General features: G+C 41.1%; 4 protein-coding genes across 6 annotated transcripts in view; 2 read left to right on the top strand and 2 right to left on the bottom strand.

Moving 5' to 3' along the window:
* The window catches only part of CNTN4 (contactin 4), a 428,771-nt gene extending 421,384 nt beyond the window's left edge, over positions 1-7,387 (top strand). Inside the window, exons 20-23 of the mRNA XM_044451804.1 lie at positions 1,900-2,086; positions 2,496-2,608; positions 4,077-4,245; positions 5,018-7,387. Coding sequence (XP_044307739.1) covers positions 1,900-2,086; positions 2,496-2,608; positions 4,077-4,245; positions 5,018-5,118 — 570 coding nt within the window. The 3' untranslated portion in view covers positions 5,119-7,387. The remainder of the gene's footprint in view (positions 1-1,899; positions 2,087-2,495; positions 2,609-4,076; positions 4,246-5,017) is intronic.
* Positions 7,388-17,156: 9,769 nt separating this feature from the next.
* TRNT1 (tRNA nucleotidyl transferase 1) lies at positions 17,157-27,902 on the top strand. Of its 2 annotated transcripts, none has more exons than XM_044451806.1 (8): positions 17,157-17,262; positions 18,741-18,900; positions 20,525-20,718; positions 22,018-22,156; positions 23,685-23,811; positions 24,592-24,785; positions 25,540-25,805; positions 26,146-27,902. In XM_044451806.1, exons 2-8 carry the CDS (start codon positions 18,741-18,743, stop codon positions 26,392-26,394), a joined length of 1,329 nt encoding a protein of 442 aa, XP_044307741.1. In that variant the 5' UTR covers positions 17,157-17,262; the 3' UTR covers positions 26,395-27,902. The 2 variants fall into 2 exon arrangements, with proteins under 2 accessions (XP_044307741.1, XP_044307740.1); XM_044451805.1 differs by lacking the exon at positions 17,157-17,262 and adding an exon at positions 17,420-17,573.
* A 17,307-nt stretch (positions 27,903-45,209) lies between these two features.
* CRBN (cereblon) lies at positions 45,210-77,622 on the bottom strand. 2 transcript variants are annotated; one of them, XM_044451858.1, is made up of 11 exons: positions 77,515-77,622; positions 66,891-67,003; positions 62,690-62,892; positions 61,907-62,056; positions 56,267-56,429; positions 54,837-54,899; positions 51,527-51,611; positions 50,258-50,373; positions 49,331-49,395; positions 48,610-48,741; positions 45,210-48,068 (listed from the first exon to the last, which is right to left on the bottom strand). In XM_044451858.1, the coding sequence occupies exons 1-11, from the start codon at positions 77,579-77,581 to the stop codon at positions 47,888-47,890; spliced, it is 1,338 nt and encodes a 445-aa protein (XP_044307793.1). In that variant the 5' UTR covers positions 77,582-77,622; the 3' UTR covers positions 45,210-47,887. The 2 variants fall into 2 exon arrangements, with proteins under 2 accessions (XP_044307793.1, XP_044307794.1); XM_044451859.1 differs by having other exon boundaries at positions 66,891-67,000.
* Positions 77,623-98,129: 20,507 nt separating this feature from the next.
* LOC123034369 (von Willebrand factor A domain-containing protein 7-like) lies at positions 98,130-134,304 on the bottom strand. The gene is made up of 18 exons (XM_044451698.1): positions 134,061-134,304; positions 133,702-133,824; positions 130,634-130,807; positions 128,991-129,066; positions 125,232-125,323; positions 118,836-119,000; positions 117,249-117,458; positions 116,311-116,449; positions 115,523-115,666; positions 112,201-112,207; positions 109,211-109,469; positions 108,895-109,113; positions 108,533-108,705; positions 106,980-107,094; positions 105,059-105,263; positions 104,024-104,105; positions 101,947-102,173; positions 98,130-98,181 (listed from the first exon to the last, which is right to left on the bottom strand). The coding sequence occupies exons 1-18, from the start codon at positions 134,302-134,304 to the stop codon at positions 98,130-98,132; spliced, it is 2,706 nt and encodes a 901-aa protein (XP_044307633.1).
* Positions 134,305-144,179: the final 9,875 nt, after the last annotated feature.

The following is a 144,179-nucleotide window of genomic DNA, read 5'->3' as shown; positions in this document are numbered from 1 at the left end:
TCAGGAGAGATGGAGGTGGTGAAGATCTCCCAGTAGAGCCCAGCTGAAAACAGTGTATCAGCTCTGGCTGGAGTCCAGCTCTGGCCATGAAGTATGGAGGCTGAAACAACAAATCATATTTGTTGGTGGTTTAAGGGATGTACACAGCCCCAACTTCACAAAATGGAGTATCTACTGGCATTTAAATCAAAAAGGACCAGATGGATTCCTTGACGGAAGTATTTTGAATGTAAACTTGCCCTTACACAGCTAAGTTCAGACAACACAAGTGGGGTGATTGTGACTGTGAAAGTTTCACCATAGTCTCTAGCTCATCATGAGTAATTTGCTTCCTCCCCACCCACTTCCTCCTGGTGGCATCCCAAGAAACCCAAGGGGGAACCATCTCCTTCCTCCGTCTGATTGTCAGAGGATTTCAGCTCCCCACACCTGTCAGAGAGGTGGGACACTTAATTGAATTAACACAGTCAATTAGCTATATTGGCTCTCAGAACAGTTTACAAAACAAGCAATCTGAAAACATAAACATGCACTATTTTACCAAACATCACAATCTATCACAGGGTGGTTAAAAGGCTACCCACAATAACAATAAATAGTAATAAAATATATAATAAAACCAAATCATGCCATACCAATGACTAGTAAGATAAAAACCAATATAAAATCCATAAATTAACAGTTAACTTAATACTTACATTAACAATTAAAATGCTGGGAAGATAAAAAGATGCCAAAATAAGTAGAGTTGGTACCAGGCACATCTCCCTACAAAACTTGATTCCCTTTTTCTCATTTGACATAAAACAGGAATCTGGCAAACCCGTTCCATTAAAAGAAACTGCCCTTAACTCCTCATTTTACCATAGTTTTTAACTAATGCAGCTTTGAGCCACCACAGTCCACAGGTGTTCTGTAACTGAGACCTGGCCCCAGTTACCATGTTAAAGCATTTTGCTGTGCAGCTGGCACACCCTAAGAAGTGGCTTGTTCACTATTGCTATGGCAAGTTAACAGCTGTTGGAGACTCAATTTCACGATTCAACTTGGATTTGACTTGGCAGCAACGCGCAAGTGACTTGATTTGACTCAGGATTTCTACATTCTTTTTAACTGAGTTGCGGTCTGCATTTCTTACAACCAAGGACTTACCGTGTGGCAGATAACCTGGGAGGCAGGCATGAAAACAGCAGAGACGGTGGTAGGGAGGGATTTTCAAGGGGAAGGATAAGGAGGAGAGGTTGCAATGGGGAAAGGCAAGCTTAAGGTCTTCTTTCTGGCATGAGGAGGCAGTGGGAGGGAAGGAATTTTGCTTAAGTAAATCGTGGTTGAAGGACTTCAGTGCATCACTGAGAATATGGGAACATTGGGGGAGGGGGTGACAGCCTTCCCACCTTCCACCACACACACACACACACACACACCACCTCCCTTTCTTCTGTTAAAGTTGGCTCTTGAGACTCGACTCAGAAATTTCTTGCAATGATTTGAGACATGGACTTGAAAGTAAAGACTTGAAACTTGACTTGGAGTAAAGGACTTGAACACATCACTAGTTAATAGCAACCATATACTTAGTAACAACAGTGGCAATATAGTAGCACCAGTGAATGGAATGGCAGGGATTTGGAGCAACTGGTTTAGGAATACACTTGCAGTTTTATCAGATGTAGCTTTGATAGTGCAAATCAAACCCAACCTGGTGGGCATGTCAGAAGGATCCTCCAAAGGTTGTTTTTATCTACTTGGAATTATACTTGCTATGTTAGTATAGTATAATAATACCATGATAATAATTACAGTATGTGCAAGTATAATTCCTACTTGGAATTATGATTTATGTAGCAATCCTTTCAGTTGTGGATTCCAAATAAGGAAGCATGTTTTTTATTGGTGCAGGTTAGATATTGGAAACACGGGGATAAGGAGGAGCAGGCTGGAAGAATGAGAACCTCGACCAATCAGACCTTTGCAAAACTCACCCATTTGAAGGGCCATTCTTTGTACCACTTGGCCGTCAAAGCTTACAACACAGCAGGGATGGGACCTTCTAGTGCTGTCGTCAATGTGACAACCAAAAAGCCACGTGAGTGTGGGAGAAGCACTTCTTTTATGCTACTGTTATTATATTCCACTTCTGCAAGCAGCCTTATTCAAATGTTCGCTACATCCCTGGCCGTATTAATCAAGGCACAGAAAATGGAAATCTTAACGGGCCAGGAAAGATAAATATTTGTCTTTCTGTTCGTAGCAGAGACTCCTGCTACTAGTCACCAGCATACTGATTTGGCATCCAGTTCCCTTTTTTGTGTATAGCACTTTGTCATGTCTTATCTGCTGCTGACTTTGAATATACATGTTTGTCCCACAGCTCATTAACTTGCCAAATATAAGCATTCACAGCTCCTCAGACACTGTATAGAGGCTATATCCGCATTCGCACAAGGAAAACCTTGCCACTTAATAACATTCAGCTCCTTATGTTTTGAATTCAGCACCAAGTCAACCTCCTGGAAACATTATATGGAATTCATCGGACTCTAAGATTATACTGAACTGGGATCAAGTGAAAGCACAGAATAATGAATCTGAGGTGAAAGGATACAAAGTAGGTATCAGGCAACAAAGCATCCAGTTATTTGTCTTTGCTGTAAGAGAATGAGTAGAGCTGCTCTACTGCATGAATCACCAAATTAACTAAATGTGAAAGTGTAAATTGTATGATGGGATCAGAAAGTGAGTTAAACAGTTCATTTGAGCTATGTTCCTAAGCACCCTTCCTCATCTTCCATTAAAATCAATACATAAGTAAAAGGGTGGGAAATTTAGCCATATTCTACCTGGGCCTCCAACAAGTGTGATCGGCCAATGGCCATTCCAGGTAGAAGGACAAAGCGCAGCACCCTGATCCCAAGCCAAACTAAAGCACCATCACTTGTACCCGTGCAAGCTGCCTGACATCTTCCTACTTGTCAGCGCTCTACATATGATAGGAGTGTCCTCTTGACACTTTGCCACTTTTGTCCATGTAGTAGAACTATTTTGCAGTTTTGCCTCAGTAGGAAAGCAGCTGATCATCCTGTAGACTTTGAGGGAATTGTGCTTAATATAACCATTCACTTCCTTGTCCAGCTGCCTCTGTACTGACTTTCCACCTGTTGTGCCCACCTGAATTGCTGCAACAGTCACTAAAATGGTATCGTATTACAGCTGTTAGCAGTGCACTGATGTACGGATGTATAAACATGTTTCCTTGGGCCAGGACTTGACTGTTAGTTCAGCTAAAAAAACTCAAAGCAGAATAGAAATGGAAAGAATAGGAAAGGGCCTCCCCAGTGTGAGGGGCATCTTATATTTAAGGGATAGCAGAAGGGAAGAGCTCCAGATGTGTTTAACTCCCAGAAGCCCCTATTAGGTCAAGAATCCTGGATGAAGTCCAAAACATCTGGAGATCCTTTATGTATGGTGATATGCCAGTCAGAGATTTTTTTACACATTTCTTGTGCTCTCGTGATTCCATACTTAAGGTGATTTATGGGCTCTATAGATGATGGCTTGATCCTCCAGTATTGTTTCTGTTTTTTAAGCACTTTCCATTTGTTTGCTTTTTAGCATGGGGAAAATGAGCATTATTTCAGAATGGGGGAAATGGTGCTGTTTCTCCTTGAGCTATTCTGATTTAGCACAGTTCTGCCAAGAGGTTATTGTAATAAAAAAGCAGGAAACAAAAAGTGCCTTGTGATTAAATTGAAAGTAGCTACAGTGATTAAACATCTTCATGTAGAAAAGCTTTCAATGATTACACAGGAGGATTGTAAAGCTGCATGAACAGGTCTGATTTTGCAAAAACAATGAACATAAAGCATTAGAAAATGTAAGTAAGTATGGGCAGTACCTATTAATCCATGCATTATTTAGGTACAGTAAGTCAAGAAGCTTTATGACTCCTAGAAATCAAAACACCGGTTTTAAAAATGGGAGGGCTAATTACAGCCCAAGAAAAATAAGCTATTTCTAAGTCTCTTCCTCCCTTTTCTTATTTCACCATGTTTCCCTTGGCCCAATATATTTTCTAGGTTTTATACAGATGGAATAGACAAAGCAGCACTTCTGTTATAGAAACTAACAAAACATCTGTGGAGCTTTCACTGCCTTTTGATGAAGATTACATCATAGAAATAAAACCATTTAGCGATGGAGGAGATGGCAACAGCAGTGAGCAGATCCGAATTCCAAAGATATCAAGTACGTGTCCTTTTGTCTAGATGTACCATGAAAAGCATAGTTTGGGCAGTCTCCTGTTTTCTTCCTTTTTTGCACCTCCAGGCTGCATTCTCAAACTGAATTTTGAATGAAATTTTAAATGAAAAACATTCTCCAGCCTCCTCCATCCTACCAAAATCTCTCCCTTTCCTTCTTCTTGTATTATTCCTGACCTCCGAGAGGCAGCCCGTGTGGTTCTGACCATGCTAGCTGCCAAAGGAATGGGGGCTGGAGCATGTGCTTCCCCCTCCAAGGTTGGAGCATATCTTCAGCCTTGGGTCTGGGAATGCAAAGAACCCTGTGGTACTTACTTCAAGTGCTGGTCTAGGGGCCATAGGTTTGCTCTCTTAGTCTTTCTTTGAAGTGCTACCAGATCTTTCACTGTAAAGGATAAACAAAGCTCTCTCTCTCTGGAAGTTGTTGTTCATTTCCAGGTAGATAGAACCCTATGTACCATAAAACATCTTTTAAAAGCACATAACTTCTGCTGATGGAAAACCTCCAGGTAACAACACCCAAACATGTGAAACTGCCACACAATTACAGTGAATAGGGATGATGTTCCATGCAGAACTCTGCATGGGCATGAAGAATCCTCTGGCCTCCTCTTCTTTCTTACCTTGTATTGAACTTCTTTGCCTTAATTTAATTAAACGACTCTGGAGGAGCATTTTAATTTAACGCAAGTATATGGATGGCTCATCTAAGTAAAGCTGCACTGTATTAAGCCTTGATTTATTTCTTCTTCTCCTAGATGCATATGCAAGAGGATCAGGAGCTTCTACTTCAAATGCTTGTACATTGTCAGCCATCAGCACAATAATGATTTCCCTCACAGCTAGATCAAGTTTATGACAAAAAATATCTAAAGGACTTCCTGTTTATAATATAACTAAGCAACATTTAGCTAGTTGTTTTGAAGACACCCAGTACTAAGTAATATTGTTGTTCGAGTACATCTTACTACTGGAAAAAAATGTTTTATGCTTCTCTAGGAATGGCATTATACAGTACTTCCTCAAAGCAAATATAGCTTTGTCTGAAGTTTCCTTGGAAACTCTGCAATGCACTGAAAACATCTGTAATATGATGTTACCAAAGCAGTTTACATATGTCCTTATATGCATATTTTTTATTATATATTTAGTGTTTTATAGACTTTTTTAAAGTTAACATATGATGTAGATATTAATTTCTTTTCCCCTCTGCTATAAAATGCTACTGATGACATATCATTGCAAATATATATTGTTTTGGAATGTTTTATGGCCGGAAGGTCAGCGATCTCGGTAAATTGGTTTCCAGTTGATTGTACAGTTTTACAAGAATGCACATTGGTAGAGCTCTTTTGGCCTTGATCCATCCTTCAGGGCATTTGGGCATCTTTGCGCATGGAAAGGATCCACACAGGCATTCTAGGGACCCTTCCCACCACTTGGCCTCAGGTTCTGCTGCTGCTGCTGCGTTCAAAGCACTGCAGTGCTTCTGGACACTGCTGACAAGGCGGGGTCCTCACTGTGCCCCTAAGTAATGGCCCTATAGTCCCCTGCAGGACTTGCCCCTAACAGACAGAGGAGTGGGCACATGGCATACCAGCATCACAGCTGAAGAAGGTTCACTGGAATACCTGTGTGGAACATGCCGCTGTTTAAAAGCTGTTAGGATGGTCTTGCTTCCAGTACTTTTGACCTACTAGATTTCATTTTTGACCAAAATGAATCCAAAACAACTTTCAATGCATTTGCTTTCAGATTTGTGTAAGTCAACTGCATAATATCATCTAGGTAATATGTCAATATGATGCATAGCAAGATTTTTTCTGAATGTACTAATTTATATTTCTCTAAAAATTTAACAAACGTTAATATAAATTCCATTTAGTTGTCATTGCTGTTATAGTAATGTAGATCAGACGCTGCTATAGCAAAGGACCACATTCTGAAAGTAGCGACAATCTGAAATTCTAACAACAATTGAACTATTTCTTTGATTCTAGATGTGCACCATTTTAATCAGGAAGACTGTGAGTCTGGGCGGTTTTAAATGAAAGTTAATTATGCTGATTTCTTGTCTGAATATATCTTTCTTTTGACAGGTACATGTTAATTGTAATTCTCTAATGATTTGTTTCATAAACTGAATTACAAAATTAGCTATGTTTATATGATCTTGATTGACTATAGGTCATGGACTAAACCTAATAAATAACATTCTAGTGAATACTTCTCTAAAAAGGCTTTTTCCATTAAAATGTATATGTCTGGGTGTCTCTATGCACTTCCAAATAGCTCCTTTATTTTAAGTATTCAAATCTTCCTGTCTTTCTGCTTAGTAGAGGTGATCAGGACTGCAATCTTGAGAGTGTTCTGAAGATCCAGGTTTAATTTGCTTGGCCAGCTCTCTTCATACACATCAATAAAATTCCATTGAAATGTGACAGTGCTTACCGTCTACCATGTTGAGTCTCATACAGCCATTCTTCATTCCAGCAGAGCTTGTGCTGGAGCCAAGTTTGGAGACTGCCCCATTCCAGTGAGTTGGGTGTGCATGCAGAGGCTTCAATGCTTATGTGAAGTTTTACACAAGCTTGCTTGTGCAGAGCGCCATGCTTACACCAGAGTCTGGCACAGTACTGGATCACGGCCAAAATGTACAAGAAAAATATATTAATACAAAAAGGGTTCTTTCTTACTATGAAAATTTTGTAATATGCTCAGATGGAACAATGATAGTTAACTAGCAATGAAATTTTCTATTTTTCCCAAGTTTAAACATGCACTGCAGAGGCTTTTAATTTGTTCTTCCTGATAGCTTATATTTGCTTGTAACTTGTCTCTTTTGCTTCCAGAACAATACAAGCTAACTTTTAAACCTTTCAAAATATATTTATTAAGTAACTCATAATCAGGATTCCACTTGTGTAAGTTGGGGGTGTTAACCAGAGAAATATTGTCAGTATTTCAAGCTGTGTTCCTTTCTTAGTTTGATATTATTACTTCTATGTAAAAACAAAAACAAAGAAAAAAACCAACAAAAGAAAGAAAACAGAAAAAAAGCTTATGTAGTTTTTCTCCCCAGTGTAAATGATATTTATCAGTGATCTAGCAGATGTAATCTTTTTTAAAGTTATTGGTAATAAATATTATGTTATTTGTAAAGATTCTTGTCTTTAGGGGTATTTTTCCTGTATTCTTTGTGGTTTGTGTTAAATAGTTCCATGACAGCCTGCTTCCAAACATCTATGGCATAGCATCCATTTTAATGCAAAATGGATTATAAAAATGCACTGGCCCTGAGTTTCAGGATCAGTGATGAGCAACTTTCCCCAGATCCAATTTGGAATGGGCTCCGTTAAAATTTTTGACTTAGAACTGAACTGTTTTAATTGCAGGTCCCATTTCTTACTGGGAACCCATGTCAGTGCTGCCTCTGGGAGGGTGGAAAGGACTAAATATCCGCCCAAAGGAATCCCTGCTATGAGCAAGGCCACTACAAGACCACCGGCACCACGCCTTCCCTCCACAAAGGCTTTCCGTGGTGGCTATGGCATCTATGGCTATAAAAACCACTGGAAATGCAGTTTTTTGTCTTGACTCTTCTAAGGTTCCTGGCTCCCCTAGCTGTTGCTGTAGCATGGTTCTGTGTGCCTTTTCTAGCTATCAGGAACCATGGAAACTGTTTTTCCAATGGTTTCTGATATCCGTGTGTGTTTCTGTGCATATCTGTAGCAATGATGAGCCTCCTTATTGCTACCACTAAATAAATTTTGGAATAAGAAAGAGAAATAAGCAGTTTCAAAAGTGCATAATGGCCCAAAACCTCCAGAATGTCCCGCACGAACTCAACATTGTCTTCGGGAGCCTGAAAAAATGCACATTTGAAATCCTTTCTATTTCAAACCATCTAAAAAGTGAGAGATGACTGGAGAAGGGCTACCATTTTCCCTATCTTCAAAAAGAGGAAAAAAGATGAACCTGGGAACTACAGACCAGTTAGCCTGACATCAATCCCTGGAAAAATTCTGGAGCAAATTATTAAAAAAATGTCTGCAAGCATCTTGAAGACAATGCAGTGATTAATAGATGGCAACATGGATTTATCAAAAATAAAATCTGTCATACTAATTTAATATCATATTTTTGGGTAACCTTCCAAATGGACAGAGGAAACACTGTGGACATAATCTACCTAGACTTTAGCAAAGCTTTTGACATAGTTCCACATGACATTCTGATAAGCAAATTAGCTTGATAGAAAAACAATTAGGTGGCTGCTGAATCAGACACAAAGAGTGCTCATCAATGGCCTCAAATTGGATAGAGGTAACTAGTGGGGTGCCACAGGGTTCAGTCTTGGGCCCAGTGCTCTTCAACATTTTTATTAATGATTTAGATGAGGAAGTACAAGGAAAGATCATGAAATATGCAGAAAATACAAAACCGGGTGGAATAGCAAACACTCTAGAAGATGAAATAAAGATCCAGACCGATCCTGATAAACTCGAACACTGGCCTGAAAGTAACAGAATGAGATTCAGTAAGGACAAGTACCAAATCTTCCACCTAGGAAAAAGAAACCAAACGTATCCATGCAAGATGAGGAATATGTGGCTCAACAAAACTGAACAAGAAAAAGAGTAATTGTGGACAATAGGCTAATTATGTGTCAACAATGCAATGCAGCCGCCAAAAGAGCAGGTGCTATTTTGAGATGCACTGATGGAAGTATTACTTCCAAATCACGAGAAGTAGTTTCCCTATACTCCTCACTAGTCAGATATCATTTGGAATACATTGTCCAGTTCTGGGTACCAAGATTTAAAGAAGATGCAGAAAAATTAGAAAAGGTGCAGAGGACGACAACAAAAAAGCTCCAGGGTTTGGAAACACTGCCCTGTGAGGAGAGACTGGAAAAACTGGGCATGTTCAGCCTTGAGAAGATGGATGGGGGTGTGGGGGATGACACATGGTCTCACTCTATAAGTACCTCAAAGGTACCTAAAAATACCTTTCCTGTCACAAAGAGGAAGGTCAAGATCTCTTCTTGCTGATACCAGAGTGCAGGACATGGAATAATCAATTCAAGCTGCGACAACCCAGATTCAAGCTGAACATAAGGAAAAGCTTCCTCACTGTCACAGCAATAGGACAGTGGATCCAGCTGCCTAGAGAGGTGGTGGGCTCTCCCACACTAGAGGCCTTCATAAAGAAACTGGACAGCCACCTGAGTGGGATGGTATAACTTGGTGTCCTGCAACAGCAGGGGGTTGGAGCCAATGGCCTTCATGGCCCCTTCCAACTCTACTATTCTATGATTCTATGATAATCAGCCTCATTATACTCCTTACAAACTGATTTAGTTTCCAGCCAACTTATTTGATGACTCATTGTGCTCCAACTGGACATTTACAGGTTTGTCTTTTTCTCCACACTATCTACATGGTAGAAAATGAAAGGAATCTGGAAAGAGACTGAGGAGACTTGAAACCCAATAGAAGACAATGGTATCATCTACCTATAATGATTTTCCATTCATTTCAACATAGAGAACTGTGCCCTCTATGCCAACATAAGACTTTAGCTCTGTGCTACAGTGCTGAGGTACAGAGACAAATTGGTTTACTATGTGACAGAAGATTTCCTAAGCAACAGATCTTCAGAACATGGACACTCAAGTAAACTGACTGCAGCATAAAAACAGGGAGGGGTGGACAAGTGCAGCTATCAGAAGAGAGTACCTAGAGAAGTAAGAAACACTGACAATCACAAACTATGGAAACAATTTCTCCCTTCAATATGGTTGCCCAGGATAGCCAAAATGCCTTGAAAATGGCATTCTCTCAAGGCAATCTAGACTCTTGTTGGCTGCCTTATGCTGTCAGATTAGCCAGCCAGCTAGCTTGGCATCCTGAGTGGCATCAGCTTTCCTGATTTTCAAACAGAAATCTTTCCCAGCCTTACCTGGAGATATCAGAGACTCAATGCTGGACCGTTTGTCTGCAAAGCATATGTTCTATCACTGAGCTATAGCCCTTCACTTATGGCCTTCTGCAGTTCTGCCCCTGTGACCCAACCATGGGTCCCCATCCACACATAAGTCAGCAACAGCTTTGGGTAATGTCACACTACATCAGCTGTTCAAGCTGCTATTGCTACACACATCATGCTAATGCACTGGTGCATCGTATCAGGAAGTCTCTTTGAAACATGATGCTATGAACTCATTACTCCCTGTCGTAAGCACGTGTCTGCCAATGGGTAGCCCCAAGGACAGATTTTTAAGTACTTTTAAAACTTTAAGTACCTTTCCTATCCTTACAAGAAAAGTCATCTACATTACTTTGATTCGTCAGAGAATTTCCCCACCCCAAAAGATGCAGCAACTGTTTACAGTATTTGCTGCTGAGACAATGCCCATCTGGCTTTTGTCAGTAACACTAAAACTCCAGGAGGTGGGTTTCATTTTTATTTATGAAACATTAATCAGAAGCACAAACATTTGTCCAATTGTGCTAAGCTAATATACATATCTTTCATGTTTAATCATATCCTGTGGTTATACAGCCAGCTTGGTAGCTAAATACTGAACATTACAGACAGTTTCTAATCACTGAGCTTGACATACATATACATTTATACTCTCTCTCCTGCTGCTGCTATCTATTAAGTGTATTCTGCAGTTCAAGCATGGATTAGCATTCTTTTCCAACAAGTTATCTTCTTGTGAAAGGTATTTGTTATAACAATTGGAAATGCCTCCGTATCATTTGCTTGCTGTCCTGTTCTATTATTTTGGACACAAAACATTTTACCTATACCTTGCTGACAAATCACTAGATTAATTGCTATATAATCACTACAACCACTGCATTGACAAGTGTTTCCATACCTGGCCCACCTAATAATGTTTAAGACCAGATGAGCAGCTTGCATACCTCACAGCACTGCCCCCAAAATGCATCATAAACCTGAATCATAGCTCATATTTTATCTAAAAGCCTGAGGAAACAGCGCCAGAAGCTCCTCCCTTGACCATGCAGCCTCCAGTATGAAGCAGGTCCTTTATGTGAATGTCTTTCTGTGCAGAAACCCCAATTACATGATTCATTCAGCAACAACAACAGAGGGCCAGATTCACGCTGTTAGTTGTGTGCAGCAGCAGTGGCCACCCTGTGGTCCTCCAGCTCTTGTGGCCTACACCCCTTGCCAGCCCAGCCCAGAACACTCCAAGATGAGGGATCATACGAGTGCTGCAGGCCACAACACCTGGACAGCCTCAAAACCACACAGTATTATACAGCCACCTCTCACCATCTTCTGTGTCAGAGCCATCCTGGCTGAATGTGTGAGCCATGGCTCTGGAATCTATTTGCACACAAACAACTTGCAGTTATTGAACTACTACACCAAGGGTAAGGGGACATTTTTAGCAAGTCACTATCCCTCACAGAAAGATGGTTATGGGCAACATGCCAGCTGTGAGTGGAACCAAAGCATACAACCCCTATTTACACATCCACATTCACACACTGCCCTGCTTGCAGATATCATTAGACCTCTCCACTGACACCCACTGAATCATCCACACAACCACTGAACCACGCACATGGGTTCTGGGTGGCTTTTTAACTACCACAAGCCATCCACACAGGGTTCACATGACATGGCGAACAATGCTGGCAAGGGTAAGTATGCAAATTCCCCCAGCATGTGACCAGCACGTACAGCATGCAAGATAAGCCGCCATGGCTTATCTCCCCGCCATCATCTGTGGATACAACAAGTATAAGGCAGCCTCCTACACCACTGCACAAAACTTGGAGTCAGTACAGCCAATTCCTAGCTAGAGTGACTAGCACTCTGACCTGGCATGAATCAGATGCTTATGGACCTAGTTCTGCTTCACTGTCTAACAACCAAACACTGCTTGATACAGGTTTTTTTTTCCACATTACACAGTGACAAAAAAACAAACATGCAAACAGTGTAACAAAACTGAAAAACAACCATACTGGAAAGCTGGAGCCAGATGTGTCTTATCTGGCTCCGGATCTTACGTAAAATGTTCTAAACATTCATTACCTCTCTTTTACAGCATTACCGCAGGCAAAACATAGTATAATTACTATTCATGGCCACAGCAGCCATGTGACTTAGGTCATTATCAACCTTCATTTCATAGCTGGGTAACTAGGACTGTAAGCATAGCTTAAAATGCAACTCTGCAGCCTGAAGCACTGTGTTGGGATCTGGTCAAGCAGGGAAGAAGATAAACAACATTAGCATGTTTCTTTACACAACCTTTCCATCTTTTTATAAATGCACAGATATTGGTTCAATAGATCCGGTCTGGAAAGCCAGAGTGGACAAGAGGATTATATGATACGCGTAGGAATAGGAACATCGAAAACTAAATTCAAATTCCAGTTGTAGTCTGAGATGGCTTCAGCCTACAAAATCTCTCTGTATTGCTGTCTGAACGTATTTTCACATTTTGTAAATTCAGGAATCAATCTTCAACACACTGTTTCATCCAGATTGTTGCCGGCTATCCTTGGCTTGTATACCTATACTTTCTCTTCCTTTTGGTTTCCTTATCTCATGGTCAACATCCACTCCACATAGCTTAAATATTATAACTGAAAACCTAAGAGAGAGGAAGAAATTATGCCTATGTACCAACAAATTAAGTAAGCACTTGTTAGAGAACTACTTGTGCCAAGAACCACACTTTTTCATGATATATACACAATCTGCATCTCCAAAAACAGTGTAAAACTTTGGGAAGCAGACCAAAAGCACTGGATTGCTAAAACTGCTGGAAAACTGAACAGTAAACAGCAGTTGCTGAGAGGAAAAACCAATTATGAACAGTTGGTAAGCGACACAAAGAATTAACAAGGAGGAAGGAAATGAACTAGAGAGCAGTATTTAATGGCATCTCAAACTAGCCATCCAAAACATTTACTGGTAGCAATGGATTTGTAAAGAATTTTTTCAGCCATGGCTATTATTACTGTAAAAAGAAACTAGACATAAAATAATGATTGCAAAACAAAAAAACCTGTTAACTATAACAATACAATCCCCAAGAACATGCTGGGGAGTGAAAGCTGCTGTATAAATTTAAAGTTAAGAGCTACGCAATTTTCAAAAGTCTGTTTTGTCAGAAGTAGCAAGGTTAAACCTCATGCCATAACCACCATATGATCAGCCTGACACACCTGAAGAATGTATCAAAGCTAATGAGGCTGAGAGAAAATGGTACAACATATAGGGTGTTTTTCCCTTTCGACTTCTACAAGTGATGGCCACTGACAGTCCTTCAAAGTACCCAAGTAGCTCACTAGAGTGACCATCAGTGGTTCCCCACCTATTCAAAACTTATTTTTAGGTACTAGAAGTGTGCACAAATGTTTTCATAGCTCTTTGTCATTCACAGACATGCCAGTGCACACTTGCGAGTGACTGAAATGAAGAATTGCTTGCGCACTGTCATGACAAGTGTCTGCTGTCAAAGTGCAATTGGCATCAGCCACGGGCATTGACCAAGCAAGGCTGCAAATAGGTTATTTTGTCACTTTGCTTCTCACTTGATGGCTGTCAAGCAGCAACCCATCAGGTGAATAGCAAAGCCACAAAAAGACTGTGGCTTGTAAGAGCAGGCTCCAAATATGCCCAGTCCCCCACTTAGAAACATCCATGTAAAGAACACCCCTACTCATGAACAAGCACACCCAGAAGTCCTGCCTTATCCTCAAGCAGCAAACAGGCACCCATGGGTGCCAGGGGGTGAGCGCCAGGCTGCTAAGAAGAGAGAGGAGGGGGAAGGAAAGAACAGGACCCAGTATGTTTGGATTCCATGAACTTAGTAACAACTCCGGCAATTCTACAGGATAAAGGAGTCCGATCTCCATCATCATCAAGTTGGTATGAGGCTTAATGTTAGCTCAAAAAGTGCTAACCTTTAGTAATCTTTTTATTATTTTTCTATCTGTTTTACGAACTGTACTATACATTACACACATATATACAGATCTCCCTCTCCCCCTCTTCAGCAACTGTTACTTTATTATTACTGTATTATTATCATTATTAAAATGCTCTATTGCTTTTGCTGTATATGGGAGTGTTTCTTGAGAGTTTTATATGCTTTTTATATAAGTGATCTGACTTGCATACAAATTCAACTTAAAGATGATATCAGGAACGTAACTCATTATTACGCTGGGACCGGGTATATATTACCACAATCACAGCAAAATCCCCCAGTTTTCAAGCGTGGACCTGCCCGTCCTGTACCTTTTCCATCGTAGATACTCAGGAAATGGGAAAAGCGCATCTCACCTCACATACTGGAGTACAGAGTTCTGACACCTAAAAGAAAGGGTTTCTTTTAAAATAGGATTTTCTCACAGGAGCATACAAGGTTCTCTGACAGGAAAGTTTACAGCTTTCACTGACAGTGACCTGAGCAAGCTTGGCAAGAGCAACCCAATAATCCCTTGTGAGTTCAACAACCCCTTCAATGAGTCATGTGCTGGCAGGGTGACTTGTTGCCCAAGAGCCCACTGCCCTGAAGGTCCAAGTGGTCCAAGTTCACATGGCATTACAACCCATCATGACCAGTTACCCACAATGCATTTCCAGTCAATGTAGCATTGATTCGAAAATACATGGCAAAGAACAAAGTTATTCAGCAAACAAGAGAAAAACAGAAAACCATCTCTAAAAAGTGAAAAGGAACAATAAATATACTGCAAAAATACAAAAAAATGCAAACTAGTGTGCAAATTATTGACATTTTATCTTAGGATAAATATTAATTGAATAAAAAGTGTGGAAGCAAAAATCTTTGTCCATTTAGATAGCTGGTGAAATGAGCAATACCTTAAAAGATTTGTAGAAATAGTGGCTATATTTAGGAGTCCTTAGAAAAAGAAAGTTAACTGCATTCCACTGCTCCCACTTTTTCTTTCTTCTTATAAAGCTAAAATCTGATGAGGGCTTCATAGCGGTATACTTCCCTTCTGATTTCAGTTCTATATTAATTTCCAATTCAGAAAACTCCAGTAGGCAAATCTAAGAGAATTGTTGCCCTTGCCTGGTAAGACTTTTGTCATTTTCTCTGCGAAGTGCAGCATGTTGCATCGCGAAGTGCTCTTGTTCTCCTAAATTAGAAAAATAATGGCCCGGCAGCTTGCCAGGAGTGTGGAACAAATTGTGAGGCTTTCCTAATGCATCTGGTTAAAGTACTCCAAAAGATCTTGGGAGTTTTTCATGTAATACATTATTTGAGGGTTGTTTCACCTTAAACAAACCAAGCTGCCTGAGTTCAAATTACTCAACAAGCCACGCAGGTGAGAAACTAGGAAAATGAGGTGCAGCATGCACTGAGAGTCAAAGCAAGTAATGGTGGCTTGATTTCATTCTGGATGTGCTGGCCAGTTTGAATGATCGCTGCAGCCCACCATGGCTTATTTAAGACATGGTGGGTTGCAGTATGCACCAGCAGCCATTTTAAATACTCATGCCACTGTGAGCAACTTATCATGTAGTACAAACGCAGCAGGGGTAATCCTAAAACTGGCATACAAAAGAGTTGTAGAATCCTTGCATAAACCAGCCTTGCCACATTTCCATAACAGGCTAAGCCATGACATCCACCCGCTTGACTATTCAAAGGTGGTATGTGCTGCAAAATAAACTATGCTGGGCTACAATGATCTTGCTAATCCAGTCAGTGGCTGGGTTTGCAGGACACAGCAACCCACATGGGGTAGCTTAACATGTTTAGAAAGCATTACAAAATAGAACAGGCTACCCACACTAACAAGAGGTCCTGCCCAGTTTAGAATTCAAACATTTCTGCCTAGTTCATTTTGCAGTACACTCCTCCAACACACCCAATTGATAAATGTACAATACTGCAACCTTTGATACACACATGTACTTCCACACTCAGTTTTCTCATTATGGATTTTAATTTCCGTATCTCAAAAAGAGTAGCTGGGGCTACCTTTAGGCACACGGAAGCAGTTTCCCCAAGCAAGTGATGCTGGGGGCAACAGACAGGGATTGAAGAAAAACCTGTATGCTAAGACGTCTGCAGTGTGCTTCCTAAATTAGCCTGCTGCCTTCAGGCACCATGGAGGCTACATGTCCAATATGGAAACAAGACAGAACGGCTGAGAGGGGATGCCATCTTCTGCTGAGGCCTTCCCTGAGCTCGACAAGGGCTTTCCCCACGTGATCCAAATTTATTCGGAAAGATGCCCTGGCATTCCTAGGACAACTCTCCTTCGCTAAGTGATATACCAGCAAGCCCTTTGCAGGGCAGAACGGAAGGCACGCCTGGGGAAGTTGCTGCGCTGGGCAAGGGAGTTGCGCGAGTCGGCGAACACCGCTCACCGCTAGACCACCAAACCTTCCGAAGGGGCGGGAGAATGGCCAGAAGCGGCGCCGGGGCGCGGGGCTCCACTAGGGCCCTGCGTCTTTCATTTGGAGTCCCGGATCTCTGGCACACCATCAATCCACCCCGTTGGTGTCCATGGGCACTTGCGTTTCATCCCTCGCTTAACCAAGCTTTACCTCCTGCTGCCCGCCTCCTTGAATCTCTCTGCCTGAGGGTTTCCAAAATTAAATGCGCGCGTGCGCACACGGTTTGCAGAATATTAAAAATAGCATGCACAAATCCGTGCTTTGCTTTTGTCCTGCAGAACCGAGGGCAGGTGCCTAACGCCGCCCCGGGAGGAGCTACCTCGACTTAACCTTGCCCAGGCAGCGGAGAAACCCTCGAGCAGCGGCCGAGCGGCAACTACGAGCACACGCGGAGATCGCCGCTCCGCCCTCTTGCGCCCTCCCTCGCGGCCGCCTCCAGGGCGGAGCGGGATTTCCGGCCCTGCTCCGCCGTCGTCCCGCCTCTCCTCGGCCGTCGCGGGTGCTGGGCTCGCGGCCGCGCGGTGTCGGCTGGCTGGAAGAGCAGCGAGCAGGCGCCTGGGTGAGCGAGCCTAGGAGCGCGCAGGCGGTGGCTCCTGTGCAGGGTCGCGCCTCGCCTCGCCTCGCCGGCGTGAGCCCCGCGCCTGAGCTAGGCCGGCGCTGCGTGCCGGTGCCGACCCTCCTTTCCGGCGGCGCGCACCAGGCTCCCTTATGGACCACGCCTGAGTCAGACCAGGCTTAGAGCAGCGATAAGCAAGCTGTGCTCTCGGGGGCGCTGGGCCTTGGACCTGCTGAGGGGTCACGGGAGGCGTGGTCCAGAAATGAGGCGGGCGCCGGCGTGAGTGCTGCGGCACGACCCGCATCCCTGCTCGGGTTAGATAAAAGAGACCGTGGTCGGGGCATGCTGGGAGTTGTAGGACCTTCCCCCCCCCCCCCCCCCAATATCTAAGTAGCATGGCGCCCTTAACTAGGGATTAGGGAGAGCCTGTGTGGTATAATGTTTCGCGTGTTGGATTTGGGAGATCGAGGATTTGGTTCCCTCTTTCTGTAAAGCGCAGTGGAGCCACTTTGAGCCTCTCCTAACCTGACCTACCTTACGGGTTTGTTGTGTGGCTAAAATGGAGCGTAAGGTGGCCTGTAGGGCCTGGGTTTCTTTCAAGAGGAAAGTGGCAGGGTATAAACATCATAAAATGGGGGAAAAAAAACCCCGAGATCGTCTGCATGTAAATTATGTGCATCAACACTCCCCATTGCTTGCTGGTTGAATGCTGTAATTTTTCAGAACAGTAGTAGGACTGTACTTTAGAAGGTTGTCTAGACTCATTCATAGAATGCTTGGTTATAATAATAATACTGGGTTATAGTTGTAAATTACCAAAAGCTTCACATGCCCTATCCAGTTACAAAAATTTGTTTTTCAGCGCCAGGCCAAGACCTTTTTATTTAAACGTCATTTTAATTGTTAACATTATTGATTGCTTTTATATCTTTGGCCAGGACGTCTCCAATTATATTGTTATTATATTGTTTTTATATGGATGATATGTATTTATTGTTGTGAGCCGCCCCGAGGCTTCAGCGAATGGGGCGGCATAGAAGCTCGCTAAATAAATAAATAAAGCAGGTCAGTGGTATGATCCCTCATAGGGGGATCATAATGGGGCAGGAGTGAAGCAGTGGCATATCCAGTGCTACTGTGGAAGAGGCGAGATTTGAAGTAGGGCTCCTGATTCTTATCCTCTGTGTGTTCTTCGGGTTGTCTAGTATCTTCGTGTAAATTTCCAGAGTTGAATAATAGCATTTTCTAAATTCAGTTTCTCATCAGTGATCACCTTGTTAACTTGATGTACCAGTTTGCATGTATATTTCCTACTTACTACATATTTCCCAGGCAGGCTGGGGGTGATGAGAGCTGTAATCCAACACATGTAGAGTGTGCTGGGTTAGGGAAGCGTAGCAGTTTGGGTGTCAATCATTTGTCTCATTCAGTTCTGGATAAATCATTTGCTACTTTTTTTTACCTTTTTTTTTTTTTTTTAGATGTGGAGCCAACTGTTCTTTGTGAGCTGTAAGGCAGGCCTTCCCCTCTTCCCCCGTACCATTCCCCAGTTTAAAATCCTGTGGCGTCGCTTAGCTACAATGAAGCTAGAGTCTTCCGAATTCCAGTCTCTCTTCACACCAGGACTGAAATGTATTGCAGGTGTGAGTGCTTTGTTTTCTGAGCTGGTTTAGGGCTGGGCTGTCAACAGAATGTAGGAAAACATCCAATAAGAGTGACAGTGAGCCTTGTTATTATTAATTTATTTAATTTTTATCCTGACTTGTATCTGAATCATCTGTGAAAGTGACAAGATTTTGATTATTTTCTGTGTTTCAATTATTGTTGTGATACCCTAGGTTTACAGACTTTCATTGAATTAACCCAATACAATTTCATTTGTAAAAGTAAATTTTATTATGCTTGTCTCACCTGATAATTGTTTTATATTTTTAGGATATTTTTTCAGTTTGGAAGAGATACACATGTATGTTTCTAAAACAAATTTCAATGTGCAAAAGCCTGAAAGGTTATATCTGTGATCCTATAAAATGCCAAATTAAGTGCATGTCATGAAGTCAGGGTTTATTCAACCTTAATGAAACTCAAGCTGCCATCCTCTTTGGTCAGGTAGATAAACAGGACAGATGCTTAGAGTCTGAGATTTTGTCAATACAGAAATGCAATTGCATGAATTTTTTTTGTAAAATGCATTTGGGGTTTTTAACAAGCCAAAGTTACCAAGTAATAAACTTCCTTTAGATTGGAGGACATTTATTTATTTATTTATTTATTAAAACATTTTTATGCCGCCCCATTCGCCGAAGCCTCGGGGCGGCTTACAACAAAAAATTAAAATAACATTTTAAAATATATACAATAAAATACAAATATATAATATAAAACATACACTATAAAACAAGCCGCCCTGGCCAAATAAAATTCAATAATATTAACATTTAAAATACTGCTTAAATAAAAATTTAATTTTAAACTCTCTTCTTATGTTGTCCTAAAGTTGAAGAACACACATCATCACAAGAACAGGACATTTACATCTGTCTGTCTATCTAAATTATTTCTAGGCCACCTCTCAAGGTGGCATGTAAGATAACAATTGGTTACCATTAAAAAACATAAAAGGCAAGACTTCCAGTTCAGATAAATAAAAATAAACTTGCAGTGAAAAACCAGCAGTGTAGAATTGTGATCAGTGAAAAAAGATGAAACTTCAGATATTTCCTGAAGAGCTGCAAAAGAGGGGCTGAGAGACCCCTGACAAAAGTCAATTCGAAAGGCGCAGAGGCAGCACAGAGGTCATCTTCCTTGTACTCATAAGGAGGCAGACAGGTGAGGAAAGGTCTCTGTGATTGACCTCACAGTAGAGGCAAGCTGGAATGGCTGTATGGTATTGCTATGTTGTAATCTGCCTAGAGAGTCTTATGGGATTGCTAGTGTAGAATGCGAGTTTAACAATAATAAAACATAAATAAATGTGGGAGATGGCAATTCCATCTACTGTAGCAGAACATGCTTAGGTTTAACAAATGAGCTAGATTGGGCAAATGTGGTCTGCTGAATCCATAGTTAATCATGAAGAGCAAATCATGCAATAATTGTGTTTTAACTGGCTGCATAATTATTTTTCCAGCCTGGGTTCCTTCTGTTACCATTTCTACAATTCAGATCAACTTCAGTGGGACTTCAAATGCCTATGCTATGGCAATTACTACACAAGGATTTAATTTTGTTCCTATTATTATTTATTCTCATATCCCCTCCCCAGAATTGTTTGACAACGCCCAGTATGAATTAAGGATAGCAGGAGGTGCTGTAAGGGACCTACTCAGTGGAGTGAAGCCTCAAGATGTTGACTTTGCCACTACTGCGACTCCTATTCAGATGAAGGAAATGTTCCAGGAGGCGGGCATCCGTATGATCAACAACAGAGGAGAAAAACATGGAACCATCACTGCCAGGGTACAAGGATTTCTCTTGAAGTATCTGGGGAACAAATCTGATAGGGAAGGATCCCTTCCTCTGTATGCATTGTCTCCCCCCACCAAACCTCCACGTACAGAGACATATTTTTAATTTTCTGCATAGATGTAAGCACCTGAACATTACATCTTGTCTGGGAGCCTGCTTCCCTTTTTTCTCCTCTTCCCGCTCTCCAGCAACTGCTTCATGCTTTGTAATGTTAGAGAATTGTTGTGATTCTTCAAAAACTGAGTATCAACATACAGAATGTTAATAAATAGTACATATCTGTGAAGGTGCTAACTTACCTTCATACATTAGTCTTCATTTATACCATGCCCTATCACTGCAAGCGCTCAGGACGGCTTACAAGATATAAAAATACAATAAATATAAAACTACTATGTAAAACATTAATTATTAAAACAATATAAAACCTAAAGCTATAGGGGAAGTCACCTGGAGACATGCATATTTTGGACTACAAGCCCCATGAGCCCCAGACATGTCAATAATCAGGGATTCTGGGAGTTACAGCCCACAACTCTTGAAAGGCGCCAAAGCACTAGCCTTGACTAACAGCGCAGTGGTCAGCTGTAATGCAAGTACTGTGGATATTGCACAGCGACAATTTGGGCCAGTCCAGACAGGAATCCAGACACTAGACCTGTGGTCCTGGCTACATACTAGAGCCAACCATATATTCCTGCTTGCTTCTCCAGTGCTTTGCTTCCTGCCACCTACCATGAAAGACTACAGGCGAATCCAGTGCAAAGCACAGGGTAGATTCATTTATACATTGCAATGAATAGTTTTGACAGGACTGGTGCATCTATCAATAAGGCTGGCCACATGTTTAGAGACAGGATGCCATGTCAGTGGAAAATAATATAGGTATTAGGAAGTCAGGGAAGCTAAAGGGTGGAGGAGGAGGAGGCAGAGAAGCCTGGGGAATGGGTTGCAGAATGGGAACCTGCAAATGAATGGATGGAGGATGCAAAGATTTAATGGGAAATGATTATTGAGAAAACAAAGAGTTTAATAGAACTGGTTTAAATAGAAACCAGGAAGGCTATCCATATGGAAACCTTCACATGGGCTGTGTTTACATGTGGATTGTCCCTTTTAAAGAAAGAAACAAGTTAGGGAGTGTTTCTCTGATGAAAATGACTTTCATGTATGTGGTATTCTTCTATTTTTACACCCCTCTCCCTATGCAGTGTGGCATGCAAATAATTTAGTTTCTAAGTTATGCTATTATTCACAAGGTAAATTAAGACTTTAAAATATTTATTATAGCTCCATGAGGAGAACTTTGAAATTACCACACTTAGAATTGACCTGCTTACTGATGGGAGACATGCAGAAGTGGAATTCACAACTGACTGGGAAAAGGATGCTGAGAGGAGGGATCTCACAATCAATTCCATGTTCTTAGGTAATGTTCCAGCACCCCAATCACCCCCAAAATAGCATCCCATTCTGGTTCACACGCTGACTGTCCCTATTTCTCCGTGCCTACCTTCAAGGCACCCTATTCCTGCAAATGATGCCCAAGGCTTACCCTGAAGGCGTGTGATGCAAGATGCATCAGCCTTGTTGAAACGAAGCATGTTGGAGTCTGCTTAGTGCCTGTTTTGGCAACTTCCTGAGAACTCATCTTCGTGTTCCTTGGTGGAAAGGTGGGATATTAATGTAATAAATATTCCCATATATTGTTTTAAAACACCCAGAGAGCTTCAGCTATGGGCAGTATAGAGGAGATGATGATGATGATGATGATGATGGCGACAACGGCAGCAATATACTGTTTGAGGGTGCAGGTGGGAATTTTTTAAGAAAGCCTTGTTGCAAATCTTAGAATTCTTCAATATCCTGCTGATATTTCCTCTTGTTACGGGCTGGTGCCATTTAGTCTGCACAAGGGTCAGCACTCAGAGAGTGAGTTGGTTATTAGTGAACGGACTTATTTTTATGTTTCAGTAGGTTCTTTGACTTTTATATAGCCACGATAGATCATTCTGGTATCAACATATTTAAGAAAACCAAAACAATAGCCTGTGGGTATTTTGGGAAGCTGCTGGCAGATGTTAGCATTGCATTTACACTCTAGTCCACTAAGTAAGTTAGAGAGAGTAAGAAGGAGAAAGAGAGAAGTCCCTGGTGGAGTGGCGTGGTGTGGACAAGAGAGGCAGGAGTGGGAGATCTCCTGAGAAATCCTGCTGTTTTCCTGAACACCCAGCAAAGCTTCCTTACTCTTCCTTACTAGGCCACTGTTGCCATTCTTCCTGGTCTCAGAACAGGACCACAATTTTAGCACCCAGTGTTACGCACACAGGCACACAGAGAGAAGGGGTGGGGGTGTGTTGTAAAGTTGTCTCTGACTTATGGTGACCCTTTGAATGAACCCCTATGAAACATCCTGTGTATGACAGCTCTCTTGGTGCCCGTAAATTCAAGGCTGTGGTTTCCTTTATGGAAACAAGCCACCTCATACTTTGTCTTTTCTGCCTTCAGCTTTCCTTAGCATGAGTGTTTTCTCTAGTGACTCTTTTTCATGTTGTCTCCAAAGTATACCAGGGAAAATATGTGGCGCATAAAAACTTGTTATGTAACTGGTCTAAAAAATCTAGAATATAATGGAAGAAATAACAGGAACATGGGTTAGCGTGAGCTTCATGTAACATTCCAGTGAGTCAGGCCTTACAATGTCATAAAAATGCCTAGAGTGGATTGTCACGTTGTTGTAACTTAAAAAGTGCATGCTACAAGATGAGCAATTAGAGGAATGGATATTGAACCTAAACATGCCTTGCTGAACAGCTAAAAGTTGTGAACTGCCCAAAAGGTTTTGGGTATTGGGGTGGGTGCTATAAAAATTAAACAAATCTAAATGTGGCATCAGAAAGGACTCTTAAGTGAAGTTCTAGGTGATTTTTGTTGAAATGCCTTTATTTGTTTTATAGGCTTGGATGGCACCCTTTACGATTACTTCAATGGCTATGAGGATTTGAAAAACCACAACATTAGATTTGTAGGACATGCAGAGCAGAGAATACAAGAGGATTACTTAAGAATTCTACGATACTTCAGGTAGTAGTGAGATATTTATGATGGCATAATCCTGTGTGGTCCACATTTGACACATGTGAGCCTCTGAACATCGAAGGCTTGTGTGCATGCACTGCAGGGCAGGGCAGCAGTTGCCACTGTCCTGCACCTCATGCCCTGAATTTCATCTAGCTGGCTATTTGTGGGTAAGGAAGGAGGCTGGGGAGCCATTTGGATACAGTATAAGGCCTTGCTCCAGGCTCCTCCCCTCGCTGGCCCCAGAACAACCTTTCAGCCTTCTCTGAGGTGGATTTCCAGTGTATGAGATTTGTTGGGCACAGTTCTTTCTGTGCTGACAGAGCAGCGGCTCTGCATTCAAAGTCCCAGCACTGAGTTTGGAGTACCTTGGAGTTCAAACTCTAAATACTGCTGCAGCCACTCCCATTAACAATTTCAGGAGGCCATAGAATTATGCCCAAAATCATGGAATAGTTTCTAAATGATAGGGCATGATCTAACATCACATGGGCAGATTACCAGATGGATTGATTATAAATGCTATTATAGAGCATTCAATTATCCAGAGGCTAATATAGCTCTTTCTTCACTCACCTCCACCATCAGTGGTATGCAGAGATGGATGTTGTGTGCCAGGCCATAGAGATCTCTTCCACTGTTGTTCTGACTACTCAGTATCCATTTATGGCACTTACATATCAAATATTTGCACTTGGAAAATGATTCCAATCAGTACCACAAACTTGACATTTGCAGAAAAAGCCGATTTGCTGTGGGGACTAATAGAGATGTTTTCCCCCTTAGATTTTATGGGAAGATAGCAGAAAAACCTGGTGACCATGAATCCAAAACTCTGGAAGCCATCAGAGAAAATGCCAAAGGTTTGGCTGGAATATCAGGCGAGAGGATTTGGGTGGAATTGAAGAAAATTCTCATGGGGCAGCATGTTAATCATCTTATTCACCTTATGTATGAACTTGGTGTGGCTGGTTATATAGGTAAGGCGCAATGAGTTTCTCTGGCCAGAACTTTAGTAATAAGGAGCAGTGTCATTCAAGCTTCAAATTCTTTAAGGAATATCTGCCTCCTTTGGAAAATAGCTGAATACTGTTAACTATTTCATTCTACCTATGCAGCATATCTCAAGCTACAGAGAGCCCTTAAGATCACATTAGAATCATAGATTTGGAAAGAGCCTTCAGGATCAGCAAGCCCCCCCTCTCCTTGTTAAACGCAGACTCTGTGATGCATTGAGCGCCTCCTAGGTGGCCCTTCAGCCTTGGCTTAAATGTTTCCAGCCAAGCCGATCCCATCCCCTCTTGAGGCAGTCTGTCCCATTGATGAATAGCCAACACAGCAGCATCTTACGTTGCACTGAAATCTGCTTCCTGGCTATTTTCAGCCACTGGTTTTAGCCTTGCTCACTAGCATAAGGCTGAGCTTCCCACCTGAACAAAGCCAGTGCCCTTGCATGGATAGCCCTGATCCATATTTGATGCCCCAGTGGGGTGGTACCAGTCGTAGTTCTGGTTCCAAACTGGTGCAAGATGAATGGTTGTGGTATTCTAGATATTTTGAACTACAACTCCCAAAATGCCTGACCATTGACCATTCTAGCTGGGACTCATGGGAGAAATAGTAAGGCATTTGGCTGAGGAAGGATGAATTGCTCAGTAGAGTTTTGTATTCTGAAAGCTTTTTGTTTTCTTGGTTACGCTGTTCTCATGGTCCTTTTTTGTGTGTGTCCCTCAGGATTGCCTATTAATGCGAACTTTCAGGAATTTGACACAGTCTGTAAAAATGTTCAGAATCTCTTTCCAAAACCAATGACAGTTCTAACGTCACTGTTAAAGGTTCCAGATGACATAATGAAAATGGATTTAAGGCTGAAAATCTCAAAAGATGAGAAAAACCTTGGGCTATTTCTACTGAAGCATAGGAGAGACTTGGTCAAAGCTACTGACGGTGCAGAACCACTTAAACCATTTCAAGACTTCATTATAGACTTAAATAATAAGGTAACATACTGAGGAATAGGCTGCTAGTATCCACAAGTAACAGTTGTTTACTCACTGCTTAAACTGTGTGCTTATGGTTTTATTGCAGATTGTTGGAACTAAGAATACCGTTTCAAAATACACTTTTTATTGACTACAGACATACTGTTGTCTTTTCCCTTTTCAGCCCATGCTTAAACATTGGCTTCTTTACTGTATTATGGATATGGAGCCAATCACTTTTGAAAAGGCTTTTGATTCATGTGGCTTACGAGGGTTGTGTGTTTGCAATTGGCAGCTGTTCAGTACTACTGTGGGTGTCTTGAGTGCGAATCTCATATTATTATGTGTTTTTGTGAAGTCAAGGGAAGCTGATGCAACATCCAGAATCTGTGAACTTCTGAAGTACCAAGGGGAAGAACATCTTCTGAAAGAAATGCAGCAGTGGTCTGTCCCCACTTTTCCTGTCAGCGGCCATGACTTAAGGCAAATGGGGATTTCATCTGGGAAAGAAATTGGAATATTCTTACAGCAGTTACGGGACCAGTGGAGAAAGAGTGGCTACCAAATGGATAAAGAAGAACTCTTAAGCTGTGTAAAGAAGGTATAAAATAATGAATAAAGTTGCACCAGACAACACGTGTCTATATTTTACTTTTACTGGAGATGACATTTTTGTTTACATCTGATGATTCTGAAAATTCTTTATTTTTCATGCTGAAAACATAAAAAGTTGCAACTAACTTTGTGTTCTTGTAATAATGCATGATTATATTTTTATATTTTGATTGCACTATTAAGAAGATGCCGTTTGGCACAGATTGTAAGTGGAAAGAACAGTAGGCAAGATAGTGTGCCACATTCCTTTTTGCCCTATTCTTCCTCTGGCATATTCTGCTCCCACCTTGTGAAAAACTTCTCTGCCTGCCTCCACCAAACCTGCCCCAAGACTTTCTAAGTCGTGTGTATCTATTCTGGGGGTGGGGGTGGCTGAGAGAGAGAGACAGAGATAGACTGTAAGAAAAAGTCTTAAAATGGATGCACGCACACTGGCAATCAGGAAATAAAGTAACCAGAAATAAGCTCATTCAGCTACTTTTTATTTTATTCAGGTTCCCTTAGCTAGGCCATAGCCTACAGTATTGGTCCAACCTTCTCAAGCATTTCTCCAGTTTTGGCTTGCTTTCTTCTTGGCTTTCTTCTAATTCTCTCTCTCCTTATATCTTTGCCAAATTTATTTTTTCCTTACTGTCTACAATTAGCTTTTCTTTCTCCTCACCTCCAGCCAATCAGGATGGTAGTTTCTTAGTCAAACGTTTTACTTCACGTGTGTTTAAAAAGTGGTAACTAGGTATAAATCCAATCTGTACCTTTTTAATAGACTAACAGTCTAATCCTATGTATATGTGGACAGAAAGTGGTCCTACATCTTCCGGCATTCTTCAATCTGTGGCCTACTAGAGAAGGCTGGGAGCAAACATGCATAAGGCTGCACCCTAAACCAGTCTGTGTCCTTCAAGTGCCTCCTACCCCAGCCAGTCTCTTGTCTTTGGCACTTTCCCCTTGGCTTCCTCGATCTTCCCTTGTAACATTACTTTTCTCCTAAGCATCTGCTAATTCTTCATTCACATATTTGGATTCTTACTTGCCTGCTTCCTCCATTATAGGACTTACTGGTTCAGTGAGTAGGAATTTTTCATGTGGTCAAGGTGTCTGAGTGACTTACCTGATTGTCCCTTGGTTCTTTCCTTCTCTAGGCACAGAATAAATGGCCATATATTTTCTGCTGTTGGGTGGGTGACTGTAATATATTCATTTTAATGAAAAGGAAATAAATGTCCTTTTCTTTCCCATCACTCTACATGATTGTTCTCTCTCTGTTTCACGTCCATTATCCAGAGACAAATAACTTCTCTTAACACTATTGAACATGGAAGTATATATGGAAAGCAACATTTGGTAGCATTTTTGTATATATCTAATATGTCTAATATGCTCCAGTAATAAAGTAAAAACACCTGGATTTCTCTTCTTACAAATTGTACCGCAGTGTAATGACTACAAAAAAATAGAAATTTTGTTTTGTCGTCAACATGCAGAACATTATAAAAAACTAAACTAAAGAGTAATTCTATTCAGTATGTCTAACAGCACAATCCTAGGTGTGTCTACTTAGAAGTAAGCCCTGTTCATTTCAGTAGAATTTGCCTGGTAAGGATGCATAAAATCACTACTTGAATCTTTCCAGGATAAAGATTTGAGAATTACTTTTGCCCACTAGATGGCAATATATAGGAGCTTTTCATAGCTGCAAATGATAACATTTTATATTTATGTATAGGGTGAAAGTAGGAGGGAAATTCTTATTACTAAGTCTTGCAACTCAGAAAATTAGCTTTACTGTACAAGGCCCTAGATTTGATAGCAGCAACCTGGAAATTTTTATTTTACTTAGTTTGTTAATCTTAATAAATAGGCGCTTAGCCTCAGCTACTGAAAACTATACTTTTAGGCTGAAACCCTATGCCCACTTACTTTGAAGTAAGTTATTTAAAAATGGAAATGTATAGAATAGCACAGTTGTTACTTTGACATACACTTCAGGTGCAGTAAAGCTAGTCAAAGTCCTTACCAGTGAGACCACGTGCCCATGAAGGGCTCCCACCAAAAGCTCTTCCAGCAGAGATGTGTCACCAATAGTAGGAGCCAAAGTGAGACGCACTAAGAGGTGTTCAGCTGGATGAGAATCGGCCTCTGAACTACGTGAGCAAAGACCATTGTTCCCAAGATGCTCCCCCAATTTGGTGGCCCTGGAGTTAGTGGTGGACCCCTCAGTACCATAGTGGGGATAAAAAGAAAAGCACAGAAATAATAGCTTCTTGCCCAGGCCACAGTGAGCTGGGAGAGAGGTTATCGGGCAGTATGGGCTGAGGTATAATCAATGCACAGATAACACTTGGCTCTTCTCTTCATGTAATTCACATGAGGCAGTGCCTGAGCTCAGTAACGGGCTAGATGAGGGCCAATAACTGAAGTTCAATCCAGATTAGACAGAGGTGCTGCTGATTGTAGGCTGTTCATTCAACTGGGGAATTTTAAACCTGTCCTGTCCTACAGAGAGTTGCACTTGCCCTAAAGGGGTTTGTAGTTTGGGGGTGTTTCTGGACCCAGAATTGTATCCCTCAAGGAAGAGCTGGACTACATAGCTAGGAACACCTTTTATCAGTGAGGCTAATCTTCCAACTGCATCCCTATCTGGATGGAGCATTGCCACACTGAACCTGTGTCCTGGATTAGTGTAATGTGCTCTACATGGGCCTGCCTTTGAAAACTGCCTGGAAACTTCAATTGGTTCAGAACAGAGCAATAGAGCTGATAACAAGGACTACTTGCAAGAACATATTACACCAGTCCACCAAAAGCTACACTGGATGCCTATTGAAGTTTGGGCCCAATTCAAAGTGCTGATACTAATGTATAAAGCTCTAAATGGCTTGGGGCCAAGGTACACAAAGGAACGGCTTTCTCCACATGCTCCTACCTGGTCCTTAAGATCTTTTACAGAGATCCTTCTCTGGGAACCACCCCTAAAGAAGTGACAGGAGAAGGGCCTTCTGTGTGGTTGCACCCCATCTCCAGAAAATGCGCCACAGGGAGGTGTGCCTGCCACTGCCTGTTTTGTTTCCAGTGCCTGGTGGAAGACCTTTTTATTCATCAGATGCTTCAATGGATAGATTGATCTGAAATTTGTTTTATGTGAACTGCTTTTATGCCCTGTATTTTCTTAATCACCTGGAGTTGCCATGCTGTTGGATTTGGTTTTATTGGTTTGTACTGCCTTTATTGTTAAATGTTTTTTATCTGTAAACTGCCTAGAGAACCCTATGGGCTATGAGGAAGTATACAAATGCAATCAATCAATCAATCAACCAATGTGGAGATTGCTCTGCTGCACTGCCACACCTCCCTGGACAAATAGCATTGCTTTGCCAGTTCCTCTCAATAAGTTGCAGGTAAAGGGAACTTCAAAGTGCTCAATTTTATTTTTGAGAGCTTGTTCTATTGTGTGAGATAGATAGACAGACTGACTGACTGACTGATTCACCTCTCCCACTCCAACCACTTTCATGTAAAATGGTCAAGGCATTCCAATGATAAGGATTCAGGCACTAGTTCAAATCAGTATGGTGGCTATCTTTTCCTGTGCACCTTGAAATGAAGCATTTTGCTTCCTTTACATGGCAAGAATTATTTTCACTGAGCATGGCTTCTGCCCCCATGGTCATTAGAACATTTCCTGCTGCTATTTCCTTTTGCAACCATTGTAACAGGGTTGTAGTTTCATAATTAGAGATCCAGAGGTTTCTTCAGAAGTAATTGAATTCAGCTTCATCACGGTAACATAGGAAGAAAATGACATATGCAGCTTGTGAATTCTAGTGCTTTTTATTGTGAAAATGGTGCCCTTTTGGCTTCATGTTTGGCTTGCCATAGCTGTGTTTGCTCCCAATTATTTCACAGACAAGTGCTGGAGGACACACAGAGGCAGGCAGACATATATAATCACACCATTCCTTGCAAGGAGCCCAGGGCAGTTAATGACCCATATAAAAGCAACACGACCTATGAACATCATTTAAATAACTCTAAAATTTCAAATTCACAACAAAATGTAAGAGACCAGATAAAAGCACAGTGAAATTGTATAAAACATAAGCAGAAAATGTAGAAGCCCACAAACTGGAATTCCTACTACAATCTACATTATTTTATTATTATTAGCAAGAACAGCCATGGTGCTTTCATTAGACTCCTGATCTTAACAATGGGAGTTAGAGATGAGCTTTTCTTTTAAAGATAAATGATCTCACTTCTTGTCAGGCTTCCATCATAGATGACACATTCCTGTTAGCATCCATGCATGAACTAAGAGCAAAGGCCTTAACCCAACAGCATAGCTATAGGCCTCGCTTTTCAGAAGACAACCTTCTGTTTCAGGGAGGGACCATTTCCCATTCTTTGCAAAGGAAGGCCTGGCATCTTTGGGTAGGCCTAGGAAAGTCTCCAGCCTGGAAATTTAAAAAGCAGCTGCTGGTCCATTAAGACAATAGTGAACTTTCAGAATCGTTTCATAGAACAGTAAGAGTTGGAAGGGTCCAAGATGGTCATGGGGTCCAACCCTCTACTGTTGCAGGTCACTAATTTACACCAGTTTCTTTTGGAATATCTCTAGTGTGGGATAGCCCACCACCTTTCTGGTTCCACAACTGGTTTGAATCAGTATAGCATGAGTCCTTGGATTTCTATCCCAAGTCATTCTCTGAAAGGCTATCCAAGTCATGTTTCAAGATAAGGTGCCATAAGGGGGGAGACAAGAAACCATGATGTCATTTATCCACACATAACACATGGAAACAAGCCAGGAGGACACCTCAGTAACCCTCCAGGTGTTTCGAACTATAGTTCCCACAGTTTCTGGCCACTGGTCATGCAAACTGGAGTTGATGAGAGTTGTAGTGCAAAATATAGGTGGGTACCAGGTTGTTTAGCCCAGGTGTAAATGATTGCATTTCTATTTAAATTACAATAATGGTTTCTAAATGTGCAGATATATGAATAAATTAGTAAATTAACAAAATATACATCCTCTTGTTGGTTTTTTTGGGGGGAGTGAGAGAAGGAGATATATACACAGACCTGGCTACCCACATATTTGAAATTACTTACTTTTCAATGTTCCCACATACAGTGACTTCAACATTCAGTTTCAAAGACAAAATTCAGTTGCAGCACAAGCAGGGAAAAGCATTAAGCAAACAAAAAACAGGGTGGAGAGACTGCTTTACTCGTAATAGCAAGTTACTGAAAAATAATTGCCCATTTTATTTTCATGTTTTCCCTTCTTCCAGGAAACACACAATTCTCACTCTTCTACATTTATTCATTTGTAATGGAACATTTTTCCTTCAAGGAACCCAAGGCATTTCTGTGATTCCCTTGTTGTTCAGGGAACCATTTTCCCTCACAAGAAACCTCTGAGGTAGGCTAGGCTGAGAGCCAGTGTCTCACCCCAGGAGTTTCATAATCAGGTGGAGACTAGAGCCAAGGTAGTCCCAACATTAAGCTTCAAGTCATTAAAAAAGTGCTCAAAATGATGACAAGTGAAATAAAGCAAAATGGTGAAAAGGTTTTCATGTATTGCTTTCAGGGCAACAAAAACATATTTGTAACCTGATGTTGAAGGACAAACATCCTGTATCATTGCAACCACAGCAAATACGTACTTGGTTAGGATTGGGAAGATGAACTCCATGCAAACCTGACTCTGCACATTGGGCTGAGTAGCTTTGATTATTAATAGTTGTCTAACAGAGAAGAAAGAGTAATGTGATCTACAGGCTGGAGCAATTTCTCTGTGGGACTGTTCAGCTTAGAAAATGGGAGGCAAGGGGAGATAGGGGTGTTTAAAATAAGGCATGGCATGGAGAAAGTAGAGAAGGAGAGATGTTTCTCCCTTTCCCAGAACACTAGAATACCGGTCATCATTAAGCTGACTGGTGGGAGGTATAAGATAGATAAAAGGAAGTTTTTCACACGACATGTACCAAAAAATATGGAATTCGCCACCACAGGAATCTTTAAAAAGGAATTAGACGGATTCATGGAACAGACGGCTATCAGTGGCTACGTGCCTTGCTGGCTGTACGCTACCTGCTTTACCGGAGGTGGGAAGTGGAGGTCTTGCATCCATCCTTCTCAAGGAATCCTGTGAGCAGCTGTTTCCGCACCGTATGTGCTGAATGCTGGACCAGAAGGGCTTTTGGTCTGATCCAGCAAAGCTTTTTCCTATGTTCTTATTTTCTTATGATGGCTTCAGAGGCTCAGGAAAACGGTAAAAGTCAATGCAACAGATGAGCTTATAGAACACTCATTCTGCTACTGGTAGAATTATATAATGGTTCCTAAGTGTAATGCTAATAAGGGTCAGGGAAGCAAACAGCATACACATGTTTCATTACCAAGTAGCTCGGGGCATGGATTAAATTTGCATAGCAACCTCAAGGGAACAGCCCTGCTCTTAGGCTAACCAGGACCCTGAACCTGGCTCAGCTAATAGCTGCCGTTGCTATCAAAGACAATATTATCTATATTCATTGTGCATAGAAAATAAATTATCTTCCCTTGGAGGCTGATGTGAAAATATTTCTATAGTCTAGCTGCATGGATGAGGATGAAAGAGCTTTCTGTTCCCAGTCAGGTAGACAAAGCAAAGAGCATGGCTCTGTCTTCTTGCTTTCTTTCTTATCATTTCCAGAGTTAAAGGATTGATGTTTGACAATGGTGGCGTGGAGCCAGGGCTCAGAGGATCAGCCTGCCAAGTTGTTTTAGTCAGCTGGGACAATATAATCTCTCCTCCTCCCACACCAACCCCAGTTTTATGAAAAATGTCCTGCTCTCAGTGGAGATGAAAATCCTTAGACTGGTTTGTAGAGATGGATCGACACAATTGCCTGCATTCTGGGGTCCTTCTCACATATATAGTACACATTCTAGAATGAATTTTTTACTCACCTGTTGCAAATGCTGATGCCCAGGTCATAGACCATTTTGCAGAATGCACCTTGAGATGGCCCCAGAAGGATAGCCCGTGAGTCAAGATTCTTAGGAGAGCAAGAAGAAAAGAATGACCATTGCAAGTGCAGGTACGAGGGTGTCCAGCACTCTTTGTGTTCATGAAGAAATGGAAACCACTCAAGGACTTGTGTGCATTTAGACTAAGGAATATTGCCACACTAGTGAGGGCTGACAGCCAAGCGGGAAGGTGGTCTGAAGCACAAGGTAGAGATGAGTCTAAATGTGCCAAAGCCATGCTGGGCTGAGTGCCAGGTGTGGGGACCACACATTAAAAAGCAGCACAAGGGGACCCTTCTCTTTCCAGCCTTCACTTTCCCAGCCATGACTCAGAGGCATGAGTAGGTGGATGGATGTGCTGGCCATTCAACAGTTGCTCAGTTCTGAGAGCCAGTGCGGTGCAGTGGTTAAGAGCCTGGGACTGGGACTCAGGCGATCTGGGTTCTAGTCCCCGCTCGGCCATGGAGCCAACTGGGTGGCTTTGGGCCAGTCACAGACTCTCAGCCCAGCCTACCTCACAGGGTTGTTGTTGTGGGGATAAGATGGAGGAGGAGAGATGATGTAAGCTGCCTTGAGCCCTTTGTAGGAAAAAGGCAGGATATACATAGAAAAAATTGCATTTGTAAGGCAATGTTCCCATGGAAAATGATAGCATGAACTTTGCACTACTTCTTTCCCCTATAAATGTGCTTGTGTAAACCTTAACCCTAATGAGTAACACTATCTACGTATATACTGATATTCATGTATATCTTTAATTGTACAAGATACTTACATCCATCACTACCATGATAGGATGAGAATTACTGCTCCCAGTGACCATCTCTAGTTTTCAATCAAAATGCCATTTCACTTTCTGTAGATTTTTCTTAGTTACTGAATTCAGCTTTGGTGTGTTATTATAATGAAAATAATTCTAGATTCCAGATTCTTATATTTTTGAAACAAAAATACTGATGGCCTTTTCTTCCAAGAGTAATTGAGACTTTTTTTTTTCTGGGCTGCAAACCTAAATATATTGACAAGGGGGTATACTCCACTGGAGACAGTATGTTCCATCCAACATCATGTGAACAGACTTCCAGTCATGTGAAGGATGTTCCCTTTATCCCCTTCCCTTCGCCCTGCACACTGCTTATGTGTACACTGCTTCAGGTGGTCCTCTACTCATCCTGAGAAGATTTGTGGGGATACGAGGCATCTGTTCTGCCAAAGGTGTCCACTTTCTGGCAGATCAGCACCACTGAACAGAAAAGCAGGAGATGGTCAAGGAACCATTTTGTAGGGTTGCAAAAGTTCTTTCACTTATGAAAAAGAAGCTCTTCAGAATTCTTAACAAGGGATTGTTACTGTGTTTTGGTGATAATATAGAAGCTAAACTGAAATTTGACCAACTAGTCCGTTAAAAGAAAATCACACAACAAGGACAGCAAACAGCAGTCAAAATCTGAAACAGATTCTCATAAACCAAGTTTCTGAAAGGTCAGAGGTCATGTATTGAGAATCCCACAGTGCTGCTTTAGTGGAACCACAATCTCCTTGGGGTACACAGGAAGTGTGTATCCTTATGGAAAACAGTATGATCAGTAGGCATTGACTGGACTCAGTGGTAATCCTCTCTACTTGCAAGAACTGTGGATGTGGGGAGACTGGATTGTGCCCTTGTTATTTCTGAGTAAATGAAAAGGATGCTTCCAGCACCCAAAATTTGGGACATCAACTGCAAATTAACTTCTCCAGTTAAGAATCTTATCTTTACTCTTGGATTCAGTCATCCATGTACAGAGCTTGATTTATGAGAGCACCTCTTCCACATTTGCAACAAAAAGAATATTTTAAAAGACAAATCAGTTGCCCTTGCATAAGAAATGATTACATTTCAAACCAAGAAATGATTACATTTCAAACCTTAATCTACTGACACAGAACTCCTATTCCACATGGCCTCAGTGAGAAGAATTGCCATGTTTCATTCTCTCATGCCGAAAATAAATTTGACACACAAATGTTTCCAATGAAACTACCTTCAATAAGATACATTGTGTGCATTTTTTTAAAAAAACACAAATGCCTTTTGGGTGACATGATTTATTTTAATTTTCATGTGACCTTTTTTGAAGAGACATGTGTTGAAATGCTAGGCTCAGACTTTTGTTAAACTTTAATTCACACTGAAAAGCTGAATGGAAAGCATATTTGAATAAACAAAAATTGTCTTAATGAAATCTTGTCATCATCTTTTTCATTTTTTAGCTTTAATGTACTATTTTAATCTCTATATGATCCCTCAGCTGCATAGTGTATATTTTATTGTATACTGTTACTGTTTATCGCTACTATGTTTATACATTTTTATTATGATAGGTTGTTGTTATTGCTTCTTCGTAATCTGCTTAGAGAGTCCTTGGGACTAATTAACTGTGAAATATAAGTGGAATAAATAAATAATATCCACTATGTACCTAAAATTAGTTGTCATTTCTTTTCTGGACTAAATCCTAAAGTGTAGAAGAGGGGGAAATCATGTTCAACCAATTTTGCAGCAAATGTCCAGCTTATAGGCCTAGTTAAGTATTTTGTATTTTCTGCTTTTATTTTATTATTATTTTATTTTTAATGTGTTATTGTCTTTTTATTACATTTTTATCTTGTGATTGTGATCTGCCCAGAGGTGCTGTGGCACAAATGGGTGGCATATACATGTATTAAATAAATAAATGAATTAGTCAGGATTGACATTTAAAATTCTTAGCATCTTGGGAGCAGTACATTCCAGGGTTTTCTTTCCCTCTCTTGGATGCATTCCTTGGCAAAGTCAGGGGGTTTGAGAGTATCAGTGAAGATGAGAGCAATGCTGCCAGAGGGTGAGATTCTCTCACTAAGCTGGTATCCTGGCTGGGTTGTCTGAGCTGTGATGGTCAAAGCTGAGATACCAGACTAACTGTCACATCAGCAGAAGAGAACAGCTTTCTTTAAATGTGATAGGGCAGAGAAACTTCTGAAAGGAAGCTACTGAGCAGCAGTCATGGTTGAAGGCAACACTGAGGAAGGATCTTTCCCAGGTAATAGCAACGATGCTCATTGCGCAGGACTAGATAATGGTAAATCACTTCTGGATACTTCTTGAAAACTCTGCTATGAAGCAATCTTTTGGTTAAGAATAGCTGGTTACGGCTGGAAGAATATATTAACCAAATTATAGTTTTATATTCAGAAGTCTCTGCGATCGTGGCAGGGGATTGTAATGGCCCATTTGGGCATAATGTTGATGTCATGTATGCTTTTTTCTCATGAAGTCCCTCCAGTAACAGAGGAAGCTCATCCACTGTCTATTAGTCTAAGGATGTCATTATGCTGAGCTTTGTCTTTTACACATGATAAATGTGCTGGACTTAGTTATTTTAAATGGGAGTGAAGAAAGAGATAGGTATGGTGAATTCACATTTTTATCTGGTCTTTGAGATCCAGAATTCACTGTTTTATACTGTCTTATGATTTGTTAAATTTGTGTCCAATATTAAGATGTGCAAGGATACTGAGAGAGACCATCTACCTCTGATCTTATCTTTAAGTATTGGCAATCGTATTGACCATGTGCCCCATGAACCAATGTTAACTTCAAGATGGAAGAAAGCGCTTCATGTTTTAGGGGGTCAGTCATGTTGGAGAATGTCTTAACAGTATTCAGAAAGAAGCTTTTGTAATTGCAATGCATGGTCAGCATCACATTATTCCAGGTCTGTTTCAAAGACTGATCTGTTCCATACCGTACAAAATTGTCCGCATTACAAATGTATATTGCCCATGCAAGGCAATACACCTTCCCTTCCAAAGACTGGTTTGATCAAGCATGCATTGCCTTAAAAAAGGCCTTAATTGAAAAATATAGGATATATAGAGGGTTGAATCTAATAACACTTCCTGCAGAATGGTTTTGCTACACAGGATATATAAAACCCTAATCAAAGAAGGAAGGAAGGAAGGAAGGAAGGAAGGAAGGAAGGAAGGAAGGAAGGGGCCCAGAGAAAGACATGTCAATGTTTAATAGAAGCAGCAAGGGTAAATGACTTGGCTACCTTCAACAGACTGGTCTTGAGAGGTTAGTACAATACAATGACTAGTGTGGAGTACCATATTGCTGCTGATACTAGGGAAATTGCACTTCAAATATATGGCAAACTGCAAAGTTGTCAACTGATTTTATTTATTTTATTCAAAGCTTTTATAAACCGTCCCATTACTAGCATCTCGGGACAGTTTACACCAAGCACAGAGAAAAATTGCACAGCATCCAGCAATTCACAATAAAATCACAATTAAAACCAATTAAACATTAAAATAATGGGAGAATAAAAAGGCAATTACCTGGCGCCGAAAAAAGCATTGGTGCCAAGCGAACCTCTCTGAGAAGTGTATTCCATAATCAGGGCACCACCACAGAGAAGGCCCTCCTCGTCCTACTCTTTCAAGGAGGGCTCCCAAAGAAGGACCTGCACCTCACATCTCAAGGGGTGGAAGGGCATATAGGGAAGAAGGCGATCCTTCACTATCCAGGACTTTACAGTGGCTTGAGATAAGGGCATCACACAAGACTCTGTTCATCTAGTTCTACCCTTGGTCCTTTAAAAGCAATTGATCTATGACTAAATCAAGTCAGGATTAGCAACTATGCATCATTTCCACTTAATATTTTGTGTAAAATAAAACTGCCTTTGGTGCTCGTATTTATACATTATGGTGGTCTATGTGTATGCTTGATTTTGATGTGATTTGGTTGCTTGGACTTTCCTATAAGCTTCAAGAAATACTACTGAATATTTTGTAGATCATGGATTGACACATAGCCCTGTCATTTTTTTGTATTGCCAAAAAATTGTTCCTTACCCAGTGTGAGCCATTCCCTAAAATTGCTTTTCCTGTCACCTTGGAATGGTGCATGGCTACAATCTGTGAAAATTTGCTTCTGCTGCTGATTTGTGTGGTTTTTCTAATACTGAAGAAAAAGTGTAAGGTCTTTCATTGAATTACTTGCAACACCATTCTAAATTACAGAGCATTTATTACACAGGATGATACTATTTTATCATTCACAAACTAAACAGTCTTCCAGGCCTGTACTGTGGCCTGTCAGGTGTTGGACAACCATGTTTTCACAGTTCCAATTAGGAAGGAAAATACACAAGTTTTGTCAAGTGCCAGATGGCCTTTAATTCCTAGTTAGTGGGCCATCCAAGTATGTGTTTCAAGCCATTTTTATGAAACATTCATCACATCTTTGTTGATTCCAACTACTCCCTACAGTCTTCCATTTTACAGTGAAAAATGTTCTTCAGAAGCCCGAGGAACTGCTCAGCATTGCTCACAAAGGTGAAATAAAAGCTGGATCCAGCCCAAGGGGTACACTGCAACTTCACTACCCAAGTTCCATTCATTTAGTATCATGTAGCATATTTGCAAAACCCCACTGATTTTTTCTTTTAATGAAGCCTGCAACTCACAAAATATTCCACACTTTTTAGTTTCCATACCTTTGGAGGTATTTAATTTAGGGCATTTCTACATTTGTAAAAGGAAAGTCATCCAATTCATTGTGAACTGCTCACAGAGCTTTGGCTGTTGGGAGGCATAGAAATGCAATAAATAAATTTAAGAATCATAAAAAGTCAAATACATTACAAAAATATTCGAGTTGTAGCTGGTGCTTCTGGAAAATATTTCTGTTTGTCTATGGCAAGGGAGCTGATTTTCATCCATCTCCCCTACCCACTGTAAGTCATCTGTCTCCATCCTGATGCTGCTCCTGAAGGTGGGCAGGACTTTCTGAAATACTATGGGATGTGTGAAAAAGGACTTCAGTACATGGGATTAACAGAAATTAAGTGCTCTACCTTTCACAAGCACTTAAGTTTTACTACATTGCCTAGTGTAAATTCACAATTAAACAGAAAGGCTTTTAGCACAATATAATGGGCTTTCCTTGGAATAAAGGACACTCATCTTTTTCCCCCCAAACATTTTCTCTTTAATGTACACTTATAATTTGGCCAAGATGAGTTCTAATACAAACAAACAAACAAACAAACAAACAAACAATACTTGGGAGCAAGAAAACATTTAATGGAGATTTTTAATTTGCAAGGTGTGGTGTTTTTTTAAAGCTTTCAGCATGTTTCAAAAGAATATTTGTTCTGAATATTTCAAAAAGAGAAAGCTTAAATATTGGATGGGTTCTTACATCATACTAACCCACTCTGGTAATGAACCACACTGGGTTGGTTGTTGCTAAAATGGTCCATGCTGTGCCTAAAAGATGATCAAGCGAACCACAGGTTATGCCCCTCTCCATGCCAGTCCTTCCACAGAGAATTGCCTTGTCTCCTTTCCACAATCATTTCATTTTTTGGTTACATCTGTCCTGGAGTTCTTCAATTCTTTTGCAAGATCCTTGGTACTTTGGAAAGTGGGAAAATGTGAGACAGTCCATTTTATGGGATGCATAGCTTTAAAAGCTGTTCAGGCTTCCTTTTAAACTGTTTTTTTGACAGGGCTAATTAGTCTTCCTCCACTCCTGCCCACAGGGACTTAGATATAAGACTTGTGAAATAGAAGATTAAAAGAAAGCAGCCGCCGCCTCTTTTTGCAGCTTCTCTGTGTCTATGTCCTGGAGTGGTACCTGTTGCACTTTGACAGAAGATATCCCCCAGAGGGAATGGCGACTCAGCAGTAGCAATGTTCTTTGCTCTGTACCTTATTTCATTTAGACATCTATAAATCATCTTTGAGAGGGTCTTTCAGTCTATAGCTCTGATTACAGTGAAATGGCCAGGCAAGGTAAACTGAGACATGTTACAGAGTCGACCCCCCATATATACTTTTTCTCCTCTCTCTTCTCATTGTCTTTTTCATACTGTACTTTTTTACTTTATACTATTTTTGTGCCAAGGGACTAATACTCTAACTTGCTGCAACCTAGATTCTTAAGGCATTTTTTGTCTGCATATTTGGAAAGGCTGCAACTGAGATTCTTATATGAGACGACATCTTTTAGCAACAGTGTCTAAGAAAAGGAGAAAGAAATTGGAACAAAGAAAAAATTCTGGAACGAATTCAAATACTATAGGACCACTATTAAAATGTACAAGATAAATCAAACTTAACTGAACTCGAACAAGAAATCAATTAGGCATGATAGCGACAGACGAGATACAAAAGAAGTTGGAAGATATTCAGCATATTGTCTTAAGGAAGAAATGGAAAGAAGATCTATAACAGGGGTGAAAAAAAAAAAACAATGGGATAACATATGTTGAAAAGGAAATCCATGATCAATTTACTAGTTTTTTTTTCAAATCTGTACTAAAAATACCCACTTCAGAAGATGGAATGGAGCAATATATAAAAGAAACATGTCTTGAAAAATTCATCCCTGAGAAGAGGAAAATACTGAATGATACTATTGCTACTCAAGAACTATTTCAAGCTATTAGAAAATTAAAAAAAAAAGATATAGCACATTGTCCCAATGGATTTACTGCTTGTATTACAAGTGCTCAGAGGAAAAATTAATATCACCACTTCAACAAGTAATGAATGAAATTAATGAAGAGAAACTATTACTGCTAACATGGCAGGAAGCTCATATAACATTGATACATAAAGAAGGTAATTCCATGATGATCCCATGTTACCACCTTCTTTTCATTATTAAATGTGGATAACAAACTTTTTATTTCAATAATGGCAGTGAGACTAGGAAAATATATAGAAAAACAAATTCATACAGATCAGAGTAGATTTGTCTGAAAGATATATGAAAGATAATGAAGTATGTTTTGTGCTTTATACAATTGAATGGGTCAAGAAGGAGATGGTGGCGGCTGCATTTATCTTTTTAGATGTGGAGAAAGTTTTTGATAACACGCCTTGGCCCTTTTTAATGAAAACTCTACAATATTTAGACTGTGTCTGAAGCTTTATGAATTGGATCAAGCAATCTATACTAAACAACATGCAAAGATTTTAACAGTGTATTAACTGACAATTTTCAAATGGAGAAAGGAACATGCCAAGAATGCCCTTTATTGCCTCTTTTATTTATTCTTGTAGTGGAAATTTTAGCAAAAAAATAAGACAAGACCCCAAAATTAAATGCTTTAAAACAAGTGGAGAATACAAAATGAAATGTTATGCTGATGATATAGTCTTGACTATTCTAAACCTACATCAGTCTATACATCCACATCAGGATGTGAAATAACCTCAAACCCAGTTAAATATTTAGGAATAAATATCATGGGACATAATGACACACTATTTCAGCATAATTATCAAATAACATGGATGAAGACATTAAAAGAACTAAACTAAAAGTATCATGGTTGGGAAGAATTTCCATTATAAAAATGAATGTACTACTTAAATTGAACTTTGTATTCCAGATGATACCAATTGCTATAGTGTCCAAGACTGGCAAAGACAATTAAATACCTTTATTTGGCATAGCAAAAAGCCGAAGATTAGAGCTGAAATCCTTCAGGATAAAAAGGAGAGAGGAGGCCTTGCAGTACCTGATTTAAAGCTAAACTACTATGCAGCTAGCCTGGTTTGTACTGCAGATTGGATTATAAATGCTGGTGAGTGGTTAGAAATAGCAGATCTTGAAGATGGTATACACAATCTGTAATGGGTAAAAGAGTCAGTTAAAAAGACCCTGATATTAAAGTATAACAATGCATTAAGAGACAGCCTAATAAAAATTTGGTATTCTGTGAGAAAAAAAAATAGTCCTCCAATCTCTCCTCTAATGTTCTTGGTTGAAGCATATAGAAAATATTTAAGGAAAAATAATGATTTTATAACTTGTGGAGATATGATTGATCAACAAGGATGAATCAAATCTTGGCAACCAATTAAATACGAAGGGAAAAAATATACAGTAGTTTGCTTATCACCAACTGATTTCAAGACTGAAAGGTGAAATGCAATCAGGAAAAAGTACTGTAAGAGATTTGACAGATTTTGAAAAGTTGATTACACAACAGAACAATCATCTATTAGGAGGACTTTACAAGCAGTTCCTACAACATGACACTGAAAATCAGCAAGACAAGAAACATTTAACAATTTGGAAGCAAAATCTTGGAGAAGGAATATCATCTTGTCAATGGGGAGCTTTATGGAAGAAAGACATTAAATTTATAGACAGTCAAGGACTAAGGAAATTAGTATAAGATGTACTAATATTGATATAATACATTATTCTAAAATATATAGAAAAATAGATAAGAATCACAATGGAAAATGTTGGAAATGTAGGATGGGACTTTCTACCATATGTGGTGGACATGTGAAAGAATTAAAATGTTTTGGAAACTGCAACATGCAGAAATACAAAAAATCTTTAAAACTAAGTTTCCTATGAGTCCTAATAATATGCTTTTGAATATAATGTCAGAGGCATTTTCAAAGAATATGTATTTAAATATATGACAACTGCAACAAGAATCACAGTTGCTTCTAAATGGAAATCATCAGAATCCCCAACAACTGAATGGAAAAATAAGCTGGCAAAATATGCAGCAACTTACTATGTTAATAGAAGACCGGCTGAACAATTTAATGACAAATGGAAGTTCTATTATACTCAGTACAATTAATAGGATGCAAAAGGCAGCTTTTTTAAAAGTAGTTGAGGATTTATAATTGATTTAAAGTGATTGGAAAATTTGTTGGTGTACAGAATAATAATTCCCTTTTTCTGAACTTCCATAGAGTGCCGAATGACCAAAAGACAGGTATTTTTTGGTATTCTTGAAATTTGTGAGCTTGAATGTATTGGTCATTCAAAATACCTTGGAAACTTTATTCTATTTTATTTTACTTTTATATACATATACTTTTCGTCTTTCTGTATTTTATGTTAAGAAAATAAAAAATAACAACAACAAAAGACGGTACCCCCCAGAACATGCCCAATCAAGGCTGCCCATTTTCAGACCCAAGTACTATATATCTCCAGAGTTATCCAAGTCTAACCAAAGTAGCCATAATAAAATACTTATGCGCAACAGTGGAGTGCTCTCCAAGGGGGTTAAAAAAGGTAAAGATGAAAAAACTGGTGACCAAGAAGGGCTCATAATCAAGGTGGGGACAACAAAGGGTGGTCGTATGTGGCAGTAGCACAGGTGAGCTTAGCATCTGCTGCTTTTCCTGCTCTTTCCAAGAGGCTCACTACCTGGGTTCAGATAGCCATAGCTTGTTAGGGTGGATTGCAAGTTGTTCCAATTGAAGTTGGTTAGCAGTGGAGTTCCACAGAAAATTTCATTGTGACCCATGCTTTTGAACTTATTCATAAATGGTCTGAGAATTAGAAGTGAGGTATGACATACCCAAGTTTGCTTACAGCATCAAATTATTTAGGGTGCAAACACCCTAAATAACAAAAAGGAATTTCCAAACTGTGAGAGTAAGCACTAAAATAGCAAATACGGTTCAGCATAAACAAGCATATAGTGATCTATGTTGAAGCACAACATTTAGAATAGTGTGCAGATGTGGTGAGGGAGCGAGGAAGGGAGGGAAGGAGGTTGCTGTGCTGGAAAAGGTACAGAAAAGCAGAGCTAAAAGGATCAAAGGGGTGGAACAACTACCCTGCAGGGAAAGATTACAGCAGCTGACATTGTTTAGCTTAGAAAAAATGCAGGTGGATGCTGCTACACTCATTTCCTGCTTGTGGGATCCTGTGGGCAACGGGACAGCCACTGTGTGAACAGAATGCTGGACTAGGTGGACACTTGGTCTGATCCAAAAGAGCCAAGAGTGTGGCTCTTATGTTCTTAAAACATTCAGAGTATTTCTATGCTTCTACTGAAAGCCTTAGCTGAGTAGTGTAGTCACTGTATTTTAACAGAAGTATTTGGAGATTCACAATGCAGTCATAGGATTTTCTATTAAGGCAGCAGAAATTTAGTAGTCATCTAACACTTTCAAATAATTGCTGATGAATATGTTTAATGGGAATTAATGATATCTGAATATTTTACACATTGATGTGTTAATGTCACATGTTATATTTTTGGATCAACCCTTGACACCTTTCATTCCTCTATTCCCTTTCTTTTCCTTTGTATCTTGTGAAAATGCATTTTAAAATACTATTTTACACAAATAGTAGCAAAACTGATCTAAGCTTGTATTCCAAGCAACATCTGGATTGTTAAACAAGCAAAATCAAGGAAGTTTCAATTCAAAGAAACAATTTCTGATTGTCTGAGAAATGACCGAATGTTCATCAACCAGGAAAGGTTTAACTATAAGAAACTGGTGTATTGCAGAGGGCTGAAGTAGAATATATTGTCCAAGTAGCTTTCCTTCTAAGAATAGATTGTTTAGTATGGTTCTCGGAAAGACTCTGGAAATTACCAAGTACAGCACACTGTGAAACTCTGCTTCTCCTTTCTTCCACATTCTTACCACGAAATGAGCCTTTTTAAAAGAGTAAAAATTGTTATTCTTCAAAAAAAAAAAAAATCCCATGGAAAATCAAGATTTCCCACCCCCATGAAAAGGAATCTGAAAAACCAACTAGTAAAACAAAACAAAGAGGTTTTCTCTGTATAGAAATAGCATTATCAAAAAGGGTTTAGCCTGCAAACAAACATGCTTACACAAAGGGAGACAAACTGAAGAAAAACACTTTGTATGACTATTTGTTATGTGAAAATGAGTGTTCAGATATTTAGTGATGTTTATACTGGTATCACAACACCTTAAAGAATTTAACCATTAGTTATATTTGTGATAAACTTAATGTCAGCACTTTATTATTTGTTTAAACACTCAATTATTCACTTTAAACTGTGGAGTGTTACCTTTTTCTCTACTGTTGGAAGTAAACCCCATAGTATAGATTCACAGAAAAACTGAACCAACAAACAGAAGCACTAATGATTTTATATAGGAACTAGAAAGCATATCCTCTACATGAAGAATTCTTCGTTGAGGGCACAATTGCCAGTGGCGCAACAGTAGGATATATTCTCTTTGCAATTACTTGAAATCACTCTAGTTTTGACGTTAGAAATTGTTACGGCCTTGGTAATCTGGAAGCCATTACACAAACAGGGGCAGAAAGGGAAACAATAGTCAACATGAAATTTCATTTAAATCAACTTGGCGCAGCACTTCCTTCTTGCTGACTTCACTTGATTATATTGGTTTTCCAATTATGTTTACACAAATTTACACCATATCAAAAATAGGCATTCAAACTTGTCAGTACAGCCACCTATTTTGTTTTCGGTTGAAGCCGGTTCAAAACAGACCTAGCAAAACATCTTGGGAACAAGTAATCAACCTCCATTTGTTGCAAAGGAATCTGCACAAAACCAGAACTGACAGGAATACAACGAGTGTCTAGACCCTCTCCTCCCACCTACCTCTCTGCAGTGTAAGTTCAGGAATAGGTCTTTACAGGCATGCCATACCCCGCGTGCATAGAAAGTAAATGAACCCATTTTAAAAGGCAGGGCCTCCCCAATCCTGTGGTATTGTGCCAGACAGAAAGGTTTGATGGTGAAGATGCAGGGAAGAGATGCATCTTTTAAAAGATGCTATTTCCGATGCAACCATTGCCTTTACACATTGCAGAGAAAAGATTCATGTGAGCCTTTGACCTCTTCCTGTTCTTATCACACACAGAAGACAATAAAGCCCTGTGATTGCACACTAACTACAGAGAACCTTCATCACACAAGAGATTAAAGGATACAATTTTAACATATATGGATCAAGCATTTATACCATAGCTAAAAACCACCCCCTTAGCCATATACCAGTTTATCCTGTAGTCATGCCCCACAGTAGTTCAACATGAAGGGCAATGAAAATACCAGATGGTAATCCCCTTCAACAACTGAAACCACAATACTTCATCACAGAAAAAGTTCTCTAGTTTCCCAAATCAGTTTAATACAAGCAAATTGCCACAATCCTGTGCTCATACAAGAGTGCTTTTATATTGTAAGCTTCTTTTATAGAAAACAAGCGATGACCTAAAATGTTTTCTACCAAAACAACCCAAATCTCACTTTGTTCAAACTCAGGCGTCAGCCAGTATTGCTTACAGCTCAGTGGAGAGACAGTGCTACACAGCACAAAATAAAGGTATAGTTTACTTGCGACTGGGATGAAAAATTAAACAATAGTACCACAGAGGTAGAAAATTTCAAGCGCTAACCCTGAATCAGACAGTCACTTCTTCCTGGTTATCTAATGTATTAGGAACTCCTAACATCCTTTCTGTGTCTAATACCACTTATTGCCTGCAAAAAAAACATTCAGCTGAAGAGTAACAGAAGTGATGGTCACCCCACTAAAGTTAGGTGCCTGTTACTTTAATGTCACCTCTCAACAGGTATTTACAAAATCCATAAAACTTTTCAGCAATCTTTTATGCCTTTTTATGGCACCCATTTCCTTCCATAGCATACACAATGGCTCCTAAAAAGCAACCTGCTCCAACAAGCAGCATTGAAGAAAATGTGATAATTGTGCCATAGCCTATCAACTTATGACAGGAGTTACATGGACTACTATGATGGCTGCTACTTTCCAGTGCTAAGTATACAGATTGCCAAGGATTCCATAGAATCTTAGGCATGTGAAAAGTTACAGAAAGTTTGAGAAGATTTAAAAGATCAACTGCAAATATGATTGACTGAAATGTACTAAAAATATTCATGAATACAATAAAGTACTTTATCATGGTGCTGTGGGCATGTATGAATAACCTACATGTCCATTTAAAAAAAATCAGACTATGACAAGTAAAATCCAGTAGAAAGGATAAAATAGGGACCAAATAGTTTTATAGGATTCTTTACAAAGGAATTGCATATAATTGTTCTTTTAGCAGCAGGCTGCCATGCTTACTTTCACCAACAAGAGCCCCACAGCTGGGATCTCATCCGCCTCAGGAGCTCCTACAGGAAGTTTAGGCCTCATTCTCTTTTAAGGCTTATTCAAGCAAACACTAATATCTGTAAGCTGTTTTATACAATTAGAAAAATGACTCTTATAAATGCACAACATTCTACAGTAAATACCTTAAAAATTGTGGGCAAAAGGTTATGTCTATCATGGTACACAAGTAGATTCACAGTCTTCATTCCTACTAACAGTTTCATCTCCTCAATAATATGTGTCTTCTTACATCATTACAGGGCACTGAAATTTGGAGGTGTCTGATTCAGTGTGTGCTAGGTTCTAAGACCTTCTGCTTTTCCCAAACTTCACATTTCGTGTGTCTTCTTCCAAAATATGAAACTTTTCAGGGCCTTTGGAGCTTCATATATCTGCATGAAGCTCAAATATACTGATCTTTTAATATAATCAGACATTGAATGCAGCACTTTAACATTTCTTTAAGCGACACCAACTGCTTCTAGTTCATCCCAAGTAAGGTTACCAGGTCACAGGCAAAGCAGTAATGATCTTTGACCAGATTCATTTTCTTTTTCTGGAATTCTTGGCAGCAGGGCAGAACGGGTCAATCCCCAGAATTTTTGAGGTGACATGTCCTTCTTTGTTGAAGTAAATTTCCAACCCATGTGGCTTCCACAGATCCTACACTGGGCTATAGTCCATGCATACCTATAAGTTGAGAGCATCACGTGAGTCTTCAAGCATCATCTTAGTAAACCAAAGAAAATCTACAACAGCCCTTAAGGTCACCAGCATTCAGAATAACCAAGCCACTACAGTACTTCAATAAGACTGGCCATCTGCATGCAGTCATATGGAGTATCACAAATTCATACTAAAAATATGGGTTTTAATTAAGTCAAATTACAGAGGTGCATGGAGGTTTTTTTAAAATGACTAGGCCAGAAGCTAACATCAACCAACTAATATCCCAGTGTTGGTTTCTAGGTAGTACCTTTACAAGAAAGGCTACATTTTCTCAAGCCTGAATTTGTTTTTGAAACCAACACTAGGATATATATATTTAAAAAATGCATGAGTTGCAAATGCTTTTTGCAATTGCTAAGCAATATTTGTCTTGTGCACCTGAATAAAGTGTCTGGGCAGCTTATATCTCTCTTCTGCCCAACTCTCAGCATTCTGAGGGATGATTCATGTCCATGCTCAGAATCAAATGTCAGTACTAGAACCTACAAATGCATATCATTACCCAGGAAACCAGCTGTGTTCTGTGGAAGATCTGCCACTTAGATTCAGGTTGCAGGCTTTGTACACTGTAAGGGTCTCATGCACGTATCCATGAGGATTCACATATGCAGCCATAGGTCCACACAAGGATAAACTACATGCAGTTACCAAAAAAAAGAAGGAAAAAGAAAGAAAGAAAAAGAGAAAGATGAAGGTCCTATACTGAGAATAAGAAGTAGATTTTGTATATTTTTCACATCTATGGCTTCACTCACCAAGCCATTTTACACTCAATATTTTTATTTAAATGCTGTTCACTCCATCTTAGGTGCAGGAAAAAAAATCAGAAAGATGTGGGGCAATTGGTGGTGAGTGTGCTCAACAGTGAGAATGGGAGACTGGACAAGACAATCAGATACCAGAGTTACACTTCAAATAACCTCCCGCACCAGTACTTTTAATCCTCTAGACTAGATTAAGTATCACTGGCCAACCAACCACGTTCTTGACTAGTTATAAGCTTCCATTATAAAGAAGCTACTCTGAAGATTTCTAGAGGTAGAAATCTGTAAGAAAATATAAGTCAGTTTTCATATATGTAAAAGTAAACTTATTTAGTGCCAAATATTGGCCATGTTACAATAAATAATACTTATAATAAATAATACAATAAATTCAATAAATGTGTGTTTTGGACAATAATTCAGTGGGGTATGGTACAATATACTTCATTAAAAACTCACCTGAATATTTCATTTTTAGTAGTTATTTCTGTGTCCTGGCAGTGTTTACAACAGAGAGATGTACACTACAAATAAAACAAACTTATGTGAGCAAAAGATTCTCATTTTTGACTTGCACAATGGCAATTTCACTTGTAAATGACTTCAAATTATAATTAAGGTCTAAAGTTTGCATATGCCATTAGCTAAGCAAGTACATTCACATACTTCATATACTTTCAAAAGCATTTAACTCTGACTTTATCTCATTTATAATGCCAATTGCCTCCAGAACTTAAAATCTGTATATATTTCCCTACATTTACTCATACTTCCCAGCCTTGCATGTATTTTCTAGCCATGAAATTACCAAGAGCATCAAGAGACTTTTGTCTCTCTTGCCAAGTGGCTTCCTGCAAACCACAACAGGATCAGTCTCCTGGATTAAGGCAGCAAGACAAACTATCATCTGTTCAACAAACCCTGGAACAAATGATGGATCATTAGGGTGGCTTGTTGCTCAATAAAAAGGCCACCCTGCAAGAAGCAGTCCAGATTTGGATGATACAGTAACACACCACAGCTTGTTACCCATAATAATTTGCCATGTTGTATGAACCTGCTCACTATCAAGAAATAGCACTGGCTGCAACAATCCTGCAACTTTTAAATAGGTAACTCCAGAGACTTATGCTTACCACATCAAGAAATATTAATGTTGCCAAACAATATTAATGTGCTCAATCTTTTCTCAACAACCTGATTCTTGAGCATGACAAAAAACCAAGGAAATGTGAGTTCACTATTGATATGTGGCAACCAGATTTAATTTACAGTCCAAACTTTGCATGTCTTCTCAGAAGTAAACCCCATTAAGTTCAATGAGACATATTTCCAGTTAAGTCTGATTGGATTTCAAGCCTCAGTTAAGAATTTCAGCACACTTACTTTGTTCATAATATCTAGTTCACATCGCAGTCGCTGAACAGCACTACCAATTTTAAGTAGTTGAATTCGCAAAATGTCATCAATGGGCAGACAAGCTGCGACTCTGTATGAAAAATCTGGAAGAACAAATTTTATTTTACATATTTAAAAGAAGCAAAAGGCTGTATCAGACAGATATAACATTAATTCCAAATTACTGGTGCATTTCTAATAAAAGGATTCAACACTCACAATCTACCAATAATTTTTCTTATATGTATTCAACTGAAAGAAATGAGGTGATTATTTCTTCCACATTATTTTCAACAGATCCATAGAAAAAAAATCACCATTAGCTGCACTGGAGTTTGTGTCTTAGAATTGCACTAACTGTATGGTGAATGATATACCTAATAAGACACTGAAGAAAAGTCTGCAACTGATTTCGACAGAATGACAGGACTGCTATTTTAGCATAACTATACTGGGTTGCATTACACAGTTAATTAGGATGAACTGAAAAACAGATGTTAAACAAATAGGTGGCCAATCTGCTTCTGAAGCAACTTCTTTTTTTCCTGCATCTTTGCCCATCTGCACAGACACAGAAAGTTTCTGTTGGATGTCTGTTTGGTGAGGGAGCTGAACAAGATGGTGCCAGTCCATACTATATGCTACATAATAGTTTAATGTTTCCCACAGAAACCAATTTAAGTTGCTTTCACATAAAGCTTGTTAAACTGGTGAAGCCACTCCAAGTACTGTTTAAAATAATACGTATGACTTTAAAGGAAAAAAAAACTGGTGGTACTTTAAAGACTAACAGACACACCACAGCATAGGTTGCAGTCAGATACTAAATTTTTCAGTACAGAACCACAGTTTGATATTGGTTTTGCAATCCTAGCCTACAGGGATCATTTAAGATAGAGTCTACAAGTTTCCACCTGGAAGAATGTTGTCCATGGGGTCGCGAAGAATCGGGCATGACTTTGCGACTGAACAACAACTACATGTTTCCTAGTTCTGATGTTACAGCAGCTGTGGTTTGACTAGTAAGTATTCTTTTAGGTCAAGTGCAGAAGGGATGGGATGAATATACGCAGGATTCAACTCCATGTGCTGTCTAAATGCAGTCAGTGTTTCATAGGCCAGAGCTTCTATATTAGGGAAATTTAACTTTTCCTGGTATCAGTTCTAAATTATGTACCAGCAGTGGTTAAGAAACAAAGGACAGGTAGAAGATAGCAAGCTAGACTACTATCAAGGAATTGATATTTATTAGACTACCTATCGGATTTGATGGTAGCGATTCATCTTTAAGATTTTCATCCCACTCATGTAGCTGCTGCTTGACTCGTTCCATCAAGGTTTCCTTATGTGGGAAGGAAAACCTAGTTAAACATAAAAACTTATTTTTCTTTATAAAAAGAATAAGGAACAGTGGTGGTGCCAGTACAGTGGTGCCTCATACTTTGAACTTAATTCATTTCAGGAGGCTGTTTGAACTCTGAATCATTCGAAGTCCAAATCAATTTTCCCCATTAGAAATAATGGTAAGTTAATTAATCCATTCCCAGATCCTAAACAATACCCATTTTGGGAAACCTAAACAGCAAATCTGGCCACCTGAAATGAATTAGGTTTGAGGTAATATACAAGGTATGATAAAAAATACAGTGAATGTTTAAATTTAAAAACAAATACACTAAAAGACACATTGGCATAAATCCCCCTCAAAACACTCCTCACTTCAAACACACTTACCCCAGCGCTGTCATGGCTGCCTCAATGTCTTGCATCAATTCAAGATGAATCAATTCAAGTTGAGATGAAATGTATTGATTCAACATGAATTGATTCAGGCTATTGAGGCTTTTTTTCAAATTGGGTATACAACCAATGACATTTTTGCTCCAACTGCATTTTTTCACTTTGCGCACAGTGCGAAATTAGAAGCATTGTTTGAACTGCAACTCTTAATGTCATCTCGACTCCATGTTCAAACTCTGGATAGTTTGAAGTTAAGAGTCATTCTAACTACAAGGCAATACTGTATTGGAAAAGACGATCTAGCCACATCTTTTACATTAAATTCCATTAAAAGGGCAATGTTTTGAAGACTAACACAGATATTACACAGTGCACACATATGACTTAGTATATTTGATTCATTGGCAAACTGAAAATAAAGAACTAGGACCCCTTCCCTATGCAATAAAAATATGTGAAAGGACGATCCAAGTGGACCAGCTCTGTCTCCCCCTCGCACTAAGAGCATATGCAGGAGTTCCTCCATATGAAGTGAATGCTGAGCTCTGTCCATTTGCCTTAGTATGGAGACTCTGCCAATGTGCTCCAAATGCACGGCCACTGGATATCAAAGTGGCATTAGTCAGGAAGCTTGGGGATGGGTGCACTGTGGGGACTACACTCTGCCTCCTCCACAGAAAGAAGTTCTGCATCGCGCACTGGTGGGCAGTGTGTTCTTTCCTCTCTGGTTGTCTCCTGCCAATTCTGGAGTGCTGAAAACTAGTACTGGTGCCTATAGTTTCAGTAAGTGTATTGCACATTTATGGAACTAGCATTTCCCCATGTAAAGATATGAGGGAAGTACTGGTTCAGTGATAGCTCAGAATAGCCAGGAGCATCCCAAGAGAAGAGGAAAAGCCCTGCTACTAGCAGCAGAAGCCACTGGAGTCAAACCTGAGATGAGGAAGGAGAAAGGACAATGAGGGCCACACAACCAAACTGCTTTCCAGTTGATTCGAGTGACTGTCTGTCTGAGCCTAGATAATTTGTGTTGGCTTCCAGTTCCTTCCTCTATAGTACCTCTCTTTGTTTAGATTTTTGTGGCCTGCCGCCCGCCCTTGCAGCAGCTTGTGTGACTACCTGCATTACTCCTGAAAGAAAAGTGTGGTTGTGCTTTGCTGCATGAGCCTCCTGTGCTTGCTTCACTTCATTCAGCTGTGTCCCAAGCCCACCCCATTTATATCTTGTTGTTCTAGAAGATCAGAGGTAGGCTGGGGTTCTGCAGTTTGCTGATTGGGAAGGAATTGTGGATTATGGATTGCGATGAAAGAGTAAAGCACTGCATTTTTTAAAAATGCTGGTAGAAAGAAAGACCTGCATTTTTTAAGATAATGCTTGGAGGTGAGACAGATATGAAAACACATTTTTAAAAATGCTTGATAGTGAGAAAGTCTCGCAAATACTTTTTAAAGAGGCTTGCAGTTGCAAACATTTTGTAACATGGTAGTGAGAGAGAGTTCCAACACTTCTTTAAAATGCTTGGTGGTGAAAGAGTAGCAAGCATCTTTAAAAAAAAACTTGCTGGTGAGAGAAAGTTTAAGAAACAATGGAAAAGTGCCCTTTCTAATTTTCACACCTTTCCAGGCTCTTCTGCATCTCATTCTGTGCTGCACTGCCATGCAACTGTACGGTGGAACTGCTGGACCACATGGCCTTGACTTTGTTTTTGTTCCCCCGCCAGTCAGGTTGGGTATGTCAGAAGCAGAGCTAGACTACAGAGCTCCACAAGCCCCTCTCATACTTTCCCAGTGTGTGGAACATAGCCCGAACACTCTTGTAGCTAAAGAGAGTGTGAATGTGACAAATTACTCTATTGTAAGTTGCATGAAACATTTTTGCTCTATGAATGTTTTGAGCTTCTATTTACTGAAGGAGTCTTTTCTCAAAATGAACAAAAACAATGGGTACTCCTCACTGTTATTTACTTATTGATTGGGCAAAAAGGTGAAACAATTATCAGCCATCAAATAGGGTAATAAAGATTCATTGAGAGTTTACACATGTGAATTCATACCAGTCACTTTTAAAGTGGGAGGACTGGTACTTAGCAGGCAAGGACATAAGAAAAGCCACGCTGGATCAGACCAGTGGTCCATTGTGTCTAGCATGCCATCACAAGGAGGCAAACCAACTGTCCACAGGATCCCTCAAGCAGGATGGGTACAAGAGTTCCACCTGCGCGGGTTTCACAGCAACTGGTGTATGCAGTCATGCCACCTGCGATAGTTCAAGTAGCGCACAATCAGCAAAGCTAGTAGCCATTCCTCCACAAATTTGTCCAACTCCTTCTTTTTAAAAAAAATATACTTTATTAACATTTTAAACTAACACTAAAAAACATCAAACATGGCAAACATTGGATTTACTGGGTCAACCTGTTACTACATATTTTTTAACATTAAAATATGTTTAAAATATGTCCAACTCCTTTTATTGAAGTCTACTAATACTTCCCAAGGTAGTGAATTCCATCATTTAATTATACTCTGCCCAGAGTCTCTGACCAGTAAACTCCATGGGATGACCTTGAGTTCTAGTATTTCTTGAAACCTTCTTGAAATCCACACTTAATAAGACACTGTTTATTACAGACATGTACTAATTGTAACAGCATATGTTAATTATAGGGTTGTAGGGAGGCAAGCAATTTTAAAATATAGTCCAAATATAGGTGCCCATATTTGTACCACACATACATTCACCACACATAATTTCTTACAAAAGAACAGATAACACATTCAAAGTTCAATGCAACACATATCAAAACCAAGGCTTTTTTAGTACTTACAGCATCATATAATGAATACAGCCAAGATGGCCAGGAAGTCAGGCTAGCACAGTGAAACTTGCGCTGCAATAAAAACAGATTTTCTTTACTAATAAGGAGAAACTCCTTATTAAAATGTTTATAAAATTATCCTAATTAAAATGTTTCATCAAACGTTTTGTTGTTGTAATCTGCCCAGGGAGCCATGTGGCTAATGGGACAGGTTAGAAACCCATTAAATAAATAAATAATCAAATAACTCCCCATGCAAAACTATTCTTTGTATGCATTAGTATTTGTTTCAGTATATTATGAACACGGACCTCAAAACATCCTAATACAAGTAGAGAGAAATGTTCTGTATTAGTAAAGAGCACGTACACCAAACATGGGCATGCGTGAATTAAAAACAAAGTGTGAAGTGTTTATGTTTCCACACAGTCACACATGCTTTTTCCCCAGATGATCTATTCAATTTTACTTTGCCCTTCCTTTTTAATTCTCCACTGCCAGTCAATCAGTATCCCATGCTTACAGCACCGAGTAGGCAACTTTTGCCTTCTACTTTCTTCTAAAACAATTTTCTGTACTTCTGCAAATCTTGGGATTCCCCAAGCACATTGATAGCTCCCTTCTGGTGCCTGGTTCTGTTCTGGTTATATAAGGAACTGGACTGGAAGAATGGTTTCACTAATAGTATATGTAGCATAGAATAAACACTTGAGACAGCGATGTATGAGAAATCCGCTTTGGAGGTAAGATTCAGCTGAATATCCTTGGCTTGGCTCCATGGATTTCAGCCCACTTTCTCTCTGCTCTAAATTCACCCCTGTGTCAAAGCTGTGCATGGGCTTCCAGCAGGAAGTGAAGCCAAGAAGCTGGCTTGTGCACACACCACCCATCATGCAAGTGGAGCTCTGTGTCCACATATGTGACTCTGCAGAATTGAGTGCTTTGCACAAAGAAGGGTTCCTCTAGTTTTTTTTTTAGCGTGTTTGCAGTTTGGCATGCTTCCTGGCCAGGGCCAAGCGTGGGAAAGAATCTGGTGAGCACAAGAGAGCAGGATACCAACTGGATCTTCACTTCTTTAACTCAGTGTGATTCTGCATTATTACATTCATTACATAGGACTTAATGGTGGTCATAAAGGTAGCAAACCTAGAGTGTATACTTTCACACAGTTTTAGATTTAACCCACTCAGTTCCTTTCCTGGGAAAAATAACTTATTGCAGTCAAACAGTGGGTTTAACTGAATATATCTTATCTAATATAAAATGTGTAGCTGGAAACTGTGCTGAACAGATAAGCCAACCAAACAATCTGCTGCAGCAGCAGGGTTTTGACAGTCACCCTCCCAGTTCACACATCTTTCTTTAAAAAGAGACACACAGATGGAATTTATATTGATTTTTAAAATGTCATAGGAAAAAAAATACAATTAGCTTCTGACCTTCTGATATTTTTGCCGCCATTGATGTATATGTTGATCCTGCCATGCTGCAGGCTTGGAAGAAGGAAATATGTGGCATCTGCTGTGAGACTCCAGCTGTACTGCTGACATAGTTGAAGGCAGCACTCGCTCAGGAAGGATTTGTACTTTTGCCTGCTGTATTCTGATAAAAACATTTCATGAAAGTATGAAAATTGCAGCCATTTGGCTTCTTTTGACCACATAAATATGGCTAGTTGTTCAGCCCCTTTATTATAAGTAAGGTATCTGAAAAGAGCATTATGTAAAACATTTTAATATATTTTAGTAGATTTTAAAATATCTATTCCAAATTTTATTTTCCAACTTATAAATATCCTGTTGGTTCTCCCATCCTACCTCATAACAATCGTTCCATGGTTCCAAAGGTTCCATGGATAGGCTTTAATTAGCCCTGAGATTAATCTTAGCCTGTTCTTTAAAATGGGAAAAATGTTAAAGCTAAATAATAGGCAGAAGGGATGGTGACATGGTCCCAAGATAACATCTGAGGGAATGTAGCATTTTGTGGGTTCCCAGATCCAAAGTCCTGGAGCAACTGGGGAGGCCAAGATAGGATATACCCTAAAGCTGCTCCAATGTCCTTCCTTCACTCTCCAAGACTCTCCAGTTAAATGAATGAAATAAATGAAAAGCGGGAGGATGGGGAGGTATCATTCTACCTGCTCTGCACTGAATGCTCTTAAACTTCTAAATTCAGGGGCTTGCAGGCATCCCAATAGGAATGGTTCCTTAAATTGATCAAATCTTTACCATCACAGGAATATACTTTAAAACTTGCTTCACCTAGTTATTTTGTGTGCCCATAACGTAATCTTTTTTGCTAAAAAAACAACATAAGCAAATGATTTGATTAGTCTTAGCTTAACATCAACAGAAACAGACTACCTTCCAGAATCTTAAGTGAAGATAACACATACACAGCTGTATTTAGATGTACGGTATGCCCAAACTGGGGCAGGCACTTCTCTATTTAAGTCATTCCAGGGCAACCAAGACCTGAAGTTCTGTGATGGTGACTTTCCTCAAAATTCTAGACAAGCCTGAATGCCCTATAATTGTTCTAAACTTGAACCAGTTCCAAGCCCAACATTGGAACATACTGCCTCTCAAGGTGAGGGCATGTTTCTTCAGTTCTAAAATAACTAATGGTAATAAAAAGAAATTTGATTGGCAACAGTGAAAGGTAAACTTTTTCAACTGTGTATACTGTTGAAAGGTATACTTTTTGAACTGTAAAAGGTATACTTTTTCAAATGTGCTTCGAATGAGTGACTTAAAGACTGGTGTTAAAAATGTAATGGAAAAGATCATAAGCTGCCTTGGGATCCTCACAAGAGGAAAATGGCAGAATATAAATGCAATGTAAAAAGTTTTCTTTGCAAGTCTCATGATTTCATATCTATTCATAAAATTAGTCATTGCCTCCCCATAAGTGAATAGATCTATTGCAAAGTTTATATCATAAAGATTTTTTACTTTAAAAAAAGAATCTGCAATTTTAAAGAAAACTAAGTCAATACAAGATTCTGTCTAGACAGAGAATGCTCTTTTCTAATAATCCACATTATTTTCTGATTGTAGTTGTTCTGTCCCCAGTGTGGACTAACTGCAAATACTTACAGAAGAAAAAAAATCTGTTTTATTATTTCAGATGGTTTGCCACATGCAAATACTGATTGTATTAATGTGTGCTGCCACCTTGTGTTCAAACAGCTATATTCCTGGTATATAACTTGATTTTAGTGTTCAAAATATAAAAGCCCCTTTAAACCATTTCCATTCCATTCACTTCACATTTGGCAGGGGCAGAAGTTTGGATAGCACTCTCTGCATCATGGCTCCCCACTAAGAAGTCATTCTAACAGCCACCACCACTGGTCAAAAGTGTAACTAGTTTTTAAAGCAGTCTGTATATTGAGGAAGAATAAAACACAAATGTCTGCAACAAGTACTCAAAGTTTTGGGAAGAAAATCCAAACTAGTTTAAAACTTCCTAAGAAGTATAGGGAATGGCAAATTCTGACAGAAAAACACCCCTTTAGAATAGGAAAACAAGTTAAATGCTCTACATTAGAGAATATGAATGCGCATCTGTCCAAATCACAGATGCAGAAATTCTTCACAAGTTCTTTTTTAAAATATACAACATATATACATGTATGTTTAAAGAAACGTATGACTGTTCATCAGCAAGCCCTGACTGGCTGTCTCTGTGACAGTTCAAAGTTTGTTTCATGCCCTTAGAACAAAGTCAAACATTCCCTTATCAAATCACCATGTTCACGATATAATTAGCTGCCTGAAAAATGAACAATCTCTACAGAATTGTACAAGCATGCAATCAACTTTCAGAGTTCCTCAATCCCCAAACCAATCTGAAAATGAGATTGGAAGTCTTTATTCTAGAAAGGATCCCAGCACAATTCGTATCTGTTCCTGCTATTGATACAGAATGACCAAATGCAAATACTGATTCTAGAAGCCCCGGAGCAGGCTATTTTTGTCCTCTACTTCCCGTTTCCAGGTAGCTGAAGCACTTCACACCTGTAAATATTTCTACTCAAAGTCACTTTTGTGTAGCAATTTATGTTTACTTCAGGTACACAAGGTCCACACATTGAGAAGCTATAATACTGGAAGTAATATTATAATTGTAAAACTTTACCCTATGTTAGCTTATAATATTACTTCTAATATTATAAGCTAACATAGGGTAAAGTTTTACAGCTTTAGATCAAGTCTAGCAAAACATTCCTGAATTAAGGGTAAACCAGGCATCTTTTTGTTATGGCATGTACCCAGCTTAAAAAAAAATAGCGAAGCTAAAGAACTCCCTAAGCAACATGGCATAAATAAGGAATTCTCTTGATCAGATTAATCAAATGTAATTTTATTTGCTTGCTGAATTTTGTACTTATCCCAGAATGTGGGGTAACTTTCCTTCCCTTAGCTCACAGTCTGAACTACTGAATAGCCTTTCTAGGACACTGTTACAAAATACCTGATCTAAAGCATTCCCAAATTTCAAGTTCCCAATTTTTTATTTCTCTAAATCAAAACATGCCCAGGCAGAAACGTAGAGTCTCTATAGGGTAGTTTTATAGTCTTCAAATAGTCCACAAAAAGGAACAAAGAAATAAGGTTCAGTACTGATCATCCTGTTCACTTTTTAAAAGAAAATATTTTTATTTTTAAAAAGGCAGTACATAGAATTGAAATCCGTCGAGGAAAACTTGGTTAGGATTTTTTAGAGTTAGTGGGTGAAAACATTGTTATGCAGAGAAAAAGTCAATGGGTTAGGACTGTTTTGTATATTTTCCTGTTTATCTGGATAGAGCCTCAGTTTATGGGGCACATCCAGTCCATTTCCCTGCTGAACAGTGGTTCAGTAGACCAGTTGTCTGTGTTAGAGGAAAAGGAGGGACAGAGCTGAGTGTCAAATACATATTTGTGACACATCACTGAATAAATTCTCCCAATTGTTTCATGCAGGTGTTGGGAAGAACCCCGAGGAACCCCACAGCACAATTGCCATGAGGCGGAACAATAAAACAGTATATTCCACTCAAGCACCATATGATACCCTCTTCTTAATGCTGAACTACATGATTTGTTACTGAAATATTTCTTGAACTGAGATGGCCTCTTTGGCATGGAGCACTTATTTAGGTTTGTTGACTCAGCTACAGCGGAGAGGAAGTGTAAAAGAGGCATCAGATTCTCCGATACCAGAAGGATCTAACTTCATGGCAGGAATTTGACTGTTCCCTTCTAGCTCTATGATATTATAAAAGCAAAAGACCTCTTTAAAAAGTGCACCTCCACTTTTACCATGATAACCCATTTTACTGTATGAGTTAGCTGAGCTAAGGTACTTTAACCTTACAACTGTAAATACTTGATTTTTGGGGGTTAGTTGTATTACATCTGGAGACAAATTTTAACTTTACTTCTGCATTAACTAAATATTCTGTGCCTGGTTATTCTTCATATTTTTCTTAACACAAGAATCATATATTATCTATTCAATATATTATCATCATTCGTCCTCTTCTATATCTGTGGGGCTTAAAGACAGTGACAGAATACATAATATCTACATTCGCATAAATTTGTTCACAAACATCTAATGCAAAAGTTATCAGTAAAACTGTAGAAGCAGCAATAGGGATTTTAGAACTGATACAAAATATAAATGCACTGATTCATTAAAATGTTAAACCTAATTCTAAACACCTACTTTTATTTATCATATTAGAAGACACTCTGGACTAGTTCACACAGCTCAAGATACTCTTCACATGACAGAGAAGTGGGCCACATATTGTATACGTTTCACATGCAGGGTGACACATAACACAAGTACTGGCTCTTCCCTACCTACCTCTAATTTAGAGAGGTTAAAGCAGAACAAATCAGGTATATTTTGTGGTTACATTATACATTACTATGTCACGGGATGATGCTTGAACCTACTTCCCTGCCATGCAAAAAAGATGGAGATAGTGCAGGTGAAAAAATTTAAACAATCCTCCACCTTTTGTGACCTATGTTAATGGTTTTTCTATGACTACCATCAGGATTCCTACACTTCAGTTTTCTTGCTTGTGCCCATTAACTAGCAGAACATAGAAGTGGTACCCAGTCAGTGATCCTACATCATGAGGCAGCTGTGTGTGAGCATTAAAGCTTAACTGATTTACCATTAAAGCAAAGCAGTATTTCCATATTGGTCAAGGCATTTCCAGATCTTTTAAAACGGACAAATTTATAGAATTCTGTCATGAAAAGGTATTATATCTGCCTAAAATAAAGTTTAAGCATTTCAATTACTTCTGCCAATCCAGATAAAGGACATCATGCAGTAAAATATGTGTTGAATAATTTCTACCTTGGAGGTTGACAGGCTTCAGAACTTTGGGTGATCTGCAGGAAATTACAGTTTCTGAATGCCACCAACAATAATAGCTAAAAGATGTATTACAACAATCAGTCTTCTGAGAGCTAAGACAGCTGAAGGGGTCTTTTGGTTTGTTTGTTTTTTGGTAGAAAGACTGTGAGCTCAGCTGTGGTAATGAATTCCAGACATAACCATGTGTTCAGAAGCAGCTTGTTTTTTGATACAAAGAGTATGCCCCTACTTTTGCACTTGGATCAGAGAGACTGACTTCAGGGCTCTGGTCAAAAACAAGCTAGTTCCTGCAAATATGGTGCAATGCTGATAACTGGGAATCAGAAAGTGGTACTAATCTATCAAGAATTGTAAATTCTAGTCTACTTTTTGCCTTCTCTAACTCCAACACAAGTCTTGCCCTGCTCATAAGCAAAGTTGATGGGGACAAACAGGTGCAGAGAAAGCCATAGAAAAAGTCTACATTTTGCATTGATTCCTGCCACACATTATTAATATGATGCTGATATGCATTAGCTGCCCCAGTGAACAAAACAACTCATTCAGTAATCTATGCTATTAATATCAGCTTGTAGAGAGCAGCTAAACAAGACATAAGCTGAGAATTTCATATGGACAAGATTATAACAGTTTATAAGATGTTCATAGTCTTCTGTTCAACATCATATTGCTCCTTATTTCCTTACCCATCTGCTTGAGTTCTTATTTCAAGCACTTTAAACCTCTGTCTTCCCACTGCTTTTACTTTAACTGTTTCAATTCCATAATCCACTTCTTCTCGATAGGCATAAATTTCAGCTGTTGTTCCAAAATGTGCTTCTCTTTCAAGTATATTGCTAAAAAAAACAAACACACACATGCATTAGAAAAGACTGTGTTACCTGCCTTAGCATTCATTTATCTGCTATCATTACATAATCATCCGTACATTTTTCTTCAATCCAAAATTTTTCTCTTTACTATCTGAAAAATATAATTGTGGCACAGCAGCATTCAATAACCCATCTTAACATAAATATATTTGTATCTTGACAGTCTACATCCAGTATTGTAAAAACATACAAATGTTTAAAGATATGTAATCAAAACAAACTGATTTTCTATTCTAGGTGAGTTTAAAATAGTCTGAAAACCAGTAACTTTGTTATATGGAAAAATGTGGCAATGAATTTGACTTTCAGGCACAGCTCTGAAAGTTAGGGATTGCTTCATTCATCTTAATGTTTGGTAATATCTTCAGCCCCACTGTGGTTGTTTAAATCACTTCCTGGTGCTTAAGTAAATGGAGTAACTCCTGCTGAGCTGAACTACAGCATGTGTGCAGGAGCCCTCCAAGGTGCACTGGACTGCAACCAATGAATTTTAAAACATGAAATAGCAATGCTACAGTCCGTAACATACAGTCTATTTGCTGCTTCGACAGATACAACATCAGTTCTAGGTAAGTGCAAGTCTATTTACATATTCACCTGTAAGCAAGAACAGCAAAAGTTCTGTCCTTCTGTATTAAGTTCCGCACCATGCTAACCTCTTGGGGACGGAAGAGCTGAAGAGGCAATGTTTGTCCAGGAATCAACATTACCATCACGTGGGGTAAGACTGGAATCGTTTGACAACTGTCATCATCATGGACAGTCCTTCCATGAAATTCTTCCATATCTGATCCTAGATACTTTCCAAAAGATAAAACAAAAGTCTCAGTTCAGGGGGAGAGCTTTCATATTTGTTTACAACTTATAAATGCAAAAATTAGGATAACAGCACTGGAATATATGGACTGGTTTCAAAGAACCAAGAAACAGAAATAGCCACTAGTACGTTCCGTTTTTGTGGTAATGCCAGCACAAGAGTTTGCATGTTCCTATAATAGTGCTTCTCTAACTGTTGGGCAGGACCAACTGGCATAGCTGGTTTGCAGTGTTTCAGGCCAGTGGTTTTCAACTGCTGGTCTGCAGATTTCCTGTCAGTCCGTGAAAAAGCCGAAGAGTAGCTCAGAGGGGTGGCATATAAGAGCAGTAAGTTCAGCCTGCTCTTCCTGCTCAGGGTTGCTGCTGTTGCCAGGGGAAATGATCCATGCCAGCTCTTCCCCTCCTCCTGCTGGCATCAGCTGGGTTCCCCCGGTGACATCAGGAGCCCTGAGCGAGTGGGAAGAGTGTGCTGAGTGTGAGTTGCTGCCCTTATATGCAGCTTTGAGAATACGGATGCCCCTCCCCCCGCCCCAGCACACTGGTCCCAAGCTGGCTAGTTCTGGTTTTGTGGCCCCTGACAAGGCAAGCGGCATGGCCATCCTCCAGGTGTTCCTGCTGCTCGTAGCTCCTTGTCAGGTAGTGCAAGGCCAGAGCCAGGCAGCTTGGGGCCACTTGCAGGGTGCGCCGAGAGGGCAGGGGCAGGGGCAGGGGCAGTGGCAGCCTTCTCAGCGTTGCATCTCAGGGCAGCAACTCGCGCTCAGCCCACTCTTCCCGCTCACTCAGCGCTGCTGCTGACACCAGGGGAACTGAGCTGGTCGTAGCAGGAGGTGGGAGAGAGCCCACACGGCTCCACACAAGGGGCAGGGCCATGCAGAGAGCCCCCGAGTGTCGCGGAGGAGCAGCGGAGGGGTGGCCGGGCCATTCAGAACTGCACAGAAGGGCGGCAACTCTCGCTCAGCCCACTCTTCCCGCTCGCTCAGCGCCGTCACCAGGGGAACTGGGCTCATCCTAGCAGGAGGTGGGAAAGCACTCTGACGTCACTCTGGTGTCCAAACATAAAATGCAATGGCTGTCAGAATTTTGGATATCACTCTAACGTACAGAGTTATTAAATTGTTACATATATTTGTGTGAAAAGAGATTTTCAGCCCTGTCACTGATAAAAACCAGAGAAACAGAATGGATGTGAGTGCAGCACTTCGTCTCTCGAAAACAACACTGCAACCCAACCATCAACTATTCAGTAGCAGATTTCACATTAGCCTTATATGAATTAAATATTGCTCTCTAAAAATTTCAGTTGTATTTGATTACATTTAATTTCAATACTTTATTCTTTTATTAGCATTTTACTGCTTGGTTTCTGGTTATTTTAGAGAATTATCATTTTGGTATATTCAAAAACTAATACACAAAATACTATATTATGTATATAATGTTTTTTTTTTTAATTTCGGCCTCAGAGATCCCTGAAAAGTTTTTCCTATTTTCGCTGGTCTCCAGCTGTAAAAAGATTGAAAACCACTGCTTCAGGCTGACTAGTTCCACTTTGTTTGAGCAGCCTATTCTATGACTACACCATACACACTACACATGCACACGTGACAGTGGAAGTTGTTTAGAGAGCTAATAATGTATATAATAATTTGTAAAGATGAATATAGAGAAAAGAAATAAGGAGGAAATGAGTGTAAAAGCAGCAGGCAAGAGGGAAGAATAGAATTTTTGCAGTTGCAAAGAGGGTGCAGGTTGTGGAAAAGGGAAAGGAAGATGATAATGACAAGAGATGAGTAAGAATTCTTTGAAAGACAATAGGAGGAGGGGGGAGAAAATGATATAAAAGTATTTTCTGTTGAGAGGCTCTTGATAAGCAAAGTTTATCTGGAGAGGATGAGTCATGATACTTCCCAAGCCAATGTCTCCATTTCACTTGAGAGAAGCTTAAGTATTCTTCAGCGATTTAGCCCTTTCCAATGAGAGATTGGATATCACTATTGTCACTCATTATGCTAAACTATATCTTCATCTGCCATCATTTTGTAGCAGGGTCTGACCGTGCATTACCATTTTGTAACTGGGCCTCAGTTATTTTCAGCACTCAGATGAGCCTGGACTTAGAAATTTGGGACCCACTGCTACCATAGATATAAATATGCTTGTAATTATGCAAAAGATCACACAATTAGATTAACATAAATGGATTTATTTCCAGAGGAGTAGCCTTGTTAGTCTGTTGCAGCAAAAACAACAAAATATTGTGACTCTTAAGTTTTTTATGGACATGGTCTACTTCATTAGATGCATCAAGTGTTCACCTCAAATTGGTGAGATGATATGTATTTATATACATACACTGTGGTGGGTATGGTCAGAGGCTTGTTTTTATCTATTGAAAATTATTCTTAGATTGTTTTTAAAGGTAAATTAATGTGTATACAAATCTAACAAAGTGCAGTTAACACTTTATGCACCCAATGAAGTGACCCTTAAAAGTCCAGAATCTAGCTGCTAGTCTTTAAAGTTCCATAAGATTATTTCTGATGTAATTGAATTTATTTTCAGTTATGTGCTTCTAGAGTAAGATAAAAATTAAAACTTGATCATAAAAGATAAATCACAGTCTTTCTATGCACCTTTGAAGTCAATTATCTTGAAACCTAACTATGTGTGATTCTTTCAATATATTCAGAACATTGAATGAAGACCAGTTAGGTACAGATATAACAGGGGTTTAAACCTTTATTTTAATATGCAATGATTTGAACCCACCAGCTCCCAGCCCTTCCAATCTTTCTTGTGGAAAAAGAATGACAGATAACATTTTTCAATGTATATTGCATGCTTCTTGCCTGATTTAGGGTATGAGAACGCCAATTCTGCCATTTTCTCCTGGAAAGCTAAGGATAGCTGATGGGAACATTGAGCTGCACTCACCTTACGGTCAAGGGAAATCAATGAAACCCTTTACATGGGCCTAAGTAATTAAATGGGATAAGGGTAGAGTGGAATACAGAGACATCCAAAATACTGCTTATGTTCCTCACCTATTTCCATATGCAAATCCAATCAGAATATATAGGAGTACAGGCAGAAGAAACAATTACTATCATTGGACAGAGTATGTTAAATTTTATTTTAAATATAGGCTGTCTAAACTATTTGGACAAGCTGTTAAAACCCTCTGAACTCATGATATGGAGATGCTCCTTGATCGAGCTTTGCCAGGTGACCTCAGTGGCTTGGAGTGTTTGTAACTGATTTCAGCTGGTACAGTAACTATGCTCATTCCTAGCTAGGAACAGCCTAGCCACTGTGGTTCATGCACTTTGCGCTAGATTACTGAAATGTACATTATGTGAGACAGAATGCAGCAGCTACAGTGCTCATTGGAACTTTCGGAGATGTTCACATCTATGTTAAAAGAACTCTACTAGCTTCCTATCAACTACACAACCATGCTTAAGGTTTTGTTATAGACACACAAAGCCCTAAACAACTTGGGAACAGGATATCTGGCAGACCACCTTGTCTTATATATACCTAGTTGAGCTTTAAGATCTTTATAGAATACCTTGCTAGCTGTTTTACAACCAACATAATGTCACAAAACACTCTGAAGACAAGGTTCCCAGATGGCAGGGCTCTCTCTCTGGAACACCCTCCCTCACACATTTTGGAAGGCTGAATATACGTTTTGTTTATAACACCTTCTGTAAATGCACTAGTTCACCCAGGCATTCCTTGGCTTGTACTGAAATGCAATTAATTATAAGCTGCTCCATGTTACTGTTCTTTGTACTGCTTTGGGTTGACCTTGTATTATTATATTTGACAGTGTTTTTTAAAAATTATGTCAATGTTCACATACATACCACTTAGAAATTTTATTAAGTAAGTACCACATGTTTTGCAACACAGAACAAAATTGGGATAACAAGGGATCAAAGATGTTGAGGAAAGATCATCACTATGGAATACATACCACATGTGAAGTCGGCAGACTGGTATCAAAATTAATGGTGCTTGGCTTTTCTGCCTCCTTGGTGTCTTGATCTTCCACTTCCATTTCAACATCATCTTCTTCCTCACTCTCTGCTAACAAGCCCAAAACAATTGAAAAAATTTAAACCTCAAAACAAAATCAAAGATGGCACAAAAAGTCAATGTTATGAAGTTTTTTTAAGGCAGCTGTAAATTTCTTACTCGCATTTTACTGTGGAAGTTTATGACTGCCCATAATGCTAATAAAGCATGTTTTAGGAGAAGTTATTATTTTAACAAAAGTTTATGATCTTCTCTCATTTGAATCAGGATATACTCTTAGTAAGGTCACATTTGTGATCACTGCCCTATCTGTAGTTCATCGCACTTCTGGGAAATACTGTGTTCTGGAAACTAAAATTTATAATCTTTGGATGGATGCCAAGTTCTTCCCAGCTGTACTTGTTTTCACTTTTCCACTAGTCAGGTTTTAGCCAACAGTGATTTTGCTTTATTATGCACCATTTTTTTAAATTTTACCAAGATCCCAGACCATTTGAATTTTTATAATTAATTTTCAACATCTATTTTCTGCCTTCTTGTAGAAAATATTCAGGGCAAGCAGCTCATAAACAAAATTTTTAATATTCAACAATATTTAAAAACATACAAGTTTTTAAAAACATACAAGACAATATTTTAAGACATACAGGACTAAAACATACAAGTTTGCATTGTATTAAGTGGGATTCTGATTCCTGATAGTGAAGAGTTCATATTCAAAACTAAGCAGCTATGTCTTGGCTGTTCATCAGAAGTCAAGCAGGGTCAGGTGCAATTCCTTTGGCAGGATGTTCCAATGTACTAGTTCCACTCTATACATTTCACCTAATACAACTAGCAAACCTTCATGGTTACCATGGTTTACAGTTTTTCCATGATTTACCCAATAGATAATCAAGTGGTTTCTACATAATTATGGCTTCAATTCTTCTCATTCAGTCCTTCCACCATTGGCATATATCCTATCAGTCACTGTGTCTGAAATTCAACTCCAAGGAACATCACTCCCTGCCTATTTTGTCTGTCTCTTCCTTTTGTATGGCTGAAGTGACTCCTTCAGTTGCTGCTCTTTCCAGAGGACTTTGTGATAGCTGCATACCAGGATGATGGAAAGCATGATCCTGGATACAGATAACATGACAACCCATGGTGGTATGGAGAAACAATAAAACAAACTATTGCTTCTTCTCCTGGTTTTAAATGGTAAGACCAATCTTACCATTACAAAATACCATGACTGGGTTTGGCAACATGAAAGACAAACAATGCTAAAAATTCACCATGGCTTGCCTGAACCTTACCACTATATCCATACACCATACTGGAAATAATGGTTAGACCAAGAGCAGATCCTTAGAAGAAAATACCTTTTTCTTTGGCAGTCTGAAATCACAAATCCTTTGGATAATTTATATATATGATTTGTATTTCCCCTTTGCACCAAAAATGTAGCACTCAAAGCACATAACAGTAAGGGAAAGACTAAAAAGTAATCAAACAAATGAATTTGCATGATTAAAAACACAATATAAGAAATAGTATTCAGTCAATTAAAAAAACCCTTCCCAAACTAAATTCCATGCCCACATCCCCCTGTAAAGCTGCTCTGGAGGATTGAGGGCCATGTAAAACTGCGTGACAGGTTATGAAGATTACCTTCTCCTTCCTTCAGTGAGGAGCCTCTGCTGAATTCTTGTTACATTTATTTATTTAAAATTTCTTATATACCATCTGATTATTATAAAATCTCAAGACGGTTTACATAAAAGGAGCTCATGAAGGGAAAGGAACCCTTCTGGGAATTGAATAAGCAATCTGGATGAAACCCATTGTTTTTAAAAGGTATTTCAACTGCAGAGCTAACATTTCTTCATAATCCCGCTAAAGCTGGAACAATAGCCAGATATTACTTCTGAGTAACTTCTGGTTTATAAAAATATTACTCTAATGCAGCTTTGTTACTGTCTGAAGTTGTTTGTTACCAGCTTTTACCCATTTTGTAAATATTTTATCAAGTGGTATCAGGTATATTTTCATGCATACTGACCATTTGAAGGATGCAGTCCTCTCTACAGACTATTTTAAAGCTTATCCTTCCCTTTACCCATGCTTGATCTGTTAGTGGACAACACACTTTAAAATATATTGTTATTTATTTTTTACTTTAAGCCATGCTTCATTCTTAAGTCTGCCTTATGATAATTGCTTCCCCACCCCACTATCCCTTATTTCTATGAGAAATAAATCAGCAACCTAACTGTGTTACATGTTGGCCAAGGGCTCCTAAAGTCTGGGAAGAGAGATGACTCATTATACTGCATTGGCACAATGGAAAAACCCCGAAGTCCATCACTTTGGTCTTCTCACATTTAGACAGATGAAGATATACAAACCTCTCTCTTTATCATATTGAGATGGAATTCAAGCTACAATTTGAAAAACTTCAAATATAATAAGATAAAAATAAGATTTTATTTGTTTTTATTAAGTACTAGAAAATACAGATGTAAAAAGGAGATATTTAATTTTAATTGGCCAACTCTGACAGTTGTAGTTTATAGTCAAAATTGATTATGAATGCTCAAACAGAGATGGGGATTAGATCATAAACCTTTATATAAATATCGGACAGATTACTATGGATGCGGAAACATTATTAAAAGTCTTGCTCATGAAAATTCAAGTTTGCTTCATGAGCAGTGACTGGATTATGCGCAAACCTCATGTAGGTAACATCAAAAATACTATCCCCTGAATTCTTGTGTATGTAGCTCATATACACATACACATATATGACAAACTATAATGGCCCCATATTTCAGGTTGGGCTTAAAAGTGGCCCCAGGTCTGAAAACCTCTGAGACTAGTTTGCTTTAAGGGTGAATTTCCCACTTATCAATTGAGTAATTCACATAATTCAAATTATGCTGCACTAGCAGATGATAAAAAGGGCAAAACAATGGGCTTACCAAGAGTGCCAATAGCAAAAATTAGTTTAATAAATCATAGAAATTATTCAAAGTATAAAGTCAACATATCACTGTAGAAAAAGTCAAGTTTCCCTTACTTCTATCCAGGTCCCACACTTTTATTAAATGAATCCATCTTTTCATTAAAGATATGCAACAGTATTTGGGTTGAACATTCCTAAACACTAGACTTAGAAATAGATGCTTATTTAACATAAATCCTGCTGATTAACTTGCAACTAGCATATTATATTTGAAAAAAAAAAATCTAGCCACAATCTTCTTGCTATCAGATTCATTATTTAAAGGTTACATGTGCAACAATATCATGCAAACCACCCTACTGCTCATGACTAAGTGCAGTATGTTTTTTCATGACTTTGTTGTTCCTCTCCATTTCTCCATTTTACTGTCCAAAAACACAGGCCAATGCACAGCCAAGCCACAAGACTCTAAGCACCCCAACCTAGTTAGGTCTTCACATTATTAATTTTCTTCTTTTAAGTATATTCTAAGTAAGTATTCCTTAGGGAATGAGGCCATTCCACAGATTAATATTACAATTGCTAGCCACATTTAATATTAGATAAGAAATTATTCTGTTCCAACTCAAGTTGAAGTCACTTTAATTTTTAACCTTAAGCCTGCGGATGAAAATTTTGTTCCTGCTTCTATTGACCTGGTTCACATGACAGAAAAGTTAATTAACTATGCTGGCTTGTGAACTACCTGGTCATATGCCAGCCCGATTTACATAATAACCAATTCCCTGTGTGGCTACTGTGACATCCAAAAATGGTGAGACTCGGTAATTAACAAACCACCAGAACTCACAGTCTGTTCTAGGGTTGCTAGGTAGCTTGTCACCTTCATGAAGTTCAGATGTCACAATAACACATACCAGCTGGAAGTAATAATGTAAATCACACAACCAGCATGCAGATTGTGTATAAGAAGCAACCTTCAAGTTGTGTGACCAGCCAAATTGATCTATATATTAAATTTAACTGCAACATGTTATGCTCAACATTTCAGAACTAATTCCACATGGAGGAACTTTATTAGCATATTTATAGTCTGCTTAGGGGAAGACTGTTCTCCTAAATTAAATTTGATATCCACACTTTACTGCTAATGATTAGCAGTTGCACTGTTTATTTCGCAATTGCTAATTGGAAAGCTTCTCTGCAAATCTGTTGTTATCTGTCCTGAAACTTGTTGAAGGCTGGTATGTTCATCCCTTAAATAAAATTGTATTAAAAAGAGTGAGTGGGTGCAATAGCAGAGTGAATCAGCTGTAGCTCCACTACCATCAGTAACATGATGCAAGTATGCTAAAGAGGGCTGGAGCTTTTTACTGATCCACCAGGCTCCAAACCACAGGACATAATCCAGATCAAGCTCCATAGCAAAGCCTTACCCTGTTGCTTATGATGTCATCTGATTGCATCTGGATGCATATTGCCACTTATGCCACTAAGGCCACTATCAGATGCATGTATAAATAGAAAAAGAGTTTATCTTATCTGAGGAATCCTGTAAGTTGTGGGAGTTTTTTCTGTCTAAACATGCATGGGATTGTGCCCACAAAGGAAGAAAAAGATGAATACAGGTCAAGTATGCAGGTCTATATTAACACAGGCCAGGATCCATGAACTATCTTAAGTTGTATTAAAAATATTTTCAGTGTTATTACATTTGAATCCTGCACTTCCTACTCTTGAAATAAACTTATGGCATATTACATAACTGTCCTCTTCTTTCTCATAACAACCAGGTTAGACTGAGTCAGTGGCTGACCTATAGTTACCCAGTAAACTTCCTCAGTGAGTGAGGTTTAGCACTCAGATCTCCCAAATTTCTACCTAACATTCTAACCACCAAACCGCAATGGCTCTTGGCTATCCTATAGTCATTCTTTATTTAACCTCAATTTTGTATATCTTATATTCCTTATGTACATTATTTTGTTTGTACCTTTAGCTCTATAGCATATGAATCACACTTCTTTCTGGTGGGGCCTAGCCAATTCTTCCAGTTTCCCAGCCCAATTTTCTTCTGCTTCTAAGGAAGGCTCACTAAAAGAAGTACATGTGATGTTTCATAAAATGAAAGAACACAGGTAAGTGTCACAAGGCCCCACTTACCAACCAGTGGGGCTGCATACTGACTTCTTGGATCAATGTCCATTTGATATATGCCAATATATGGCAAACTAACCTATGTGTCCTCTCTGCATGTTTATTTGATGAATTTGTGCTTGCCCACCTGAGTGTCTTGTATTTCTGTACATATACTTTCAAATGCAGCATCTTTCAATTACCAGAATGAGCAGTCCTATTACTATAATCATTAAAGGATTAATCAACTGAAGATAAAGGTTTTAGCAACAGACTTTTTTTACCAAACCAAACCAGCACTATCCTAAACTATCCTCTCTTACCACTACAGCATATTTAGTTCAAAGCAACCTAACCCAACAACACATAGCATGCTACTTAGGAATCCAACAGACCCATTTTTAAACATTTTGATTTTCCAGGTTTATAGTGAATGACGACAGCCAAAGCAAAGAAAAAGTCGTATCTAAGCTTATGAGACCTTATTTTCTCTAGAACAATTTCCACAGCAGCCATTCCAGTTATATAACTTCAAGAAATGGTACTGGAACTTTCTTGTTTTTAATTGTTAACCACCATCACTACAGGAGATAGTATAAATGACTCCCCACCCACTTTTTCCTTCACAACCATGTGACCTAGATTAGGTTACAGGAATAAATGAGCTAAGGTCTCTCAGTGAGCTTCATGGGAATTCCAACTTTGGTCTTCTCAGTCCAACACACTAACCATGATTCCTCTCCTTTCTCCTCATTTCTTTTGTTATCATATCTTAGGGTTAGCTCCAGTTCAGTCAACTTACCCACTGAAATAAATGGGGTTTAAGTTACTTACAACCAATTACCCAATGTCAGTGGATCTACTCCCAATATGAGTACATCTGGATCCAATCCCAAGCCCTTGCTTTTTAATATCTGTAGAGCAACTACAGAAAACCACTATGGTAGTTAGTGCTGGATTGGGGACCCAAGAGATCATAGTTGCCACTCAGCCATGAAGCTCACAGGATGACTTTGGGCCAGTCACAGACTCTCAATATAACTTCCCACACAGGGCTGATGTGAAGATAAAATGAAGTGATGGAGAACAATTTAAGTTTAATTAATAAAATAAGTAATAAGATTGGGTTCTTCACAAGAGGATAAAAGGTGGAATATAAATGCAATGCAATAATAATAATTAGAAATGTTAGGTGCTTCCTAAATTATTAAAGTATGTTAAGTTAGCAATAGTAGCATATCAAACTTCTTGTAATAAAAGGGTTTTGTTTTACTGATTTCCAATTCCTAAGGTCTTATTTCTCCCATCAGATAGGCCATTCTGCTAACCTTTTGTGATTTCTGAGCCATAAAGCATATCCACAAATTTTGTTACTCAAATATTCTCAATTATCTTAATGGTCTTGTCAATTACTAGTATTATTTCTATTTTAAATCTACAGGATAGAGAATTTATTCTATAAAATAAATAGAAACATAACCATAGGAATGGCAAATCTACCAGTGAACTATCAAATGATGAAGTCCTAACATCCATCTGTTGTGAGGTGGTGATTCAGGGGGAGCACTCTAACAGTGTTTTGACTAACCAACTAAGGGCAGGAATATTATGCAGCAATTATGCAAAAGCTAGGCCTGATCAGTGCTACCTAGGAATCTTATGCATGCCTCTTTGAAGTCCAGGGAGGGAAATATACATAAATATAATAAGTAACTCAAAATGCTGATAAAATGTGACTTGTTTCTTAGCAACCCTGACCATCACATATGTTTGCTCATGGGGATGGTGCTTTTACTAGTATACTTCTTTGGTAGTATGTGGGACACTTTAGCAAGGCACCTTACAACACTTTTGCTATGTATCATTGCCATTCTGAATGCCTTGCACTATCTCCTATGCTTGCTAGAGTTGGTAAGAGTTGTAGTCAATCAACATCTGGGGAGGGGGGGCAAACATTCCCCACAACTAACATGTACAAGGAATGAAGTTTGAACTTGTGCTTAGTAATGATCTTAGTGTCATGCTGGTAAATCAATTAGAAGAACTTTATAAGAGAAGATTCAAATGATCATTTCAAGCTTCATAAAGTGTGACATGATCCTAGGTTCATTAACAAGCATTAAACCAGTTTTTTGGATGTTAATGGGGAACTCTGGATTACTACAAGCCAGTGCACAATGGCAGGACAAGCAAGGAAGGAGGATTTGTCCTCTGTACTCATGCTTGCCTGCATAAACCATGAAGCCTAGAATGATTGCCCAAACTGTGATTGAAGATAAGATAATCTGCAGATAAGATCCTTGTTCTGTTTTATAAGCCTCTACAGTGAGGCAACCTTTTGACTATATATACAGTTTACTATCTTTTCTGAAAGATGGAAGAATGCCAAATACAGTAAACAAAAAATTAACCTTCTCTATACTGAAAGCCAAAAGTATTTGCGGTATAATTTTATAGCCTTTCAACATCATCTGGGAGGCCATGAGATTATTTAGTGACCCTGGAACTGGGACTCCATAGGAAAAGCCCTCTCCCCTAAGGCTGTAAATAGGCCTCAGGGAAGGAAAAAGGGGCATGTCAAGAGGTATAGAAGGGAGGGTTTGTGAACTTATCACCATTCTAACTTCCTTCCTTCCCTTCCCCAGTGCTTTATTTAGGTGGCTGAAAATGGTCATCTAGGTAAAATAGTCAGCATGGGGTGAGACAGTGCGACTCAGCACTGACGCAGCTCTTTCTTGGCATAGGATGCATGTAAAGGTGATAGGACTGTACATTTAAAATGTTTTCATTTAGAAGGCATTTAAGATGCTACACTTATATAGCTAAGGGACATGATTCAGCAGCCTTCTTCAACCTGGTATCCTCCAACTATGTCTGTTGTAATCTGATTGTTGTAATCCCCAGACCACCAGAATGTCTAGCTAGTGGTCATGCTGGTGGGGAATTATGGGCAATTACAGTTTAACAAATATGGATAGCCCTGGTCTGGGGAAAGCTGTGATAAAGATTTCTAAAATGCAGAAGAAAAATAGTCAAAAGAAAATTTCATTCCAGCATAACTAATGAAAATTATTGGCACTAGATTCAGTACTTTTTCATGCAACACATTAATTTATATACATTTCTACCACAAGATAATGTAGTGAATACTGTGTATTTTCTGTTATGATAGCATAAAATATAGCTTGGGGTTCTGTAGAAAGTTCACTGGGAAAAAAAATGTGCTGAAGCAGGGAGGTAGCTACACAATAGCAGATATTCAGAAAGATATCCAGAAGCATGTACATGCTACTCAGATTCTGAATGATCCCTCTTTTTGTTTCTTAATTTCAAAACATTTTGCTATTCTTATTCAAATTACAGAAACATAGAAACAGAGCGAAACAGAAGGGTCCTCCCAGGTCATCTAGTCTAACCCCCGGCTCTAGCCTAACGCCCGGCTCATGACATGCCTACTGCAGGCAACAGAGGAAGTGGTCAACTAGGAACTCAGTCACCTGGCAGAAGGCAATTACTCTGTTAAGCAAGTAGCCTGTGGTTACTAAAGGTGGTTCCTGCCCCCCTGCCAAGTTAGTGTGGAAAAATGGGTTACAACTGTTTTTTGTGGGACTTATTTACAAATTTGGTATAATCTAAGGGGCTAATCCATGCTCAGATGCAGTATATTTCTAAATACCAACTGGTGGGGAAGAAACAGCATCCGAGAAAGGTTATTTCACAACCTACTTGTGGACTTCAGAAAATGTATGACTGGCTTTATAAAACAGGATGCTTATCTAATGCAAATCTTAGTTCTCTTCCCACAGTGCTCTCCCCACCATGTTCCAGCCATCTTGCTTTCTAACTTTAATGTTCCATGTGTCAGGCCTACTCACAAGAGGTATTTGACTGTTCATAATCTGCAGGAGGTCTGAAAATGCCTTTGGCCTGATCCTGAAAACAAGCTCTATTTTACAAGTCTCCATAGCCTTTTTCCTTGTTTGTTTCTTGTCAGCTAATGGCCTATTCTTCAGACCTCACTTTTTTACCCAAGGCATGTCTGACAACCTGTCCTTGTCTCCAGTAATATGCCCCCTTATTCTCTTTCTGTCCTCAGTTAATATACATTTCTCCTTCGGTTTCCAGATCTCATACATCCCATTCCTTTGTCCCTGACTTCAGCACTTGAATTCTTACTCCTAAAATAACACATTTCCCTTTGATCCTATTAGCTCAATCCCCAATACAATTCTTATTAAATAACATAAAAACTTTCCTACTTTATTAGAACTTTAGCCCTCTGTTCTGCTGTTACCTCCAAGCTCTATAACTGGAATGCTGCTTACCCCCAAGCCCCTGCTCCTCCCTTTCAATACTCCAGGTACTAGTCCCTCTGCCTTGCAGTTACTCTTTTATTTCTACTGATTTGCCACCCCATTTCACAGGGAACTGCAGACAGTATCCCCATGAAACTAAGGAGTTTGGTTTCCTGGCAGGTCAACTATGCTTTTAACAGCACTACAGAAATGAAACTGGAAAAGCTAAGGAGAGGTACATCACTGCATCTACTTTCAAGGATGAACTAACACCTAGAGTGCAGTCCGACACATATTTAGGCAGAAGTCCTATAAATCCCATGGCTGCTAGGGAATGCTGGGATTGTAGGATTTTTTCCTGCCAAGAAATGCATAACATTGCACCCTCATTTGATTTTCTACCTGCTACTAGTGTTATTTTTATTTGGAAAGGGACAAGATCTGTTGTTCTTTTTAAGAAGCCGATTTCTTGTGTCCTAGTATCACCTCTGCCTTTCTTGCGTCTGAACGCATCAGTCCTTCTCCAGTCACAAAAGCTGCCAGGCTGCAGGCACACCCCAGCGCCACAAATCCCACTCGTCCCCGCACCCCCAGTGCTCCAGTGTTTCATCTTCTCCATGCTTCAACCCTCCCTCTTCCCTAGAGGACTGACTGATTGCAGGGTGCCACGCACCTTTTCTCTCCCCGACCCACCTGCTCCTTGCCCCTCGCCTTTGCCAGAGCGGGAGCGCACCTCTCAGTTTCTCTTTCAGCCCCTTTCCTGCGCAAGCGACAGCTGCCCTTTCAGACGCGCCCTCGGCCCTTCGGGTCCGCGGCGCCCACGCACACGCGTCCCACCTCTCGGCCACCCCTTTTCACTGGTCCCTGTCCTCCTCTCCCGCTTCCACCCCATTCCCTCCAGCGCCTCAGGCCCTCTCGCCCAGCGGCTTCTCTCCAGGTTCCTCGTCCCTTCTTCTCTCCCCTGCTTTTCCTGGAATCACAGGCGCCCCGTTTCCCTTCCTCTGCCGGATTAGGCGTGCCCGGTCAGAGACCCGCATGAGGCGACCTCCTGCTTCTGCGCCCCCGACGAGCCCTGTCACTCTGCCTCGCCCTCCCTTCGCCGTCTGCCCCCGCCGCTGCGCCGCAGGGACGCTCGCCTGGCCGCCCTGCCTGAGGCGCCCTGAGGGAGCCGCCATTACCGGGAATGAGCTGCAAGTGGTTCCCCATGTTGTTATCCTGTTCTCCGCCTCCTTCATCTGCGGCCATCGTTGTTTACCCGGAGAGGAGTCTGGGAAGGCGCCGCCGGCAAGGGCGGGAGGCGAAGGAGGCGGCACTTTGAAGAGGCTCGGGACCGGTTTCCGAAGCAGCCGCAGCGCTGTTCTACGGCCGCCGCCCCGCAGCGACTTCTAGCGGCCCGAGAGCGCGTTGCGGCCTCCCGCAAGACGCGAGAAGCCGCGTTTGTGTGCGTGAGCGATCCCGTCTTGTGCTTCTTGGTCGGCTGTGAACGGCACTACCATTTTTCTTCCTCTCGTTCGTGAATGCATATTGAACATGTGCAGAGTTCCGGATAGTCTCGTCTTCTCTGGTAACCGAGGGTGAGAGTTCATGCACCTGCGTATTATCTAACAAAGCGCATACTCACTGTGGGGTTTGAGAAATGATTTGTTGCACCATACAGGCTTTTGTGCTTTTAGGTCGCGCTCCTGTGTATTGTTAAGACGTTAGAAAGCCATACAGCTCCCACAATTCCCCCAGCCTACTGTGGGCAATCATGTGCATGACTACTCAGAAATGTCCCTCTTTTAGTTCAGTGCAATCTTACACATGCTTAGAAAGTCCTGCAACTCCCACATGGCTGGGGTACAATGGAAGTTGTAGGACTTACTCCTGTGCAAACATACATAGAATGGTCCTGTTAAAGACTGATTCGCAGGTTCAAATACAACTGGTTTTCCTTACAAGTTCTCTCAAATAGTTCATTCATCCACTGAATTCCTGGGTTCCATTAAATTGCAGAAGGCACAATAACTTTCTTGCTGGGGAAAAGGTTGGAAAATTGTAGGTACTATAACCTTTCATTACTTCCTATGGCACCTTGAAGCATACAAAACGATTTGCAACAGTTATACAGTTCATCCTCAGCACAAAAATTTCTTAAGTTAAAGTCATTAAAGGTGAAATCCTATGGCTGTTTAGACAGGAAAAAGCCCTAAAACTCCCATCATATTCCAGTGATACTGGGAGTTGTATGGCTTTTTTCTGCCTGAATCTGCATAGGCTTGCACCCTAGGTCTGCAACCCTGTACACACATTCCTCAAAGTTAATTGCACTGAACTAAATGGGACGTATTTCTGAGTAGGTATGCATAAGATTGCACTTTAGTGCTCCCATTATAAAGATTCAGAACTGAGGCTGGAATAAAGAGATAGGGTATTTGGGAAGCTCATGTTTGCACAGAGCTTCAGTGGGAAATACCACTAGGAACAAACCATTTTCCTCAGTACTAATATTCTAGCAATGTTCAGAATGTAAGAAATACTTGGCTTCTTCTATCTGCATGTCCAGAGACTGGTGAATTGATAATGAAGTGAGGATGAATTAGACAACTGTTGTAAATCACTCTATGTAGTCCACAATCAAAATTGTAGCATATTTAATATCTAAAATATATCATCAGCATCTCTTCTGAATGGAGTCATAAGGGGGTTTTTGTGTCATAAATTCTACAAAGTGCAGCATAGGAAAGTTGGTACTATAAAGCCCCCGGTTGTTCCTCATTTGCTGTAGCATATTAACTTTGTATGTCCATCCTAGAAAAGCTTGATTGATCTTAACTGAGTAAAAAACTAGCCTGTTTTGCCAGACTTTCAAAGCATACAGGCAGTTTCAGCATAAGAATCTCATTCTAATAAATAATTGTTACTGCTGTGTGCCATCAAGATGTTGCTGGTGGTGACTATGAATGCGTGCCCTTGAAAATGTCCTTGACAGCCCTGTACTGTTGTGTAAACACAAGGCCATGGCTTCCTTTATAGAATCAATCAATCTCCTGGCTGGTTTTCCTATTCTTCTGCCTTGACTTTCTATAGCATGCTTTTCTTTTCCAGTGCATCTTGCCACCTCATGATGTGTCCAGAGTGTGGCAGCTCCTGTTTTGTCATGCATGTTTCCAGTGAAAATTGTGGCTTGATTATCCTGTTGCTATCAGTTCTCTGCCTGTTTCATCTGCGCCCTTTACTGTTCACCCAGAGAGGAGTCCAGGAAGGTACTGCCAGTAAGGGCGGGAGGTAAATAAGAGGTCATATCATCCTGGTCTCATGCTCTGGTAAGTTAGTCAAGATTAAATCAAATTTTCCTGGTTCAAAAGGAAATGCTGGTTTAAGGAAACCATAAGGCAAGTGCTGAAGGTAGGGCATGAGAGGAGAATACATAGATGCATTTTGTTAAGTTGAGGTTGTTGCTTATGGATTATCCACTATTTAAATTTGGTGCTTGTGGTTTTGAACAGACTTTATATTCTGATTTTAAATAGTCTTTAATTGTTTTTATGATATAGTGTTAGGTATGGGCACTTGGAAAAATGGAAAAAGAAGGAGCAGTGGGGGACTCCACAGTCTGTTACTACTCTCTCAGCTTTCAGATTATATTTTGCATGCCCAGACAGGAGGAAGAGAAGGCAGATCCACACAAACAGACTTAAAGACATGTGGGGCAGCATTATGAAAGATTCAGGACTTATATACATAATTCCTTATCATGAGTATCTATCCATTAACTTGCTTCAATCTATAATTCACACAGTAAAGAGGTATAAATAAAATATGAAGGTAAACTTAGCTAAAAGCAAATAAAACATATCCTGGATCACAGAAGACATTTCTTCATGTCAGTGGTTATTTTGGGATGAGTGAGGCTGACTATTAAGGATGGGCTGTCTTTAATCTTGCATGGCCTATGCAGAGGCTGTCATACTTTGGGCACATCATGAGAAGGCAAAACTCCCTGGAGCAATCTCCTTGGAGAAGACAATCATGCTAGGGAAAGTTGAAAGCAGAAAAAGAAGAAAATGAGAGATGGATTGACTCTGTAAAGGAAGGCACAGCCTTAAATGCATAAGAGCTGAGCAGGGCTGTCATGGGATGGACATTCTGGAAAGCTTTCATTTATAGGATCACCTTAAGTTGGACATCTCTTGAGGATGGTACACAGAAACCACATTTTAGTAAAACAGGTGGTCCTTCAGGAAGCCAGTCCTAAGCTATTAAGGGCTTTAAAGCACTTGCAATAGACTCTGTTGAATAGAGCCTGGAAAGCAGTTGCCAACTGGAGCCAATCTTTCAGGACATGTGTCTAAGGGTCCTGTTACCATGCCCCTTTTAGCAGCCTGGCTACTACATTTTGTACCAACTGAAGCTTCTGGACATTCTTTATAGTAGATCCTGGAGTCCATTGCAATAATCTGCTATGCAAGCTAGGCTGGAAAACCTCTTGATTTCAGCACAGCATGCAAGTCAGAATGTCTTTCAGACATCAGGCACTGGTTTTTCAGTGCAAAGGTGCTTCAATTAACTCCATCAGTTCATGTTTAGATATAAATATTGTAGAAGCTCATAATCTTGAGTTTATCCAGAAATAAAGCGGATGGGAACTGGTTCATTAGTATGTTTGCCATATCTGTTTTGTGTTATGCATTAAATATTTCATAAAAATAGATTCAAAGATGATGCCTTCATTTCTTCCTCCCAACATAGCATCTTTTCCCAGCTCAGATGGAAAGAAGCATATGGCTGTACTAAACGTTTTTTTTTGACAATATTACTTTTATCTTTAAATATAAAACTGTTTCACGTTCTTCATTTTTTAAAATCTTTTTTGCCTGTGAAGAAATAGTGGATAAGTTGCTAAGCAGGCTATTAATAAAATAAAGTTTGTGAGTGTGCATTTTATATAGAAGATTTTATTGATTCTAATAAAATTTTTGTTAGGATGTGAAAAAAAAAATGATCAATTACTACTCCCTTGTCTTTCTGTGGTGTGGGACTAATATTTGTTTCTCTCCATTGAAAAGTATAGAGTTTCCTTTACAGTTCAGAGGTAGATAGTACCAACCAATACTCTCTAAAAACTTAAACAATCTCCTCAGACAAATCCAAAAAGCTTCATTTGCACAAACTCTGTCAGGCGAAACTGGGTTTACTGCCTGTCATCCAGTATGTGTGACTTTAGGGGGGGAAAAGAGTGGCCAAATTTCTTATTAAGCAATTCTTGTTTTGTATGAACAATTATCAAGCTATATGCACTTCATACAAGAGAATAGACTAGAATAATAAAATGTCATGCATTCCAGTATATTCAAGCCAAAGTTCCCATGCCTGCAATTTGTGCATCATTTACCTTCCTCCTCATCAATGAAACATCCATGGCCAATTTAGAAAATATTGGAGGAAGCATAGCTCAGAATATCATGTGAGTTGACAAGTGAGTATGTGCCTCCAAACATAGCTGCACACCATTTGATAAACCATTTGTCTGCTACTATGCAAGAATTACTGATTCACAAGACCATTTTGATGTAATATTCAGGCTATATGTCAGGATCATGATTCATTACTCTCTAGCTCAGTCCGTTGAGGAAACAGTAAGCCATAATCTCACTACATAGCTGGTTATTCACAGATAATCGAACACCATTTCTGTTGTGGGGAATTCATTCTCTTACCATGTCAAGTTTAGGATCTGTTTTGATCTTCAGCTCTTTCCAAGTGATTGCATCACCCATTCTAACATGTCCACTGGGAACATGCTCCAGGAGTAGAAGCATATGAAAAGAAACGTGTCGTGGCTGTGCAGCTAACCCCATCATTTGAGGCTGAATTCCATGGAAAGCAACTGATGAAAACTGGTCATCTAGAAAATACATACAGCAAGACAGTAACCTAAAACAAATTCTTAGTGACACTAAAATGATATTTTAAGTCTTTGACGTGTTATACATGTAATCTACATATACAGTGTTCATAATATTAAGATTTTAGATGCTTCTTAAATTGTTTCTTATGTATTACCAATATAGTCTCTAAGAATATTCCTTATAACTGCTACTATTTAATATTCATGTCGCACCAGCAGTGCTTTCAGTTACAATACAAAGCTGCTTGTAACATGGCCATGGTTCATAGGAACCTGTTAGGAAGAATGCCTGATCTGTCAGTCACTGTGCATAACATAAGATCAATGAGTTAAAGGAGTACTGAGAAACACAGGGAAGCCTACAGAACTTAAAGGAAACCAATAAGTACACCTTGGGATACCATAATATACCCTAAATATACTTTATGGTGGCAGTTAAAATGTTCATTTCAAAATATTGGGAAAGAAAAAAATAATATAAAATCTTATGACATACTTTTTGCACAGATGTGATTCTGTGATGCTTATATCATCTGATATGTATATTGCTCCCTAGTAAATTATTCCATACAATTTTACCTTGTTCTCTATGGCCAGAAAAGAGATTTGTGGCAGTCTAAGAGCTATTGGCAATACTTGTCACACAAAACTTAATGTTTGAAAAAATCCATGGAAGGATAAAAGCAGGAATTCAAGAAACAATGGGCTTCTCTGCATGGGATGTATAGCCTGGCCCATTACCAAGAAGTCTTCTGTTTTCTTTACAGAGGATTAAAGCATTCTTCGCATGAGTTTTCCCCAGAGGTTTTCATCTTTACATTTCTATATGTTCCATTACACAACACAAGGTAGTATTGTGGTATAGAGCAGAATTATTTAAAACTTAAGCTTCTGTAGCAAATAATAGTGCCATTTAGGATAATACCACTCTTTGCTTGTTCTAAAAAATGCTATGACAAAAGCTGGAAAACTCAAGGGAGGGAAGGCCCCTGCGGATGATAACTTTGTGTTAAGGCCTTGCAAACTTCTGTGATCACAAATACCGGTAAGCACCTCATACAGAGAAGCCATCAAAGAATGAGAAGTTGCAATATATCTGAGTGGGAAAATTATTTAATTGATACTGAAACAGTTGCAGCAGGTTAAAATTGGCTCCACTTGATTGCTTATATGGTCCCTGAGCAAATTTTAGCCAGTAGAACCAATCCAAGCCTGCCAGATTGGTAAAGAAAAGAATCATGGTTAGTGTATTTTAGGGCAAAAGAGAAGTCAACATAAAGTTCCTCAGCAGGGTTGATCCTTATGTAACACTGTACTGTTTATGATTACTACTTTAACTGCGCAATATGATAACATATCTGACTGTCTAGTTGGCTTTGGTTTCTAAACGTGGCCTTTTTCTTTTTGACTGAGTTTGCACTGTCATTTGTCAAAAGATAGCCTTGCATTCCTTTTCTAAAATAGCACAGATCAGAATAAGTCATGGGGAAGAGCAGGGAATGCATAATTTTCTGTGCGCTATAGATATCAGTGGGAAGGGTTTTTGGCCCACAAATAAATATATCAGCATTTTGCACACATAACTGCCCAAACAAATAGTGGCTGAATCTCTAGATCTCTAGCTAACTGCTTTGTGAATGTAAGCATGCATCTGATGTTTGAGCATTAGGTTTTTGCAGATCACTGTAATTGCTGAATGTACTTGTATTTGCATATGCAGAGGAATAAAGGACACAGCTGCTGGTCCTGAGCAATAATGCAGGCTAGTGGGAAGCCTGTGATTACTGGAAGATACCATTGGTGGTGCTCAGTGGAGGGATTTCATGCTGCAAATATGTCTGAGAGATCAACAGGAGTGACCAGTGCTGCCAGTTTTCCCCCATTCTTGCCATCACCGCCCATGTCTGCTTTTCTCCCAGAATGAGAGGTTGAGCGCGCAGCCTGTGCAGAGAGCTGCTCAGGCCTGAGTGCTGTGCTTTCTGGGGTCCCTTCTTCAACATGCGGCATTGTAAAATGGCCCTGGAGAGTGCTCGTAACCTTTCCTCACAGCAGAGATGCTCTATACTCTTGATCATTTTGGTTGCCCCTTTCCACACCTTCTTCCCTCCCCATTTATTTGTAAGCCGCCCCGAGGCTTCGGCGAATGGGGCGGCCTAGAAATCTTCTAAATAAAGAAATAAATGTACCTACTCTGCATTGCCCATCCATTTTTCAGATGCTGCAGTCTCAGCGGTTTCAATAAGTTGGGGCCAAGTAAACCATCTACAGTTAGGGTGTTTGGGAAGAGGCAAGACCTCCGTCCCTCTGTAACCAGGTTAGGTAACACATGGCCCACATGCCCATCACTGTTTCACATCACTACCAGAACAAATCTCAAGAACAGAGAGGTCCGCCTGGCGCCTTCATTATATGTTTTTCAGTGCCAGGTTAAGACCTTTTTATTTAATCAATATTTAATCAGTTTTAATAATTGAATGTTATTACTGTATTTTAATTGCAGCCAGAGTGGGTCATCAATTTATTTATATTATATTGTTATGTATTTTGGAATTTTATTTGTGTAAGCCGTCCTGAGGCTCTCGCAAAGGATGGCATACAAATATCTTTAAATAAATAAATAATCACCACCAGAAACAAAACCAGGTTATAACCCTAGTGAACTGCGATGTTTCTCCACCAACGCCCAGAGCATGGGTAATAAACAACATGAACTTGAACTCCAAGTACACAAAGGCCGCTATGATCTTGTGGCAATTACTGAAACATGGTGTGAAGATTCTCATAGTTGTAGTTCAAGAATAGATGAGTACAGCCTCTTCAAGAAAAATATACGGGATAAAAGGAGAGGAGGAATCACACTGTACATTAGGAATACTTATTTCTGCAGTGAATTAAAGGAGGAGAAGCTAAGTAGTTGCATCAAGTGCATCTGAGTCAACTTTAGAGGAACAAAAAACAAAAGCAACATAGTCATCGATGCCTCCTACCACCCACCAAATCATGAGAAGACAAAGACATTACTTTCAAAAAACCAGTAGGCAGCGTGGAAACAAGACATGACATGGTCATCATGGATAATTTCAACTTCCCTGATATTACTGGGAGCCAAACATGGCCCTTCTAAGAGATTCCTCACATATGTAGCCAATAACTTCCTCCAGCAGAAAGTGGAGGAAAGGATGAGGGGAACAGCTACACTGGACTTAATACTAACCAACAAAGATGATCTGGTAGATAGAGTAACAGCCACGGGTTGCCTTGGGGTAAAGCTCCCATACCATTTTTTAATTTTCTATTAAGAGGATGGTGAATATCGACTGCAGCTTATGTATCCTTGAGTTGAAAGGGGCCAGTTTTAAGAAATGCAAGTCAGTGGTAATCAAAATCCCCTGGCAACCCACCCTGAAGAAGAGAGGAGTCCAAGATGGGTGGGAGATCTTAAGAAATTTTAAAGCACAAGAACAACTAATCCCAACAAAGAAAAGAATAGAAGACTACAAAGGAAATTCTCATGGCTCCACAAAAAGGAGACAATGTAAAAGCTAAGAAGAACATGTACAGGAAATGGAAGTCAAGCCTCAAAAGTAGAGTATAAATAGACAACAAAGACTTGTAGGGACAGAGTCAGGAAGGCTAAAGTGAGTTATGAGCTGAGGCTAGGAGGCATGCTAAAAAATAATGCCTTCTACAGCTACATACAAAATAAAAGAAACAAAAGAGAGGAGCATACAGCAGCTTATCAAGGATGGCAAAGAGGTAGCTGATGACAAAGAAAAGCTCAACTCCTGCTTTGGCTTAGTCTTCTCCCATTAAAAAAGTGGTCTCCCTACATAAGAGGAAATGCAAAATGAAAGGGAAGGATGGCAATAGACAAATGGTGAAGGAGCACCTTGAAGAGCTAGATGCATTCACATCTCCAGGACCTGATGGACTCCACCCTAGGATATTGAAGGAACTGGCACAAGAGCTCTCTGAGCCACTAAATATCATATTTCAGAAATCTTGGAGAACAGGAAAAGTGCCAGCAACTGGAGAAGAGTTTTTGTTGTCCCATCTGCAAGAAAGGGAAGAAAGACAAACTAGGGAACTATAGATCAGTCAATCTAAATTAAATCCTTGGGAAATCACTAGAGCAAATCTCTAGGGCAGAAAACAACAGAATGAAATTCAACAGGGACAAATGCCAAGCTCTCCACCCAGGCAAAAAAAAAAAAAAAAAATTGGCTGTATTAATACAGGATGGGAAATACTTGGCTGAACAATAGTCCAGAGTGGGGCTTTGGAGTTGTTGTGGATGACAAACTAAATATGAACCAGCAGTGTGATTCGGCTGGAAAAAAGGCAAATACTATTTTGGGCTGCATAAATAGAGGTATTACTTCCAGGAAAAGAAAAGTACTCATTCCTTTTTACTCTGCAGTAGTCAGACCTCACCTGGAATACAACATTCAGTTTTGAGCACCCAGGTTCAAAAGGTGCTGATGATCTGGAGAGAGTTCAGAGGAAGGCAACAAAATGATACAGGGCGTAGAAAGTAAGTCTTACAACAAGGGACTGAAAGAATTGGGCTTGTTCAGCCTTGAGAAAAGACGACCATGAGATGACATGATAGCGCTCTATAGGTACCTCAAAGGCTGTCATAAAGAAGGAAAATACCTCTTATTCTATGGTGCTGTGATTCTATAATCTCCGAACTAGATGTGACGCATGAATTTACTGTCCCAATAATGACCATGCAGAATGCACATTATTATGACAATGGGAGGTTGTATGTGCATGTGTGTTAAAATGCACTTTCTGTCACAACAGCTATGGCTGGAAAACCTATTTGTTATGCTTTGAATTCGATGGTAATAAGAGGTCACTGGCATTTAGCACTTGGAGCTGAGACACTCTTTTGTCTCCCATTTTCATTTAGTAAAACATCCAGTGATAATTACATAGGAAATATGTTTTGTGGCTAATTAGCATCAATAGTTTCAGCATGTGCATGTGTTCAAACATGAAACAAATTGCAACAGTAACTAGACCTAGAGATAACAGATTGTATTATCAGGCATAAGGTATCCCTGATGTTCTACTGTCTGACTTAGAACTGTGTAACAAAGAGCTGCCATATTTGTCAGTTCTCTTCTTGACTAAATTAGATGGCAGGCATGCTCATAATTTAATAACAAAAGAGCTCAACAATATAATTCTACAGAGACACTCATTTGAATTGTTGCAATGCATTCCCACAAGTCATGTTGTTCTGAACTGTTGGGCACATTTTCTTTCTAAGGAAAAAAGGGAGAAAGGCATTCAGGAGTGCTAAATCACACCCTCATGTGGTTGAAGAGAGCCATCACAAGTCAGGGTTTTAACCAATACTAGCCTGACTTAAGGGAAAAAAGCATTCAGGAGTGCTAAATCACACCCTCATGTGGTTGAAGAGAGCCATCACAAGTCAGGGTTTTAACCAATACTAGTCTGACTTAAGGCCCATTCATTGGCTAGTATAGAAATTAAATAATTTTTATGCATTTCCCTGTGTGGAACCTTATAATTTATGGTTGTAAGCCGCCCCGAGGCTTCGGCGAATGGGGCGGCATAAAAATGTTTTAATAAATAAAAATAAATATGCAAGAGTTGTGTAAGATCTCTAAAACATCCTGGAGAAGGCAATCATGCTAGGGAAAGTCAAAGGCAGAAGAAGAAAAGGAAGACCAAATATGAGATGGATGAACTCCATAAAGGAAGCTGCAGCCTGTTCAGAACAGCCAGGCAGGGCTGTCATGGATAGGACATTTTGGGGACCTTTCATTTATAGGGTTGCCATAAGTCAGATAGGATATTTTGGAAATGGCAGATAACAACAACAACATCTCTAAAACATACCACCTCTTCGGAAAGTCTGTTATCTGGGAGTTCACATTGACATGATGAATGCTGTAGTACAAATAAAGAGCTGGCACTATTTAGTAGTTAGCAAGATTGAGATCTGCTTGAATCCTGGCATAATTCTGAATTTATGACATGGCTAAACTCCTTGCCCATTTTATTTGTAGCAAGAAGGAAAGTCACAAGAAAGAGATGCTTATATTTTTTTTTCAAATAAATGAAAAAGTTTTGTGCATTTAAAAATGCATTGCTTTCCATATTGTTATTGATTGAAGCTTGAGTGATTAAAGCCAGGGTATGAGTATAATAAAAGAAAAGAGAGAAAGAAAGATAGTCTGTTTTCTTGAGAGCCAATGTGACTGAAGAATATTGATTACTTCAAAAGCTTCTATTATCCCAAGACCTATTGACTTTTTACTTACCTATTATTTGCAGTAATACTCCATGGGATTTTACAGTAAATCTGCCGTGTTATATATTAAAGGTCTTGGGACTGAATTATTTCATGCACTCCTCTACAGTGGCAGTCAACACTGGCAATATCAGCTGTGGCCGCCCTGTCAAACTGGGATGGGAGAAGTGACAGTGAGAAGAGCGATGCACACGAGATGCATACGAAAGTGAGCACACCGTCTTCTTCAATTCTGTGAATGGGTAATACAGGATCTTGTGGCATTTGATAGACTTTATCCAGTCAAGGGCCTTCTTTATCAGCAGAGAAGAATCTAAATAAATAAGCAGTGATAGCAAGGAACACTGGCCACTAAGCCTGAACAAGAGTACCAGAGAAGGTAGGAGCAGGCAACTTGGATGGGGCCCAGGGGCCATTTTCTATTCTTTGCCTCTCTGGGGATCACACTCTGCTGCCACCGCCATATAAACTAACCAAACTAAAAATTGGCAGTTGAGCACACTCAGGTCTGAACTGTTGGGTGTAGGGTTGATACCTCTGGGAACACAGGGATGGGGCCAGGATACACAGCCCCATCCTAGTTGTCAATTTAAGCCCTCACACATTCAAGTAAACCTCTGAATAAGACTGCTGTCCTTATATAATTGGGTGCCATAACTGCTGGTGCCAAGTTCCCTCCTTTGTGAGGCACTGATCTACACTGGGGATCAGAAATTGCCAAGGTTCTTTGCGCGTCCTTCAAAGTTGAAGAAGTGCTCCTATAAGCCAAGTGACTGCTGGGAATCCAAGTCTGCTTGGGAGAAGCTCTACATTGCTGGACATTGTGCACCACATCAGAATCAAGAGATATAATGTCAGTTGTGGCTGACAGCAGGAAGATAAAATGGACAGCTTGGCCATGTAGGAGATGGCTTGTTGTGACTACTACTTCTTTCAGAGGTGAGACATACTTGAACAATACAGGGAGCTCTTCCAGCTGTGGCACCCCAGTTGTGGAATGGGCTCTGAAGGGTGGTTCACCCAGCACTTTACTCTGTATTCTATAATCTCTTTTGCATGCTTGTCATTAGCACATGCAAAGAGATCAAACCGGTCAGTCCTAAAGGAAATCAACCTTGACTGCTTTTTAGAAGGCCTGATACTGAAGATGAAACTCAAAAGCTCTGGCCACCTAAGGAGAAGGAACAACTCCCTGGAGAAGGCCCGGATGCTGGGAATGATTGACGATTGATGGCAAAAGAGGAAGGGAATGGCAGAGAATGGGGGGGCTAGATGGAGTCACTAGGGCAGGGTGTGTGGGCCTGGGTGGACTCCGGGGGATGGTGGAGGACAGGAGAGCCAGGAGGAATGTTGTCCATGGGGTCGTGATGGGTCGAGCATGACTTTGCAACTAAACAACAAACGACATGAGCACCTGCAAACCTAGGGCACTTGGAGGGGCTCCAATTCCCCCATAAGCTTCACCAGTGCTAACGCATGGCCCAGGCCTTCCACATGAAGGAGCTGGATCTGCAAAGCATCCCTTTTAATTTCTGGAGTGACACTGCATTGGGCAATTTGTGTAAAACTAAAATGGCAGCTCTCAGCTGCTGTTGGAGTGTTGCTGCCAAACCTAGCTAAGAGGGAGCCAATTGGCAGCAGTATATTGGATATGAGGCTCTCTGGGCTGTCAGGGTCAAAGTGTCAGGACTTTCTGAGTGTGCCAACATTTCCCACTTGCCATGTTGCCTGACTGCAGGTGGTATAGCTTGTTTGGGCAGGGGCAGAAACCCTCAAATAATCCAATAACACAATGCCATGATTGTGCGAACCAGATCACTATTTAGCTCTTTCTAGTGACAGCAGACTGCTAAGAGCCCTAGGAGGAAGTTGCTGTCACTGAGGAGTTCTCCAGGCTTTGCTGGCTTTATTGAAGGACCAAGTAGCAGGCAAATATGAGAGCCCTACAGACAATGACAGAGGGCATTTTGTTTTTAAAGAATGTGTCAGAAGGGAAATACTGTATTTAATGCCTCGTGAAAGAAACATCACATTTTGGTGGGCTATAAACAGTGTGCTTTAGGTGCAATATACATTTCTGTGATACAGAACCGTGGCTTAAAACCACAGTCTAGGCTTCAGATAGCATATGATGCTTTGTAAAGTTATTATTCTGATACTAGTATTATATATAGCAAATGCCTTTAGGGTTTGTTGAGGATTTGGGAGGAATTGATGGATTTGCATGCAAAATGCCACTGAAGAAATACTGTGGGATATTATCAGAAAAAATTTGGAGCCAATGCCTAGAAATGAATAAAATACCAAACATTTGCTTTCTCAGATGCATCACCATTTGTGGATCAGATATACTTCTGTAATGTATTTGGTCCCCATAATTCAAAGATGGCTTCTGTCCTTCCAGTCCCTTAACTGTTTAACTGGATTCCGAGGGAAAATGTGGCAGCAGTATAGGTTGTGTGGCATGTATGGCTGGTCCAGTTTTCGAAGGACAGATGCCTGGGCATGGTTTAGGAACACTAGAAATTTTAGCTGCTTGTGAGCAACTTGTGGCTGTCCTTATGCTTTGGGTTACGACTCCCATCAGCCCTAGCCTTCATAGCCATGAGTCAGTGATGATGGGAGTTGTAGGCCAAAATTTCTGGAGAGCCACAAGTTGCCCATCACTAGTACAACATCCTGTTTGGCCAAAAGTCTGAGAACATTTAGGGTTACAGGTTTCCAACAGATCTGTTGCTTTACTTGCACTGAGCAGCTGCCATCTTGCTTGTTGGCAGAATCCAACAAAGGCATTGATTCTGGCTTGATATTTTGGGGAAACAGCACACGTCATGCATGATGTCATAAAAAATACATGTGTTACATCGCACTTGTGAAAGGGATCTCAGGGTACTGGTCAACTGCAGGCTAAACATGAGTCAGCAGTGTGATGTGGTGGTCAAGAGGGCAGATGCCACCCTTAGTTGCATAGCCAGAAGTATGGCTTCCAGATCGAGAGAGGTATTACTGCTACTCTATAGAGTTCTAGTGCTCCCGCAACTGGACTATTGTGTTCTGTTCTGGGCTCCACATTACAGGAAGGATATGGCCAGGTTGGAATCAGTGCAGCGTAGGGCTGTAAGGATGGTGGCTGGATTGCAGGGGAAGCCATATGAGGCGAGACTGAGGGAACTGGGTCTCTTCAGCCTTGAGAAGAGGAGACTCTGAGGGGATCTGTTGGCAACATATAGGTCCTTGAGGGGGTGTCACGCAGAGGTGGGTAGATAGCTGTTTTCCCCTATGGGGGAGGGCAAGACACATTCCAATGGAGCAAAGCTCAGGGAACCAAGGTTCACTTTGGATGGCAGGAAGTACTTGCTGACAGTTAGAACTCCTAGGGAATGGAACAAGCTTCCGTGGGAGGTGGTTAAAGTCCCATGGGTGAGTGTGTTCAAGGATAGGCTGGACATACGCATGGTAGGCATGTCATGAGCGGAGCCAGCTGGAACCAGAGGTCAAACTAGATGGCCTGGGAGAGCCCTTCTGACTCACTCTGTTTCTATGTCAGTCTTCAGGATGCCACAAAGCGACTTTTTATTGCATGCAAACAGCCACCAGGTGGCGCCCATGCATCTTGATAGAGCTTCAGGAAATTTGGCTTCTGAAAGAAATGGTATGCCATGCAATGAAATTAATAAATGAATAAATAGCACAATTCTCAAAGCAATGGTGGGACAATTTTACTGTGTTACATGTTTGTTCTGCAGTTTAAGCAGAGGGGAGCCTACAACAGTCACATTCTAGTTTTTAAAATGTCTTTTTAGGGACCAACAAGGAAACAATACAAAGTCCTGAATGCAATGAAACAAGGCTTTAAAACATTTAAAGCACGATTAAACTCACAGGTTCAGTATAACCCCTTTCTAAACTATTCTCATCTTTTTTCTGAGGTCACTTGGATTGAATAGAAGAGGGTACGGTACCACATTGTGCTTTTGTCAGAGATTTCAGTTTCATCGTTTTCATCAAGAAACAGCTGGACACTCTAACCTTGTATCTTTAAAGTTTTTTTGATCAATGACTCTCTTGCAGCCTTTACTCGGGCAGTATATTCAATGTTCTTGAGTAGTTCTTTACAATAATAAAAAAGAGGATGTGCTGTGTTCTGCTGCACCTTTAGATGGACCCCAAGAACATTATCAAATGCTAAAAGACTTCAACCTGTGGCCCTCCAATGACTACAACTGCCATCACATCACATTGGCAATGCTATCTGGGGCCGATGGCACCTAAAGTCCAAGACCTAACTTTCAAGCTAGAGGTTTCTATGACATTATGACTGATGCACAAGCCACCTTCTAGATTGAATTCTGAAACATTACAGAAACTTGATGACTGCAAACATAATCCCTTTATGCATAGAATTTCTCAGTGAACCACATGCTAAAGAAAAAAACACAACTGGGTTTTAATTCATCATCATAATGAATATCCTGGTTTCACATACTGTAAAAAAGACAATGCTCACCAAAAAACAGCAATTTGATCTCAACTATTACAATTCTATATCGCCCAATAAGCAAAGTTCTTCATTTTACAAAAACAAAAACAACTCTTAAAATACATTATAATATTAAATGTTATAAATTGCATACATAAGGACATATGAACAGACAACATATAGAGAGGCACACATATATCTATTTTTTATTCTTCTTGTAAGTCAGATTAATGGCCTTCAGAGGGATAAATGATCCTTAAATATTCAACCTTGTGAATGGAGTATGAAAGGTGTTCTACATCTCAGCAGTGCGTGGGGTGTGTGAAGAAAGAATACACTGACGAGGTAATATGGTAATCCATTGTGTAAGGAAAAAAGGCCCCTACACTTTGCTTAGCCAATGCTGCCTCTCTTTCTCCCGTATTCTATATGGTAAGAGCAAATAGTGATAAAATCGCAGTGCAGCCGGGCAAGACAGTTGCACTTAAGATGGCATCATGTTGCATTTCTGCTCATTGACCTGCTTGCACAATCACAGCTTGGGAAATAAACTAGAGTAGTTTCTTGCTCCACCATGTGCACTGGTTGTGTACTGGAGGGATTAGTGTAATTACTCTTGGCAGCTGGGCTCATTGCATCATGCAGACCTGGCCAGGTTAGCTTCCTGCTTTGAGTAACAAGCCACACAGCACCCCAGGGGTTTGTAGGGTTTGAGTGGCTTATTACTCATGGCAACACACTACACTGGCCAGGTTCTCGTGGCACAACAAACAGCATTGTTTAGAAGGATTAGGTTCATCTCCCCGGCACACAACTGGTATGCACAGAGCAGTGAACAAGCCATGGTGTCTTATTAACCAGCCTGCGACTGTGCAAACTGGGCCAGTTTCTAGCTCATTTTTGCAGCACAGCCCTAGAAGAAAGGGGATGTGTCCCCAGGTTGCCAACCACACAGTGCAACTCTCTTCTCTTCACAGCGGAGAAGGAGTGGCGACTTGGGTGCAAATTGTTTTGGCCTATCTCTAGCTTTAACCTTTATAGTAGACCCCCTCCTACTTTCTTTCGTGTTGGACTGAGGCCAGCCAATTTCAACTATTCCAGTTTTCAGCACTGCAATTGAGCATATGGTAACAATTCAGCTTCAGGGATTCTTGGCTATAATGGATTATTTATACCTCTTTTAATCCAGCCTCAAGGCTAATTTTGCAACAAGTCATCTTTGGTTGTCCTGATAGATGACTTATATCAAGAAGTGGATAGACAGTTGTGGCTCTTTCAATGGCATTTCCATGGTGGCTTTCTGGATTGCCATCTGACAGTTTTGGATTTTATTTTACAGGGGTTCCAGCCTTTTTTTAGAAACTGATGCTGTGGGATTCCCACTTAATGCTTTGGCCTTTTGGCCTGTATTAGCCTGCCAAGATCAGTCTTGTATTCCATACCTCTAAACAGCTTGGCTAGCTCAGGTAGGAAGACTTTTGGACAATTTTGGGCAGGCTATATACTGACAAAATCCCTTTTCTCTCCTGAGCACCACATTTGACTCTGCCCGTGTATTAAGATACCTGGGAGAGGCCCTTCTTTGAGCACTACTGCTTTCAGAGGCATGGTGGTGATGCAAGAGAGGGACTTTTGGGTGGGTGTTTCCTGGCCGTGGATCAAGGGAGTCTAGATTGCATACCTTTCATCCTGCCAGCACTCAAAGATATATGTATTCAAGCAAGTTTCTGGTATGTAAACATGTCTATTGAAATGGGTACTGCTTTTATTCTGATGTTATATTTTTAATGAATCTGTTTTATGACTGCTTTAATTAAGTTTGTGTTTATCTAGAATTGTAAGCCCTTTACTTTGGTAGAAAGATATAGCCAAGATCAATTTAGCATTGCCCATTATCTAGCTCAAAATCTAAGTTAAAGAAGCTCATTAGAGAAAGCAACAAATACGGTCTGGCAAGTTTAGAAAGAGCTATTCCATTCTGACATATATGTGCTCCTATAATTATAATTTTTCATTTCTAATTAAAATCTAGGTGGAAAAGATGAAAAGCGTTCCACTATCAAAAATGAATGAATGAATGAATTCTGGCCAGAGCCACAACAGCTTGAATATGTGGGAAAGGGGGTAGCTTTAGACTGCCTGTCACATGCTGAATCCCTGCATATAATACGGTCGTGGTGGCTCATGGCCTTTATGTCAGTGCAGCTCCGCATCAATCAGAGCCTTTCTTTTGAGCTTTACAGGAGCCATCCATAGTGGCAAACCTATTTTGAGGATGGGGATCAGCACTGCAGATAGCTCCTGTAAGATTCGAACTAAAAGCAGGAATGAATGAGGCACTCCATTGACACAGGAGCCAACTGACAAGTACCCACTGGGATGTTTGGAAAGCTAACCTGTCCCCATCCCTTCGATTCTGCTGCATCAAGAAATTCTCTTCTTTTACATTCAGTCGTTTACATTTGCATTTAATCTTCTACCCTTTTGTGGAGCATCTGATGCTCTGCATAAACAGTGCAAGAACTTGATTGTGTGGCCTTAAGGCAGAGATTCTGCTGAAGGTACTTACCACTTCATGTTATTTGTGCTGGAATTATTTCCTGCTTTTTCATATTTTTTCCTTCAAGACATGATTGCAACAAATTATTTTCATGGCAGCCAGAAAAGATCTCTTCTGCTCTGGGGTTATCCCAAGGCTCATGCAATGTGGCCACAGAGCTACACTGCAGCTACCTCTGGCTGACTAAGACCATCCTGGAAACGGGTCTTATCAGCTGTTTGCATTAACAACTTTATGTCTCATCTTCATTTCTATCTCCTCAGTCCTGTTGATCTCTTAATCCTTTTGCCAGAGCAGGCTGTTTATCATTTCTAAAGACAGACTATATATAGCTCTTTGCAGTCATGTTTAACTGCATGGGAGAAAGGTTACTGGCTCCTTGGTTATAAAGATGAAAAAGAATTGACTAAGGAATAAAGGACACAGACTTAATAGAAAGAAATTGTGCAGTATTCCCAGTCACTTTGTATTGTAAATGCTATGGATGAAACATACATAATCTGAACTACTTAAACGGAGGCTGCAAACCTATACCCATCTCCCTGGGAGCAAACCTCATTGAAGTCAATGGAAATTCTTCTGTGTACTTGTGTACTATTGAGCTGTAAATATATGTAAACACTAATATTAAAAAGTATTTTGGGAGAAAAAGACCATAAGATTAACTTCACTGTTGTTGATCAAGCTGTTTTACTTTGCCTGGATCATACCCTATTTCAGAATGCAATCCAGCATAAATTTCACCCAAGTCAGCACTTGTCTTCAGAAGGTACATACTGACAGCCTTCCTTTAAATTCCCTGAAAGCAAATGAAAGATCTAAGAATTATCAGCATGTTGATCCACTCCTTATGACTACAGAGTAATCAAAAACACTGGGCTCCTTCCTCACCCCCAACAAGTGATATTAAGAGTGGTATATGAAATTCTCTCATCTGTAAATCAAATTAAACTATCATATTGATCATTTATCACTGGGTGCATATGGCATTTCTTTTCCCATTTAAAGATAACATTGTTAAAACCCAGCAATGAAAAGACTTAGAGGAATATATTATCACTCCATAGATTTTGCTCTATCTGGCAGAAGAGTGTGCTTATTGCTCCATTTCTCATGGCACCCCAAAGTGCAAATGCTATTATTTACTCAGTAAATTGCTTTCCGGTATGCAGCTTTACTTTTTAATATTCTCTTACATTTTCAGTGGGAAGTCACTCATCTTGATAGAAGTCATGTGTCGAAGTTCTGCATGAAAACAAAATGGCTGCATAACCCCCACCAAATTGTAGTGTTGGTAAATGGCAGGTTTATATCGTTACAACTAAATAGTGAGACTCCCTCCCCCTTTCGCACTAGTCTTTAACTGGGTACAATGCCCATGGCCAGCAAGCAGATAGAAACACTGCAACATCATGCACTGAACTAGTGATGAGTTTAAAAGCGATCCTGTATTTAATATCAATCTGGCTCTGGTCCTAACTGTAAGTAACACTACCCAGACCTTCTGGTATGGCAACTCTCTTAAACCTGCAGTGACTCTTCTGTGTTCCTAATCGGCGTGCTGGAGCAATCTGAATATTGGCCTGGGACTCAGAAAACCTATGTTCTAGGCCCCATTTGGTTAAGATCGACTGATCTAGCTCACAGGGTTGTGAAGATAAAACGGAGAGGACTGCCTTCTGCTCCTTGGAGGAAAAAAGGCAGGATAAAAATGTAACCAATTAATAAGTATTATTTTCATTTTCAGTGATCATATCAAACAAGTCATTGTTTTGTCAGGAGCAGGCAAACTATGGTGACAAAATTTTAAAGGGCTAGAGAATAATTATTTTTCTATGAAGAGCCTGACTACAAACTAATTGCTGGCTGGCAGACTCTGCAAACTGACTCTGTTGCTAGAGAGAATCTCACAAGGACAGTGCTGGGGCAATTGGCTTATGTTAACACAGCCATGTAATTCATTATACTGCTAAAACTTCTGGAAGTACAGGTGGAATTCAATGCAACAGATCAAGAGTTCAAGACCCCAACCCCTTTTTGACTGAAGGTGCAAATTGTGTCTGTGTTAGTTATCCCTCCTAGAGTTATCTGCAAATCTGATAATTGTCTCCTAATCCAAGTGATTTATAGAAATGTCGAACAGCCCAGTGAGATACGGCCCTTGGACAGAGGCTGGCAGCACTCCGTGTGAGACCTCCCTTCAGTGTCACAAGGACCTGTTAATGGGCAGTTTCCTGGGTACAGCTGCTCAACCAGCTGTTTCCACCTAACAACAGTAGGGTGAAGCTCATATAGGACCATCTTATGAACTAGACAGACATTGTCAAGTGTTTTTCTCAAACCAAAGATACACTGTGGATCTGGCTGCAGCCTCACTTCTTTAAGAAGTGCACAGCTGGTTCCTTTGCACCCTATGGCTTTCCTGGGTAAGACAGCTGCAGAGGGGAGGGCTGGTCTGCACTGAAGGAGGAAGGGCCACCTATTCTGTCTAGTGCAGCCCAATATCTTCCACATGAGGAATGTAAATCTCCCCTTACCCCACTGGAGAAAGTACATGCCTGATAGGGATGCCTACTCCGGGGGATCATCAAACTGTGCTTTATTCGTGCAGACATCGTCATCACTATAAGAGATAGTACAAACAGGCACAACTGCTTTCTGAAATTTGTTTTATTTAATGGTGTGTGTAATCTGGCTGATGTGGCCAGATTATTACCACCTGGCAGTTTTGGCTTTGGGTGGTATCTTCTTCCTGGCACAAGGGGCACCAAGAGATAAGAAAGATTGTCCACATGTCAGGATATTCATGTGATGCAGCTCAGCTGTTAGAGATTCTGCAAGAAAAACAAGGTATTGATCAGCATGAGGTATGCCAGTGCCTTGTCCAGCTCTATATGCCAGTCCTATAGATTCCCCTACCAAGAAGCCAGGAGCCCCCTGCACCATTAGGGGTCGCACATGAGGCAGAGAATTAACAGCTGCCGCTGAACTCTGGTCCAGAGAAGCAGCAATGAGGTTGGATTTCTCCCTGTCATGCAACTGCTCAGAGGCTTTGCCAAGAAAGCAGGGTGTCGGCTCTGCTGCTCCCCACTCCCTGCGTCCCTCACTTCATACAATTTCCTTTCCAAAGCCTTTTGCTTTTGGAGTTCCTTCAACACCTAATACCTTTTTACTCTGCCCAGTCACTTGCTCTCGAATCAACTGGAAGTGGAATTAAAACAGTGCTTTAATGTGGCATTTCATATAATGCAGCATCCCCATAACAGACCCACAAGCCTGCCTCCATGGGCTAGCTCTTATTTTCTTTTTCTTTCTTTTTTTCCCCCTTATTTTGAAAATTCAGGAGTAACTGTTGTTCAGCCAAGCTTCCACTTCCGGCAACTTATCCTTTAATTAATGTCCTCTTTGCTTGTTTAAAGCAGCTTCTGCCTCTTGGCTACTACTTCTTTAATTACTAGTTCCATCACTCGAGGCATGGTATTACCAAATTACCCCTTTAACTAGCTGGTTCATATTCACGGTCCTCAGGCCCTCGAGGCTGCAATTTCAAGACACACTCTGTGAGTAAGCTGCACTGAACTCAATGGGGCTTGCTTCTGAGTGGACATGTGTCTATTGAACTACAAGTCAGTTACATGCTCTCTGTGTATTTGCAGATGGATGAAGAAATTTGACAGACATAAATGATGATGCACACATGTGAAACTAGCATGGCCCACAAACTAAGCTGACTGACCCTTCCAGCTCTAGTTGCTTGTGCTGGTTTTCTATTTTTATTTTCCTGCAACGATTGAATTAACAAAGGGAGAAAAGAGGTTGGTGGGATTTTAAACTGGGTTGACTGTGTTGTGCTTCAGTGCAGGCTCTCATCACCTGAGGCCGGCCTCTCATGGGCTGCCCCATCGCACCCCTTCCCACCATGTGCTCCTTCCCAGCACCAGCGCAACTGTGGCAGAAGTACGGGGATGAGCAGCAAGGGAAGCAGGAGGGCAGCTGCTCCAAAGAGCTACTCCAGCCTCTCACGATGGCAAATGTCACTGCAGGGAGCAGCTAGCAGGCCTCTTGGCAGGGGTGGCAGTATCTTGGTAGCGGGAAGCAATGCAGTTCTCTCCTTGTCCCATTCCTCTGCCTGATTCAGATGTTTCAACCATGGGAGCCTGGTCCAGCCAAGGCCTCCTACTTTGGATTCAGTGATACTTAGAAAGAAACAAAACCATCCATCTCAAAGATGCTATTCAGTTTATTGAAAGTCACAATGAAGAATGGATGCAGGTTGTTAGCACACAAGAAAAAGAAAGCTCACAGTTCCCTTGTCTGTGGCCCATTTGTTCACTGTGCTACTTGAACCATGCTAACCTCCTTGCCATTCTTCTGGTAGAGCCCATACAAGACACCAGGCATATCACCCTGCTTCACCAGACAGCAGGCCCTGACTGTACTGCCGAAAATGGATTTCCCAGCCCCTTCCTTCTATAGTAGCTTCCCCAGACCCCTGGAATGCTTCACAAAGAATGAGGAGACCTTGCAGAATGAGGTGAGCCATGCTGTGTTGAAGGAGAGGATCCCAATTTTCAAGCAGAGGAGCCTCTTGCAGAAAGCGGATCCTGGATCCAATCCCTGCTGTTAACAGTGCTCCCGTCATTATCCCACTAGACTCAGCTACCCCCACAGAGAACCAAAGAGCTCTGGCTGTCACCTGATCAACCACTCCATGGGAGGGAGCAGTTTGGATGCAGAATGACTCTGGTTTATTCCTTGGTGACTCCAATTAAATAAATTATTCAGCAAGTTCAAGAAAAGCCCTTTGGCAAAACTTTGAGTCACTATTTTGGAGAGGGGCAGTAGATGCCAGGCATGTAACATTTTCGAAGCCACAAACCCATCTTACTTTTTTTCAGGACTGCACCACCTCCAGGATTCTAGCATTTCTTGCTCCCACCTTCCTTTCCTCCATCTTCTTCATATTTGCACCAATGTTCTTTCAGCCTCCTGCCACTCACCTGAGCAACAAGGAGGCAGGAGCTCAGCAGGTAGGGGATAACTCTCCTAATCTGCTGAATTCCCATCCCCTGGCTGTTAAGCATAGTGGTGTCAGGAGCAGCAGTGTGGGGTAGACAGTGAGGACCTTGGCAAGCACACCTGGGGGCCCTTGGAAGGCTCTTGGTGCCCAACCTCTGCAGCAAAGCATGTTGGACTAGATGGACCACTAATCTGCACTGAGACGGCAGCTTCACGACAATCGTGCATGTTGCAACTCACTAGGCTTCTGTAGGAGGGTGTGTGTTGTAGTCCACAGTGAAAGTATCCATGTTTCCATCCCCATCAAGAATTAGAACCTCTGCAGAAGGAGAACAGCAGGTTGACCTACAAAGCGGGGGGGGGGGGGGAATACAAGACAGATCAGCAGGGGGTGGGAAGAGTTCAGATGAGCCCAGCAGATGTGGAAACACAAATCCTGCAAGGGGGACATATTGTTTAAATTGACTAAGTGCCATGAATGTACTTAATTTTATATCATTCACTAGGATGGCTGTGTCTTTTTTCCTTCAGACAAAGAAAGGAGATGTATGGGTTTTATTTTAAATGTTAGATGCAGTGAATAGTGATGGAGATGGAGGGGAAGATTTTAGACTAGGAATGGGGAAATTGTAGCTTTCCCCAAGGTTGTGGGACCCCAATATCTATCATTCTCATCCAGCACAGCCAAATGGTAAGGGCTGGTGGGAGTTGCCCACAGAGTAGCAGGATTAGAACAGGCTTCCCAGCACAATGGGAACAGAAGCCATTGGGACTATCTGGCTTGCATGGAAAAAAGCTCCAGGTTCAATCCTGATGTTTGTAGAGAAGAATGACCCTTTTTGAAATGGGAAAAGGCTGAGCTTAGCCAGAACCTGGTTTGCACCTGCCTGTCACACTCCTTCTGGTGCTCATCCCTCTCTGAGGGAGAGAACCCAGTCTGGGCGAAGTCTGCAAACATTCACAGACCCGTTTGTGCAACTGGGAACCTTCCCCAGCTGCTACTCCCGATGGCCAATCTTCCCACATGCTGGTCCCACCAATGGCACACAGCAAACATGCACACAGACCCAAAAGGGACTTTGTTGCTCTCTCTTTACTGTTACAATGTTGAAATATTTTGAAGTGCACTTAAGATCAAAATATAATTAATCAATTGTTTTGCTATATTTAAATGTGAAGTATTTAGGGATTTTAATAAATTAAACAACATCAAAGTATGGCCAATAAATAACAAACTAGTAACTTTCTGGCTTATTTTTTTAAATGACACCCAAGTTCAGCAGGATTCTATCCCAGCTGTCAATTCTGTATTGATGACCATTCTCTCCATTCAGCAATACAAATGCCTAGAAAACATGGACAGACATACTTATAGTCACAGTTGATGTCCTTTCCTCCGTCATCATCCTCTGCTGGATAGCATGCCAACCCAGAGGGATTTGAGTTAACTCGTGCTGTGACTGCACTACGATCATCTTTAACAGAAAACGCCATCCGCCAAATGTGGTGAGAGCAGTCGGGACTGGACTGGCTGTTGGCCGTGCAAGGCATAGTGAATTGTAAAAGCTTGTATACTGGTGGGACCTGGTCAACTTCCTGTAGGGTGGGAGACACATTAGCTTATACTATCAATGAGTAGTCATCAGTAAATATCGCTATCGACGCCAGGGCTGGAATGAGGGATGGGCATGGTTAGGTGCTTGCCAAGAGCCTGCCATCAGGGGTCCACTGAGAAGAGTCTCCTGGACTTGCTTCTTGCCCATTGCAGCCTTCTTGTTCACATGCCTCTTCCTTGGCTCAGAGAGAGGTGGCAGTGAGAAAGAGAAGCAGAGGCCACTGCCTACTTGCTTACTGCTGTCTGCCTGTCATGCAATCTCTTGGGAGCAATGCTGAGAAAGAAGAGCATGATCAGGTGGCAACAACGGCAGTGAGACAGACTTTCCTGGCTCCCCCTGGAAACCAATTAAGATTCAAGGGTGTGATGGCCAGTAGGGCTTGTAGTGGCTGGAGTTCTGGGTCGGGACTAGGGAGATCTGGTTCTAGGAAAAATGAGAGGAGGAGAATCATGCATTCCACATTGGACTCCTCAGAAGAAAGACAGAATATAAATGCAATGAAACAAACAAATAATATGGACAACAGATCTCCTATAGGCCTCTGTCCTATCTCATATGCTTCTAGCACAGAATAAGCTAAACTCCAAATGATGCTTGAAGAATTTAATATTTGCATATTTGGATCCTACCCGACCTGACCTCCCAGATTAATGTAAGCTTATAATTGAGTACTTCATCTGCTTTACCACTTCGCTAACATCCCATTCTTGTTTCAAAAACTGTATTAAAATATGTTTAAAATGCATTTTAAGAAACGAAATATATTTAGACATATGCATCAAAGAAAAAGCAAGCAAACAGACATGTTGGTCCACCAGGGAAAACCCACAAATCCACAGGCCTGTTGAGGAAGTTGTGTGTCTTGCCCAAGGCAACAGATAGATCTGGGTTACAGCGGGCCTTTATGTTTTCAGAAATGCAGGCCAGCCATTGCTTCTTTGTCCCAGAATCCAAAGTGTAAACTTGCAGCACTTAGCAGTGGCTCATTCTGCAGTTTTCATCTTCAAATCAAGTAAGCTGCAGACTTCATCTCCATCCCATCATTATCCAAAACAGGTAAAAGCAACTCACATTAAGAAACATATGAGGCTTTAAAAGATTTCATTCTTAAACAGGAAGTTTTAAATGCAGTAATCCTGGGTCTGTCTAAGAAGTTTCACACACAGGGAAATGTGTACTCCTCACCACAGCAGGATACCCCTTGGAGGCAAGAATCTCTGAACATCAGAGAAAGCGGGCATATTAAACATCTTTTAGTGTATGGGCCAAATTCAGTTTCAAAGAAATTCTCAGGAGCCACACTGCAGTAGTGGATAGGGTCAAAAACAAAGGGAACAGGAGCAGGTTTTTAAAAAATGCTGGCTTAATTTAGCTATTTTTTTCTTACTGCCAGTAACTAAGCCTTAGGAGAAACATTTCAGCTGTTTAGGATATGAGAAAGAACTGTGTGGAAACTAGAAACCACCAAAGAATTGGTGGTTGGGGAAGAGGGGTCAGGCGATTCCAAGAGGGCTGGACTGGGAATCTAGCTAGGTCAGTTTTGGCCCATGGCCTCAAGCTTAACTCCCCTCCTGTACAGACTGGCATTTGGAGAGTTGCTCCCTAAGCTAAATATGACCCAGGCTACAAGTTGCCTAAGAAGTAATAACCAATAATATTCTGGATGGGGCTCAGAAGGGAACTAAAACAACACAATTTCCTTTAAGATAAAATAAACCAATTCCAGTTTGGTGAGTGAGATGCTTCTCCATTTAGGAGGCAGCACATATTGGCTGCATCCTAACTATCAGCGATAGCCATGAATGATCCTGCAAAAGGCATATTACTCACCAAGGCAGATTCAGGGACGACAGTGACGGGCACTTGTAGATAGTTGTGGCTTCTGAAGCTTTCAGCTGAGAATGTAACGATGCTGGAAAAATAATTGGCAAGGATTATGAATACACACAATGTGCAGATCTGAGGGGCACCCAGTGGGAAACCCAGCCACCTACTTTGTTCCTATCCAATCCAACAGGGTTGCGAAATACCGCAACCTACTAAACATTGTCCTGATCTTCCACTCCTATTTTATAATTCCCTGCCCCAAGAACCCCTTCTCTTCCCAAAATAAGCTTCTTTTCCAGAAATAAACAGAATTATTTAAGCAGAAATTTGTTTGAAACTGCCCAGAAGGCTTTGACTATTGGATAGTATAGAACTTAAACAAATTCCTGGCTACAGCACTCTTATTGCTGCTAAATGAGCCTTAGGAGAGCATTGTGAACTTTCAGTCTAGGGGAAAAATTGTGCAAAAGCCAGGCAGACCCTGAATTATCAGCAGTCAGAGGACAGAGGTTGTGACAGCCTGGGGAACTGGGGCTGCAGGTGAGCCAAGTCTGGGACCTGGCCTAAAGTTCTGCAACCCTATTTTAGGTGTTCTGCCTCTGAGCACCATCTCTTTCCTAGAGGAGCAAGAGAATATATGCCTTAATTATAGCTGTACAAAGACGGTGGGAATGCTGTTTCTAATCTAACCTGTTCTTCCTACTGCCTTCCTGGTTCAGGGAGATAAGTAAACAGTATACTCTGGCTAGGATAAGAGCAAGTTTGTTTCCCTGAAGGTGGGCCATTTAGAAACTCAACAAAAGGTATACAAATATCAATTTTCAGTCCTATTACTGGACCCTTCAGTATGGAAAAGGGTGGTGTGTCCTCCTGCAACCTGACCATGTAAAAGCAGCACCCCTCAACTGACAAACTCTTGAGAATTGTTCAACCAAGTCACCTCCCAAATCCTGGCAGTACAGTGTCCAAATTCTCACTCCTGTCTCAGATCATCCCCGAATTTTGACATCTGTTTTTTTAGAAAATGCTGCCTCCTACCTGGTGGTAATATTGCTGCTTTCTGCAGGCACTGTGAGACTTGCAGTAAGGATGGCTTTTTCTCCTGAATTGATATATTTTTGGGGTGGGTTGAAATTTTTCACGAAATTCAGGTTATCCGAGGCACTGAAAGTGAATGATGCACCTGTTCCACTGTTCATTACATAGACAGAGATCTCCTGGGTCTGGCCAGATAATATGGTGACTGGAAAAAAGGACAATATATTCACAGTGTGGACAACTGCTGCCATATTTCTAATGGGCAAGGCCGTGGCTGGCATTCTACACCTGTAGGTAAATTTGGGATGTAGTCCAGCACTGCTGGCATCAAGAGTAGGCTTGGTGAGGCACCCGCTAATGGCCCACACTCCAACAGGGGTCCACTGACACGAACCTCCTGGAATTGCTCTTCCGTTTCCCCTTTACAGCTTGCTTATCCACCCACCCCTTGTTCTGACCCACACAACGGTAGTGCTGTGAAGAAGAACTGTAGCTGCCACAGCTTGCCTCCTTGAATGGGTGCTAGCAGTGATGAGGAAGAAGAGGAACAGCAGCTAGTGACCATGTTGGTGAGGAAGTAGGGAAGGAGGGCACTGAGGGTACACCGAGAGGGTGTCCCCAAAGGACCTCCACAGCTAGCACCACTTTTATCACTTCCTCCCCGCAACCATCTTCTCTTGTTTATGGGCACACTGGTGCGGGTCTCCTTCACCCAAGACATGGCTGTTGCTCTTGAGGGTTATTTAACACTTCCAGGATCAGGATCACCTCATCTCCAAATTACCAGTTGCTGGGAAAAACAGTAGAAGAGGGTTCTTGCCTTCAGTAATCTGTATATACATTTTTCAGAGGAATTTGGCTACCTACTGTGAGAAACAGGATACTGGAAAGGTAGACCTTTGGTCTGCTTCAACAGAGTTCTTATGTTCTTACTGTTTATGGCGATGCTTCACTACCACAAAGACAGTGCCATACAGATAAATGGTCATTATCAGCATAAAGTAGATCAAATACTAGAACATTTTCTTTTGTTTTGTCTACTGAGACCTTTGGCTTTGGGTTGGTATAGAAATAACATTAATCATAATGGGATAGAGAGAACTTAACTTTGGAACAGGATTCCCTTCCCTAAGCATATATCTAGCATTTCTGCAACATGTTTAAGGCATACGCTGAAATCTCCAGCATATCCACAGTGTAAGCTGTGGTACATTAGTGGCAGGACCACTACAATTACAACTGGCTATCTGGATGTGGGTGGGGTGGGGTGGGGTGGTGGGGGAGGATGATGGAGGGCTTGGAGGGGGAGAATAGGGCCAGAGGTAAAAGTGAAGTCAAGTACAAGCAAGAGTCAGATACCAGCTAGGTGTGGCAGAGCCAAAGGAAAAGAAAACTAAAATCATGTGAGTACCGAATACCATCAAGGCATGGCAAGCCCAGAGGCGAAGCAAAGCCAAGAGCAAGCAAAGGTCAGATAGCTGGACCAGAGCCAGAGGCAAAGGCAAGATTGGGAAAAGGCAAGGAGCAAATACTTGGTAAAGGCATCTTCAGGAAGAGGCAGCAGTCAGGGCACAAATGAAAGTGTTCCAGCTCGAGGCATAACCAAGAACATGGAGCAGCCACCATGAAGATTCATGCTGGTGTAGCAGAACTGGGCAGCCTTTTAATAGCATGTCTGGTGGCTTCCACTGGTTTGCGTAACTGTGATGGCCTTAATCCCTGCAAGCACCTACAGGTCTGACACCAATCCTGCAAATACTTGCAAGATGGACCAGGGTGCCTGCTCTGTCAAGTGACCAGGGAAAGCTACACTAATCTGCAGATTTTGACACACAGTCCCTTTCTTGGCACTTCTCGATTTTTGTCTCACTTCTTAAGATGTAAAAATGGTAGTATTTGTTCCATGGCACCAGAGACTCACAGTTTTGGTCTGGCATGAGCTCGATGTGTACACTCTCCATGTAGATGGGGTTGGGGATGAGTCGTGAAAAGGGCAGACCTTCTGGAGACTGGCCTTCCACACTCAGCAGGAAGGACTGGAAGGGAAGGAGAGGTATTTACTGCCAAACATCCTTTACATCCAAGCTGAAGAATCTCCTTCAGGATGAAGGAGGAATTCCATTTTGGAAAAGCTCTTGGGGGTTGCATTCCAGTGGGACACAGGGGAGAATTTGAAGGGGGTAGGACCAAAAGCAGGGTTTGAGGCTCTCTTCCTCTGTTTCATCCCATCTCTCTGTGTCATGATGAGCATATGGGATTATTTCAACAATTCCTGACCCTCTCGAAAGACACATCCAAGTTTTCTGCAACCAAACAGTGGCTATTTTTGTTAGACACTGGAAACTGAAGAAACGATAGCTATAGGCACTTTTTGGTTTTCCTGCTAGTGATATAGAAAAACATTTCTCTACCCTCCTTCCTTTTTATTTAGTAGGACCTGTTAAGATTAGTTCTAATCTGTATGATCTGGCATGATTTTTAAATTAATTTGTAGTAAAACTTTTTTTTTACTTTTTGTTGTTATTTTATTGCTTTTACTGATGATATTTATGGGACAATAATAAAATGTTTCTATTACTGCCTTTATGTTTTATAAATTGACTAGTAAGGCATGAGACTCACTTCAGAGAAGACAATACCACTAGGGAAAGTGGAAAGCAGCAAAGAAAGACCAGCTATGAGATGGATTGACTCCATCCGGGAGGCCCAGTCTTGAGTTCAGAAGAGCTAGACAGGGCTGTCAAGGAAAGGACGTCTTGGAAGACTTTCATTCATAGGGTTGCCATAAGTTGGGGATGACTTGATAACTCTTAACAACAACAAGGAGCTATGATAAAAGATGGGTAGTAAAGTTATTAGAAGATATGCTGATTTTACACCCTGTGTCCTAAGGTACTTTGAACTTACCCTCCCATCTTTGCTGAACCTTCATCCTCCAGTGAAGGAAGATGGAGTTTTTGTGTGATTGTTGAAGGTTATAAATGATCTGAGGATGTGTGTTTCCTATTTCCTGTTTAATGGGATGGCTGAGTGGTCTGATTTCTTAAAAATCTGAAATAAGGGCAATCCTCTACACTCAGCAGCTTGTGGCTGGTTTCAGAATAATATTTTTGAGGATAGTACTGGGAATGTCACTACATGATAATATAGCATGATTTCTAGTAACACTGTACAGAAGAAGAGAAAGCTTCTCCTCATAGCCTCAATGGGAACCAGGTAGTGTACTGGCTTGCCCTGGTTTAATGTAAAGAGGGTCACACCAATTTTCACTCAGTGTAAAGCTACAACTTTAACCCTGGGATGTGCAACTTGTAGGCCAAAGGGCACAACTCCCATCAGCCCTCTCCATTGGCTTTGTAAGCAAGAAGTGGTGAGAGTTGTAAGCCAAAGCATCTTGGAGGCCCTTGAGGTGTTCACATCTGCTTAAAATAAATAAATAAACAAAAATTAACAAAACACGGAAATGGTACCTACCGTAGCATCAACAGAGAAAGAAGCAACAGCGAAGGCATTGCCGAGTGCATCAGAGGTTTGGTTTAGAGCAACAGAGGTGAAGGGAATCCCCTGATCAGAAATAGATACCAGTCGCTGGAACTGAGCTCCTTTCGTGTGCTCCAGCAGCCTCAGGGAGACAATGTAGGTTGTCCCTGTGAAAGATTTAGAAACTTTGCTTTCCTCTGGAATGTCCATGTTCGCTGATCCTCTGCTTAAATGTCCCCCTCCTGGACTTGCTTTTGAAGACAAACACCTTCCTTTACGTTTTTCTTATATGCACAGCTATCTCATAGCTAGTCCCACCCGTAGTGTGGTTGTTGCAGCCAGCTCCCGCAATGTACCTTTCACAGGTCGTCCCTGGATCGGAAGCACATATCCTTTCTGCTTTTTCATGATCTGGTAGGTGAAGTCAAGTAAGCTCTTGCCTCCGATTTCCACAGTATAGGAGCCTCTGGGAGACACAACCACAGTCCATAACCCATGCTTGTTGATAGGAGACACTTTCACAACCTTGTGCTTGTCTGTGTTGATTATGGTGTGAGTGGACTGCACTGGGGCACCTGCAGTTGGATGACACAAAGGGAAACAAAGCTGTAGGAAGAGTGAAAGATTATGGAAGGCACCCATCTGTGCTCCCTACTTCAGAACACCTCCTACCTGAAGGCTGCAGCACAGTCATGCTGAAATCCCTGGCAGAGTGTATACTCTTGACCGAGACACTGATTTCTGTGAGGGTCTCATCCACTGGGAAGGAGAACCGTGCTCCATTCATACGATGGAAGGCCACTTTAACAGGGGCAGCATTCAGGAATAGCTCCACTATGCCCAGGACTTTAGAGAGTTCATATTTTTCAGTCTTTACATAGTAGCCACCAGAATAAACAGCAATTTCTTCATAGATGTCAGTGTAAGTTCTCTCAGGAATGTCCCTTCTCTCAATACCTGCAGAGATTAAATACAGATTTCCCATTTAAACCTGTTCCTCTCCTCTTCTGAGTTCACATGAGGAAAGGCAAACACTACTAGCTGTTTTAATATGACCAGTTCTTCAGTACAGTGCCAATATCCTCCCGTTTCGTTATGCTGCCCCAAAGTAAATCAACTTCAATAATAAAAACGTAATAGTTAAGTACTGTCAGATGTTTTTCGGATAATTCTCCATAGAATCCCCTTAATCATCCTCTAACACCTGGAAAAACTTGTCAGAAAATCAGTTGAAAATCATTTTTTTTAAAAAAAACAAGACCGATAGTTATTAATATAATCACAAATCATGGCTGCTAGACATGATGACTATAAACCATCTCCAGGATCAGCGCATGATGCCTCTGAATACTGGGGTACTTCTAGTTGAGGCTTTTATTGTGCTACCAGCCTGCCTCAGCTACAGAATATCACATCAGGGCTAGACTGCATTGTTTTCCACTTGTAATCCACCTGTGTTTTTCCACTGCTTCATCATCCTTTTTCTATGGTGGTGGTGGGCATAAACATTATGAAGGAAAAGAAGGAATAGCTGCTAGGAACCTTTCATCTGGAATCATCAGTGGAGCCAGATGGAATACTAATCTTTATTTTTTATAAGCAAGTGATTTGACAGCAGGTGCCATCCCTCCACTGACTTCCATGTTCTCTCAGAGCTGAGCTGCAATCCTCACAATAGCTGTGGGGAGGAAGAAAGGAATTGTTTTCCCAGCAACAATGACTGGATTCACATGACACAACAACCCATTATGTGATGGCCTGTCATGTGAACCCAGACCTATTCTCCCAAGGCTTGTGCGTGGGCAACACGCAACCCCAGCAAACTGGGTTGTTTGTACCAATGATGGGTTGTCATGCCATCTAAACATAGTTGGACAATCCTATTGTGGGTACAGGAAATTGGCTAATGAGCCAGATGACAATGCCCCCCAACCCTTCCCGTTCTTGCTGTTTTTGCCATGGGGGTGCTAGAAGGGTGCCAGCACCCCAAAATGCTGAAGTTGCAACTGGCTAGCCCCCTCCCTGTCACTGCAATGAACCATTTGAGACTTGCCTGTTTTTCCCTTTAAACTTTTGAAGGTTGTGAAAGCCAGTTGTCAACTTAACTTTTGCAAACCTTGTTTTGACAGATATGAGCAGTCCTTTCAAAATGCCAGGCATTTTAAAAACTATACCTTTTGGTGCAAGACATTTTATTAATCACAGGTGTGCCACAGGTGAGGGGGATATAAGCCTTGCTTGAGGCAGTTTCCACAGGACTGCCTGCTGCCAGGGGAACAGTTGTCAGTGGTGAACATTGCCCAAAAGAGACTCAAAACATATCCTCCTCATTATTTTCTTGACAGCTGTGAGAAGGTGAGCTGTCAAGAATCAAAGGAACAAGTGATCTTTAGCACAGATGTGTGTCCCAGTCCCAAAACACCCATTTCCCTCTCAAAATCTCCTTTTTAACATGATCCAGAGTTTTGCCAGCTAGCTGCCAAGGCTGTCAAAATGCCTTTTTATTAGAAAGTGGCAGTAGGTTGCACTTTTGCATTTTTCCAGGCTCCTAGAAGTTCAGGGCACAATTCAGAATGTGTGGCATGACAATTAAAGGGGAGTGGAGAAGATGAGAATCTTGCTTTGAAAGGGGTGTAAACACTTTTTGTAGCTGAAGATCACTCATACCTTTGCTTTTCCTTGACAGCTCACCTTCTAATAGCTGTCAAGAAAAACCAAAGGAAGGCTGGAAATACATTTGGAACCTCTTCTGGGCTTATTGTCAGGCTGTATTAGTGTGATGTGCAAACACATCCAATTTATTGTTCCCTGTAATGCCAAAGTATTTGGAATAGGTTAGTCGTGAATGGGCAACTGAGACCTAGTAAGTTTACAAAAATTTGTTTCTGGTGGAGAGGAAAATGTCTGGCTTATTGATATGGATCAACTCAGCAGCCTGAGGTTTTGGACTTCTCTTGGGAGCATGGCTGTAGGGACTGTTGCACTTGGTGCCTGAACTTCAAAATTGGGAAGTCCCAATTGAATGATATGATCAGGCTGGTGAACGATATTATCAGGCTGTTGCTGCTCCCAAGCCCTTCCTGTGGGCTGTGGCCCATTTGGGTGGTCGCTATGGGAACAGGTTGCTACACTAGGTAGGCCTAGTCTAGCAGGCGTACCCTTAGTCATAAGTCATGGTCAACTTATTCATATGCCTCATTTTCCCTGATTCACTTTACTCAGAGCGATACGCAAAACAAAACAATACCATCACCATATTTATAATATATCAGGGATCAAAATTTGAGCCTCAAAAATTGAGCGAAACTTATAACTTTGGTGTAAGACATACCAGCTCCAGTAAGTCAGAACCAATAATAGCAACAGATCCTCACATTAAACAATTTAGTTTTCACTTTAGCCTATTATTAAAATGTGTTGTTTTAATGTCTGTGTTGTTTTTATGTGTTTTATTGTTTTATATTATTGTATGCTACCCTGATGGCTATTTAACAGATAAGACTGTTAAATAAAATCATAAAGTTTGGAAGGGGCCTGTACAGGCACCTGCCTGGTCAGTGCATTTCTCCAAGTTAAAGCATCCCTGACAAATGTCTACCCAACTGCCTCTTGAATACCTCCAATGTGGGAGAGCCAAAGACCTCCCTAGACCTTTTTTGCACTGCTGTACTGCTGCAACAGTCAGGAAGTGTTTCCTGATGTCCAGCTGGAATCTGGCTTCCCGTAAAATAAACCCATTATTCCATGGACTCTGGCAAAATTGAGCAGAGATCCTGGTTGTCTTCCATGTGACAGCTTCTTAGGTATTTGAAAAGCACTATCATCTCCCCTCTGAGTCTTCTCTTCTTCAAGCGAAACACCCCCAGTTCTTTCAATCTATCCTCATAGGACTTTGTTTCCAGTCCCTGGATCTTCCTTGTAGCCCTTCTCTGAACCCCTCCAACTTGTCTACATTCCTTCCTGAAGTTTGGTGCTCAGAACTTGACAAAATACTCAATCTGGGGCCTTTTGATCAATCAATCAATCAAAACTTTGTGTTAAGAGACCTGACAATAAAATACCCCATTCACATCAGCAAAAAAGGGAAAGAAAGAACAACCCACAAAGCACTTCAAGCAGCAGAAAGAAACCAGGGACCTATATCCTAAGCAAAGAAAGGGCACCCACTTCCTGATGACATCTCCTCCCTTAGTTGTCACTTGGAAGCAAAGCACCAGGACAGACAAGATGGAAAGAGCTTCTCACTGGGCAGGTGTCCACAAACTGTTCTGCAAATGACACTAACGTAACCTATAAACTATAGGGCCCTAAATGGCTTTTTGTCCTGGATACCTGAAGGAACGCCTTCTTCCCTATGTGCTGGCCGGCCCCTTTTGATCAGAGGCAGAGGCCCTTCTCCGGGAACCCTCCTTGAAGGAAATCAGGAGGGCAGTTACTCGGAGAAGTGCCTTTTCAGTGGTGGCGCCTCAACTCCCCACTACCCAGGGAGGTTCACCTGGTGCCGTCGGTCTATTCTTTTCAGTGTCAAGGGAAGACCTTTTTATTTTCCTGACATTTTAACAATTAATTGGTTTTATCCTTGTTTTTATTACTAATTTAGATGCAGTCTACTTCTTTTAAAAGATGTGTGTTGTTGTCATGGGTTCTGTTTTTTTATTTGCTCTCTGTAAGCCACCCAGAGACTTTTTTAGTAATGGGACTGCATACAAAAACCTTAAATAAATAAACATCTTCAGACATGTTAGAAGCAGCATCAGCTTCCCTTTGAAGGTTTATGGCAAGGCAGATGGACACAGCGAGGTTTCCAAGGGCTGAGAGCAGGAGTGGTCTGAGAGGTTTTGTTACCTGAATTAACGAATGAGATGGCACCCCCTTCCGTTCCATATACAAAAGCCTTTTTTCAATATTGAGCATTGGTCTAAAATGCTTAATGATGGGATGGCATCTTCCACCACCCCTGAAGGCGGTAAGCCAGCTTAGAGGGGATAGGAAAGGCCACACAGACAGTTTTCTTCATCCATTTGCTGTCTTCTCTCAGCATTTGCCACGTGAGGTAGGAGGCCTGGGCCATGGTAAGCCAATTCAAGTAGGAACAGCCAAGCCCTGATGGCAAACAATGACAAACGCAGAGTTTCTCTCCTCTCACACCATTTTTCTAGTTTTGAGGACTCTCGTTTTGCCATCATGCACAGGCAAAACCTTGGTAGTTGCAACAGCCCTGAAAAGTTCAAATCCACCTTTAAAAGAAGAAGATAAGGGTGGCCTTTTCAGGCCACCAACATGTGGTGTCAGATGGCCAGTTGCTTTGATGCTGTTGTCAGGAAAGTCAGTGGTGTCTATACTTATGAAAGGGGGTGGGGGCGCAAGCAGCTGTGGCTTACATGTTGCCCCCTTCCCCCCCCCGTGTTGTAGAGCAAGTCACTGTGGAAAGCTCTGTGCTAGGTGGATAATCTAGGAGGGGGACTCTGACATCAGAAAAAACTCTTCTGAAAAATGAGCTCTCTCAGTGGCTGAGCAGTTTTGTTTTCTTTGAGCTACCCTATAACTCCTGAGACACTTTCCAGGGATGAGAGGAATGAGGTCTCAGTGGATGATTTGAGACAGCAAGCCAAACCCACTATTTTGGGTGCATAGTACTTGCACTTCTGTTTCCCCATGAATCCTTTTTGCAAGCAGGTTTTTCACCCTGCCTCAGTTTTTCTGTCATGTCTTTGCTGGAGGTCTTCTACCCTGGAGAGAAACTCAGGTTTCAAGAGAGGGATGCCATTGACCTAACATGTCAGACAAATGGGAAGAGCCTGAGTCTGCCAGGAAGATGACTGCAGATCCTTTCCTCTCAAGAGAAGGCAGTCTGCCTTGGAGGGAGAGGCTGAGTAGCATCCTGCTCCCCAGGGACCTCAAGCAGCAGGGAGACTTGGGTAGGGTTCAGCAGGCTCTGACATTAGAAACCTTCAGCGGTGTTGGGAAAACCATTGTCTAGATCAGCCTCCCACAACCTTGTGCCTTCCAGACATGTTTGGACTGCAATACCCAGAATTCCCAGTCAGTGGCCCTTCTGGATGGCAATTCTGGGAGTTGCAGTCCAAACATCTCTGAAGGCCACCAGGTTAGGGAAGGCTGGTTTACACCAACCCTTGATGACCGATTCTCATGCTCCTCAGACTCCTACTTCACCCAGCTTCTGTGCTGTGTAGATACCTGATGACTCAGCAGTGTTGCTGACCCTGGCTTGTACTTTGACTGCTCCTGCCTGCCTGTCCCATTCCCTTATGGAAACCCTGGCACTAGCCTGGTTGCCTGTGTTGTGACTCTGCCTTCAGGATTGTCCTGTATTCAGGGTCCACTTTGGTCAAAGTCAGTTAGAATTTTTGTCCATGTGTCTTCCAATGTATGCATGTTTATGGTCATGTGTTTGATTTGTTTTGTTAAGCGAACTGAATCACAAGAAGAGCAAACACTAAAGGACCACTATGTTACAGTTTGCATATTGATTGGGGAAGTTCATATCAGAATGCAAACCCAATGGAATTTCCCCCCATTCCGACCTATTAAAGGGGATTGCATTTCCTAGAGCAGGGTAGGGAGCCTCTTTCAGCCCATTTTGGTAAACTCTTGGGGGCTGTATTCCAGTGTAGAGTGGGGCCAAGGCTGAAGATGTCCCCTCCCATGCCATCATATGGTAGCATAAAGCTTGTTTTGTCAACAACTAAGCCAGAGGTGAGGTATTTCAACCTTTTAGAATGGGGAAAAACAGCACAAAAACTAGGAAACGTCAAAACTTTATCACTCTGAGGAAAGTGGCCATAGCCTGGGAAAGAGTGGATCCATTTGGCTAACTCAGGAGTTCTGGACTGGGATCTTGTGCCTGAGGATTCCTATCCCTGTTGTCTAGGTAAGATTTCCCCCCAGTAACATGAGAATCCAGCCATCTCAGATCCCCAACAATGTTCTCTTGGTCAGAGCATGGTCTTTGCCAAAATGTACATACTTCGGCGTTTCCGGTCTTCACAGCTAGCCTTTGAGACAACGAAGCTAATAGATGACCGTTTAGTATCACTGATCCTTTTGATCTCATTCTCCAGGTGTTCATCCTTTGGAAGGTCATCAGTAAAGCCAAAGATTTTGGATCTGGAGAAGTAGAAAAGGTCTTAGGCTAAAAATTCCAATGTGGCTGTGTGCTCTGAAACTAGAAGGGCAAGTATGGTGTGTTATGACTTGCATTCAGGGTGAGGGTGAAGTGGTGTTGGACATGGATGTTAATTTCCTACCATAACCAGAACTACAGTGGTACCTCGGCTCACAAATGCCTCAGTTCATGACCAAATTGGGTCGCGAACAGAAATTTCAGAAAAAAATTACCTCATGTTGCGCACTCCGCACTGGGTGACGATCACGATCGTGCCCATCTGCACGGGTGCAATCATGGTTGTGCGGGGGGGGGGGGGGGATTGCTGTGATCTTTGTTGTTCTTTGTCACTTTGTTTCATTTTTTTGTGATTAAAAATGGTTGAAGAACAGATTAACCTTATTTACATTGAACCTTATGGGGAAATTTGACTTGGCTCACGACCAATTTAGGTCATGACCACAGTCATGGAATGGATTAAATTCGTGAGCCAAGGTACCACTGTATACAACTTCAGGGGTATGGTGGACAATCACCATGTCAACTCCACCAGGCCCTAGCTAAAGATAATAAAACTTCACTAAAGAATGTCACAAGAAGAGAGATACAAGGAAGACAGGACAGGAAACTAAGATAGAATCATTACCTTGGCAAGCTTTCTTCCAGAGCTAATTTCTGACCCGTTAATGACATCTCCGGACAGTCACCACCACCAGCAACAATGAGGCCATCAATATAAGTCGCAAATGTATGTACATTGTCAGTCTTCATGACAGGCCCAACCTCTGTGGGAATGGAATCCATAGGAAGAGGACAGCAGTGAATTTGCAGTACAGTTACAACAGATTTTATTAAGGTAGTTTGGGCATGGGCCAAGTAACAACAGCTCAAAATACGACCAAAAAATGCACAGATCTGCATGTGCTGTTCTGATTTATGTGGGCTTATCATGGTGCAAGAGAGGGGTGCAGTAGGTTGGCAGGGGAAAGGAAAGGAAAGGGAGGGAGAAAGGGCATCTGGCAGGGAAGAGAAGCGTGTGTGGCTGGGGCTGGAGGCAGCAGCAGGGTGGGAGATAGAAGACTGAAGGCAGCATGGAAAGGAAGACAGAAGCATTGGTGTGTGGTCTCCTATGTCAGGTGTCAATCAGGCTCACCATGGGTTGTTGGTCCCCTTAATACTACCTTATTCCTTCCACAGATATCTCAGGGAACACTCTCCACCATGGTCACAAGCAGTTTCATGCTTGCCATCCATTTTTTGTCTTAAAACTTTTTTTCTGGGAAATTTCAAAAGTCAAGCCAGCTTTCACAACCCCCATTTGGACATCTATGCACACTCCTTTCAAAGTGCCCCAGAGGAAACTTGGAGAGTCTGCCTATGTTGGCCACTGCTTTTTAATTTTAGCACAAAAACAAATTTGTACCTGCAAGAACTTGAAGTTTCACCAGAGGCCATGTCCTAGGCTGTGCTTGCTGCCAAGCACAGGAACACAAGCCCTGGATGTTTCCCAGAAGAGGCTCCAAATGTTTTTTGCATCTTCTGATTTCTTTTGAATGAGCCAAAAACTTTCCTTTGCCTCCTCACCTGGATCATTGAAGGGCACAAGAATGTAGTTGATGGGTTTATCAGGGGAAGTGGAGTAATTCTGGAGTATTTTCATGCAAGTAGCTCTGACTTCAGCAATGTCATCTTCCATGCTGCTGGTCGTGTCTATCACAAAAGTGAGGGAGTAGCCTTCCATGTTGAAAAACGCCTTGAAAATTTTGTCACCCAGTTCTCTTAAGAGACTACCATCTAAGCAAAGACAAAATTAACTTACTTCTGTGCCATAGATGAGATGCGTCCATTTTCTAAGAAAAGTTCCAAGTGCAATGAATGGTTTGCTATTCAAATCCTCCACCTCAGTGGTTCTCAAACTCCCTCCTGTTCCAAGAACAACCAAAATTGTGGGAGGTCTCAATGGACCACTTAGTAAAATAATGTTACTCTTGTTCTATAAATCAAAACACATATGAGGTTTGTCCAGAAAATAAGGACAATGAAGTCCTTACACTTGAGAAGGGCTCTGTGAAGGGAGAAGCTGGCCAAGGTCACTTGGGTTGGGGTGCCAGGTATACGTTAGAAGACAGATCAGTTGCATTCCAGCCCTGGAGTCGAGACATTCTTTATTGTGACGCCCTGTTCAAGTGCCTCAAGAAAAATGCAAGCGAGTTTGGAACAGCGGTATGCAATAAAATTGTGTGAAATTGGGTAAAAGTGCATCAGGAACTTTGGTAATGGTGAGGGAAGCTTATGGAGAAGCGGTGCTACCATCTGCACAAGTGTACCGATGGCACAAGCTGAGACCGGTTCAGCTTGGATCTTTCATCACAACAAAGCGATGAGTCACAGTGCTTTGACTGTCAGAAAGTTTTTGGCTAAAAAACACATCACGGTGCTTCCCCATCCTCCCTACAGCCCTGACTTGGCTCCTTGTGACTTTTTTATCTTCCCAAAGATGAAGAATTGTTTGAAAGGACACCATTTAGGTAGTGTGGATAACACCCAAAGAGCCACTATGCAGGCTCTGAACGCTATCCCACTTGAAGACTTCCAGGGATGCTGTGAAGAATGAAAAATTGCTAGGAGTGTTGTGTACACTCAAAAGGTGCATACTTTGAAGGAGACAATGTTCAATTGTAAATTTATCAATAAAATAATTTTAAAAATATCATTCCTATTACTTTCTGTACACACCTCATATGTAACTTACATTTTATTAACCATAGTTTTTATGGCATAATGAATGCACCTGTTTTTATGAGCAATGTTCTGTAAAGTTGGAGTGGGCATAATGTTTCACCTCAGGCCAGGTTCAGCATCCATACTTCTTCTGCATTTGCACTTGAGAACCTTGTTTCAAATGGTCATGATTCATTGTTCTGGCAACGAAAAATAAAGTGCAAGCACAGCCAAGTACTGGTATCCTTGACTGTTCTGCAACTTTCCCCGTACCACCTGAATGAAACTCACTGACCCCAGTGGTCCGTGGACTACAGTCTGTGAGTTTCTGTATCTGGCTATTTTGGGGAGAACTCTTTACCAGGGACCAAACCTATGTGACGATTCCCAGAATTGACCAGATAAATCACAACACCCAGATCCTCAAGAGATTAATGGTTCTGCATTTACCATCTCCTACAAAGAAGTCCATTGTGGCTTGTATTGCTAGTTCAGCTGCTTGTTTATGCAAATGAAAATGTGGTGAGAGCAGTGGGTTGGAAGTCGCTTTGTTAATGCCTCCAGTGGGAGGCCTATCTTGGTTCTCATCATCTTTCCCACCATGTCCACATTTTCCTGAAGAAAGAACATAAATATGAAAGAATAAGAAAAAAGAATTGTTAGGTCAGATTACATCAATGAAAATGATTGTGAATAAGAACAATTTGCTGTTTCATTTAGTTAATAAGGGCCAAGGATGGAAGAATCTCTTGATTTTTCTTTTTCCTGCATTTAAGATGTTTAATTCTCATTTTTTCTCTGCCCTAAAGATGAAATTTGCCAGATTTGGTACATCATCATCAACAACCACCCCAAAGCATTTTTTTCCTTTCTACAGCAGTCACATTCAAGAGTTACAGCAATTCCCACCATGGAAAAGACAATGGCTGGGTTCACACATCACAACCAAGCTCTGCATGGTTTCCATGAGTGAAAGAAAAAAACCCCCCTCCACTCTGTGTTTAAGATGATTCACATTGAGTAGGGTTTCTAAAACATGCTCGTCAGCAATTGCAGGAGAGAAAGTTGTAGCTGCCAGGAAGTGTCTCTGCTCCCAAAAGAAATACCCTTTGCTTAAAGTAATTCTTTGCTTATATGGAGATAAATAGAAACCTAGACAATTACTATGGAATGCAAACTACCGCAATCACAGATGCACCAGTTAGCAAACATTTATCTCTCAATTAATTAAAAACAGGCACAGACTCCATCTTGCATCAAAACAAAATGGAAGATTTAACAAACATAAACTCCTTCCTAGGTTAATACAGATACAGATGATTTACTACATCATGAATTTTCTCAAGACTGTTTATTAATTGCCTTCACAACAAATACACATGGTTTACTTTCCTTTCAGGCCCAGTTTACCAGAGAAATATTCAAGGCCTGAATATGTCTTACTTCTACACATGGTGTGCCTTTTTCCCTTGGATGTGCCTGACTGTCGTGCCTGACGACTCGTGGGAGGTGTTAGCACGCGACAGAGGGCCAGAAGCCTCCAGTGAGGATCAGGCTTTAGAGCAGGGAGATTTATACTTGATGCCCATGGCACAAACAGCCCCCCCCCCCGCCACCTGACTCTGAAGTTTTTGATGGAGTTCCCGGAAATCAGGAAGGGGAGTCAGTTGTCATGGAAAGTGCCCAACTGAGGAGGAGACTTCGACACTTAGACCAATTAGAACAGAGAAGGAGAGAAAGAAGTTTGTCCAACCCCCGTGGAGAGGGACGTATGAGAAGACTGAGGTCCACGTGACAAATCTCAGAGGTCAGAAAGGAGGGGGCAACTGTGTTGCTTAGAGCTCTCTGCGGTAGCTCCTACACTATCTGTCGTAAACATAAATCTTGTAGTCGTTTGGAATAAAGGTCTTTAGTTTTTATTGCCTGCATCTGTGCGAGTAACTGGGGACATGAGTTACGGCCTCGTGACACTGACAGACAAGTGGCTTCGAGGCTATTGTGGTTTCTACCCTTCTTTCACAGTCCTCCCAATGCTGGCATGTATCTCATCAGCCACTGCAACTGAAATTAAATCCTATGATGGATGGCTGGAGCAGCTCCTGCAAAGGCTGCTGCTCTTTCCAGGGGTCTTTGTGGTAGCTTCATACCAGGATGATGGAAACTACAATACTGGGTTTGGGCAATAAGAGAAAACCATGGTGAAGTGTTGAAACTATAGAACAGACAGTTGCTTCTTGCCATGGTTTCTAAAACCAAATGTACCATGCTGAAATACCATGACAGGGGCTGGACAACATGACAGACCATCCTCCACAAGAAAGCACATGGCCTGTTGTGTTGTGTGAACCCACCCAGCGTTGTAGCTGTCATATAAGCACCTCTGAGGCAAAAAAGGGCAATTCAAATTCAGCATTAACATGACTGGATGTACAGGGATATTTATTTATGTAAAGCTTTTATAAACTGTTCCATTAGCAGATGCTCTCAGAATGGTGTACAAGATATTCAGACTATTCTGGTCTATCCAAACTTTTAAGAACTAAGCACTCAGAATGTTCCACCTGGATGGATCTGAATCTGCCCATTTTGGTTTCTTTCAAGTTCTTTTAAAATATCAGGTTCTTTCCATACTGGACATCAGTGAATTTTCTGAAATTCTTATAAATTTCTGAAATTTATAATAATTTATAAATTCTTATATTAAAATAGAAATGAAATGATCACTCAGCCCTAATGAATTCTGTATGTAGTCTTGAAACAGGCTGTGGAACCTGGCCAAGTGACCCCATATGTGAGGGGAGGGCAACCACTTTTGGTCCCACAGCTGTATAATTTCCAGAGCAGGCTGACAGACCAATGGACTCTTGAAAACTCCACCTCAGAGCTGTGGAGGTTGCCATTCCATGCCTTATGTGCAGGCCTCTTCTGAAGGCTAGTTTGCATGTTATACCTCAACAAGGCAGTGTTGTTGTGTCAGCTTGGCATCCCGAGGGTGCTACTTTCATTGTTTGTTCCTAGTGATAGGGAAGCAGGGCTTGCTCTACTGTTAATGTTGGGGCGAGGAGCATCAGTGCTGGCTCCATGCCTTGGCTGACCCTACTGGACTGGTGGAAGCTCTTCTTGCTTGTTGCTGGCTGAGCTGGCAGCAGTCTCATCTAGTTGCCCTCTCCCAATGCATCAGAGACATGCCTTTGGGAAGGAAGCCCATACTTAGATAGTGTGTGAAGAAGCAGCTTCAACGGGGATTGCTCTGTTCATTTGACACATAGTATAGATTCACACACCAGGAGAAGCCATAATGAAAATTTGGGTCCGTTGTGCTGTCTGGACTCAGATCCAGAATTCCTGTATGTTGGGATTGGGTTTCTGAAAGCAGAGAGAGAATCAATGATTGTCTCTGAAGTTTCCATATTTCACTTTGGCTTCTCTGGTCATCTGCACCCAGGATCCCCATTTTACTGTTATATGTATAGAAACACCATACAGTCCCCTGGCAAGATCAACCATGGAAATGGCTGCTTCTACCCTCCAATCTCCATTGCCTTCATCTCCCTAGCAACAGACACATCACTGCTTTCTTTATTCCATTGGCCAAGCAAATGTGCCTGTCTTCTTATTTACTTTTGAACACAGGGAATGGAGAAAGGGGGTGGAATCATAGCAACTGTCATTTTCATTTAATACAAATATTTTGTGTGGGCTGGAGTGTCTGGGAAGTGCCACAGACATTCAGGTGCACTTGAGAGAGGGAATGGGAGGCCTGCCTCAGGAACACTGGGGACTGGTCAGGACTGTGGTCCATTGACAAAAATAGGGACAGGATTGGGATTTCCCTTGCATGGGTTTCTGGGATGTGCTGTGAGGCCTGAAGGATGGAGTAGAGCATGGGTCCTCAAACTAAGGCCCGTGGGCCAGATCCGGCCTGCCATGCCCATTTAACCGGCCCACCCCACAGGTTTTGCACTTGCTGGGTGTGTGTATTGCTTGCGAGGAGGTCGTTTTGGACTAGCTTAGAGAAAATGATCTCCTTACAAGCAAGCTGGCACCTCGCCGTGCAAGCATCCGACGGCGGCTTGCTCGTGAGGAGGTTGTTTTGGACTTGATCTCCTCACGAGCAAGCCAGTGCCTTGCCCCGCATGTGTCGCCACCCCACCTCACGTACGTGTGCATGTGCCCCATCCCTTCACCAGCCCGTGCCCCCCCGCCGGCACCGCCTTGGCAGCCTGCGCCCACTGCTGCCACCTATTGACTGCCCCTCTTTAGAAAAAGTTTGAGGACCCCTGGAGTAGAGAATGTGGAAATCATGCTGCCTGGGTAACCACATGACTGACTGGCAAGTTGACAAAAAATCCATGTACAGTGAAAACAGTGTAGGGTTGTTTGCCATATTGTATGAGCACGGCCGGGTTATGTCCCAACTATTATTATTATTATTATTATTAGAAAATAGATTATTTTGCTTTTTGGAATTTCTGGGAAGCCTATTGAAAAATTCAACTTTTTCAAAGTAACTTAAGATTTGTTTTGCTCTGAAATATTAAGTGATCAGCTGAATATCCTGAATGATAATCATTTCACATGTAAATAGGCAAAAAGTAGTAATTGTATTAAAGAGAAGACTGGCAAAGATAGAGGCTGGTTCACAATAAATTTTGGTAACTGATGCAAATAATAACTATCAAGACTACTTGACTGGTTTCCATAGAGGAAAAGCTGCATTGAAGGTATAGCAGAGAATTATTGCTAGCAATAAGCAGGGATCAGATGGCATTATTCCAGGTCAACTCAAATTTTAAGGTTATGGTTTTCAACTAATGAGGAAAAAATATTGTGCAAGGTCTAGACATCAAAAGGCTGGAGATGCACATGTCTATGAAAATTATAGACCTTGCTTAATTAGCAAATGTTGAGTACAGAGTTATGTTCTCTAAGGTATAGTTTGGAATTGATGTAATACAGCCTGCAAGGTGTTTGTCTGAACATTTTAAAAATAAATTTTACATATATGAGGGGAAATAATATTTAGTAACAGCGAGATAACTCAGATTTGAGCTCTATTTAATGGGACAATAGATAATACTAACAATGAAGTAATCTTTGCATCAAAAGGGATGGGCTGCTTTTGGAATGAAGTAGCTTCTTATTAGAAGCTCACCAGGCCTGTGTGCTTGTCTGCTGAACTGCTTATTCAGAGACAAATGGTATATTTTGTACTTAGACAAGATTGCTTCTTAGAAGTCTTGAAACAAGTTCAGGAAATACTATTTCTTGTTATGCTATTAGAGTCTAAGAATCTTTCAAAAGGCTTTCCTTTATAACAACAATTGATTTTATTTTATGCAAGTTATATTTTTTATTTTTTTATTTTTTTGATGTCATGTTATAAAGAAATATATTTCAAAATAAAAACTGGATTCAGAGATTTACTAATTCTGATGAGTACGAAACAAAATATTGAAATCCCCTAGAGCAAAACTATGTTTTATCAGGTATAGATAATTGTTAGCTATAGATAGATAATTGGCAGCCTAAGGCTTCCTAAATACTGGACTCTAGCTTGAAAACACTCAGCGAAGACCAAACCGATGATGGCTGGTACCACTGCTGGCATGTGGCAGCATTTATACACGGTTCACAAACAGGTGCTAGGCAGAATGCTGTGTAAGCAGCAGTACCATCTTGGAGGACGGAACTCTGTGTCACACGGCCCCTTCTGCACTTGCTACGCTCACCTGCTGCTGTCAGGTTCATCCCTCCACCACTGATAGTCACATTTAACTGTCAGTCCTCTCACTTTTGTATGTGGAAGGGTGTGTGTAGTGGGGTGTGGTGGGGTGGGGTGGGGTGGGGTGGGGTGGGGTGGAGAACTGCTTCTTTTTGTTCTTCATTTCATGCAGCAAAATATTTGGTAGGGTATCCAGGTATTATAATTATTATTATTATTATTATTATTACTAATAATCATGCAGAGGGTAGTCTCAATATGAAGAAGAACCAGATAACCATCCCTACCTGAATGTGTCCTCTATTTCAGAGATGGGCAGAAAGTAGATTATGATCTATTGGTATAGCACTGGGTAATTTGCAATTATGGATGTATGGATTTTGTTAAATCCATTCCATATGTGTTTTGTAGATTATCAGGCATCTCTTGGTTATTTTCTTGTGAAATAGAATTAGAGTTTTCTCCATTTCCCACACTCACATTCACACTGGTAAATTACTATTTGTGCCAGTGTGCAAATTCCTTCTTCCACATGTTCATGCTTTTAGTCTATGGAGGAAAATGCACTTTTTGGTGAATGATTTTTTAAAGGCCCTTTGTATTTTTCTATGGTCAAATATAAAATTCCAGAAAGCTTTAAAAATGGTATGTCATGGCTTTTTCTCATGTCCTGTCTCCACCTAAAGGCCTGGCCCAGTCTTAGTATTAGGCAGAGAATGGCTGTTGCCTCAGGTGGCACAAGCTGGGATCTGGACTGGGGTGGGAAAATGGGGGGCTTCGAACCCTCTGTGAGCACCAAAATAAACTCAAAGAGCCACAGAGGCTTGTGAGCCATGGTTTGGCCTCCCCAGCTATACAGTTGGCCTTGTGCCCCCTAAGCTAACCTGCTGCATTCAGGTGGGGCAGGTTGCAATCCCATCTCCAGTGCTGAGGAAAGATCCAACTGCCAAATCTTGTTGGCTTTTGTCCATGAATGGGAGGAGATGCCATTTTGTTCTTTTCCTCAGGCAGCAAAATATCTTGGGCTGGCCCACTGCTGGACTCACTGTATGCCATTCCTCAGTGGAAAACTGCAAACACAGTAGTGATTGGCAGTGCATCTTAGCAACAGGAAATCTTACCTTGCAATTTCTCCCTGCACGTTGCTGATGTCTTGTACCCACTGGTGAGCTTGTCAGTCACTAATAGGTTATCCTTACATGAGTAGATGTCACTATTAAATGGAAAATAAGTTAATGAATGGCTTTGAAAGTAACATTTCCTGAGAGGCGTGTTTGGAGGGGGATTGCTCAGGCCCAAGTTCTCTCTCTTTCGGAAGCCACAGATCATAAACCCACTGAAGATCATGAAAATGATCTAGCCATGCCTGTAGCTGACAGCATATCAGGACTCACTGTTAAGAGGTAGCTTAAGTTGTTGAAGGCTGGCACTGGCCAGAGATTAGGTTAGTGGACACAGATCTGTATTCAGGTCTTGCTCTGGTCATGGCCTCAATGACGCCTTCCCTGCACTGGAGATGAAATTGTTCAGAGCAGTGTAGCTTCCCAGAACATCAGGAACTAGAGCTTTCTGGCCTCTCTTCCAGAAGCTCGCTTCCCAAAGTTCTCTGGGGAGAGGGAAAGGCTATAAAACCAGTGGCGTTTGCATAGATGGCAGTTGTCAGGCAGCTCCTTAAGAAACAGCAGAAGACAGCAACGGCCTAACAACGGCCACTGCCATGAAGATTCCTACTCCCTGAACTGCCACAGCGAACTGCTCTTCCCACCGAGAGACAGGGCAGTTGTCGGGCCATTGCACTGTACACCTCTTCCCTCCCCATTCTTCTTTCTAGTGTGCTGCGCCTTTTGCTACATTGATGACCTGTAGGTAGGGACTGGCAGATCAGGTGGGTGGCGGATGGGAGTTGCAGTCTGATACAACTGGAAGGCACCAGCTTGGAGAGGCTGCTCCAGGGGCTGAGGCTGCCATGGGGGTGCTTGCAATATGCAGCCACTGGGGGTTCTGGAAAATCAGAACTATTCAGCAGAACAAGGCACCTCACAGTACATAACTTAATTAAAGAGAAGGACTGCAAAGAGAAAAACTGGGCCTCGCCAGGGCTGCAAGTGCCTCTGTGCACTTTACTTCACATCAGAGAATGCTGGCACTCGTAATCAAGCTCCCATTTCCCAAGTGAAAGAAAAGCCTTCTTTTTGGGTCATTTACTAACTGCCGAGCAACCTGCCAATTGCTTTTGGCTTTTCACCATTCAGGGAGCCCTCTTCTAACTGCTGTCTTTCCACCTTTCCCCTAAATGAAACATAGAAACAGAGTGAGTCAGAAGGGGTCTCCCGGACCATCTAGTCTGACCCCCAGCTCCAGCCAGCTCCACTCATGACATGCCTCCCATGTGCATGTCTAGCCTGTTGTTGAACACCCTCATGGATGGGGCTTCAACCACCTCCCATGGAAGCCCATTCCATACCCTCGGGGTCCTAACTGTCAGGAAGTACTTCCTGGCATCCAGATTGAACTTTGGTTCCTTGAGCTTGGCTCCGTTCAGAGCGTCCTGCCTTCCTCTGCAGAGGAGAACAGGTCTTTTTGGTCATCCCTGTGCAAAGGTAATCGTTCTTCTGTTGAGTAATCTGTTGGGAGCCACATACAACTGGTAGGCACGACTGAAATTAGCAATAGACACATTTAAGATAAGAGAGCCTTTCCTCTTTCCCTCTTCCCACAAATCTGTCTGTCTTTCCTGTTCAGCAGGCTGCAAGGGAAGGAACAGATCAGGGGATGTGTCTGCAGGGAGGACAGGGAGCAGTGACCACACAGGCATACGTGCTACTCTAATGAGTAGGCAGGAGCTCTGTGGAGCAGGGGCGAGGGGGAAGCCCCTGCTGACTGAGAAAATGCCCAGCGGAGCATGTGGGGTAATGGGGAAGAGGGAGATGGAGCAAGCAGGAGTGGTGCATGCTGGGATTGATTCACAGCCAGAGGCACATGGTAACTAGTTATGACTAGTTCCCTTGTGAATATGTGAACACAGGACTCAAGGTAAGAAAGGGAGCTGCACAGTAACTATGCACATTATGTGTGAACAGCCCCAAGGAAAGATAGGTAACTTCATGGTATTGCTTAGCATTATGGCTGAACATAGTCATTTTCTCTCTTCCTGAAGTCTTCCTGTACAGTAGTTTATTTATTAGATCTATACACTGGTACCTTGGCTCAACTTAATCCATTCCAGGACTCTGGTCGTGACCCAAATTGGTCATGAGCCAAGTTAAATTTCCCCATAAGGTTCAATGTAAATAAGGTTAATCCATTCTGTAACCATTTTTTAAATCAGAAAAATGTGAAGCAAAGTGACAACAACAAAGACTGCGGCCATCCCCCCACCCACCAAGCACAAGCGCAGCCATCTCCCCACTGCCCCAGCACAATCGAGATCGCGCCCATCATCCCAGTGTGCTGTGGGGTAGAGACGGGTGTGTTCCCAGGCGCACTGGGGGTGGGAGAGATGGGCGCAAATGGTGCGCTGTGGGTGGGGAGATGGCTGCGATCGCAGTTCCGTTCGTGCAGGGAAGGGGTGCCTGATCAGAGGCGCGCTCCTGCAGGAAGGACATGCGGAATCTCGGCCATCTCCCCCGCGGTTCTGCTTTGCTGCTCCTGTCTTTCCTGCAGCAGCGTGCCTCTGATCACGCATGCCTTCCCTGCACAAACGGAACTGCAATAGTGGCCATCTCCCCACTGGGAATGGGGGGAGGTGGCTGCGATCTTGGCCACCACCCAAAGCGGTGTTTGCGACCCAAGTCAAAATTTTTGTTCATGACCCGATTTGTTCGTGAACCAAGGTGTTTGTGAGCCGAGGTACAACTGTATTCTGCTTTTTTCCCTAATGAACTCAAAGTGACTGACATAATCTCCTCCTCCTGTGACTAGCCCAAAGTCACCCAGTTGGCTCCATGGCTGAGTGGGGACTAAAACCCAGATCGCCTGCATCTCAGTCCCAGTCCTAGACCCACACCCTAACCCTAACCTTTATTTAAATAAAAAATTTCAACCTAAAAAAAAAATTTCAACTTAACTCCAAACCCTAACCCTAACTGCTATACCACACTGGCTCTCAAATAAATAAATAATAGTAGGAGATATATGGATTCGAATAAATCTGTGGCCAGCTTCTGTAGTTTGTTAGGGTTCTTGCATCTGCCTGCTTTTCATTGACCCTCTGAATTTTTCATGGATGCATGGAATATTATCTCACCTTTGCACACATGCGATAGTAATAATGCACATTAGCATTTGTTGTTATGTGCCATCAAGTCCTCTCTGACTTATGGTGTCCCTATGAATGAAAGTGCCCAGGGAAGCATTCGGGGCAATGGGGAAGAGGCAGGTGGAGCAGGCAGGAGTGGTGCATGCTAGGATTGATTCTCAGCCACAGATGTTGATGAGATATGTACTACCATTTGGAGGGAGGATGGAGGCACATGGTATGTGCCCTCCAAAATGTCCAGCTCAGTTGGTCTAATTTAAGGCTGTGGTTTCCCTTATATAATACATCCATCCATATTAGCATAGCTGCACATTAATGCTAATGTATGTTAGCACAAATATGATTTTTCTACAAATCTCATCCGGAAGGAAAATAAAAGTCCCTGAAATCTACACAACTCAGAAAGAAGTCTAATTCCATAGGTCAGATGTATAGAATTCTATTTGAATTTGCTATGGAATTTAAATTTGTAATAAACAGATTTAAAAGGCTAAATCCTAAGAATAGCTTCTCTGCCAAACCTAGGCCTCAGACCAAACAGAAATGGATTCAGTAATCACTTCCAAGAATATCTAAGTTCCCCTGGTCACCCCCCTTAAAATTAACCACCTTGTGGCCTTACTTTATATCTTTCTTGCAGTTTCTGCATGTTCCCTCAGAACGTTTTGCTACAGGTACAGTATCTTCATCTTCATTTACTGTGGGGCACAAAGAGAAAAGAATTCTATGTTTAGGTTCAGCTGGATTCCACAGAAATCTGTACACCTCTAAGTGGAAGGACAGAACATAATAGTTTTTAAAATGAACAGTACAAAACACAAATTTCATTTAGGTAACTTTTTGAATTCCTATAATGAACCGTTTGAATAGGAAATGTACTGTTATCTTTCTTGAGATGGCATGCCTGATGAGTGTTTTTATGTTAAATGGCATGCTGAATCATGATTTCCATTTGAAAACACGATTGAGTTGCAGGTAATCCATGTTTGGCTAACCTCCAGGTTAGTCAGCTGTGATGGACTAAACTTGGGGGTACCCTTGAAGACTGTTTAAAAACTGCAGTTAATACAGTTGTTAGATTACTGACTGGGCTTGAAAAAAGATGATCTTGGAGTCTGAGCAGGTACATAAGAAAGGAGATGTTCTTTTAGATATTCTGGTCCCAAACCATGTAAGGCTTTAAAAATTAACAACTCCACGTTGATAGCGTTTTATTTATTTCTTGGTACATTCATATATAGCCTCTTTTCCTCCTGCAAGGAACCGGATGCCCTCCTTTCCCTTTTATCCTCACAACAACCCTATGAGGTGGGTTAGGTAGTGAGCCAGTCACTGGCTCAAACTGACCTGGTGAACTGACTTCATGGATAGGGGGCGGGAATAGAACCCAAAGCTCTTCAGTTCCAATCCAACAGTCCAACCACACACCACTCTGGTTTCCTGGTCTAATCATTCTTTCCCCTGTACACTTAGTAGACAAGCCACTCCATGGGTTGTTGTAGGGGTTATACAATCCTTGATGGGTTCTCATGTTGCCCAAAGGCAGATGACTGACCCCATTGTTGGACAGAGAGCCCCATGGCAAGAGTGGCAAAAAAGCTTGTCATCCCAGCCTTTTTTAATTGTTCAAAAATACTTGGACATTTCTTTCTGATTTGAGCCATGAGGGATGATATGAGAATTATGTTTTGATAGCTTTGCATCCCTTTTGCAGGAAGTTCCTCAACTTGGCCACTTCATTTCATTTCTACCAGGGTGCACATTTTGTGCTTTGTCGCAAGACTCTGGTGCTAGGAAAAGTCTAAAAATGTCTCCACTTTTTCCCTTAGGGCAAGCAGTTTTGTTGGCTGACTATTAAAAACCATGGATCCCTTTAAAGGTTTTTTTTTTTAAACTGGTACATACAAAGACATCTTTTTGTCAAAAACCCACCCATTTCCCAGGCCAAATCTCCTTTTCAAAGGGGCCCAGAATCAAAGCTGTCAAAATTCTGTTTTCCTAGAAAAATGGGTAGTGTGTGCACTGTTTACCTACTGTGGCTTATTGCCAGGGTTTGTTAGCATGACATGTGAATGACCCCTCTAGTTCTTGCAGGGCTGGTATAGGAAAAGTGTGATAATGCTTGCCAAGTGTTCTTTTTTTAAAAGACAGGGAAACAATTAAAATTTATAAAGGGATTGTTCCCCTTTCAGGGCAAGTGGAAGGACTTACGACAGACAACAAGGTGAATCCCATTCCCTTTTTGGCATATTCACTGTGACTTACTCAGGTATTTATAGGGTAAGGTTTCTCCCATTTCAACCCAGTTAGTGTTACTGTAGAATTTTTGGAGCACATGGATGGCTTTCCCAGCACTCAGGCGAGCTGCTTCCAAATCTGGTTCTTTTTTTCTCAGACTGGAGAACATAGAGTCTCTCAAAGCTCGAAGCTGCTTGATACCTGGGAAGTAAATGAGCACAAGAACCTCTTGATATCTACAGGGCCTGCATTAATGTGTCACCACAGTCAGGTAGTTACCACATATTGCAGCAGACAATTCACGACCAACTAGGGTACTATCTCTGATGTTTACGGAGGACATTTTTGTGTATTCGAAGCACCCTCTGTTTCACGGGTAGGCCGAAGCCAGATCTCCAAGTGCTTTGCGCTAAAATTCCCAGAAGCTCCTGCCAGCCCTGTCAGTGGCCAGGAACATGGAGAGGTTATGCCCAATGCTGCTCTAGTTGAAAGACTATTCCAAGTCCAATTTAAGGAGAAGGAGCCATAAAATGGGAGAGCAGCAGGCCATCGGAGCTGCCTGCCAGTCGGCACACAAGTTGGGCACAGTCTTCTCCACTAAGAGAAAAATTCTGGGGGGAATTTATTAATAACATGCAGCTATGCCCAAATTAGTATGAGAGATACATTAATTTTCAAGCTTACCTAAATTTTAAGGATTCCTTCAAAATTACGCTAGGGCTTTAATTCATAAGGTTGCCATAAGTTGGTGATGACTTGACAGAACATGACAATATAACAACAACAATTCAAAGCTATTTTGGCTCACTCCCATTTTCATTTTTTAATCTCATTTGAACATGAAAAGTCCATGTTTCTGTGTATACATTTTCCCCCTTTGACTACAGCAGAAAAATGCATTTTAAACATGTACAAACCTCAGATTGTACATATTTAAAAATTACAATGTTTATGCAATGGAAAACTTCAAAGTCTTTGAGCATTTCTCAGAGAGAGCTCCCTTGGTTGCGTTTAGATTTGGAATTGTGAATGGGTCATTTGTGAACAGTAACAACATTCCGTGCATCATTACATCTCTGCATTAGCAGACACAGATTTCTACAATGCTTTATTAGCAGAAAGAGGTTGAAGAGCCTTACTTAGGGAGGGGGCTACTAAGGGCATCCTGCCCTAAGGCTCTTGCAAATTTGAACTTGGCTCTGAAGTCCACCTCCCTCTGCCTTCTCTGAATATGAAATATCAGAGTCAAAGCTTATGACTGGACATCATATCATTTTCTTTGGAATCTCTATACAGTTATGCATATTGTGTAAAAATGGATAGAAAGAGAATTCCTCTCTCATTCGTAATACTAGATTTCATTGGGTCATCCCATGAAATCAGTTGGTGGGAGAGTCAGGACACATCAAAGGAAGACTTCTCCATATTACATATAGTTTATTTGTTTATTTATTTATTGCATTTATATACCACCCCAATAGCCTAGAGGGCTCTCTGGGTGGGTTACGGACATTAAAACCCAAATATAGTATCCTGTTCGAAACAAATAAATTGGCTACACCACGACTGAGTATAAAATAATTTGGTTAAAATGAATTAAATGAATAAATATACAAGTAAAATTAACTCACTTTAAAATATTGGTTAAATAAAAAGGTCTTGACCTGGCATCGAAAAACATATAATGACGGCACCAGGTGGACCTCTTTAGGGAGTGCATTCCATAGTCGGGGCGCCACTGCAGAGAAAGCTCTCCTCTGAGTACTCTGTCTCCTAACCTCTTTCAAAGAGGGTTCCCCGAGGAGCGCCTCTGCTGCCGATCTTAGGGGGTGGAAGGGCATATAGGGAAAAAGGTGTTCCTTTAGGTATCCTGGTCTCAAGCCATTTAGGGCTTTATAGGTAATAACCAGCACCTTGAATTGAGCCCAGACTTCAATGGGAAGCCAATGGAGCTGATAGAGGACTGGAGTTATGTGAGAATTATAGAATTTGCTTCCACAAGATGCAGTGTTGGCCACCAGTTTGGATGGCTTTAAAAGGGGATTTGAGTAAATCCTGCAGGACAAGGCTATCAATGGCTCAAGCATTAAAGTCCACCTCTTTTTTGACCTGTTAAGTCACTGAGATCATTAGATAGCCTAGAGTCCTCCTGGAGAAAGGCCTTCAGTAGTTCTGGAATTCCCCACAGCACGAAGGCTGTTGTTTCCAGCATCTCTCAAAACATCTTTATTTTAGGAGACCTTCCTTCTTGAGTTTTTATAGATATCCTGCTTTATTCTCTTTTGCCTCTTTAATCTTAGTATTGTGTATTAAATTGCTATGCACCACCTTAGTGGATTTTCAGTAGATGATGTGGTGTATAACTGTAAATAAATAAATTTATTAGCCTAGATACCAAAACCCCATCCCCCCCCCCCCAGCTGGCTCTGGTTATTCTTCAGTGAAGGAAGGGCATTAAACATCCATGCAAAGGCCGCTGTCCCCAACCTGCTGCATTCGGGATGTGTTGTATTACAACTGCAACATCTGCAGGTAGCATCACCACATGCAGTTTAATTTATGGTGTGAAAAATAAAGAAAATAGGTGGAAAATAAGATTCATAGAAAGAACAGTCAAAACAGCACATTGCTGTAGCCTCAACACACCATTAGCATTTTGGGGTAAAATGTAATGATGTTCATTTTATTTTCTGTTCACGTATATGCATTCATATTCTGTCCTATTCTTGCACAAATGTGCAGATTTTAAAAAAATCTGTACAAACTTTCATACTTATTTACATATTTTCCTTGCAAATGTTGCATCTCTAAACATGCTCACCCTCAAGGCATGCATTTCACTTTGGTTTATATTTTGAGCTGAAAGTGGCTCAGCTCAAAATTCAGAGAAACTCAGGGGACAACAATCATCCAATCCACACACTTGTCTGAGAGGTGCAGCTCAGGTCAGTTCATACTGGAAATCCTCATGAACACCTAATAATCTTGGACGTTTAGCAAGATCTGTCACCCATTTTCATTCATGAGTACACTCATCCCAGGGCATAAATATCTCTCTATGCTCCCCTCCCGAAATGGCATGTTCCTTCCCTTACTTTTTGCAATCTCTTCACAGTGGAAGAAGAAGCTGCTGTCCTCTGCGTGATGGATCTCCACTTGGTTATTGCCATCGATAATTTCCTTAAGGGCGCTCATGAATCGACTGGGGGAGACATCAGCTGTATGAGAAAAGAATGGCGATCAGGTGATGATTACAGTATCATCAATATGTACATGCAAATATACAAGTCTTGCATATTTGATATAATTATTCTGGCCCTTTCTCTGTCCGTTATCTTTTAAAGTTAGATAATGGAGAGAGAAAGTTGGCATGTGGTTGGCTTTGGTTGTTATAAGCAGGCCACAGCCACTCAGTGAATTGTACAGGCCAAGCATGATATGTTTTGCCCACTACCTTCGAAATAGGCCTTGAATAATTCAGTCGGAGTCTTATTTGCTAGTGATCCTTTCTTCATCAGAGGCTTTCCAGGAAGGGGGTACCTTTCCATGAACCAGGTGACAGCTTTTATCACCCCCTTTTCTGTGATGTCAGCATCTGTGAAGTCAGTAGCAGCAACGTCCCCCGATTCATGGTTGGGGTAGAATCCGCTTGCAGCCTTGGTGCAGAGGAGCAAAAGAAGGTGCGTGAGGGGTAGCATATCTTTTTACAGCAGGAAACTGGTTGGTGACCAAGAAGGGAAGACTCCTCAGGTCTCCTCTGCCTGCCTCTGATCTGCAGTGTACCCTGGACTCTGCCAGTTAAATAGCTGAGCGGGAATTGGGAAAATTTGCCAGCTGGTCAAAGAATACAAAGTAAATCCCCAAACCTGTGGTGTTCTGGTAATAATTACACTTCCTTCCTTGAGAGAGATGTGTGGCCAATGATGTTTCAAGGTTGCCACATTGCTGCCCCCCCCCACACCTGCTGGCAGAACGGCTATTTCTGCAACAGCTGCACAGCAGCCATGGAGTAAAAGAAGAGCCCTGCTGGATCAGACTAAGGCCCATCCTGTTTCCCACAGCCTCTGCGATGCTCACAAGCAGACCATAAGGGCCAAGATGCCACCCTGGCATTGCTGTTTTAGTGGAAATTGGAATTCGAGGGCACAAGTGGGAACTACAAGCAAATTTTATAATGTGCACCATGCATGATCACAATTCCAGCCAGCCTCCCAAGCAGACATCCCTTTGTTTGGCCTATTCCCTTTCCACCCACAGCAATTTGTCATCTTCCCACCTCTACAACACGTTGCATACCTACTGGACATCTTCAGTCCCACTGGGCTGTTTTAGGGGCTCCCCCCTCAGGGGTTGCATGACAGGGTGGTTTTTTCTTTTTGTATTTTGACAAATTCAAATTAGCTCATGTTGGAGTTGCCCTAATGAAAGTTATACTTCAGAATAAAGAAAACTCCCTGTTTTCTGCCCTGCCCCCACAATCTGCAGGGTTTTTCCATTCAGGTTCCTTCCATGGGAAAAGGAGACAAGCCCCAGCACATACAAATAGATATGTAAACTTAGAGACTCTACTTGCCTTTCTGCCAGCTTCCCATTGTCTTCCTGAAATTCCTGCCTCAGACTGTAAAAAGCAAACACTGAAGCCTGTTAAATTCTGTAACTTCTGATTGTTTTATCTTTTCATCTGTCACTCAAGAGCTTGATGCATCATTATGTTTTTCCAGTGTTTCCCTAATGAATTCTCAATGTGCTTCTACATTGTTCTCGCATTATCACCCATTCAGAATCTCACTCTTCTACCTGCCATGTGCACGCAACCCCAACCCCCTAAACCACTTTGTCCATGCTCTGTTCCATGTAGTCAGTCTTAGACTGCTACCTTTCAGCACCGTTGTAATTCACAGATTTCTGTTGCTGTAAATAAAACTGCTGAGTGCTTGATTGCACACTCCCACTGAACCGGAGTATTCATCCCAAGCAGGTCTGGAATCATGACACTTATAACCCCTCTTTTTGCATGGATAGTACCATTTTAGCTGCATAAAAATCCGCACTTGGATAATTAGTTTGTTTTCATGGTAATTATAACGCTCTGCTTAACTGCAGAGAGGGAGCCTGTCTCTTGCACATTACATTCTGCTCAGTTAGAGTAATTTTAATCTGGAGGAGTGAGGGGAGGGGGAGTTTTGAGGCAATTTAATGAAGTAGAATGGGAGGGTATGGGGAAACAGGGGGAGTTCATCTGGGGTGATAAGTGAAGTGGCCAGACTGGAAGTGTCTGGTGTTCTCGCCATCTATCCAGCCAGCAGCAGAAGCTACCCTGAGGGTAGAATCCAAAGCTTTATTGAAAGGGAGGGAAACATTTCCCATGGATGTTTCTCCTACATCTCCAAGAGAAAACTACTCTGATATATATTGTTCTGTAACCAGTTAAGATTTAGTGAAAGAACTGCTGGATTCCAATATCCTCCTACTTTCCAGCTCCTTCCCTTGAGAACACAATCTGGCATTCTCTCCTAGTGTTTGGCTGTGAAATGAAAACTCCCTGAAACTGACCTTTCTACCCACCAATTTTCCCAATGCCCTGTTTAGGGTACTGGGAGGAATTTGATTTTATACTTTCAACACTGCAAGCAAACTCAGTTATTTTGGGGAATTCTCATTTCTCTAAATTTTGCAATGGAATTCTTCTATCAAAAACATGTAAGCAAAGGCAAACATAGGCTGCACAGCTTTAATATCGCATGTCCTGTAAGTTTTATCAATCCAGAATAACCAGGGGTGAACAAGACTTTTATGAACCAGACTGCTTTAGCACATGGGCGAAAATCAGGAAATCGATTCATGAACCCCATAGATTGCAAAGTCCGCACAAATGCCCTGGAGACAGGCCAGGTTGGGATATCCAAGGATTTCTGCAGAACTAACTATGTTTGAATTGTGATTTCTACAGAAGGTTCAAGGGCAAAGGCTGGATCAGAGTAAGGGAAATAGGCCAGAGAAAGTCCATAGTGAACCGAGAGAAAACAGAAATGCCTGCACAATGTTTTGTAACTGGCAAGCTACAGGCCATCACTCTTCAGAGGAGCTCGTGTTCCCATGGCAATGCTACTGAGCCTAGGAGATGGACTCAGGTGGGATTAATGAGGCCAAGTCTATTTCAAGGTAAGGCAGTAGGCATTTCTTACATTCTGCAACACAGTGACATGAAGTTGAGGAGGAGGAGGAGAAAGGTGGGAATAAACTGCAGCGACAAGTCTACGGGAAGCAAGCTGCAGCCATTAGAAGGGTAGCTGACATTGGAAGGACAGAGACATGTTGATTGGCCATTACTGGTGAAGAGGTGGAAGAATGTGCATTCTTCTATCTCCTTTCTAGGGCTTCTGTGCACCAAGATGTGCTTTGGTGGAAGCCCCCACCTTTGACCTTCAGGTCAGTAGCTTCTAGAATCAATCTGAAATTTTATTCCCAGGTGTTGTTGCAAGTGAGCTGAGATGCTGTTTCCTTGACTGAGGACTCTTAATGTGGAGTAAGCACCAGACCTGAGTGAGAGGGAGGCCTTCCTGCTGTTGCAGGCCCAATCTCCAGTCTTCTCCATATCAGAACCTCTGGTGTTCTAACACAGAGCACACCAAATCCATGAAACTCTTATTTAGCAATGTAGTAAAACTTAATGGTTACACACTTCAGAAATCACAAAGATGGTGGCAATTAGCTATGCTTACAAGAGCTGAACAGAGCTGTCAAGGACAGGACATTCTGGAGGGGATTCATGACATTCATTCATAAGGTTGCCATAAGTTGGAGATGACTTGATGTCACATAAGAATAACAGCAACTATTAGCTACAGGCTCCATAAGTAATTCTACAACACTCCAAAGCCAATAACTTAAGATCTGTCAGAGATCCAGACAAGTAGCTTTTCTTGCTGCAAACTCTGTGGCTCAAGTCAAGGCTTGAATGATTCCAGGCAGATCAAAGACAAGGGTTCTAAGAAAAACCTCAACTCTTGCAAGCTTCACCACCCTGCAGCCTATCAATCAAGGGTTTTAGTTTTGTTAAATGAATTTTAAAAAACAACTCAGGATTGTGTGACAACCATGGCAAAATCCTGCACCTTAATGGTGGCAGAATCAGCAGGAGCAACACTGCTGCCCTGGTGATGTGTCTACAAAGGCAGAGCGGTTCACAGTGTGAGTGCCTGCTGCACCAGCATCAGACTGCGCAAGGTCTGGCACCCGAGTGATCATGCTGCTCAGCTGGGAGCTCTGGAAGGGTGCATAAAGGCTTCCTGGCACTGCTCGGGTTTGCCCCAGCAAGACTGGCCTTCTTGGTGATTGCTTTGCATTCCTGATCCTACTTCCAGTCTTCACTTGCATTCAGTTGTGCCCAGACTCCTGTTTGCTCCTGACATTGTTCTTGTGCTTGCCTTTACCTCTGGTTCTGCCATGACTTGATATCTGACTACCTTTGTTCTTCTCTCTCCCTTTGGCTTTGGATCCGCCATGCCATGCTGCGTATCTCACCTTGCCTGTTGCTAGTTCTACTTTTGCTTGCAAACCTGCCAGGCCTTGCTGAATATCTGACCCTCACTTGTTCCTGACTCTGTCCTTGCTTCTGGTTCTGATCTTGATGGCATCTAACCTTTGCTGTTCCTGACTTCACCTTTGCCTCTGGCCTACTGCATCATGCCAAGAATCTCTGTCACTCTCGATCCTGGTTCTCTTCCACTTCGACACCTTGCACTTATGTCCTGGACCTGATAGATTGCATTAAACCAAGGCTACGCCAAAGGTCTGCAAAATCTATTTCTATGAATATGTAGAAAAAATGTAACCAAAATATGCAAATATGTAATCGAAAAATGCTGTGTTGTATTCCCATGTCTGTTCCATCAAGTGAGCATAACTTCAGCAAACTTTATATGAACATATAAAACCACATTTGAAGATTTGCTCCAACTTCAGTGATTTGATCCAGTTAGGACTATACTAAGATTTTGAGCTAAAGCAAGAGATTTCCTCATCTGCAATTTACCTCGTCCATCTCCTCCCCTATTAATGTAGTGTAAATATTACAACAAAATATTATTTTATGTTCTTTCAATATTCTAAAGTACATATGGCTGCTGCACTGTACCCTGTTATGCTCAATGGGGTTCAATGTCCAGAAATGGGCTTCAATACAATTGGCCTGTTTTAATTAATTTCAGCCTATTTGAGACTACATTCCTGCTAAAATGATCAATGAGAATACCAAGGAAAAACATAGCTCATCTGTTAAAGTTTCTCCCAATTGCTGTCCCTTTGCAAAGAGTTGTAGTTTATCTCCCTTTCCAGGCTAAGAAAAACAGGGAGTATGATAAAATTCTAATGAGAGGTTCCTGCTTCTTTATTGGCAAGTTAAGCTCTTTATTCAGCAAGTTAAGTTAGAAGTAAACTTGGAGTTGCAAATGCTTTGCAAAGGTCTATAATCCGGTAAGTGCACACCATTTATAAAGGGCTGTCTGCTGTGTGAGACAGGTAATTGGTGAATAAAATTGGCTGCATATTTCATACCACTGCATATTGTGAAACAATTTGCAAAGTGGGATATTGTTGAAGGCTTCCTTTCTAAACATAGGAAGCTCCCTTATACCAAGGCAGGGTATTTGTCTATCTACTTATCCATTCTGTCAATAGCATTCCAGGTTTCAAGCAGGTTCTGTCTGTCTTAACACCTGCTCCTTGATCCTTTTAACTGAAGATGGTAGAGGTTGAACCTTGGACCATCTACATGCAAGGCATCTGCTCTATCACTGAGCAAGTTTTTCCACTAAGTAGAGTGATGATGCTTAAATGAACAGGAAGTCTTATCAATGGGCAATACGCAGCCTGGGCTGATACAGGATTGGCACTACATATCCTGTTTACAATGCTACTCCATAGTCTTCACAAAGTGCAACTCCTTGAAAAAACCCAAGCAATAAAAAGTTTTGACGTGTCACTGAAAAAGGTTCAGGTGAATGCTGCTGATTAGAAAGGCAGTGAGTTTAAACAGCAGTAGGAAGAATGTTAAAAGTTTAATTGCTGCTGTGGCTGATTCAGGTTTTTGATTTAACCAACCATTTTACTGAAGGGAATAAAATCTGTTCAGGCTAATATTACATAGAAGGCCAAGCACAAAAGCAAATTGTGTCTATACCTGCTCAAACACTGAGCTTCCAAAATAAGTGGACCAAGAATGTAGAGCATTGAAATGGAAGCCTTTTTTCCCCACTGAAGGCTGGACAAAACGTTAAAGATTAGACTTTCATCGACCAAAATCATTATTAAAATAGGATTACAGCCAAACTAGGCAGCTGCTAATATAAAGCTGTGATTTATGGAAGTGCACACTTGACATTTTTATGATAAAATAAACCTGCATTAATTTCTTTTCAGATTCAAATTGTCTTATGATGCCAATATCAAAGTAAATCACACAGAGAATGTATTTAGAAAGTATATACAGTACTGTGTGACCTCTCCTGATTGAAGATAATATTGCTGAAATATTCTTCTATGAAGCTATAATTCATTTGTAGGATCATATTCATGACCATTTAACTTGCAGTTTTCTAAGGGGATTGGCTGCCAGCCCAACAAGGAGGCTTCCAACTCTGAAGAGTGAAAATAAATGAAAATATGCATTTACTGAACATATAAGTGCACATGTGCATGAGTGCGCACACACATTCATGAAAATTATAATAAAATGCAGGCATACGAACGTATGATTGATAATAGATATTTGAAGGGTCGGGGGTTCTTTTGCAGTGGATTCAATTATATTCTGTAATCATATCATCTTTGCCTGGAATTTCATCAGTTCTGATGGGCTAAACTGGAAGAGCTTCTTAGAACGTCAGCAAATACTGGAGTAACACTTGCACTTCAATAAATGGGAAAAAAGAGTAATCAAGTCCTCTTTAGGATTTAAATTCTGGAAGAATAGCTAGGGTATTCTTTCTATGACCCAAAAAATATACAAACCAGGCAATGTTAAGTATCACATTAAAGACCTGATGTGAGCATAAAACATGCTTAAACAAATGCCAGGGCCTAATGAAGGCCCATCTCTCATAAAGCTAGCTTTTTGGCAGGGCCCGACATACTCTGGACATCCCAGAGTGTATTCAGGTGACATCGACATTCAGAGTGCTTTCCTAAGGGAGACATTTTGTTACCTTCATTTAGAGGATATGGTTCGACTATTGCCTCAAAATGAGTCCAGGTAGCACCTCGGTCTCCTTAAAGTTGAAGACTTATCCTTGAAAAAGTCAAACTATATAAAACCAGGCTAAGAGCCTTTAAGGAGTATGGCCTCCTCCTTCAAGGAGGCAGGACTTAAGGCAGAACAAGCTTTGTGTGTCTTGCTAATATTTTAATTATTTGCTGAGGCAGCTTACTATTACTTTCATTGATGGAAAGACTTCAGCCAGTCCAGGCTTACTGAGAGCTGTCAGTTTTCTGATCTATTTGCCAGCACCTGAGTGTTGTGTTTTACAGTTCCCTGACCTTTCACTGATGTGACTGTAGCTGCTTTGACCTGTGAACGCCAGACAGGATACCAGATTTGTTCTGCCCCCCACCCCCATTTGCCCATGGCTTCCATGGGTGATTGGTTCACAAGGCAGAACTCACTCCGGCCACAGTTTTAAATCTCTCACAATGCATCATCAGATATCTTGACCAAATGGTCTGTGTCCTGGTGTGCATATGCACAAAATACACAACAAGTGAAGGTTTTCTTTCAAAAATTATTCTCAGGAGTAACCAGAAAGCAACAAATCATTCCAGATGGCATACCTGAGCAGTCCTCAGCTGATGCTTTTATATATTGATCATTAAAGGGTTATACATAACACAGTTAACACTTTCCAATAGGTTACAAAAGTGAAAACTTACATGATCTTTCTGGGCTGCATTCCAAAGAGAATGAAGATTCTTTCAAGGAGTGGGGAGAATGGGGTGCTATTCTGAGGAGGAGGAGGAGGAGGAGGAAGGATGACGTGGATTGTCCTTTGTTCAGGCTGTTACTTGCCAAGGGTCAGCTGGCTGTCTCTGGAAGGGTGCCTGGTTAGTGTCAGTTACATTCAAGGACACACACATGTTGATGTCTGAGGGAAAAGGTTTGTTTTCCTGGTCCAGCTATATGTTGATATTTGCATGATTATATCTATGTAGGTTATACCTGTTTATTTGTACATCACGTATTTGTCTGTCTTTGCATTCCAGTGGAATTAAAATGGTGTTCTGACTTGTTGCAGTTGCCAGACTGACTACTGGATTGTAGCTTGTCAGCTACAGCACCAGTGGTGGCCACCAGCTGGTTGCACTCACAGGAGGACCAATTCTGTACAGGCAAGATGCAGGAGTGGAATCACAGCTCATAGGAAGCCCTGCATTACTGAGGCAAGACAGTGAAGCAGGAGACACAGGCGAGGCAGGATATAGGTCAGGCAAGAGGCAGGCACAACAGCAAGGCAATGTGGAAGGGCAGGAAATGCAGCAGGAATCGTCAGGCAGAATGCAGGCACAGCAGCAGACAGAAGGACCTGTGCTGGTGAGGGAACACAGCAAGGCAAGACAGAGGGCAAGAAGCTGGAGCAGAAGCAGGAAGGCAAGGTACAGGCTGCAGCTGCAGGAAGACCTGGGTTGCTGAGGCCAGTTCTGGGGGGAAGAGTTTGCTCTCCTATAGCTGTTCCACCAGGACTCCTAGGGGTCCACCAGGCCTTGGGAATGATCCCGTGAATAAAGTAGTAGTTGTTGTTCTGGTTTTGGGCACCAAACCAGCCCAGACTTTGGCACAGAATAACTGGTTATTACATGTCACATAAGAATATATTTTGATTTTGATTGTAGGCCAATAAAGAGCACATAAAAACTCTCCACCAAATCAATCATAGCACTGGAGAAGGAAGAAAGGACAAATGGTTTTTATTGGTTGCTGGAGCCCAGTGGAATACCCCAGCAGTGTCAGGCCATTTAGACAAGTGGGAGGCTATCACCCCGTTCAGTAAATATAAAGCAGTTAATAGCTTGAGCTCAGTCAATTAATTAAACTTGCATCAATTCACATATAATGAAAATGTATCTGAAAAAACAAAACAAACATGGCTTCAGTCATGAATTAAACAGTGTCTTAATGTTGATTCTACCGCTTTTATCTGCCAGAAGAACACTTGCACAAAAGAGAAATGATTCTCAGTCAAAAGTTATTCAGCCAAATTTTAATACATTTGAATTACTACATAAATATTAAAAAACCATTCTCAAAACAGCACAAGAAATCAATTAGATCTCTTCAAAAAAGAAAAAAATACTTTCCCTCAAATATATGTACAATTTAATGTCTTTTTTAAAATTTGCACTCTCAGAATCCCTGAAGTCCAAGGACAAGTTTGGCATAAAATGATTAAGTAAGCAAGCACCTTCTCTCCGACTCTTGCAGTACATTCATTTTTCCTTCTGGGTTTGCAACTGTAACAGTTGAGGAAGCACCTTTCTGGAATGGTGCTAGCTATCCATGGTGCAACCCAGACAGTTCCTTTGAAAAATGATGGTGGCATAGCTACATGTGTTGATTTGTTGGACTGGATAAACTGTCAGTACTTCTCTTAATTTTAACATTACGAATGTATGAAGCTGCCTGTTAGCCCATTGGTCTTGTAGCCCAAAATTGCCCACTGGAGTTGTCAGGGAATCTCCAAGGTTTTGGGTAGAGATTTTTCTCAGCCTATTCCTTGAGCTCCTTTTAACAGAGGTACCAGAGGATGAAATTGAATGTCATGTGAGCAGTCTTCCAATTTTAGGAAGACTTCAGGAGGACTTCCCTTCCTGTCTTTGCTGCTGAAGTCACCATACCTATCTCAGAGCCACTACAGATCAGATGATGAGGAAGTACCATGAGGCAGCATTGGTGAGGGAGAACTGCCTTCCTTCCTGTTCTACCATCCAGAGATACAGTCCAGAGACTGGACGTAGGACCATCTACTTACAAAGCATAGACTTTGCTGCTGAGCTGTGACCCTTCTCCAGCAGGGAATTGTCACCATTTTAGTCCAATGTTAGACTAAAAACAGTAGCATTAAAATAAAAAGCAACACAACAAATTAAAACATTAAAGACACAATCCTATTACCTCTGCCTTTGAAGTCAGGCACACATGTGCTTCTGATGCCCAGAATGGGGTGTAGCAATGGGCATCTCAGTCACTGCCATGCCTCACACCTGGGTTTTTACAGACATCTGTTTTCAGCCATCTAGAGAAAGATGCCAGTAGGAATCAACGTACCTTGTTGATCCCACCCCCTCCCCCGAGTATGTGACTTTTCTGCCCCTCCAGGGTTCACTCGTGACCTTGTAGAAGGCAGCCAACATGGTTCTTTCAGCACTGGCTGTAAGGAAGGGAGCATTCAGAATCAGACCAAATATTCCTACCCCGCCTCCCCAAGACAATGTTGAGAGGTGCCACTGGATTGCACCCTAAAACATTACAACTGCTCAGATTGGTTCAAAATATGTATTCAGGCATCATTATTGTTCCTTTCAT

This window comes from Varanus komodoensis, unplaced genomic scaffold, assembly GCF_004798865.1.
Source record: "Varanus komodoensis strain SLA01 unplaced genomic scaffold, ASM479886v1 scaffold6_4, whole genome shotgun sequence".
NCBI lineage: Eukaryota > Metazoa > Chordata > Lepidosauria > Squamata > Varanidae > Varanus > Varanus komodoensis.
The sequence above is the reverse complement of the archived record's forward strand: the minus strand, read 5'-3'. Positions and strand labels throughout refer to the sequence as shown.

Excerpts from the sequence above, each read along its gene's own strand:
- CRBN (XM_044451858.1), bottom strand. The coding sequence starts at position 77,581 with ATGGCCGCAGATGAAGGAGGCGGAGAACAGGATAACAACATGGGGAAC. Across the intron at positions 48,742-49,330 it reads ACTAAAAATGAAATATTCAG|TTTATCCTTGTGTGGACCTA; the intron begins GTGAGTTTTTAA and ends AACTGCATGTAG. Across the intron at positions 48,069-48,609 it reads GAACACAGCTGGTTTCCTGG|GTATGCATGGACTATAGCCC; the intron begins GTAATGATATGC and ends CTCAACTTATAG.
- LOC123034369 (XM_044451698.1), bottom strand. The coding sequence starts at position 134,304 with ATGCTACCCCTCACGCACCTTCTTTTGCTCCTCTGCACCAAGGCTGCA. Across the intron at positions 117,459-118,835 it reads GGACTTCTTTGTAGGAGATG|ATGGTAGTCTCTTAAGAGAA; the intron begins GTAAATGCAGAA and ends GTCTTTGCTTAG. Across the intron at positions 115,667-116,310 it reads CTGGAAGAAAGCTTGCCAAG|ATCCAAAATCTTTGGCTTTA; the intron begins GTAATGATTCTA and ends CTACTTCTCCAG.
- TRNT1 (XM_044451806.1), top strand. The coding sequence starts at position 18,741 with ATGTGGAGCCAACTGTTCTTTGTGAGCTGTAAGGCAGGCCTTCCCCTC. Across the intron at positions 23,812-24,591 it reads AGAATTCTACGATACTTCAG|ATTTTATGGGAAGATAGCAG; the intron begins GTAGTAGTGAGA and ends TTTCCCCCTTAG. Across the intron at positions 24,786-25,539 it reads TGGTGTGGCTGGTTATATAG|GATTGCCTATTAATGCGAAC; the intron begins GTAAGGCGCAAT and ends TGTGTCCCTCAG.